The sequence below is a fragment of the Chanodichthys erythropterus genome, chromosome 14 (assembly GCF_024489055.1).
Source record: "Chanodichthys erythropterus isolate Z2021 chromosome 14, ASM2448905v1, whole genome shotgun sequence".
In the NCBI taxonomy this organism is placed as follows: Eukaryota; Metazoa; Chordata; class Actinopteri; order Cypriniformes; family Xenocyprididae; genus Chanodichthys; species Chanodichthys erythropterus.
The window spans coordinates 6650994-6769989 of record NC_090234.1 but is presented as its reverse complement, the minus strand read 5'-3'; the positions used below and the strand labels follow the sequence as shown (position 1 = coordinate 6769989).

General features: G+C 36.6%; 3 protein-coding genes across 6 annotated transcripts; 2 read left to right on the top strand and 1 right to left on the bottom strand.

Moving 5' to 3' along the window:
* The first annotated feature begins 551 nt into the window (after positions 1-551).
* On the top strand, positions 552-14210 carry hnrnpa3 (heterogeneous nuclear ribonucleoprotein A3). 3 transcript variants are annotated; one of them, XM_067409582.1, is made up of 11 exons: positions 552-774; positions 4074-4196; positions 5056-5202; positions 7548-7758; positions 8434-8523; positions 8684-8758; positions 8868-8921; positions 10318-10449; positions 11782-11922; positions 12006-12076; positions 13780-14210. In XM_067409582.1, the coding sequence occupies exons 1-10, from the start codon at positions 769-771 to the stop codon at positions 12056-12058; spliced, it is 1032 nt and encodes a 343-aa protein (XP_067265683.1). In that variant the 5' UTR covers positions 552-768; the 3' UTR covers positions 12059-12076; positions 13780-14210. The 3 variants fall into 3 exon arrangements, with proteins under 3 accessions (XP_067265683.1, XP_067265682.1, XP_067265679.1); XM_067409581.1 differs by having other exon boundaries at positions 12878-14210; XM_067409578.1 differs by having other exon boundaries at positions 12006-14210.
* Positions 14211-19484: 5274 nt separating this feature from the next.
* nfe2l2a (nfe2 like bZIP transcription factor 2a) lies at positions 19485-41497 on the bottom strand. Of its 2 annotated transcripts, none has more exons than XM_067409576.1 (5): positions 41441-41497; positions 31834-32106; positions 23898-23993; positions 23643-23788; positions 19485-21819 (listed from the first exon to the last, which is right to left on the bottom strand). In XM_067409576.1, exons 1-5 carry the CDS (start codon positions 41480-41482, stop codon positions 20595-20597), a joined length of 1782 nt encoding a protein of 593 aa, XP_067265677.1. In that variant the 5' UTR covers positions 41483-41497; the 3' UTR covers positions 19485-20594. The 2 variants fall into 2 exon arrangements, with proteins under 2 accessions (XP_067265677.1, XP_067265678.1); XM_067409577.1 differs by having other exon boundaries at positions 19489-21815; positions 23642-23788.
* A 12394-nt stretch (positions 41498-53891) lies between these two features.
* agps (alkylglycerone phosphate synthase) lies at positions 53892-117113 on the top strand. The gene is made up of 20 exons (XM_067408725.1): positions 53892-54094; positions 66253-66342; positions 68710-68800; positions 68893-69013; positions 69966-70040; positions 70788-70859; positions 71981-72060; positions 74792-74872; positions 75993-76118; positions 76246-76354; positions 81265-81392; positions 84257-84308; positions 91041-91117; positions 98987-99099; positions 99650-99719; positions 102218-102279; positions 103485-103574; positions 104684-104783; positions 105512-105569; positions 111121-117113. Exons 1-20 carry the CDS (start codon positions 53922-53924, stop codon positions 111240-111242), a joined length of 1890 nt encoding a protein of 629 aa, XP_067264826.1. The 5' UTR covers positions 53892-53921; the 3' UTR covers positions 111243-117113.
* The last annotated feature ends 1883 nt before the right edge of the window (positions 117114-118996 follow it).

The following is a 118996-nucleotide window of genomic DNA, read 5'->3' as shown; positions in this document are numbered from 1 at the left end:
GAAATATCTGTCAAACAATATATCTGCCTTAAATGACATTTGGCCTCAAATAGTTATTTGTGGGTTAACTCACTAAATGATTCAAGTTATATATAGGGCTTCAGAGTAGTGTAGTTCAAACCAAAAAATAAAGTCAAATTCCTCATAATTGCAAACTTGCCTTGGCTAAAACTATTCTGATCCTAAGGCCAAGTGCACACTACTGCTTCTTGGTACTAGTGTCTGTATCATATTATCAATGTCCACTGCCTTAGATAATATGTTCATTATATTCTGTAAAGTCAACAGTGTATGGAAGTATTTTTTTTATATATTTTTTGGGATTAACACATAAATTGAAGCAACAAAAATGGTAATACATTACAAAAAAGTCTAATTTGTTAAGATTAGTGGCATTAACCTTTGTTAAACGTAAATTATATAACGTTTTTTGTTCAAAATGTACAAAACTGAGCGTGTACATCATGAATCCATCGTCCAAACCAAGTTTTTGTCTTATCCTGAATCACTACGGTACGCCTATAATAAGTGTTTATATTGGGACTATTTCAGACCAACCGCTGCGGAGTAGCTCAGTACCTGCGTGACTCACCGTATAAGCAAACAGAGAGAAGTAGGTCCGGCTAAAATATTCTTCCGCTAGACGCACGCAGTTTTGTTTATTAACCGCTACGGAAGTGTCCGGCAGCGCCTCTAATGTCCGAAGCGTGATATTACAGCGCTTTTCTCCGCGTGGCGTGCAGACCGAAAGAACGCAAAAGCTGCAGCATGGAGGTACCAATTTATTAATATTCCTGCTATTATATGGAGTTTGTGTCAGTAGAATTAATAATGATACATATTTTATGTCAGTGGCTTGGTGCATTTAGCGGACATGTTGAAGCAGCCGTGCGTCTGTGACCGGCAGCAGAGCATATATACTAGGCCTACTGTTTTCAAACTACATATTATAAGACTCTTGGCGTTACAGTTACTCTCTTAAACACCAAATGCATGCCAGGCACGAGCTCATTATTCAATTTTTTAACGTGCTGCTAATGTTTTGGGTAAGCAGGGGCTGTTGACTAGCGTTAACAAAATATCGAGCCTGTTATTTTGAAAACACGACAGTATAAAATACAGATAGGTCTTAATTTGACTATTATCTCTAACAATATGGAGGAAACACGAAAAAGAAATCTAAAATGGCGCGTGAACTCGTGTGGAATGTTCTAGACGCTCCTCAGCCGCTGGTTTATTTCCAACCGTCTCCTCCTGAGTTTAGTCTTTATCTCGGAAGAATTTACGTGTAATCTTTGTAAACTTCGTTTACACACACAGCCACTCTATTCCTATGTAGATGACTAACTTAGATGTAATACCATAAACCTACTGCCACCGGCTGAAATACGAACCTTACTATGGCGGAGGTTAGCTAATGAATATTAATAAGGTTATGCTGACGTTGCGCCAATCACGCACGCTAATTAATATTCATAACTCTACCCTTCGCCTTAGTAGGATAAGTTAGTAGAGCGCAACAGTGCCCGCCCCCTTTTTAGTGACGCTGGTGCCGGATTTTTTTTTTATTTCATTCATTTTTCCCATATAGGGATTTTAAAATAACAATGACCCAAGCCAATCAGCTACGAGGTGAATCACAACACTACAAACCTTGATTTGAAGCAAAAAAAGTTTTTGAAAATCGGACAAAAAGACAAATTGTGAATTGCCTTTAGGGAGGGAAAGAACTACAATCCCATGAAGCATTGCGAACAAGCATAGTCGAATTAAAAACCATGGAGAAATATAAAACTACTCCTTTACAAATGTTGATTATATGTATAAAAACAATATATTTTAAGTTTATTGCAAAATACGCCTATTCAAACATTTCAGTATTTTAACAGCGTAGAGAGATCGACTCGATTACGTTATTGGCAGTGCATCATTGGAGTGGGCGGAGCTTAGAACTTTTTTGGAGCATGTTGTTTATTTCGACCATGTCTCTAGTAGACTTCAGTGGCCTCCAAACGGTTGAAGGTCAAAATTACAGTTTCAGTGCAGCTTCAAAGGGCTTTAAACGATAGCAGACGAGGAATAAGGGTCTTATCTAGAGAAACGATCGGCCATTTTCTTAAAAAAATACAACTGTATATGCTTTATACAAATGATCGCCTTGCACTTGCTTCCGCTTTCCGTATTCTTCAAAAAGCTTATGCTGTGTGTCCTACGCCTTCCCTCTTCTACTTATGGAAAAAAAAAACAGAACTGGCGCCTCGTTCGTTCCGTAAGTTGAATAGGGAAGGTTTGTTTTTGTGGTAAGTTTGATTTTAAGTAGCAATTTGATGTTATAGAAACGGGGCGTGTCGTTATGATTGACCGTTGTGACTGACCGATTCTCTGAGGACTGTCGGAGCTTTGAGGGGAGATTGAAGATGTATAACTAACTATAAATGTTCGATTTCTGTGTTATTTCACACCGACAAAAGGAGTTGTTCAGCAGTAAACTGTACTGACCGACCTACAGGATCTGACGCATCAATGAACTTTGTTTCGGTAACGTTAAAGTTGGGCGTTATAAGCTAATTAATAAATGTTATTAGCTTTTAAGATAAGATAACACGCCCAACGTTAGTCATGATGGAAAAAAGCAGGTGATCGTTATCTGGCAGTTGGCCTACAAATTATTTTTATTTTATTTATTTATTTTATTTTACCTTTATTTAACCAGGAAGTCTCATTGAGATTTAAAATCTTTTACAAGAGAGACCTGGCCAAGGTAACAGCCAAACAGTAAGACAATTTTAAAATACAACAAGTACACATTACAACAATATTTCAACGCATCCTCTCAACAAAAACAATCACAAGCTTCCAATACCACTCTGTTTGTAATGCATTTAAATTCACCAATAGACAGACATTTATCTAGTTTTAGATCTTTTTTGCAAATTATTTCATGCCCAGGGTGCATAATATGAAAAAGCACTTTTCCCCAGTTAGTTACAAACTCGAGGTATGTTAAAAAGCAAACACTTGGAAGAGCATCGCTGGTAATTGCTAGAACAAAGACAAAGAGGAGTATATTTTATGGGTATAAAATAATAATTAGCAGGATAATACTAATGTTACCCTACTGTAATTAATTATAGAGCACTGTCTACAGCAGTCAATCTCCTGTAACGTTAGTTTAACCCTTTATTTAAAATGGCAGGACCTTTTCTGACATTTTAGAGTTGTTTCTAGTGGCATATTATATTGAGTTTATCTACTGAATTTGCTGTTTCAAAAACAAATGATTGCTCTAGAAACAGAATATTATTTTACAGGTAGAATTTTAAATTGTGTATAATTTATATATTTAAAATGCATCAATCACAACATGTTGTTTTGACCTATCATCACTAGTAATTTATTTGAAAACTAACAACGTACATTAAGAAACATTCAAATAAATGTAAATTCTGCTTTGCCAGATGTTATTAAGCCAAATGAAAAAAAGGAAGGAGGAAAAGAAAAATGTAATAAACAACAGATAATAAAACGAATAGGTGATCTGATCTTGATGACGCAGCCGTCTGGGTGGAAGTTTGATACCGCGACTCCGGCTCCACTGACGATTCCTTCTGCGCATGCCCAGACTCCAAACTGACATTTTTGCATAACATGTCAATCCACATCATCGAATGTTTTATGTTCAGTTCATTACAATGGAAAGAAGCGACACCGCGTCATCCATCTTTTTTACAGTCTATGATTTCGACTCTTTGTCTTTCAGACAGTTAGGAGGGATCGGCCGGCTCACGCCACCCAATCTAATGTATATTAAAGGAGCATTCATTCACCTAATTTGGCAAAGGCATGGCCTGATGTAATCCATACTCTGCCAAGCAGAAACACCCACACAGAGAAACCAGCTCTGCGGTTAGAGTGGAGCAATCAATGAACACGTGTCATTATCGGCTATAAACAATTATCTTAATAACTTTATAGCATTTACAGCCTACAGGCCCAGTTTTATCAGTGTAATGATGCCGATTTCTAAAAAGGCAAAGTCTGATTTTTAACTGTGTGTGTTTTTATGTGAACAGGGTCGAGTCAGTAAGGAGCCGGAGCAGCTCAGGAAGCTGTTTATTGGTGGACTCAGTTTTGAGACCACAGAGGACAGTTTACGAGCTCACTTTGAGCAATGGGGCAAACTCACAGACTGCGTGGTGAGTGGCCATCAGATCACACTCTTCTCAGTTGTGCTTTACTGACTAATTGTATTCACTTTGCAGCACAAACAGATGGGTAAAAGCCATCCATATTTCTTCCATTACAATTCAGAAAGTACCAGGTTAAGCTCTCATCCACACCAATGGTGTATGATTAATATGGTAATCATTCACTGAATTGGCATAATACCACTTCATACTATCACTAGCTATGTTTCCATCCAAAGTTGTGAAACTAATGTGCGCAAAATTGGAATATCACATGAAACATTTGCGCTTAAAGCACTGTTTCCATCCCATGTGTTCAAGAGAACAAAATCATCACTTAATAGGAAACAATCCCTCAGCTTTCAAATTCGGTCATTTAAGAAATTTGGCTATATATTTGGTCAGATCGCCTGTCAATCAAACTCCCAGCGAAGGGTGAATTAAGCACATAGATTTTTTTTTATGCACATTTTTATAATTTATATACATATTCTAGACATTTTCATACAGCGTTTTTATTTTATTTTTTATACAATATCCAAAAATGTGCATACAAATAGGTGGATGGAAACATAGCTCCTGTAACATGTATGGTACCACCACAGAGTTTTATCTCTTTTCTTTTTAAAAAAAAATAAGTATTAATTAATAATGGACCATTGAATTATTGAATCACAGTCATGCTGATATTCACAGTAGCTGTATACAAACCGTCTAACCTGCTTAATCTACAACATAAAATGTCTGTCAGCCAATCAGAATCAAGCATCCAACAGTTCCGTGTTATGAGTTGTTAATGCATATAGAAATAATAATAATAGTAACAGTAATAAAACCACTGTTATTATCAATTATCATCTTTCTGCAGGTAATGAGAGATCCAGCAAACAAACGCTCGCGAGGTTTCGGCTTTGTGACGTATTCCTGTGTCTCGGAGGTTGACGCTGCTATGGCAGCACGGCCACACAAAGTGGACGGTCGAGTCGTTGAGCCCAAACGGGCCGTCTCCAGAGAGGTACGGTTACATCCACTTAAACCATAACACTGCACATGGGAAGTTGACATGGAGAATCAACTAGTAATTGAAGTGACTTTATTTCTCTCAGTTATGAGTTTGTTTCACAATTATAAGTTAATATCTTGCAATTCAGACTTTCTTTCTCAGAGTTGTGTTTCAAATACAATCCGACTTTATTTCTCGCACTTCAGAGTTAATCTCTTGTGATGTTGAATTAGGATCCTGCAATTCTGACGTTTTTCTCAGAATTTTGACTCGTTTATATCTCACAGTTCAGGCTTTATTTCTCCCTGTTACGGGTTTAACTCAGAATTCATAATTGCAAGATGTTAACTCAAAATCGATCTCAAAAGATTTTAAGAAATTAAACCAGAATTGTATGTTAGAATCTCACAATTCTGAGCAAGAAATTCTGAACTGCACTGTAAAAAATCTCAACTCGTTATATTTTGTTTCTTTTTTGAGTTTTACTTGCTCAGTAAAACTTTTTTTTTTTCTTTTTTGTCAATTCAAATTAATTGGACAAATCAATTGAAAAAGTATTACAATTGTGAGAAAGAAAGTCACTAAAGTTAAGATGGTCACTTGCAATTCTGAGAAATTTCACCGTTCCCTTTTTTGTTGTTGTTTTTATTCTGTGGTAGAAATGGGCCTCCATACAGATTTGTACTCCATTTACTCTGAAATTAAAGGGGCATATAATACTATTTTAAGGGTGCGTTCACACTTGTAGTTCGGTTCGTTTGGTCCGGACCAAAGCAGAAAAAAAAACATTTAGTCCTGGTCCGGTTAGCGTTCAGATTGTCAATTTTATCACCGGACTAAAAGATACCGAACCTTAAGGCATAGGGATACATTCACAACGTGATTGGTCGGGTTTTATGACGTATTGCCTATTTTGAGACTGAATGTACCGAACATCCAAATCAATGCTGTTTGCTGAGGTAAATGCGCTCGTTGTGTGTGCGTAGCCTGCATGTGATGGTATTTTGGCCAGCTGGGAACTCGTGAAGATCGTATAAAATGTGTAAAGTAGTCAAAACAGCGGCAGGAATCCATCCGTCACACACACACACACACACACACACAAACGATCTGCTGCATGGAGACGCGCGTCTGATGCCTGTGATGGGCAAACTCACGACAATGACAAGAAAAGCCGATAGGCGTGAGGATTCTGTCCTTTTTAGGGTCTCGTCTTCCTGTTTTTGGTTCGTTTACATGTCTGGTCCGTGTTGCGTTCATATATCATTCGAACCGCACCAGAGTTAGTTTGGAAGCGGACCGAGACCCATCTTTTCAGCGGTCTCGATCCGCTTGTTTGGTGCACACCAGGGTTCGGATGGCAGCGTTCACACATGTTCAAATGAACCGCACTAATCGAGCAATCGCACCAGGGTTCATTTTAATCGAACCAAACATGACAAGTGTGAACGCACCCTAAAATTTCATTGTTTTGATTATTGGGTGTAACAGAACAGGTTATCATGCTTTAATGTTCAAAAAACACATTATTTTTCACATACTGTACATTACTGCAGCACCTCTATTCCCAGTCTGTCTGTAGAAATCAGTGAGTTTCAAACAGCTCAGAGTGCTCTGATTGGCCAGCTGACAGTGCGTTGTGATTGGCCAGACAGCTCAAGCGTGTGTCGGAAATGTAACGCCCCCTTACTATAATCGTAAGCTTCAGCTTCCAGTGCTTCTAAAGAAACTGTAAACTCACAGTTGATACTAATGTCGTCGGTTTTACTGAATCAGTTTAACCCCAGGTCAGAAAATGCAGATGAATTGCAAACAACTTTGCAAACACAACTTGAGTCATAGTGTTCAGTAGTCTTTGTATATATCTGTCGTTGTACTCTCCCAGTTTCAGGAAACCGTCCTCTGTAAAATACACTGTGCACAAGCAAACTTTTGGGTTGTTCTGCTCAAGAACAGCTTTATTAATAAATCTTAACCTCTGATTCATCTGGTTTTGGAAAGCTAAACTAAGCGGTTTTGCTATTGTATCCAAACAGCGTCTCTGCAACATGACACACTACAATTTACTGAAACATCGTCTTCTTTTGCTGCGTATGCCTTTGGGAGGCACTATGCTAATATTTCACATTGTGACATGGACGATTGTAGAAGTAAAATCTGGACTACAGTTGAGGTGTTTTAGATCAGTGTTCCCTGTTAGATAAAATGAATCTCTTTGTGGGAGACTTTGCTGATCGTATACATGCACATATAGACGCATTACACACTAAAGGAAAAAGAAAACTTTAAAAATCATCATATGACCGCTCTAACATACCTTTAATCAAGATGTAAATTCATTTACTTTCCTTATCCAGGACTCTAATAAACCTGGAGCCCATCTGACCGTGAAGAAGATCTTTGTGGGTGGAATCAAGGAAGACACAGATGAGTATCACATCCGAGAGTACTTTGAGCCGTATGGGAAGATTGAGACGGTCGATATCATGGAGGAGCGTTCGACTGGGAAAAAGAGAGGATTCTGCTTCGTCACTTTCGATGATCATGATACTGTGGATAAAATTGTTGGTGAGTTTAGATGGAAACCATTTTACTTTCATCTGCTAGTCACACACACTGACTGACTGATTGGATACATTGTTTATGGGTAAATGACTCTAAAAAACTATTAAAACTGCATCTTTTTTTAATTATTATGCATGCAGCTTTTATGAAGTGCCATTAATTGATATATTACATGGAATATTTGTACTTCAATTTAAATATAAAAATGTTTATACTACAAAATACTATTTAAGTGATTGCAAAAACGTGATTAGAACTCAATAATATACTAAAATAAAATTGTTCCCATATATATATATATATATATATATATATATATATACACACTGTTGTAGTCAGTGTATGCTTTTTCCTGTGAGGTTTTTAGTTTTTCTATGCATTTGTTATTGTTTTGCATAGTAAAATAAAACCTGTAGTTGATGTTTGTTTCGGCAAATAATTTTGTCAGATAAATACCTAACCAAGTTTAGTGTTTTGTTCTTCCCTCATATTTATTTAAAAAGTCTAAAATATTTTCTTGTGGGGTCATTAAAAACAAATATTATTTTTGCCACAACTGTATAAAAGTTAGCGAACATGCTGTCAACTTACTACCCATATTATGTCAAGAAATACTTTTCTTTCAGTAGCTGAACAAACAGATCTGTTTTTATAAAATAATTTTTCCTTTTTCATCAGCACAAAAATATCACACGATCAACTCGCATAACTGTGAAGTAAGAAAAGCACTTCCAAAGCAGGAGATGCAAGCTGTTTCTAATCAGAGATGTAAGTAGCATGTTTTATGTCTAACTGCTTCTCCTGATTCTCAAATGCACGTTTACGTTTCATAATAAATTGTTACTGTAATATTCAAAACATTGCATTTGGTTATTGTTAATAATATATAAGGTACTGTTTCAGATCATCATGTGCTTTTCGTTCTCAGATCGCGGTGGAGGTGGAGGTGGGGATAATTTCATGGGAAGAGGAGGAAACTTCGGAGGTGACAACTTTGGCAGAGGTAAGATGACATGTGATACTGTACACCTGATCCTGTGTGTCAGTTTGTACTGTAGCACCTCGGGTGTAAATAACACTGGTAAACACACTGAATCTCGTGTCTTTTACAGGAGGGTACGGAGGAGGCCGTGGTGGCTACGGAGGAGATGGATACAACGGATTCGGTGGGGACAATATCATGATACTAACATGATCAATTAGCAAAAATCACACTCTTTCATAAAACATGTAACAAACAGGCAGGCAGAAGCTAGTGGCTTAAAGTGCAAGGGTTTTAATAAGTGAAGAGCAAAACAAAAAGCCTGGACACGGGTAACTTAAAAATCACACATTTTATGTAATTAATCAGTTCACTTAAGTACGCATTTAGTAAAAAATTGACTGAAAAGGTTTTAGAATTTTTATAATGTTAATTTAAAAAATCTTGTATAGTATTACTTGCTGTGTTTGCTTGGTTTTTATTTTATTTATGTGATATTTGTATTTTTTGTAAGTTTTGGCCATTAAAATAGCCTCAGATGCTGACATGGCATTAAATAAAATTATTCTATAATGTATTTGTAATTAGTCTCAAATTAATCGCACCTAATATTAGCTTTTAATATATTTTTATATTGTAACATTTTTGCATTTAATCACCAAATTAATGTAGACATTTGACAGTATATTTTAAATATTTGCTTGGGTAGGAAATACAGAAATTGAAAAGTTATCAAACACTTCAGTCTTCACTACATAATTTATAAATTAAATATAGATAAATTTTTATTAATGCTACAAAAGTTATTCAGTCAAGAAAAGTGAGTGATTTTTTTTTTTTTTCTTTTTTTTTTTTTTTTGATTAACATTAATGACAGACAGCAGCAGGTTTATTAGGCTGCTGTCACTTTAAGCCCTGACATCCCAGTTCCTCTTAACGCTCATTTAAGACTTTATTTAACTCATTTAAGACCGTGCTTACGAGGATACTCGATAAAACGACATAATTTTCAGTTTTTGCCTGTTCAAGTGTGAAAGAGGACTCTGTGCGGCCGGCGAGCCAGTTTTGTGTCTTAATGCGTTTGAATAGTTTAATAGCACTTGAAAGGATTATAGCATGATCATATAATGTAATGTTAGCTAAAGGATGACGGGGAAAAAAACGGATGCTGCGTTAATTGCATTAAGTATTTTTATGACGTTAAACTGAAAAAATTATTTGCATGCATTAACGCATTAATTTTGACAGCCCTAATCGCAACGTTTCAAACAAACCAGGTCTTCACTGGCAATAAGAACAAGTATCAAGGGATTTTCTATTCACATAACAAATCCTCACAGCTGATCAAAGCAAACTAACCAATAAGTTAGAAGACATCCAGCAACTGCTAAAAAGGAAGATGTCCAAAAAAAAACAAACAAAAAAAACAACAACCCTACAATAAGCACCCAAGAAGTGGTGCAAATTGAGTCCAAATGAAGTGCTGACCCATCACAGTCAACCAATCAGTCACATCCCCTGAAGGCCAGACTGAAATGATTAGCACTGAAGTAGATGTTTGTGCTTGTGTTTGGTGGCAGGGGGTAACTGTGGTGGGGGTCCTGGCTATGGAGGGGGCCGTGGAGGGTACGGTGGAGGTCCTGGATTCGGTAACCAAGGCGGAGGAGGCTTCGGAGGATATGACAACTACAATGATGGCAGGAATTTTGGAGGTACATTATCGTTTAAGCCAAGACAGAAACTTGACAGGTGGTTAAGGGGGAGGGGCTAAACAAGAGGGTCTCAGTGATGTCATCCAAAAATGGAAGTTGTTTCAGAGGCAGAGCAAGTTGTTTTGACTAAAGATTTAAAAAAACTTTTTTTTTTTTTTTTTTTTTAAATAACCAATGACCAATGAATCATTTAATTGAAACAAATTCTGAAATAAAATATTCTACCTTTCAAAGGTTTGGAGTCAGTAAGATTTTTAATGTTTTTGAAGTCGTCTTTTGCTCACAAATGCTGCATCTAAAATAGAGTAAAAACTGTAGTATTGTGAAATATTAAAAGCACTGTTAATATATTTTAAAATGTCATTTATTGCTGTGATGGTAAGGCTGAATTTTCAGCAGTCATTATATTGTTCACGCCATGTCATATTTACAGTAAATTATGAGATGACATCCTGTGACGTTCTACTCTGAGCTGTTCACATCCTCGGATTTGGAATTATGTGTTTCTATGGCAACACTGTCAATGCAAAAATGAATCCGCAGTGGTCATTGTAACAGCTGTATAAATCGCACAACGATGGAGAATCCAACAAGAACTATCTTTAATAGCAAATACTTAGGAATATTCAGGAGACAGAAATCATAAAGCTCAACCACGTAAACTCAAACGAGACTGAACAATGAACAGAGGAAATTAAGGGCTTAAATTCACAGGGTAAGATAATTAGCTGAAACAGAAACGGGCATAACTAATCAGAAACAAGAACATAGGGAAATCAGGAACAGGGAAAACAAAACCAAAGCAATGAAACTAAACAGACTCTTAACAGTCATGTGGTACAAGTCGGAGCTCTCTGAAGATTCCACTTTGCAAGTTGTAATTATGAGTTCTATGAGGACGTGAACGCTTTTTACAAGTCAGAATCTCGTAATTGTGGTTATTCCGACATGGAATATGTCAGTGTCACATGATCCTTCAGAAATCATTCTAATATGCTGATTTGCTGCTCAAGAAACATTTCTGATTATTATCAGAAAACTTGTGTTGCTTCAGATATTTGTGGAAACTGGTACTTTTTTCACATTCCTTTTGATGAATAGAAAGTTAACAGCATTTATGCGAAAGTTTTTTTTTTTTTCTTTGTAATATGTCTTTACAGTCACTTTTGATCAATTTAATGCATCTTTGCTGAATAAAATTATAAATTTATTTAAAAAAAATAAATTATACAGTAGAAAAATGTAAAGAAAAATGTGGGGGAAAAAATCATCTGCATTGTGGCTTATTTAGATGAGTTGTGCTGTTAACCTGAATTTGTACCTGCACCGCAGGTAACTTTGGTGGTGGTAGTGGAGGCGGTGGAGGAGGAGGAAATTACAATGATTTCGGGAATTACGGTGGACAACAGTCCAACTACGGCCCCATGAAGGGAAATAACTTTGGAGGAGGAAGGAACTCAGGACCTTACGGAGGTAAAGAAAGGCCAGCGCACAGCATGCCACATCAGAGGTGAATCCACTGCACATAACCTGATCCTGTGCATTATTATATTTAGGTGGATATGGCTCAGGCGGCGGAGGAGGGGGTTATAACTCCAGGAGATATTAACTGATTAGTTTGTCAGTGGTAAGTTCAGCACCGACACATGCTGCGTCCGAAGTCACATACTGTATAGTAGGTGCTACATTTGGTTTGACACTTACTTTGCAACCCTCTACACACACCTTGGCAATAGATTTGCCATTGGCTAGTAATTTTTTTTTGTTTACTTGCCAGACTGATAGACTATTTTATACACACACACACACACACACACACATATATATATATATATATATATATATATATCATTGTAGCCAATCACAGACATATCTGTTGAGCGCTTGAACACAATGGCCAATCAGAGGTGTTTAAGAATCCGCTCAACAGCACTCAAAGCATCACATTTTTAAAATTTCAGTACTGACTTGGTACCGAAGTCAGTACTTTTGACAACTCTAAATTCATCAATTTCGCTTTTTTTATTTTATTTTATTGTTTTATGAATAATATCTGAACGTACACTCTTAACATCAGTCAATCGAGCATTATATTATATTATGATAATCAAGCACTATTTAATGATAGAACTTAAACTTGTCAACCATGTATGAATGCATATTTGTCATTTAAACGTAGGACTGGTGTTGGTGCTTAAGATATTGTTGCTAATTCAGTGTTTCTGTAAAAAGAAGATAAAAGTAATAGATAATAGTAATTAGATCTGGATGCTGTTTTTCAAATATCAACTATGTATATAGACGCACTACTCTGTTGGTGCCTACTGTATAGTATGGAAGTAGGCATGTTCGGACGCAGCGTCAGACTCCACAGAGGTGTAACAAGGGATGATGACTTGTGATGTTTTACCGTGTGTGTGTTCAACAGGCTTCAGATCCAGAGTTAGATGGTGATGAGGAGAGATGAGAGGATTGGGAAGGAAAGGAAAGATTACTGAGAAAGAGTGGCAGGGGCCAAGATCTGCCAGTTATAGCTCTTACCGCAGCAGACACTCGCAGTCTTTAACGTTAGCCGCGCGAGAGCAGTGTGTTTTAGTTAGCGTATGTACATTCCTTACTGCTGCATTTCACTCGCTTACATTTTCTTTGTGCTTTTCACTCCCCCTCAAACCCCTGTGATTTTTGTGAGCGTTTTTGAGAGTGAAAAAATATTATGTTTTCAAAACACTGTAGTCAGAGTAGTTAAAAAAAATATATGTTGTGAGTATGCAATGTATGTTGTGGCCTTAAGTATATTATTTGGAGGACTTTTTATTTTTTGATTTTGAAGACAGTGTCACATGTATTTTTATAAATTGTGAGTATACAGTACATGTGTTGTTTGATAAACAGAGTAGACTTTATCAGATCTGAGGGCATGTAACATGTTAAACCTGTAAAGACAGAAGTCTAGATTGTGACAATTGAAAAAAAAAAAAAGAAACCAGTTGAAATAAAGTTGTGTTATTCGTAACTTGCCTAATGAAGTTTAGTGCGTCATTGAGTCTGAAAGCGAGTGCAGCGGTCCTGAGCGCGTGTTGTTGTGCATGAGAGTAGAAAGGCCTCCAGGCCTAGACAGACGAACTGACGACAGGACAGCCTCGACTGGACCAGGCAGCCAGTGTGTCTCCAGAAAGCTAGCGTCTGTTTTGGAAAGGAGCAAGGCTAGCCAATGGAGAGCCAATGCTAGCGTGAGACCCAGCAGTGAGTATGAGGGTTTGAGGCAGACAGAAGACGAGGAAGAAAGAGTCATAGGAGCAGGTAAGAGTAACTCTTCTGCTTAATTTACAGATGGGAAAAGCAGCGCCCGATCTACAGTAAGTGGCTGAAAGTCTTTTCAGCGATGGTTCTGGATGGGTAAGATTAATATGTGCAAGATATACATGTGGATTTGTTAAAGATATCCTCCCGTAGTCACGCCGAGAGATTCAGAAACTACATTTGGCTCAATTGTAGCTCATGGTGTGTGGCTGAATCTCACGAAACCTGATATGTCTGGGTCTTGTTTCACCTTACGATCAAAAGAAAAAAATATATTATTTGATATTATATATATATCAAGTTATATTTTGAATAAAGAACGGTTTACTTCACTTCTGAATGAATTAGCCGTTTGAAGGAATTGAATGAATGACTTAAAGGATTATTTCACTTTGAAATGAAAATTAGCCCAAGCTTTACTCACCCTCAAGACATCCTAGGTGTATATGACTTTCTTCTTTCTGATTAACACAATCGGAGAAATATTAGTCAATATCCTGACGCATCCAGCTTTATAATGGCAGTGAACAGGATCAATGAGCATGAGCTGAAGAAAGTGCTTCCATCCACATCCATCCATTATAAATATGTGCTCCACACAGCTCCGGGGGGGTTAATGAAGGCCTTCTGAAGTGAAGAGATGCGTTTGTGGAAAAAACAATATCCATATTTAAACAAGTTAAGAAGTAAAATATCTTGCTTCCGCACGAGCCACCTTCCTTATTCAAGTTACTGGAAAGTGTAAAACTCTCGCAGTTCAAAAAGCTTACGCTGCGTCCTACGCCTTCCCTATTCAACTTACGGAAAAAGTGTAACCGATGCAACGCGAGTTTCTGGAGGCAGTCTGGCGAAAGCTGCATATTTTACTTCATAACTTGTTTAAATATGAATATTTTTTCCACAAACAAATCACTTCACTTCAGAAGGCCTTCATTAACCCCCCCGGAGCTGTGTGGAGCACATATTTATAATGGATGGATGTGGATGGAAGCACTTTCTTCAGCTCATGCTCGTTGATCCTGTTCACTGCCATTATAAAGCTGGATGCGTCAGGATATTGACTAATATTTCTCCGATTGTGTTAATCAGAAAGAAGAAAGTCATATACACCTAGGATGTCTTGAGGGTGAGTAAAGGATTAGTTCACTTTGAAATGAAAATTAGCCCAATCTTTAAACATTAAGACATTTACCGCCACCTACTGGCAGTTATAGTTTCTTATTTAGAGTCTAATTTTATTTAAAAGATTTCATATATCCATATTAATAAAGGTATGGTTCAAATGATTTACTCAACCTCATGGTCCATAAATTCTGTGTTGAATTAAATAAAATATTTATTTTTGAAGCTACTTTTTCTAATGTCTATTTGATGCTTTACACAATAATGACTTATCTTATAATATCTTTTGGAGATAATTTCTCAATCAAAATTGATGTGCGATTAATTATATTAATTGCCACATGTAATTAATTAGATTAAAAATTGTAATCGTTTGACAGCCCTAATTTATTTACATGTCATGTTGTGATGTCATTAATTATCTACACTATTTACTAGTATAATATTCTGTTAAGGTGCGGTCACATTTACCATTGTTCAGCGAGTGTTTGTGGGTGAAATCCAGTCATGTCAGTAGGAATCCACACAATTGGGAGTTTCAGTTGATGGAGAAACATTTCCCCACGCAGATTTCGCAACAGGTTGAAGTTGTTCACATGGATTCATTGCGATGCCCAAAAGAAATCTGCTTTGTTTGAAAGTGACTTCTGTGTGAGCTGTGCTTTATACATTACTGCTTAGACAATGGACACTTTTGTCCACAAAACTTTGCAAATGCGGCAAAATTTCTTGTGCACGACTGCATTTGTCTGTGGAATTTCACCATACAAGGGTGTAAATGTGACCGCAGTACTGAAAATTAAATTAAAAATTGATTTAAAAAAATAATAATAATCTAAAATATTAAGAAAATTCAAAAATGCCATGTCTGACTGGCAGATTGAGTTTAGAGTGGAATGTGACCCAGACTAGTTTTAGTGAGATTCATTCACTAGTGTGCAAGTGAGGACATTTTTGCTGAATATTCATTCACCTGCTTTGTGATTTCAGTCACTTGACAGGAAGTATTTTGGCAATTAATATTATTACACACTGGCACTGGATGTCTATAACATGACCGTATACTCTATTTTATTGTGGGAGGATGTTTTGTAATTCAGGGTAAATCCATATACAGTTGTGCTCAAAATTATTTCTACCCTTGGTAAATATGAACAAAGAAGGCTGTAAAAAATAAATCTGAACTGTTAATCCTTTTGATCTTTTATTTTAAAATGATAAAAATCTAAACTTCCATTGGAGAATAAGAAAATCTATTCTGAAATAAAAGTTTTTCTCTAATACACATTGGTCACAATTAATCATACCCTTTTATTCAAAACATTTTGCAATGCCCTTTTCCAGCTATAACAGCTAAGATAACAGCTCTGAGTTGTCTTCTATAATGCCTGATGAGTTTAGAGAACACCTGAGGAGAGATCAGAGACCAATCCTTCATACTGAATCTCTCTCTTCTCTTCTTCTAGCACAAGCGGTCAGGTTTTGACTTTTTTTTTTTTATTATTTTTTTTTATTTTTATTTTTTTTTAATCTGTTGGTTTTTGATGTCCAGGACCTCCAGCAGAAAAATAGGCCCACAGCATTAAAGATCCAGCAGTATATTTAACCGTGGGCATGGGGTAATTTTTATCCATGTGTGCACCAAACCCATCTGGTGAGTTTGCTGCCAAAAAGCTTTTTTTTTTTTTAAGTTTCATCTGACCATAGAAGCCAGTCCCGTTTGAAGATACAGTCTTGTCTGACAACTGAATATGCTGGAGGTTGTTTATGGATAAGTGAGGAGGATTTTTCTTGAAACCCTCCCAAACAACTTGTGGGGATGTAGGTGCTGTTTGATCATTTTTTTTTTTTAGGCTTTCTGACCTGAAGACTCAATCTCTGCAGTTCTCCAGCTTTGATTCTCGGAGAGTCTTTGTCCACTCAAACTCTCCTCCTTACTGTTCAATAGGACGATTTAGACACGCGTCCTCTTCCAGGCAGATTTGTAACATCTTTAGTTGATTGGAACTTCTTAATTATTGCCCTGATGATGAAAAATTTGAATTTTCAGTGCGTTAGCTATTTTCTCACTGCCACTTTCTATTTTGTGAAGCTCAACAATCTTTTGCTGCACATCAGAAATATCTTCTTTGGTTTTTCTGATTGTGATAGATGTTTAAAGGGGACATATAATGCCCCTTTAAGATGTATGTCTCTGGTGTCTCCAGAATGTGTCTGTAAAGTTTCAGCTCAAAATACCCATCAAAATATCATTTATTATAGCTTGTCGAATTTGACCCTATGTGGGTGTGTCCCTTTAAATGCAAATGAGCTGCTGCTCCTGGCCCCCTTTCCAGAAGAGGGCAGAGATTTAACAGCTCATGCTTCAGTTGCTCAACAACAACAAAGCTGGAGAATCTGACGCAGCCAAAATGAAGATTGTCAGTAACGGTGTTCAGCCTTACATTGGTCAAAACGGAGTCGACACTGATGGAGAGACTCAGGAAGAAGTTACAACTTTTAGAATGAAACTGGACGTTTTATGTACAGGTTTATGTACATTTTAGGGTTTGTCATGTCACCAACCTGGAAAGAAGCTCATTGTAGTCCCTACCAGCTGTTTGTTGTAGTCCTTAAGAAGTGATTTCTGTTAAAGAAAATATCTCCTTTGCATTGAATTTTGAGTGTCGTAACTTTGCAGATGTTGTTTATGATCAAACAGCAACATTACACACTAACTAAAGTTTAAAAAGTGAAATCATAATCAGCCACCCCTTCAAGGGAATTTGGCCTTTGTGTTTCCTCATATTTATACTCCTTTGAAACAGGTGAAGTCATGGCTGGACAATTTCATGTTCATGTTCACCCTGAACACACTTACACACTTTTTTTCAATTAAATTCATTCATTTTGAATGAAAGATCAAATGGATAAACAATGCAGATTTATTTTCACAGCCTTCTTTGATCATATTTTCCAAGGGTATGAATAATTTTAAACACAACTATATATTCACACAATATTTTATAGTCTTAAAACATCACTGATAATGTCGTAATGAATATGTGTATATTGCATTGCCAAACGTTGACTGTTTAATAAAAACATTTGAAACGGCCTGAGAATGTTTAATTTTCTGTGTTGTTTTTGTGTGAGCGCAGTGCCTTTTCTTCTCACGCGATGCTTATCTTACTCCAAAACCTGTCATGGGGACTTTGTTCCCCTCAGCCCGAATCAAGGTCATGACCATGGGTAAATGTGTAAGATACAGTTGCGCTACATAAGTCACATGCTCTCACTTTGATGGCTTAAAACTAAAGAAATGTAACATTTAATAAACAACCAGATTTTTAAAATGTATAATTTAATGTACCATATAACCCATGGGATCTAGTCTTGAGTCTGCTGACATAAGAAAGCATGGCAGTTTATAGCTGTCATAAGAGGTAAAATGTCATTAGAACAAAGGAAGCTTTCAGTGAATCATTTATCACCTGCTTTTCTTTTCTTTTTTTAAATCATGCATTAAGATGTATATAATGAAAAGATCCTACATTGTGACGTGTAAATGTGGGTCTTTGAACAGGTCGGCCCTGTTTGTGTAGCGTGACTTGCTGACAATGGAGAACCACTGTAGTGTGCAAAGGAGAGGGTTTGGTGTGTACAAAGGTGGTGTGTGTGGGTGAAAGTGCCTGGCAGTGCAAACAACTGCTCTTTACTGGTGCACTTTGTCCAGCAGGGCTTTGAGGAAGGCATGTCTATCGTGGGACGCTGCCAAACAATCCAGCTCTGTTGCATAACACTAGGAGATTGGGGCTGTTCGGCTGAGGGAAATTCAGTTGAAACTCAAGCCTTTTCTACCTCAAAGGCTTATGCTTTTGTTAAACCAAGAATTGTGGTAGATGTTGTGAGTATGTATGTAGTGTTCTACGGTGTTGGTGATGAGGCAAAATGGAAAAACCAAGAAAACTAACAATTTGAGCTCTAAATCCTTAAATACACTAAACCCAAATGTGAGGTAATCAGTTACTTCAAATTTTGAGTTATGATGTTCCAAATTTTAAGTAAGCAGAAAAGTAAGTTTTGAGTTTGTAGTACTCGTGTGTAAATTGCTCCTAACTTGAAGTACTGAGTTAGCGAACTTATTTTGGTTGCAATTCATATTTGGTTAATTAACTTTTTTATTTTGAGTTCTTGCAAATCAATTTTATTGAGTTATTTACTGTAAACCCTAATAAGTTGTCAGAACTAAAAAAAAAAGTTGAATGAGAATTTGTTAAGAAACTTAAGGATTTTTATTTTGTACTCACATTTTTGTTCTTAAATTTAAATTTTTGAGTATTTATACATTTAACTTAAAATTATCAGGTTATCTCAATGTAAATATTTTGCTAGCTATAACAAACTAATTCAGAAAATGCAGCAACTTAAAACATGTAACTTACTAAAAAAACATTAATTACTAAATCGCACACATAAAAAACACAATGTGTACACATAAAATGAGTTAGTGCTGTGAACTCAAAAGAAAAAGAGTTATAAATACTCCTAACAGTTCATTTAACTGAACACATTTGCTTAAGTTTGTCCTACTCAAACCAATTAAGTATTTTGAGCTTTAGGGTTTACAGTGTAATGAACAACCTTCTCCTGATGGATTATGATGCCATGGCGAATGATAAACAGCGGCCTCAAAAAGTATTTGGACTCTTAAGCTACACTTAAACTGGATTAATGTCTGCATCTGATAAAACCAAGTGGTATTCACAAACATATTTCCCACCTTTACATCATATCTTCATGATCCAAGTAATCCAAAGTGTCACAATACTTTTCCGTCTTCATTTTGAATAGCATTACTTTTGTAGTACATGTTGTGCCATCATTCTCTAAAATATAGGTCACCTCTTTTGATAATTTATATGTGACGAAAGTTTTGCTTAAGCGATTTTGACTCTGCATCCTTATTTCTAATGCCCACTTCCTCTTTCCTTCCATTTGCTGACCTTACTCCGTCATCAAACCAACTGTGTCATCACAAACCAACTTCCTTTCAAAACTGCGTCAGACTTCACTGGTTTAAATATTTATTTAATATAAAGCCATAAAGTCAAGAGATAAAATAGCAATAGAATAGTAAATTAAGATATAAAAACTGACATAAGTGCAGACTTAAAATGATCACAACCATTTTTAGCATACTAAAAGGTGATCTATTTATATACAGTACATTTGTTCCTATCTCAATAGCAAATAAAGTATAAATGTATTTACAAACCATATAGGTCAAAGAATCTCAGAGAAAATATAAAGGAGTACAAAATCCAACAGAGATTATGAATATTAGGAAAGTAGAATACGCAAAACGTATATAATAGTTCTGCCATTTCAACAGTTGATGTATAAGCAAAATACGCTCCTATTTAATTGTTTCTTTTGCGTAAAACTTACACCGTGTCCTAACCAGTTGCGTAATAAGTGACAGTGTTCTTGACACTACATGCAACATAACTGAACCAAATCAGAACATAGTTGATGTTTAATGTGCGGCAAAAAATTTTGACCAATGAGATTTCATTGTGGATGGTTAAACTATCCACAATGAAACTATCCTGTGGATGGTTAGGACACTGACGTGGCAGAGCCTTATTGCGTCGTGCCTGGTTAGGACACTGTGTTAGCAAGAGAAAAGCAGTACCAAAAAACAGAAGCAAGTGTGGAAGGAGAGAGAAGAAGGAACAGAGCTAGTTATTCTTAACGAGAGTCTTTTTAAGGCGAGGAACGAGGAAAACGGTGCCGTCCGCAGTGTGCTGAAGGGAGTATTCGTTGGGTGAGAAGGGCTTGCCCTGCTCGTCTCGAAGCATACCGAAGACTTCTTGATACAGGGTACTCAACTGCTGTTTCATCTCTCTCAGACTGGTGCTACGTTCGCTCTTCTCCTTCTTCAGTCGCTCCTTCTCCTCCTTCAACGAGTCCAGCTCGTACTCCAGGCCCACGATGTTCTCCAACTTCCGCTTGCGGCAGTTCTGCGCAGCGACCTTGTTCTTGCCCCGACGGCGGATGTCTCTGACGAGGGCGAGCTGGGCCTCGTTGAGCTGGTGTTTGGACATCATCTCGTTGAAGTCATCCACAGGCAGATTGATGATCATGTCCACGGTAAACGGGATCTGCAAGGCTTTTGCTCTCTGTTCATCACGGGAGAGCCGGGCCTCTGAGCGTTTCTTCTGCTTGTCTTTGGTGAAGGGAGGTTTGGAGTAGCCACTGGCCTCCACCGGCTCTGTCTTTGGGTTCTTTCCTTTCATCTCCTGCTGCTCTGCGGAGGATTTATCTGAGAGAGATGTCTGAGCTCCGTCATTAAGGTAAACCAGCGGGAATATCTCTGTATAATCGGAGTCCGTGCCTCCCGGACTACCGTCCATCTCTTCCGAGTCGGAGTCGCTAAAACTGAATGATCCATCTCCATTCAAGGACTTCCCCGGAGAGCTCATGTGAGGACTGGAGTCTAGCGACAAGCCAGAATCAGAATCTGGGAATTCCACATTGGGTTCTGGTTTTCCTGAGCTGAAGTTTCCAGGTGAGAAGCTTTGCAGATCCATGGGGTTTACAGGGGAATCGCTGTCAGTCTCGGCCAGTTGGCTGACCATATTTCCTCCGTCGGATGTGAGAGGGCCACTGTTCACTTTTGCCTCCATCTCAGGATAAAACAGCTCATTAAATTCTTCAGGTCTGAACTCGGCTCCCACATCTGGGACGTTCAGACTCATCTGGCTGAGGTTGGGCGACACCATATTGTTGAAGGGTCCGTCATAGGTGTTGATGTATTCAGGAGGACACACCTCTGTCTGGACGGAAGAGAGATGGTCCATCCCGGGCAGATATTGACTGTAGCTTGGGTTCTGTGCTTCTCCGGAAGGTTTCATAAATCCATCCATATTCAGTGTCTCCTGCATCTGCATGTTGAGGCACTGCAAAAAATACAAAAGAGCAGCGTATGAACACCATAATCCAATGTGAAGACTCATATGAGGCAAACAGGGGTTACAGTATGAGTTGGGATCAGAGAATTGTTGCACTCTTTCACATTGCCTGGTAAGTTGGCAAAGTTCCAGTTGCTTGAGTGTTTCTACGCTTGACCTGCTTTGTAACATTGTAGCCGGATGCTTCACTCTGTAGAATTCAACGTGTTGGGGAATGTTGATGTGAGTCATATAAAAGGACGTAAAAGGGTTAGTTCACCCAAAAATGAAAATTATCCCATGATTTACTCATCCTCAAGCCATCCTAGGTGTATATGCCTTTCTTCTTTCAGATGAACATGATCAGAGTAAAAAATATCCTGCCTCTTCCAAGCTTTATTAATGGGAGTGAATGGTACCCTAGATTTTGAAGCCTAAAAAAGTGCATCCATCCATCATAAAAGAAATATATACAGCTCCAGGGGGTTAATAAAGGCCTGCTGAAGCGAAGCGTTTGTTTTTGCAAGCAAAATATCCATATTTAAAAGATTATAAAGGAATAACTGCCTTCTGGTAACGTCTGTACAGGGGTTCACGAGAGAGTCGAGTTCCGGCGTATGATGTAGGATGTAGGAGTAGCGTAAGCTTAGGTGAGAGTAGACGCCTCTAGGGCTTCAAAATCTCGGTTACTGTTCACTCCCTCTATAAAGTTTGAAAGAGCCAGGATATTTTTTAATATAACTCAGATTGTGTTCGTCTGAAAGAAGTGTCATGTACACCTGGGATGGCTTGAGGGTGAGTAAATCATGGGATCACTTTTATTTTTTACTTTTATGAGCTTATGAGTTTTTTTTCTAGTTATGAGCTATCCGGTGTATTTTGGTGTACAAATGGTCAAGTACAAACATAAATGAAGTATACATCCCAAGCTGCGTGTGAAACCACAGCATGAGCTCAGAGAGGGTCATTTGGTTGTTGCTCAGCAACAGGATTGTTTGCGCATTTCTAAACCACAGGTGATATAAACCAGAGTACACAAAGAAGTACCTCACAGCCTCTCTCTCAGAAAATGAGGATGAAGGGATAGTTCACCAAAAAAATAAAAATTCTGTCATCATTTACTCACCCTCATATCATTCCAATAAGACTTTCGTTCATCTCCGAAAACCAAATGAAGATATTTTTTAATGAAACCTGAGATTTCTGTCTCCACTGAAAGTTGATGTAACCAAAACTTTTAAAAAAGTCTATAAAGACATTGTAAAAGTGTGAGCATGGTTGAGCATATTTGATGTGCTCTGTGTAAGTGCATTGATCACGGTTTAGCCTAAAATTAAATCTGTTCATCATTAGTGTCAAACTTTTGGTGGAAGGAACTTTAAATGGAGGGAAAGAAATCTCTTAGGTTTCATTAAAAATATATTTGTGTTTCGAAGATGAACCAAAGTTTTGAGTTTTATGACCCGAGGATGAGTAAATGGTGACAGAATTTTCATTATGTGGTGAATTATCCCTTTCATGTTGCACAGTAAGGTTTTTATGTAAGTTGTTATAAGGTGTTTATAGAGCTGGTGGCATCTTATCTGACCAGGGTCCAAAAATAACACTATAAGCACCAAATGCAAGAATAAATTGGCTTGGGCATGTTAATAAACCTTTTCTGTTGGCTGGAATCTTTATTTGATACTAATATATATTATATGCTTTAAATGGCAATGTATAAGCGAACATTTAGTGACTTGCTATGCAAAGACGTACCAACTATTTACTAATACCATTTATATTTTCCAAGTTAATTTTGTCATGTAAGGTGAGGTCTGGTTCAATGTTCATACCTGCAACTCTGGGAGTGAGAGCAACTCCATCCAGGCTTGATCCAGAGAGCCTGGCAGCAAAGGATTCTGGGTGAAGGCTGGGATGTCTGCGGGCATCATAAGATCTGTGGTAGGTGGAACGGAAACATCCAGGCAAGGTGGAGCTGACTGTACAGACCACAGAGAAGAGAGACAATTAGACTGAAGTGCAGAGACATGTATAGGTGTTGTGTTGCCGTGAGGTGTTATATGGGTGATATATATATCCTATAATTACCTCAGCTGCCTCATCTAGTGGAAAAGTCTCAGCCAGGAGCTGCATGCATTCATCAAATGACAGGGCATCACCTTCTTGTGCTGCGAAAGCCCCATTCTGCAGGTACACAGTCAAATATATCCCAATAAAACCATTGTATCTACAATACACACACCGCAGGAGAGGTACAAGTAAATGCAGATTCTTTGACTGGATTAGTTCTCTAAACTTTGAGGTACAATTATTAACAAGGAACATCTATTATCTCTGGTTACTGGTAAAGTGGAAGTGTTCATTGTGTAGATGTGGATGCATTAATTCAAGGCTTAATCATTGGTAATACTGTTCGATCGATGTTACGATGTGATGTGGATTCTGAATCACTTTTGTTGAAAACATTGAAAACAAAACTGAAATGTAATGTCATCAACATACAACAATGTACCCAGAGTTAATGCTGAAACAATATTTCAATTACACTTCAGTAGAACATCATCAAATTCCTGACCATTTCAAAATCTGGGGGGAAAAATCGTTTAAAATAAAAATGACATTTGTCCAGCAGTTGAGTCACTTTTTTGTTTTATTATTTAATGGTTTAACACAATCAATGACAAAAAGATACAGAAGATCATTCTTAAAAAAAAAAGTAAAAGTGGCACAAAAATGACAAAAACACTATAAACTTGAAAAATATTAATAGTTTCTGAAGTCTGATGTCATTATAACTACAGGTGGTCCAACGGTTCGGGTTTTAAAAATCTGGCTTACATCAGACTACTGCCTCTTCCTTTGGCTTCTCTGAAATCTGAAAAAGAAAGCATGACGTTACTTAAGAACAAGTGAATTCAGCTGTCAAACATAGTCAACATTCACTATCTTATATGCTATTTAAATTCATTAAAGCGATAGTTCACCCAAAAATGAAAATGTGATGTTTATCTGCTTACCCCCAGGGCATCTATGATGTAGGTGACTTTGTTTCTTCAGTAGAACACAAATGATGATTTTTAACTCCAACCGTTGCCGTCTGTCAGTCGTATAATGCATGTCAATGAAAAATCCATCTATAAGAGTCAATAAACATGCACAGACAAATCAAAATTAAACCTTGCAGTTCGTGACGACACATTGATGTCCTGAGACACGAAACGATCGGTTTGTGCGAGAAACCGAACAGTATTTATATCATTTTTTACCTCTAAAACACCTCTATGTCCAACTTCCCTCCACATCCGGCTGGTGAGGTCTGAAAACGCGTTCTGATGATGGAAGTGATCTCTCGTGCTTTGCTTCAATGAGTGCGAGACATCACTTCCATTGTTAGAGCGCGATCAGACCTCACACACCAGATGCTCAAGGCAGCTGGACATAGTGGTGTTTCAGAGGTAAAAAAATTATATAAATATTGTTCGGTTTCTCACACAAACCGATCGTTTCATGTCTCAGGACATCAATGCGTCGTCACGAACTGCAAGGTTTAATTTGGATTTGTCTGTGCATGTTTTTTTTTACTCTTATAGATGGTGTTCCCATTGACAATGCATTATACAGCTGACAGACGGCAACGGTTGGAGTTAAAAATCCTCATTTGGGTTCTACTGAAGAAACAAAGTCACCATCTTGGATGCGCTGGGGGTAAGCAGATAAACATCACATTTTCATTTTTGGGTGAACTATCCCTTTAATGCTTCAATATCAATGCAGTTTCTACAATTAACATTTACAAATGGAAGCTCTATGATAGGGGTGTCCAATCCTTCCAGCCCAGATCTCCAGCCCTAATTAAACACACCTGAAGCAGCTAATCAAGGTCATTAGGATCAATAATAAAACTTCCAGGCAGGTGTGTTGCTGATAAACTCTGCATGAAGAGGGATAAACACCTCTGAGCTTAAGGATGGGACGGAAACATTAGTAAAAGAAATCCATGAAACTGCATAGTATTCAAGTTTTTAAAGTTCTTGTAGAATAAAACAGCTTAGACTTTTCCATACATTCTTCACATTTAATAGTGATTCAGGAAAATGAATGATTACCTGATGAAGCAGGAGAGGGTCCGAGGTCAGGTGATTGTGCTGTCGACTACAACTCAGTGTATAATCAATGTCAGCATTATCAGGAGGGCACTTCTCATTTCTTTAACTGTCCGTCCGCATCTGCCTTCACTCCTACTAAAGGCAAGAACGCAAGGTGCTGTGCAAGCATAGAGTAACTGCTGTAAGACATGAGTCTGCGTCTGAAATCACACTGAGTAGGTACTTCACGACCATTAAAAAGGCACATTCTATATAGAATGTGTGTAGTATCAATGAAATTCGGACGTGCTTCATTCACCAGGTTGTCACATTGTCATGTGACCAACGGCGTCAGTTGCGTCGCTTCACTGCAATTCATAAATCCTCTCCCGTAGCCTCATGGGATAGTAAAGTGTCCAGCAAATGCACACCTCAGAATCTCGCCGGAATTAGTAGGTCATCCGGGGACTTTTCGCCTACTGTTTTTCGAATACTATGCATTTGGACATACTACTCTGTTGGCATACTGTTTACCGCATACTATATAGTAGGGAAGTATTCGATTTTAGATTCAACGGGACATTGTAAAGTGTGACTTGCTTATGTTTGTGTCTCTTGCACTTTGAGAAAACTGCTAAATGTTGTTGGAACTTTAATTGGGAAATTTAAATAACACTTTAAATAAATGTATGGTTTATTCAAATATTTTTAAATTAATGACATTTACCTAATAACAGTCAGTAACGATACAAACCAAACATAAAAAAAACAAGCACGAAAAACAAAATAGAGAAAAAATAAAGTAGATGCACCATTGTTTGAAATTGTGCCAGAGAAGTGGTGTAAATATGTCAGGTAGTTCCATAAACAAGACGGACGCATCCGTGTTTTCTGTCTAATGAGGAAGCATCAGTTAGACTACTGAGAAGTGCACATGCAGAACCAAAATGGGTGTTTCTTAGAAGCTGTTTACATGACACCATTTTCAACAACAACAACAAAAAAAATGGTTTTAAAGTGCAAGTTTTTGAAAGCGATACTGTTATTGTCTCTATGTAAACAACAAAAACATAAATTTGTGAACACAGTGATGTCATGTGACTACTACACACTATAGACACTATAGACATACTCATGGTATTACATGTTCAGTCTTTAGTGTCTATAGTGTGTAGTGTTTCTTTACAAGTGGCCTGGCAGCAAAATGCAGTGTTTTTTGACATTTTCGTGGTTCAACTGCTTTACCCAAAGCTTTACTCACTAGCATTCTGTGTAGATATACTTTCATGATCTTGTGATCAAAAACAACAAACAGGTGTGTTCGACTTGAAGCGGCTGTGCAGACTGATCGATATATGACATCAAAGCACCACAAGAGTGATTCAAGTCGAACACAATGGCCAATCAGAGACATATATGTTGAGGGCATAAACACAATGGCCAATCAGAGACATATATGTTGAGGGCATAAACACAATGGCCAATCAGAGACATATATGTTGAGGGCGTGAACACAATGGCCAATCAGAGACATATATGTTGAGCGTGTGAACACAATGGCCAATCAGAGACATATATGTTGAGCGTGTGAACACAATGGCCAATCAGAGACATATATGTTGAGTGCGTGAACACAATGGCCAATCAGAGACATATATGTTGAGCGTGTGAACACAATGGCCAATCAGAGACATATATGTTGAGCGTGTGAACACAGTGGCCAATCAGAGATATATATGTTGAGCGTGTGAACACAGTGGCCAATCAGAGACATATATGTTGAGGGTGTGAACACAGTGGCCAATCAGAGACATATATGTTGAGGGCGTGAACACGGGCCAATCAGAGACATATATGTTGAGGGCATAAACACAATGGCCAATCAGAGACATATATGTTGAGTGTGTGAACCCATTGGCCAATCAGAGATATATATGTTGAGGGTGTGAACACAATGGCCAATCAGAGACATATATGTTGAGGGTGTGAACACAATGGCCAATCAGAGACATATATGTTGAGTGTGTGAACCCATTGGCCAATCAGAGATATATATGTTGAGGGTGTGAACACAATGGCCAATCAGAGACATATATGTTGAGGGTGTGAACACAATGGCCAATCAGAGACATATATGTTGAGTGTGTGAACCCATTGGCCAATCAGAGATATATATGTTGAGGGTGTGAACACAATGGCCAATCAGAGACATATATGTTGAGGGCGTGAACACAGTGGCCAATCAGAGACATATATGTTGAGGGCGTGAACACAGTGGCCAATCAGAGACATATATGTTGAGGGCGTGAACACGGGCCAATCAGAGACATATATGTTGAGGGCGTGAACCCATTGGCCAATCAGAGACATATATGTTGAGGGCGTGAACCAAGTGGCCAATCAGAGACATATATGTTGAGGGCGTGAACCCATTGGCCAATCAGAGACATATATGTTGAGGGCGTGAACCCATTGGCCAATCAGAGACATATATGTTGAGGGCGTGAACCAAGTGGTCAATCAGAGACATATATGTTGAGGGCGTGAACACAGTGGCCAATCAGAGACATATATGTTGAGGGCGTGAACACAATGGCCAATCAGAGACATATATGTTGAGGGCGTGAACACAGTGGCCAATCAGAGACATATATGTTGAGGGCGTGAACACGGGCCAATCAGAGACATATATGTTGAGGGCGTGAACCCATTGGCCAATCAGAGACATATATGTTGAGGGCATGAACCAAGTGGCCAATCAGAGACATATATGTTGAGGGCGTGAACCCATTGGCCAATCAGAGACATATATGTTGAGGGCGTGAACCCATTGGCCAATCAGAGACATATATGTTGAGGGCATGAACCAAGTGGCCAATCAGAGACATATATGTTGAGGGCGTGAACCCATTGGCCAATCAGAGACATATATGTTGAGGGCGTGAACCAAGTGGTCAATCAGAGACATAGGCTGCGTTCCAGTTCGGTTTTAGACACACACTCGCGAACTTCCCTAAACACTTCCCCTCGGGGGAATCCCTGCCGCCATTTTGAAGTGCGTTCCACTTCGTGAAGTGGACGAGGGAAGTTTATATGGACAGACCCTCGCTCCCTCGATTTTGACCGAGGGAGCGAGTCTACTTCATATGTACACTTCAGGCAGCTCCATAACCCACAATGCAACACGATTGTGACATCACCGCATATTGCGTTTAATTTACCCGAATTTACCCCACCACAAACAACTCTATGATATATTAATTATTTTTTAAACATTTAAAACACACATATATACATATAGAATGCTGTATTAAACAATTTTGTAAGGGGAAAAAAATAAATAATAAATCAGCTCCATTGCGGATTCCAAGTGATCAATGGCTTAGGACGTTCCAGTTCAGCCCATACAAAGGTTCCGCCAGAAGTGGGCACTCGTGCAACGTAAGCAATGACGTACATCTGAGTCAACGAGACCAAGTGAAGTTAGCGAGGGAAGGGCACTTAAAAACCGAACTGGAACGCAGCCATATATGTTGAGGGCGTGAACACAATGGCCAATCAGAGACATATATGTTGAGCGTGTGAACACAATGGCCAGTCAGAGACATATATGTTGAGGGCGTGAACACAATGGCCAATCAGAGACATATATGTTGAACGTGTGAACACAATGGCCAATCAGAGACATATATGTTGAGGGCGTGAACATAGTGGCCAATCAGAGACATATATGTTGAGGGCGTGAACCCAGTGGCCAATCAGAGACATATATGTTGAGCGTGTGAACACAATGGCCAGTCAGAGACATATATGTTGAGGGCGTGAACACAGTGGCCAATCAGAGACATATATGTTGAACGTGTGAACACAATGGCCAATCAGAGACATATATGTTGAGCGTGTGAACACAATGGCCAGTCAGAGACATATATGTTGAGGGCGTGAACATAGTGGCCAATCAGAGACATATATGTTGAGGGCGTGAACCCAGTGGCCAATCAGAGATATATATGTTGAGGGCGTGAACACAGTGGCCAATCAGAGACATATATGTTGAACGTGTGAACACAATGGCCAATCAGAGACATATATGTTGAGGGCGTGAACCAAGTGGCCAATCAGAGACATATATGTTGAGCATGTGAACACAATGGCCAATCAGAGACATATATGTTGAGGGCTTGAACACAATGGTCAATCAGAGATATATATGTTGAGGGCGTGAACCAAGTGGCCAATCAGAGACATATATGTTGAGGGCGTGAACACAATGGCCAATCAGAGACATATATGTTGAGCGTGTGAACACAATGGCCAGTCAGAGACATATATGTTGAGGGCGTGAACACAATGGCCAATCAGAGACATATATGTTGAACGTGTGAACACAATGGCCAATCAGAGACATATATGTTGAGGGCGTGAACATAGTGGCCAATCAGAGACATATATGTTGAGGGCGTGAACCCAGTGGCCAATCAGAGACATATATGTTGAGCGTGTGAACACAATGGCCAGTCAGAGACATATATGTTGAGGGCGTGAACACAGTGGCCAATCAGAGACATATATGTTGAACGTGTGAACACAATGGCCAATCAGAGACATATATGTTGAGCGTGTGAACACAATGGCCAGTCAGAGACATATATGTTGAGGGCGTGAACATAGTGGCCAATCAGAGACATATATGTTGAGGGCGTGAACCCAGTGGCCAATCAGAGATATATATGTTGAGGGCGTGAACACAGTGGCCAATCAGAGACATATATGTTGAACGTGTGAACACAATGGCCAATCAGAGACATATATGTTGAGGGCGTGAACCAAGTGGCCAATCAGAGACATATATGTTGAGGGCTTGAACACAATGGTCAATCAGAGACATATATGTTGAGGGCTTGAACACAATGGTCAATCAGAGATATATATGTTGAGGGCGTGAACCAAGTGGCCAATCAGAGACATATATGTTGAGGGCTTGAACACAATGGTCAATCAGAGACATATATGTTGAGGGCTTGAACACAATGGCCAATCAGAGACATATATGTTGAGGGCTTGAACACAATGGTCAATCAGAGACATATATGTTGAGGGCGTGAACCAAGTGGCCAATCAGAGACATATATGTTGAGGGCGTGAACACAATGACCAATCAGAGGTGTTTAAGAATCTGCTCAACAGCACTCAAAATGCTAGAGGGAAATGCTGGTATTGTCACATTTTAAAATTTCAGTACTGACTTGGTACCGAAGTCGGTACTTTTGACAACACTAGTCCACGCCAAAGAACAATAACATTCTGTTTATTATAACTGTCGTCTGCCACTTTAAATGCTTGAGTTCTTTAATGTCAGGTGGATTCTTATTGGCTGTCAATGTTTTTATCATTCATCAGCTGGAAAAAAAAAAAAAAAACATTCTGAAAGTAATTCCATCAATATTGTTCCTCTGTGCCGTCATCGTTATAGTTGTGGTGTGGACTTTTCAGACTTTTTTCATTATTCTCATAGAATTAGAATGATTTTTAAAATGTTATAGTTATCATCACTGGTGTGAAAAATAGTAGGTAGTTTGCTCCATAATTTAATGCCAAGGTTACGCAAGGAAAACTCTTCCACTTTGTACAAGATTGAAATCACGTAGCACATCTGCGAAACACAAGTTTGCCTAACATCCTCAGGGAAAAGTAGGTCTTGAGAGTCCTATCCATGTCATGTTGCGATTGTTTGCGAGTGTATTTGCTTTCCATTTCGTAGAATTGACTTTACGCAGAAGCCTTACCTCCCGAGTTCCATTAATTATACCATAGTGGCAGTTACCAAGCAACTAGGCAGCTGCACCCTGTAATATGAGGGGAGGGTGAGGCCTGTTGAGCACCTATGTGTGTGTGTGTGTCTATGATAGATCACACGAGATGGATTTGTGCATGCGTACCTGTGCGATTTCTCCATTTGTTGTGTTGGTCTGCGTCAGCGTGCCGCTGGCCGGAAGGCTTCGAGGCACAAACTCTCCGGTCTCCTCGTCCAGCTGGAGTTGTGCGAGTAAAGCTTTCTCCTGCTCCCGCAAATGCTGCTGCCGCTTCTCCTCCTCCTGCTCACGCTGGCGACGCAACTCCACCTCCTTCTGTCTGTAGCTGAAATCAAACACTTCCCTCCCCGCACCCAGGTCCACGTCCTGCCTCCACAGGATATCTATCAGCTCCATATCCTAGAGAGGAATAATAGAGACGGCATGAGAGGAGCTGTGGGGATGCAGCAGCACAAGCTCCTGACCACACCCGGCCTGTCGAGGAGGGATTAGGAGCCCAGCCCTCCTCAGATAAGCACATGCACAATGTCAGTGTAACGACAAGACAATATGAATAATACATGCTTCTTCTCCTTTTTCATCCCATTTCTGGGAACTACCAAATCACACACCCACACAAACGCATACACTGTGAGTGTTACTATAAATGTTAGTAGCAGATTTAAAGGTCAGCTCAAAACTCAAAAGCAAGGCCGCTGGAAAAAATGATTCATATTTCTGACTTTCTACTTCAACTAAAAAACACTTGTGGGAAGTTGACATGTCCTGTGTGACAGGATATATCTAAAACTATTTTAAACAGTATTTTTTCTAATTACTTAATCATTATTATGCATGCTCAGATTATTTGACAGACTATATGGGATATTTTTTCTTTGAAAAATTTATTTGTCACACTGAAAGACCATTTAAAATGCAAAAATATGTTTAAAAAGAAACAAAATATGTGACCAGTTAAAGCACTTTTTTATTATTATAAAAAGACATTTGTGGTCATGTTTTAAATCAAATACCATTTATATTATATTAAACTATTTCTGCTGACCACATTTCTTTTTAACTGCACACCACAATCTGGAATTTTATATTTTGTGGTGAAACATGGCATGTTTTTAACCACTTTCTAGAGAAGTGTGTGCTACAGAGATATGGAGTCTACACTGGCTCTGACCAATCAGCAGCTGAGAATGAAACGCCACCCGCCATGTTGTTTTAACTACAGAGATCAGGGTGTTTGTCAGATACAAGGACAGAGAACAAAGAAAAATGCGTCCTTGTCACAGGCGTGTTGACGTGACATTGGTAGACCAACAGAAATAATAAGAAGCATATTTAGATGTGTATATTGAAATAGGCCTGCTTTCTTCTTCTTCTTCTTTTTTAAGGTTTCTATTATGTGCTTTGTGGCCCAGGGTTATTATAGTTAACTAGAACTGTAGGGAAAAAAAAAAAAAAAAACTTTTGTTACTTGGAATACACTAACTAATAAAAATGACAAAAACACAACAAAATAACTTTTTTTCTTTTTTTGAAGTTATATTTATTGGCTTTTTATGCCTTTATTAAGAAAGGACAGTAGAGAGCAGACAGGAAAGCATTGGGTGGAGAGAGGGGGGCGGGATCAGCAAAGGGCCTCGAAATGGGACTCAAACTCAGGTCGCCGTGAACGCATTTGCACCATATGTCGGCACACTAACCACACAACAAAATAACTTGACAGTAAAATGATAGCAGAAAATATCGAATGCAAAGAAATTGTAAATATTAATAAAAACCATCCAGTATCTGTGTTTTATCAGATTTTTTATTTTTGGAAAACTTCCAAAGCATACATGATGAACATCTTGTAAAGATCCATTTGAGGGATATATTAGCTGTGTGAACTTTGTAAATGCACTGTATTATAGAGTCGCGAGCTCGATGGGCAGGGAGCCCGAGATTTAAAGGGGCTGCAGCCTGAATCGGTGCATAGTTAATGATGCCCCAAAATAGGCAGTTAAAAAATTAATCTATGAGGTATTTTGAGATGAAACTTCACAGACACATTCAGGGGACACCTTAGACTTATATTACATCTTTTAAAAAAACGTTCAATGGCACCTTTAAATTGACATTTTAGTATATTGACATTTTGACAATAAGTTTGACAAGTTATAGTAATGAAATAAAATTTGCAGATCAATACATATTCAGTGTCTTCATCGATCACTAATCTTCCCTCTTGTCTAGTGCTGGCTAGAATAAATAATAAACATGATTTATCGAAAAATACGTTTTACTTTTAATACTTGCGTACATTAAAAATCAAGTACTTTTGTACTTTTACACAAGCACCAGATTTAAGTACTGATTATGTGTGACAACAAGTGCATTAATTTAACATTCAGCTTTTTTAAATGTGAAACTGTTTAGTATTATTGTTCATTTTAATTTTTTAAAAGGGTTTTTTCTAAGCTAATGACTAATAGTCCAGCGATGAGTCCACCATTTCTGATGCAATACTGACATTTCCAGACGGATAAAAAAAGAGGATGTATTACAAATATACTGATGCGTTATACTGCAACAGTTACCTAGAAGTAAATCCATTTAAGACTTTTTTATTATCAAAACACAAATGGGAATATTTTGTGATATTATCTCATCCTTTTTGCCCATTCATTGAAACAAAACTTTACAAAAGTTAATCATGAACGTAATATCAACTGAGCTGTTTAAGTCTTCTGAAGAGACACAAAACACTTTTATTCATATATAAACGTTGATCAGCGCGCATACAGAGAGCACATCAAATATGGTGAACGGAAGCTGAAACGAGCACGCTTTTCTTGTGCACATTAGAGCTTGGTTTACCATATTTGATGTGCTCTATGTATGTGCGCTAATCAATGTTTCTATGCGAATAAATAAATAAAGCGATTGTCTCTTCAGAAGACTTGCATTAAACCACTCGATTCAAATGGAGTTCTTTCACAGTCTCTTTATGGACTTTTTGAAGCATTATTGGAATGGACAGAAATATCTCAGGGTTCATTCAAAATATCTACATTTGTGTTTCGAAGATGAACGCAAGTCCTAACGACGATAGGCTGAGTGTATGATTTTTCATTTTTGGGTGGACTATCCCTTTAAATTGTTCATCAGCCACTCTGCACTATATGAGCTCAACTGCAAAATGCTCCACGACTCCCTGTTCCAATGTTATACATCACAAACACTGGTCATTAAAATTCTTCCCAGGCTGAGTGACAAAAATATTTATGAAACCTTGGCCTCAGCCTTTTCTTGACTGATAGTTGCAGGACCTCAAATCTTTATTACATCAACAGTGTCTGAGATATGGATTACTTAGTCTTTGACCTCCTCTAGCATTTGTTTACAGAGGAGAGGCTTTGCATAAACGTCTGCAGCGCTGCATCTATCTGTTCACGAGGTCAGAAAAACCATGTCGAGCATGTGACTCAAGATCTGGAGAAAATCAGCTTCCTATATATTTTCAGATCACAAGGCCCAGGGGACTAAACAGAGGAGAAGTGTGACTGACAACAGAGGAACTGCGCAGTTTTAAGGAAGCAATTCTGTTTTGCAATTATGAATCGGACATCAGCGCTGACGTTTCGATGTAACTAAATACGCCAACAAAGCTGCAGAGGACTGCTCCTGAATTGTACTGGAATGAAAGCACTGTTAATGTATTATTAATATTATTTTATTCCTTAGCATTTGTTTTTAATGATTAATCACTAATTATTTTAAGCATTTTGCCAGCACGTGAATTCCTGACTAATTTAAATTATATTTTAAAGTGTGTTATAACACAAGGTCTAGAGTGATAACTGAGTGGATCAGATGGCGTCAGGCGTCAGTGACATGCCCGTCTCCCTCTGAGTCACACACATCCTCTCCGGCTCCAGATAACAGACGGGGGCGGAGCGGCAGAGATGATGAAACATCCAAACAACTGATAAACGGGCCACTCTCACGAGAAGACGGACTGGACACACACACGCTCTCCTCCTCCTCCTCCTCGATGAAGAATGAACCAAGAATGTGTTTCTGATTGTTTGGTTTGGATGTTTTGCCTGAGAGGAAATGTTTCTGTAAAGAGCCTCTTACTTTCTAACCATATCCGGCTGTTTACAAGTGCATCACAAAAGCATAGATAAAGATTGTGAAAAATCAAACAGGAAGAGTTCATCCACAAATGGCCTATTATTACCATCATCATCATTATTATTGTTATAAACCATTATTATTTTCTGTTCTTTAATATTGTTTCTTCTAAAAATGAAGCTCACAATCAGCTTATTATCATTAATTAAAACTAGGGCTGGGTATTGACACAAATTTCACAATTCAATTTCGATTCACAAGCTTGCGATTCGATATCAATTATTTTGAATATATGCAGGTTCACATGGCAAATTTTCTTGAGGAAATAAAATCTCTCAACTTGTGCTGTAAACTATAGCCTGGAGTCCGTGGTTACTATATTAAACACTTAATTACACTCACGGACGTTTTTATAATAATAAAGTTATAATACTAACTTTACAATTACATAATCATATTTCTACACCAATTAGTTTTTTGAAATATAAACATTCAAATGGTGGCTGTCATAAAAACAGATTTATTCAAACACACATTAAATATTAAAGTGAATATGTAATATATTTAGCAAAATACTCCTCTCTCGAGTTAATTTTTCTAGCTGACTAACGAGTTTATGGTCAGAGTGAACATGGTTTTTCTGAAATAAATTTTGACATTACGTGACATATTGTGACAAGCTGTTGTACTGACGTCTTTCCGCGGATGAAACACTGAGCGATTACATGAGACACGATACATATTTCGGTAAGTTGTACTGTAGCTTTTAGCATACCTTCAGATGTTCATTCATGTTTATGTAACTGGTATTAAAGAGGAGATGATCAGTTCACGTGTGCTTCACGCGCTGCCGCTTCTCTTGAACTGAGGAGATTCAGCGACCTCTCACGCCACAATAAACAGCAAAAATGGATAAACAATAAACAAAATAGATCAAATTTGAAATCTGAGAGTTTGTTTCATATCAAAAGTAACAAAGATTATTGTGATTTTTTTGTATAGGAGGTGCGCTACATGTTCTGTTCATTCATCAACTGAAAACAGACTAGACTAATCAATTTTTGGGATTTAAGAATCGATATTGGTTCGTAAAAATGAGAATCGATTAAAATCAAAAAATTATTATTTTTTTTTTACCCAGCCCTAACTAAAACCATAAAAAAAAAAAAAAATATTTGACATAAAATAAACATTAACTGAAATAAAATATTAAAATATTTTTAGCTAGTTGCCAAGGCAACATTTCTCATTTACACTTAAGTACTAAAATAAGCCTACCTAATACTAAATAAACTAAAAACTGAGACCTATTTAAAAATTACTAAAACTAACTAGAATTAAAAAGAAAACAGAAACTATGAAATTAAATTTTATTACAAATATTAACAAAATAAATTATAGTATATCAATGATATTAAAGCAACGCTGAGCCCGAAGGGAAAAAAGGGTAACACTTTAGGGTCAAATTCTCACCCAATACCTAAATTTAACAACTACCTTACTAACTATTAATAAGCAGTAATTAGGAGTTTATTGTGGGAAAAGTCATAGTTAATAGTGAGAATTTGACCCCAAACTAAATTGGGCCAAAAAAAAGAGAATATAATATGGGGCCTGGATTTCATGAGAGTGAGTAAATGAAGGGAAAATAAACACCAGTTGTTGATGAACTATTCCTTTACAGTGTAAAAGGCTGCAGATTGTTCCCTAGAAACTGTATTTGGTAAATATGATCATTTTAGTGATCCCAGTGAGTGTTTCTGACCTGATGTAAGAAAGTCTGTGTTCTGCCTGCTGCTGCTGATGATGATGATGAAGAAGAAGCTTGATTACATCAGTAATTATGTGGGGTTTGAATTAAACATCTAGTTTTGCATGTGTATGTTTGTACGTGTGAGTATCGCAGCCGTCACAGCCTATGGATGGGATTGTATTTAGGAGTGAAAAAGAATATCCAAGACACACCTAACTATATAATTAATGGTCAAAGTGTTGTAATCATTATCCAGATTAATGGAAACGGGAAACTAGAGCTGTTATTAAAACTGCAAAATTTCCCGATAAAGAAGAGATTATTTTTCAGACCTGTCTCACTTCCTGTTCCTCTACAGACTGCGGGAATGTGGAATATACCACTGCAGGAACAAGAGAACTCCTTGTTCTCTATTTTTTTCAGGCACGGTTCAGGCAGGTGTTGCACGTAGTCTGCGTCCAAACCGGTTTCCCAAACCCTCGCTGTCAATGTTTCAGTACAGGTGAACTCTCGTTAAAGTCACCCTGATGCACAACTGCTCAGTTCTGTTGCTGGACAACGTGACTTTATTTTAAAGCAGGGTCTTCATCGAGGAGGGGGACGATCAGGGACGTGGACGTGAGGGTGTGGACGTCCTAGGCCCCGATTTAAATGCCAATAAACTCTCAAAGAAATGGCTTAGACCTATACTGATTACAAAACGCTTGAATGAGTGATATTTTATTAAAAACAAAACAAAAAAGAAGAAAATATTTTACAAGCATATGTATCTCATAAAATAATTTAAATATAGTCCCCTCTAAAGTATTTAAATGTGTACTTTGGACATCAGCACACATTTATATATAAAGTTTTGGGAACGGTTAATAATTTTATTAATAACACTAACATTAACACGGTACATTCGGTAGCCTAAAGCATACAGCACAATAATTAATATGGTGTCATGTGACTTTAAAGCATTGATTACATATGTTTGATAAAATCTCATCTTACATAAGCATGAAAGGCTGCGAGTTTTTAATGCGTCACATATCTGTATCTTCTTTAAAACGGGGATTTCGGACTGTTTCAGCTCAGTGGTCCTGATGCTTCCCAACTACATCAATCTAATAATTAACATGGGATCATATAATGTCATACTTCTGACATGATCAACTGAATTAATGTTCGTTATAGTAACGGCAGTGTACAATAAAAAAATATTTTCTGTAAATGTGCATGACATGTTTATATGTGTGTGTGTTTCATAAGTTTAATTTGAATGTTTTGTTGAGGGTTTGTTCATATTTACAGGTTTGCAAAAACTGCAAGAGACATAAAAATGAAAAAGCTCAAATAAAGTTTGACCTTCTGTGACTAACAATCAATTTTCTGAAGGTCTTTCTTTTTCACTGACAGATTGTTTATAAAAAATAATTTGCATGAATTTTAGGTAAAAACCTGTTAACTGGTTAACAGTAAGTATCGTTTTTGGAAGTAAAAAATAAATCATTTACAGTGAAAAAAAAGATCACATTTGATGTTTGTTCATTTCATTAATTATGTTTCTTTTTAGTTTTTGTTATCAGTCATGTATATTAGGGTTTATGTTAAATCTTAAGTTGTTAAATTAATGTTTATTGCATTATTTTAGTGTTGTATGTGTTATCATGATGGTGTATTTCTACACCTTCTATATATTAAGCATTTAATATATAGATATTGATATATATAAGCTACTTGTGATGAAGATGTGACTTTCTCTTTACCATCTGTGATGTTATGGTGGATGTCAGTAAATGTCATGAAACCTTGATTCATATATTTTCTAGGGCTGGGTATTGACACAATTTTCACGATTCGATTCGATATCGATTATTTTGGGTGTAGTATTTCAGTTAAAGTACATGGCAAATTTTCTAGAGGAAATCAATCTCTCAACTTATGCTGTAAACTACACACAAACTCCCATGTGTACTACTATAATAATAATGAAGGTTATATTGACTTATTTGTATACAAACACTTAAATTACACTCAGTGATGTTTTTATTATAAATAGAGTTTAGAATTACATAATCATATTTCTACTCCAATTAGTTGTTTTTTTTTAATATAAACATTTAAATCGCGGCTGTCATAACTGATTTATTCAAACATGCATTAAATATTGAAGAGCATTAAAAATTATAATGAATATGTAACGGTGCATAGCTATATTTATCAGAATGCTGCTTTCTAGAGTTCACTCTCTAGCTGACTAATGAGTTTATGGTCACTGAATGTGTTTTTCTGAGGTTAATGTGACGTTACGTGACAATGTTTACAAGCTGTTTTATTGACGTCTTTCCGAGGTTGAAACACTGATTGAGCGATTACACGAGACATGATACGGATTTCGGTAAGTTGTACTGTATATTTTAACATACCTTCAGATGTTCATGCATGTTTATTTCGTGCTGTAACTATTATTAAAGCTGCTGTCCGTGACTTTTGGCCCTCTAGCGGTTAATAAACAGAACTGCACGCATCTTGCGGAGGAACATTCTAGCCGGATCTACTTTTCTCCGTGTATGTCTATGGCGAGTCACGCTGTTACTGTGATACTCTGCGGCGAGTCCTACCAGTCCGGTCCTGAAATAGTCCGAATATAAACACTTATTATAACTGTACCATAATGATTCAGGATAAGACAAAAACACGGTTTGGAAAATGGATTCATGTTGTATATTCTCATTATATAATCTTTGTAAATTTTTAACACAAAAAAAAAGTTGCGGACTGCAGCTTTAAAGCGGAGGAGAGGATGTTCACATGCGCTCATGCTTGCTGGTTCATTTTAACTGAGGCGCTAAAGCGATCTGTCACGCCACATTAAACAGCGCCAAAACATATGAAATCTGAGACTTTGCTTCATATCGAAAGTAACAAAGATTATTGCGATTTATTGGATGTGAGGCGCTACATATTCTGCTTATTCATCAACTGAAAACAGACCAATCGATTCTTGGGATTTAAGAATCAATATCAGTTCGTAAAAATGAGAAATCAATATTTTTTACCCAGCCCTAATATTTTCATGCATTATACAGACACTAATGATCTTTTTAGTATTATGTAATGTTTGTAAACGACACGTTACCAAAGTGCTACCAAAACTCCCAAAAGTCTTTTTTTTCTTCAGTTAGGTATAAAGAATAGCAATAGCTGTGATAGAGATTAATCTTTCAAAGCGGAGGACCACTTCTTTACGTCAGGACACAAGGAAAAGTAAACAGCCACATTCCAGATTGGAGCCGCCTGCTATTGTGCAAGGCGCCGGTGAGCGCGCATGCGCAGCCGCGTCTGTTGCGGGATCGCACGCAAAAACATCAAAGCGCAACGACACATCTCATGACAGAAGTTTAACCGTGTGCCAGCTTCGCCTCCAATTACTAGCCACATAGCACTGTGAGATGTTTTCACACCTATTTCGGTATTTCTTGCTTCCTTTCGCTCTCAGGACGGCCCGTGTTCAATGACAGTGCAGAATTTTGAGTGAAAAGATCAGAGGAAACGCCTCCTTTGCCACGGAATATTGCTATATTTAAAAATGACATTTGTTTCAACCGTTATAACTGTCATGAGTTATAGAAATTATCAAAATATCGAAACTTTAAAATCAGGAACGCGCTAGGCTCTTAAAAGTCAGACGAAAGTGTGTAACGCTGATCTGGTAACAGTAATAAATACATGCTCCACATGAGAGGTTCAAAGGGCAAAATGATGTAACATCATAGTATAATTAGAGAAACTGTCTCTTTTTTTGCAAGTTAGTATTTTAATACTATTAAAACATTATTATAACGTTAGTAACGCAATTAATTGTTATTTAATATTATTTACCTGTTGGCTTGGGTGAATTTTAGGCAGTTCAATCTCCATCATGTCTGAGAGGATCTCTCCTCGTCCGCCGTCACTCCTGGTGTGATTTATTTGTTTGTAATCCTTCACAGCGAAAATGAAATATGGCTTAAAATAAATACGTCCGATTGTCGTTGCTCTACGATGCACTTGTGAAGGAAACGCTGTCTGTGGAGTTATGAAAATTTACGGAAAGCCCCAGTCATTTGCTGGCCCCGCCCACACTCACGCTGACCAATAGAAAGCGCTGGCTGAGCTGTTGCGTTGTACGCCCCCTTTTACCTTCCGACTCTTGCTGAAAACCGAGCTGAAGCTTTATAACTTTAATACTATGATTAAACAATAACTCGTTGGAGTTGTACTTTTAAACTCTTTAAAAAACGTTTAATAACATAACATATACTTTATAGCTTTAACATAATTATTCTACACACATTTATCTTAACATTTGGGTTTTTAGGGTTAAATATGTTCAAATATGGTTGCATTTATTTTATTTATATGAAAACCAATAGTTAAACATAACCTTTTCCCAAAACGTTCCCTCAGGAACGTTCTGGGAACCTAAAACTGTATACAGAGGAGCTGATCTGATGGATCAGATTGAGATTGAAAATGACAGTCAAGCACTAATGTGACATGTACTACCTTCACCGAGCCCTTTACAGTCAATAACGCAATAGCACATGATCTGAGCACACCTACACACTCTCGTGACCTGCATGTCTGTCTGTCTGTCTGTCAGATAGCGACCCCTGCTGTTCCCTGTGCTTTAGTTTCATTTGAGCGTTTTTCACAGTGTGGTTAATCTTCAACCTTTTACACCGCAGTTTAACCATTCTAGACCAATAAGAGTTTATAGTTATAAAACATTAAACTAGGCTAACATTAAAATGTCGCTTGGGTAAAACAAATGGATTACCGATTGTCTGACTGCGTTTAAAGCTCTGAAATGATCACCTGACAAAGGGTATAACTACTGTTGTTAAAAGATCAACCCACAACGTGACACTTGAATCAAACTGAGTGCAAGTATGTTGTGTGTATAGCCTATATGGGCTATGCGATGCATTATCTGTGTTTCATCATCTCTCTTGGCCCTCTGGACTCTTTTAAACACACTTTCAATAGTTGATGTCATTTACTAACAATAATAATAGGAATGTCCAACAGTATTTGTGCATCACAAGAGAAATCTGTCATATGTTTCTGAAATTTTCGTTGAATATTATTATATTTAACTTGATTTTTTACTTTGTTTTCTTCATGTCTCGCATTTCATCAGTAACTTTATTTGGGGCAAAATAGATAATTTATTATTGTTGCCTCTAGTAATTATGTGTCTGATTTTTAATTTCCAACATATTTTGGGTTCATTTGAAGCCAGACATTTAGTCATTTTTAAACAATAGTTGAGTTAAACAACCCAATTGCTGGGTTAAACAGCCCATTCGCTGGGTTAAACAACCCAATCGCTGGATTAAAATAACCCAATCGCTGAGTTAAATAACCCAATTCATTGGGTTAAAACAACTCAATCGCTGGGTTAAAACAACCCAATCGCTGGGTTAAAACAACCCAATTCGTTGGGTTAAAACAACTCAATTCATTGGGTTAAAACAACTCAATCGCTGGGTTAAAACAACCCAATCGCTGGGTTAAACAACCCAATGCTGGGTTAAACAACCCAATGCTGGGTTAAACAGCCCAATCGCTGGGTTAAACAACCCAACCACTGGATTAAACAACCCAATCGCTGGATTAAAACAACCCAATCGCTGGGTTAAACAGCCCAATCGCTGGGTTAAACAACCCAATCGCTGGGTTAAAACAACCCAATTGCTGGGTTAAACAACCCAATGCTGGGTTAAACAGCCCAATCGCTAGGTTAAACAACCCAATCACTGGATTAAACAACCCAATTGCTGGATTAAAACAACCCAATTGCTGGGTTAAAACAATGTAATCGCTGGGTTAAACAACCCAATCGCTGGATTAAAACAACCCAATCGCTGAGTTAAACAACCCAGTCGCTGGATTAAAACAGCCTAACTGCTGGGTTAAAACAACCCAATTGCAGAGTTAAACAATCCAATCGCTGGGTTAAAACAACCCAATACGCTGGGTTAAAACAGCCAATTCACTGTCTTAAAACAACCCAATTGCTGGGTTAAAACAATTCATTTCACTGGGTTAAAACAGCCAATTCACTGTCTTAAAACAACCCAATTGCTGGGTTAAAACAATTAATTTCGCTGGGTTAAAACAGCCAATTCGCTGAGTTGAAACAACCCAATTCGCTGGGTTAAACCAGCCAATTCACTGAGTTAAAACATATTTCACTGGATTAAAACAACCCAATTTGCTGGGTTAAAACAGAATTCATGGGTTAAAACACCCAAAGGCTGGGTTTGTCTATCTATCTATCTATCTATCTATCTATCTATCTATCTATCTATCTATCTATCTATCTATCTATCTATCTATCTATCTATCTATCTATCGCAGGCGCTCTGACACATATCTTATGAACCTCACTTAATCTCCAGCACTAACTAACAGATTTCTAACTAGTGTACTGAACCCCAGTGCTCTGTAGTTTTCTCCCCCCGAAGCGCGTCCGTGATTGCGCGCGCACGATTGGCAGCTCCACGTCGACATTCTTCCAGCTGCTACACGGACACGGACGCGGCGTGAAAGCGCTTCATCAACAGTTTGCAGGAGCGTCATCTGCTCAACCACCGAGTCAAATCCTCAGGGGCTTTTGACAGAGACGACCACCGTGTTGATCCAGAGCGCTTCTTCTGCCAATGCAGTTTATTCAGAGTCGACTGTCTCGTGCTGTGAGTTGCAGCAGGTATGTTCTTTTACAATTTTTTATTTATTTATTTTTTAAATCTAGAAGTATGCATTGCCCTCACAGACTGTGCGCGTATGCTTACAAACACTGTCACATCGCCACTCACTGATATATTCACCCACTGAAGTCTTAAAGTAACTTTGGCAGGAATGGAAGTTTTCCTATGGAGAGTAAACTACTTAATGTCTGCGTGAAGTGACGTGCAAATGCATGACATATGGCATCCCGAGTTTCCCCTTTCTTAACATTGCGACTTCTCTTTTATGAGTGTGTTAAGTTGATATCTATCCAGGATGACAAACTTGCTGTGAGGGTCTTCATACACTAATGCACTGCTCCAAATTTGGACCCTTTTCGACACGTCAGCTGTTCTACGTATCGGCTGCCCCAGTTGTTAACTGTGCAAATAGACGGAGTGAAATAGTGCATTCAGTATTTAAATATTTAAATGTTAAAGTGTCATTTTAGTCTTCTGCACTTTGTTTTTTTTTTTTTTTGTAGTATGCACTTAATTTGCGTGGAATCGTGAGCACGTAGGCATCTGTTTCTGCATATGCGTCTTAGGCCGCCATATGTGATTATGTGCATTTGTGACTGAATGAGTTCAAGTTTCCAACTCTCTGAATCTTGTTCATCATTTAAATTCTTCTAATAGCCATTACGGAGCTCGAGGAGTTCTGGCCTGCCTCCTTCTCACTTTCAGCTCCAGCTCAGAGATGCTTTGATCATTCTCACCTGTCAATCATCTTTCATTCTGATTTATTATAACTGTTCCATTATAACTGTATTGTGCGTATGTGTGTGTTTGTTATATATAAATGTATATTTATATATATTTAATCATATATTATTTATATGATTTAATATTTTATTATATATATATGTGTATATGCATGTTTATATGTTATATACATAAATGTAGATTTTTATATATATATAATTTATATGAATTTATATTTATATATATAATTTATATGAATTTATATTTATATATATCACATATAAATATATATATGTATATGTTATTTATATGTGTGTGTGTGTATATATACAGTATATATAAATTTTATCATATATACATATTTATCTATGCATTTATATTTATATAACAAACATATAAATGTTTTATATATATATATATATATAAATCATACATGTATTTATATAACATAAACATGTAAATATATAAATTATAAATATAAATTTACATCTATAACATAAACACACACATATTTATGTATGTGTACATGTATAGACAGAGAGAGAGAGAGAGAAATTATATATTTATATATCAGCCTCAAATTATTTTCCTAAGTTAATTGAAAAGCATATGTTGCCATGACTTACTGATGGTGTATAAATGAAGATGGTTGTGAGGAGAGCTGGTACTGTGACACACAGACTGATGCAGATGAGAAATGTAACGTGTGTGTTTCTCTCGTACAGAAGAGCTTCCCCGAGAAGAAGCGGAATCGGCAAGCAGCGCTGCAGTGGCTTTCCAAGTAAAGTTCTGTGATACACTCCGACTCTTAATTGTTTGCAGTCAGTGCATTACAGAACTTTGTTTTGGGAGTTTAAAGCTCAGGCCTGGAGGAAACAATCATTCCATCTGGATGAAGCCCTCGAAAACAGTGTTAAACTCCACATCCTGTGTGTCCCTCAACAACATTAAACAAATAAATCATTATCATTGTTGCAACGTGCTGCTTCCTTTATCTTCGGCTACTAACGAACATCCTTTGAGTTTGGGAATCACAGATATGTCGATGTATTTATGTGTTATTTATATGATCTTTTCCCAGAATGTGTTTCTCCAAGCGTTCAATTAGCATAGCGGAGGCTATACCGCAATTGCTAAATATCTAAAAATAAGCGTTGCACAGTAACACACAACTTTCCAATTAAGCATTCCATTCCATAACCTCAGGAAACACAAAAAAATTTGGCTTTTTCCATTGTTGTAAAAGCAATGCATCCCATATTTACAAGGGGGTGTCGGAGAAAAGCTCTTTAAATGGAGAAGCTTAGAGGCTCGTGATGACGTCATCAGACAAGCACATATCTCACGGTCACATGACTCAGAAGGGCACAGGTGTAAGTGGGTTAACATACTATCTCTACTTTTAAGACAGAGAAATAATTTCATTGGCCTGACAAAACAGATTTCCCAAGTATAAAAAACTGTTCCATGTGTCTGAAAAACTATGCATATGGGAAATAAATGTGTTAAAGTGTATTTTAATGTACATCTGTGATTAATTAGTCAAGCACATAAAGATTGAAACCGCACCATTTAACCCATTAGAGTGCTTAAAGTCTCCCTGGAGTCTATAATTTTATCCCTTAAAACTAATCTTTGATCACCAAAATTACATATTTAAAGTTTTTTCCTGTTCAAAAAAAAAAAAAAAAAAAAAAAAATATATATATATATATATATATATATATATATATATATATATATATATATATATATATATATATATATATTCATGCCTTAAAACAGCTTGAATGTAACTTTACACCCTTGCCTCATTTAATATATATGCAGATCAATGAATATGCAAATTAGCCCTGCCTCCACTCGTTCGCCACCTCAGAGATCCACCTGGTCAACTTACTGAGGTTAAGGCTGAACAATCTCTCTTTACAACATCAGACACAACGGTAATTAATTTGATTAGCCTTTTTGCTAAAATATTGCTAAATCTACACGATTTTTCATGCCAACAGAAAAATATACCAGGATAACCTGGCTTCTCCCTGCTAGTTCACTGTTAATGATATGCTAAAGCCTGCCGGCACGTTGATGTGATTTGTTAGATAGTTTGTGTTGTCAGAAATACCAGCAATTTTTTTTCACACCAGTCTTTTTTTCACTGCAGTTTTAAGGAGAAAATACTCAGCAATGGTGTTGACTTAAGAATTTGTACATGGTTTGTCTAAAAGCATATTTAAAACACCACATAAACAACATTAAAAACTTGATTTTCACCACAGGGGGACTTTAACATACTCAGAATAACTTTTTTCAATGCACTGACAGACTACTGACAGTATTTATATATATCAGTAAGTGTAGTTATTCAATAATGTAATGTTATCAAGACAATTTCTGATCATTTATAGATTCATTTATTCAAAATGACAATCTATGACATTAGATTTAAGGTTAAAAAACAGGTAAGGAGAAATGCTCTTTCTTTCATCTCTTCACCTTCAGACAAGAGTCTTGAATTCTTGACCAGCAATAATGACCTGTAAAACAGACCAGATCTTTACTCAGATGCTCAGATGTATGTTGCTTTGCATAAAATTAAATCATAAACAGAACATTTACAAATTTTTAGATAAAATAAGATGTACACAAACCTGTATTTTACCGAAGACATGCACAATTTTGACGGAGCTGCACTACTCTTTCCTGAAGAGGGTTCAAAAAGCCCGCAATAAATAACTCAACCCTCGGTTGTTACATCTGACCCAGGATCGGGGTAACACAAAAACTACCCAAACCCTGGGTTGTTACATCTGACCTAGGAGCTGGGTAACACAAAAAACTACCCAAACACTGGGTTGTTACATCTGACCCAGGATCGGGGTAACACAAAAAACTACCCAACCACTGGAAAAATAACCTAAAAAAATGACCCGAATGGCTAAACCCAGGACTTGGGTAGAAAAAAATAACCCAAGATTTTTTTGAGTGAATCGATTAATAATCCTTGGCTAGTTAATTATCCCTTTAGAGGGTTAGTTCACCTAAAAATGAAAATTGTCATTATTACTCACCCTCATGTCATGCCAAACTTTGGAACACAAATTAAGATATTTTTCTTTAAATCTGAGAGCTTTCTGTCCCTTGTAACCAGTAAATAAAGCCAAGCTGCTTGAATTTTTTCTCCATGGAGTGGCGTAAAGTCATCTGACAGCAATGTGACCGCCTGATTGAGCATGCCAAGACCCATGAAGCCTGTGATTGGAAATCAGGGTTATTCCACCAAATACTGATTTCTATTCTGAAAACATTTGTAATGTGATGTTTAAAAATGTATATAAACTTGTTTTCTTTGCATTATTTGAGGTCTGAAAACATGGCATCTTTTTTCGTTATTTTGACCAGTTGTCATTTTCTGCAAATAAATGCTTTAAATGACAATATTTTAATTTGAAATTTGGAAGAAATGTTGTCAGTAGTTTGTAGAATAAATAAAAAAATATTAATTTCACTCAAAAAGATACATATAAATAATAATTCCAGAGAAACTGCAAATTTTGCAGTGGTCTCTTAATTTTTTGTTGAAAACCAGGGAAATGTTCAAATCTGGAACCAAGAAGACTCAGTTTGATATTTCATAATTTTGACGACTTCACTGAAATTCTAAATTGTGCAGTATAGCTATTGTTACTGTATATTTTTAGAAGTTATATTAATTGTATATTTTCAACATGTGAGAACAAACTGTATGTAAACGGGGGAGGCCAGGGATGGCCGTAACACTTTTTGTTTGAGCATCAGTAACTCAGTAGTTGTTTGTGCTAGATGTCTCAAATTTTGAACAATGGAAGCCTCATTTATCTTCTACAAGAAAACACACTTGGATATGTACTGCATAATCACAGATTATATGAGGTAATGATAAATAGAGAAGAGTTGTGTTGTTACAACCTAAAGTTGTACCACTAGCTGGGGACAGATGTAACACTGAGAGGTAATTTGCTGAAATAACACCCACACTATCCAATTTTTGCATAAATATCATTTAAGAGCAAAGAACAACATGAACAACATGAACAATTTAATCTGAAAAAAAAAAAAAAAAAATTATATATATATATAGAAATGTTCTGCTCGTGTTTGTGTGAGTGTAGTTAGTGTATTCCTGTCACATAAGGGTTCAGTCACTAGCTATGCTTCCATGATTCATCTATTTTTATGTGGATTTTGGGATATTGCATAAAAACGTTGGATGGAAACATCAAGATGTGCATAAATAAGAAGAAATGCGCAAACTATGATGAAAACAAATTTATATATGTAAATTATATATTTATATGAATAAATCCCACAACAGATATGCAACAAAAACCTCATGTGGCTTTGCCTCAGCAGAAGATGTGATTGATGGACGCATTGGAATCATCATAGGGGTTGGTTGTTACATTTTTAAAAGCACAATATGTAAGATTTTTGGATTAAAATATCCCCCCCCCCAAAAAAACATTCTTATTCATTATAATACTTAAGTCTATAGTTTACTGTCCTGCATACTTTATTTTTATAAGATCATTATTTTATTATTTTCCATATCTTATTATTTTTGTATAATTTTCAATATTTATATTGTCCATGGAGCGGACCTGATTTACATTTCACTGCTGGTCATATGTTCTCCATATAACCATGTATGTGACAAATAAAAGTCTTGAATCTTGAATCTAATCATTGTTATAGCTCAACACAGTTAGTCTTATTGTTTAAATCTAGTTTTTCTTGATTTACTGCGAGCAACATGTTTTTATGGCTCAGAGACAACATTTTATTGCCAAGTGGCTAACATAGCATAATCAGAAGCAGCTTTATTTTCAGTGACAATACAGCATTTTCTCCGTCATACAATGAAAATGAAATTAATACCCAAAGGAAGATATTTTAAAGAACGTTTGTAACCAGGCTGCTTTGGGGCACTATTGACTTCCATAGTATGGAAAAAGAAATACTACAGAAAGTCAATGGTTCACCAGAACCGTTCAGTTTTCCAAATATCTTCTTTTGTGTTCAGCAGAAGAAAGAAATGTATACAGGTTTAGAACAACTTGAGTAAATAATGAAAGAATTTTCATTTTTGGGTGAACGATTCCTTTAAAGGATTAGTTCACTTTCAAATGAAAATTTCCCCAAGCTTTACTCGCCCTCAAGCCATCCTAGGTGTATATTACTTTATTCTTTCTGATGAACATAATCAAAGAAATATTAATAAATATCCTGATGCATCCGAGCTTTATAATGGCAGTGAACGGGACCCATGAGTATGAGCTGAAAAAAGTGTCTCCATCCACATCCATCCATCATAAATGTAAAAAAAAATCCATATTTAAACAAATTATGAAGTCAAATTTCTAGCTTCCGCCAGACCGCCTTCTGTATTCAAGTTCCGTAAGTAGAATAGGGAAGGCGTAGGACATACAGCGTAAACTTTTCGAAGAATACGGAAGGCGGTTTGGCAGAAGCACTTGCAAGGCGATCATTTGTGTTTATAAAGCATTTTTTTTTTAGAAAGTGACCCTTCGTTTCACTAGATAAGACCCTTATTCCTTGTCTGGGATCGTTTAAAGCCCTTTGAAGCTGCAATGAAAATGACATTTGGACCTTCAACTGTTTGGGGTCCATTGAAGAATAATCCTGGAATGTTTTCATCAAAAACCATAATTTCCTTTCGACCGAAGTAAGAAGGACATGGACATCTTAGATGACATGGGGGTGAGTAAATTATCAGGAAAATTTTATTTGAAAGTGAACTAAAGGGGACATATTATACCCCCTTTTACAAGAAGTAAAATAAGTCTCTGATGCCCCCAGAGTGTGTATGTGAAGTTTTAGCTGAAAATTACCCCACAGATAATTTTTTATAGCATGTTAAAATTGCTACTTTTGGGGGGTGAGCAAAAACGCGCCATTTCAGTGTGTGCCCTTTAAATGCAAATGAGCTGCTGCGCTGACCTAAGAGGGCGGAGCTTCAAGAGCTGATTATCCGGTGTCAGGATTCAACCAGGACGCACTATAATGTCAGAAACTGCAAATGTATGCTGCATGGAGGTAGAACAGGTATAGTTTAGTTTAGTTTAATTACCGTTATAATTTGTTTTTATCCACTATATTAGTACAAGCCAGTTTACCGATGAGTTTTATAACGTTTATTGTACTTCACACAAATTATGAAGTGTCCGTTTTCAGTCTAAAAATCACTGTAAGAGCAACACAGTGAAAATGTGCATTAAAATATTATTCATAAACATCATCATCAACAAACACAGCGAATTACACAGAAACACTTGTTACAACTAACAGTAAACGAATATATATAAAGACCTTATGCCTTTTCGGGTGGTGCTTAATAAACTGGTAAACTTTATATTTGTAAATCAACTCCGATGAACTGTAATAAAGTGCTCTCACCTTCATTACTACCATATCCAGTATCACTCTGATGCTGTAAGCTGGATCATGAACAGTTTGTACTGATCTATCCTTGTGTAACAACTTTTTAGCACAACCTCTGTTTTGTATTGTCCCTCTGTATTGACATTCGTTCACAAAGTCCGGTGTGAAATGACCTGCGCAGACATAAACGAATTTCGGTAGAGTTGAGGGAGCATTTTCTTTGAAAACAAAATGAATCCACCTCGTCTTCAGATTTAGGGATTTAGATTTAATCCATCCAGCTGCAGAACACCTAAAACCCTTGCAATGGCAGACTGTGTACAACTCACTGTGAACGCGCTTAGGATGGTTCTATGTTCAAACGGCAGTGTCTGTCTGACTACATTATTATGTAATTATTTGTCTAATTTCTATCAAAATATTTTTTTAATAGTCAAACGGTATATGACAAGATTATTTTTTATGTATGATTAATACAGCCTTGCTAAATTCAACTATATTCAACTATGTGTGAGTCTATCAAAATACGGGACAAATCGATGCAATTTGCCCCGTATTTTGATAGACTCATACATAATTTTACTGTAAATAAGAGATGATTACGTATTTTACGGGACGGGTGGCAACCCTAGGCCGAGTCTCATCACGATTCTTTTTCACCGCTGTGAGGTGAAGACGAAATCTCCTATGATTCTGCGCTCAATCTCTGCGTCATCGAGCTATGTCTTTGTTTTGAATAGGCGACCTCTAGTGGTGAAAAGTTACATATTGTGCCTTTAATAAATTGTTACAACTAGGGCTGCACGATTAATCGCATGCTATTCTCACGCGCATTTCGTCAGTAAAGCCGGTTCCCTGATTACCGCTAAATCGCCATCACCTGTTTTTAAACGGAGCGCCTTTTAATAGACAGAGCCGTAGTTCACAGACAAGCCACGCAATATCGCGTTCATTATCGCAGGCGATTCATCTGCGATATGAACGCGATATTGCGTGGCTTTTCAGTGATCTACGGCTCTGTCTATTAAATGCCGCTTCATTTGAAAGCAGGTGATGGCGATTTAGCGGTAATCAGGGAACCGGCTTTACTGACGAAATGCGCGTGAGAATAGCATGCGATTAATCGTGCAGCCCTAGTTACAACTATCCCCACCCCAAACAGCCTTAAAGGTGCAATATGTAATAATTTTGTCTGCTAGAGGTCTATTCAAAACAAAGGTGTAGCTTGATGATGGCAAGTTTGAGAGCGGAATCTTGGGACATGTGGTCTCCACCTCAACAGACGGTGCAAAAGAATCAGGATTGGACTCAGGAAGAAATCATGTTCGTGGATGCGATTATTAACGTTACTGTGGTATGAAGCAGAGCAGGAGCGAGTGTTGTGGAGCTGAACGAGGAGCTGGAGCGATTGATCAACACACGCCTCATGAGCAGCAGGACTTTTATTATGACACAGTCGCTGGCGCCGCTTCCGCTTTTCCGGTCATGAGTATGAGGTAACGCAGCTCTGTTTATCATATTAGATACATTTGAGTGTGTTGAAAATTATGTTATGACGTTACTCTGAGCATTCATAGTATTTATAGTATTTCATTAATATTAAAGCGTCTTTGGTGTTTCCATGGTTTCTACAAAATGAAACTGTGGTAACGCGGGTATCACACAATTGACAGGCGACTCCTCACACGTCCCGGAGCCTTGGTTAAAATTGCAATTTTCTCATGATTTATAAATAGTTGGAAACATTTGGGATATTGTAAGTACTCAACTGAACAAAATATATACCACTGGCCTAGAGGTTTTTGGATATTTTACTGCAAAAATATTACATATTGCAACTTTAACATAGCTAACTGTTTTAACATGTTGGTTTGAAGTTAGCATAAATACAAAGCATCACATTAAACTAGGTACTTCATGTAATGTAAGTTAAATAATTGTATCTACAATTAAATGATTGCTAGGCAAAAATTTAATCTTGATGAAAAATGTTACTTTCTTACATGAAAATCAGTTTTTTTTGGTCATAAAATCTACAAATTTGCTCACAGTCGCATGCAATTTCTCACGTGAGCTCAAAGAGAAGATGGGATTTATGATATTGCTCTTTTCTGACCTGTCAAACTGACAGTATTATATCTAACCCCGTATTAAAACACTATTTACTGTTAAAAGACAAACCTAAATGCTGCCAATGAACGTTTTTGACATTCTAAGAGATTAGATATTGAAAAAGTGATATTTATGAAATACAAATAAATTGCATGATTTAAGGATAATTTTAGGGAAAATCTTCTGTAATCAGTAAGCAGCACACCGGAGCGGAGCGGGCGGGGATGACGGAGGCGGAGTGCGGTGCATGACGGGACGCGTGTGTAATCTCCACCTCACATCCCTCCATCAGCCGCTCGCTGACCTCTGACAGCAAACACGGAAGCAGCATGGCGTCAAACGGCAGCAGCAGGAGCAGTACCGCACAGCAAAGACTCAGGATCATTGCCGGACATTTGCAGAAACGGCCAGAAGATGAAAACACGAGCGTCGCTGCGCACGAGTGCAAAGCCGAGACGTCCCGATCCGACCCGAGCAGCCTGACACCGGTACCGAAGAGGAGGTATGTGCGCGTGAACCTGTGTGCCGTGGGATCCAGCCCTTCACGCGACTCACACACACATCATTGACACAAATAAGCGCTGTATTTAAAGAGCAGTCGCGTGAAGGAGCACAGCGGCGGCGGGTGTAACATTGTAACACTGTGCGCTCGAGAGCTGGATCTAAACAAAGTGTCCATTCACATCCCCGAGGCGGGTGCGGTGGCGCGCGATATCTGCACACACACTGATGAACACATTCCCATCTTCGGCTTTTCTCGTTTCATAAGGCATTGTGCTCATTGCACAGATCGATGCGGTTATAAACCGGTACTGAAGAAGACGTCTGTCACAGGGCTGCTGGTTCCTCCATTATAAGCTCGCATCAGCCCTTAAAGCTATAGGTCACCCAAAAATAATTTCTGTCGTCATCTACTCAGCCTCAAGTAAACGAGATTTAAGAACCAGGGCAATTTTCCAGTTACATTTGGGTCTGTTCCTCACTCAGATCTATCTGAAAATATGTTGCACGACACAAGTCACATGGTGCTTTTTGGGGCTTGACAGCCAGTTTCATTGTTTAAACATATCTGTCAAATAAGTGCTATGGAAAAAGTTTTATGAGCAACAACCAGGGGTTGTTCAGAGGATCTGTGGAGAATGTAGCGACCTTTCGAACTTATTTCCAACTCTTAAAGGTGCCGTAGAATGGAAAATTGAATTTAACTTGGCATAGTTGAATAACAAGAGTTCAGTACATTGAAATGACATACAGTGAGTCTCAAACACCTTCTTATATAAATCTAATTTGTTTAAAAGACCTCTAAAGAACAGGCGAATCTCAACATAACACAGACTGTTACGTAACAGTCGGGATCATTAATATGTACGACCCCAATATTTGCATATGCCAGCCCATGATCAAGGCATTACACAAGGGCAGCCAGTATTAACGTCTGGATCTGTACACAGCTGAATCATCAGACTAGGTAAGCAAGCGAGAACAATAGCGAAAAATGGCAGATGGAGCAATAATAACTGACATGATCCATGATATCATATTTTTAGTGATATTTGTAAATTATCTTTCTAAATGTTTTGTTAGCATGTTGCTAATGTACTGTTAAATGAGGTTAAAGTTACCATCGTTTCTTACTGTATTCACGGAGACAAGAGCCGTCGCTATTTTAATTTTTAAACACTTGCAGTCTGTATAATTCATAAACAACTTCATTCTTTATAAATCTCTAATGTTAGCTTTAGCCACGGAGCACTATCAAACTCATTCAGAATCAAATGTAAACATCCAAATAAATACTGTAATCACATGATCTGATGTATGCATGCGATATGCATGATGAACACTTTGTAAAGATCCATTTTGAGGGTTATATTAGCTGTGTGAACTTTGTTTATGCTGTTTAAGGCAGTCGCGAGCTCCGTGGGCGGGGAGCGCGAAGATTTAAAGGGGCCGCAGCCTGAATCAGCACATTTTTAATGATGCCCCAAAATAGGCAGTTAAAAAAATTTAATTTAAAAAATCTTTGGGGTATTTTGAGCTGAAACTTCACAGACGCATATGTGAAAATGTGTTCTATGGCACCTTGAAAGGGATAGTTCACCCAAAAATGAAAATTGTGTCATCATTGATTCACCCTCAAACCTGTATTTCTTTGTTCTGCTGAACACAAAAGAAGATATTTGGAAGAATGTTTTGTAACCAAGCCGATTGACTACCAACATGGGAAAATAAATACTATGGCAGTCAATAGGGGCCGAAATCTGTTTGGTTACAAACATTCTTCCAAATATCTTCTTTTGTGTTCAGCAGAACAAAGAAATGCATACAGGTGATGACACAATTTTCATTTTTGAGTGAACTATCCATTTAAATAATCTGTTAAGAGTTAATGTGCTTAATGAAAGCTATTTAAAGTGTTACTTAAATCATTTTTTCTATTCTGGAGGTTGCTGAAAGTCTGATTTTGAGGGGCCTTTGGTCTAGAAAGATTGATATCATCTTGTTTCCTGTGTGTTCAGACATGCTTTCATTGGAAGTGATGATGATGCTTCTGTAAACAGAAAGGGCGTTGGTTATTGCTGTAGTTTCACCAGCACTGGCTTGAGGCTCGTAGACTGAGCACTTGTCTCATCTACCTTTCCAGAGCACTGCTGTTGTGATTGTGCACATGTTCTGTGCTTTTCTTCCTTTGAAGTTGTTAAATATGTGATGGCTGTTATCACTTTCCTCTTGTAAGTTAGTGGATAGATTATTGGTGCTGCAATCCGCTATTAATGTAAACATGAGGTGATTATCTCCCCACAAGTTGTATTTTGTATGTCAAAAGTTAGTATGGCAGTGCTGTGCTCTGATTGGATGAGGGCTGGGGTGGCCTGACTTTGTATTTGCTAACGGCAGTGTGCTGCCATCTAGTGCTGGACATGAGGTGAAATAACCTTTGACCTACTGAGACCCAGCAGTGATTTTTGTATGTAGATGCTTTTTTTGTCCCTGCCGTCAATGCCATGTTGTTTTCTCAGGCAGTTAGGCAGTATGAACCCACACTTGTGGTCTTTACACTTAACCACTTGTCTACCTACATGACGTCTTTCCTGGATTCGGTTCAAGTGGGCGTGAAGGACCACAAGTGTGTGTGTGTGTGTGTGTCTCTTTTGATTACTCGATGGGACACACTTGGGTCAATGATGTGACGAGTCATTTTTTTTTGTCTAAAGGCCTTAATAATGATAATAAAAAACAAAGATATGACATCCAAAGTATGAAAGGTAGTACAACTAGATCTCTTTTACTGAATCCAAAAGGTTTAATTATATTTTGCACATATAAAGGTATTTTAAAGATTTTGAAGTGTCAAAAGGTCATTCGGTTTAACCGTCCAAAGGCCAATACAGCCATTTAATTTGTGATTAAAATGTCTTAAAATGTAATAAATGTATATATTTTTTATTCTGGCATGATTTTATAACATCATATATCAACATTAACATTAAAATTATGTGTAGAAGTCGTTGCTTTGTTATAAGAAAGAATGTCCGGAAAAATGAATTTCATTGACGTCATTCAGAGTAACCAATATAAAGGGATCATTTTGGATAAAGTCATGCGGTCAATATCATGTGACAGGATGTGACATCATTCATGAAGTAAATGATCTAACTCTCTAACTATTTGAAAAATTCATGTTTTCACTTGCTCATACGCATGTCCCGAAACATCAGGTCATTCGGTACAACCGCTATAAAACATGGAAAATGTAATATTTCAAAAACTTGTGCTAAATATAAAATGTTTGATTGTCCTTTTGCTAGATATCAGCCTGTTAGCATTGTTTGAAAATATCGTCATTCGGTAAAACTAAAAGTGTCATTCGTTAAAACCGAAATTTTGGTTAAACCAAATTTTGAACGTTTTTTTGGTGACAGATTTTGTCCATCTTGTAAAAAATGACAAAAGCAGTGTTAACTTATTATAGAAACCACATAATCTCATTTTTAACACTTAATAAAACTTCAAAATGAATTATATCTCCATTATGTTTTTTACACTTTTAAAAACCTTATTATTCGCAGTGCTTCCCACAAATATACTTGCGGTGGTAGCCGGGCGAAAAATCCTCCTATTACCTACGGCACAAAAAAACGTCTACTACATGTGACAAACAAATCGTGTGATTTTTAACAGTATTTTTATTTATTGAAATTAATTTTAATTACATTTAATTACATACTAATATTATGCATTGTAAATTATGCAAAATTACAGCATTTAAATGGTTCTCCTTTTCGTATGTTCTCCTTGCTGTCATATAGTGTCTCTCTCAGTGAATGTGACAGATTTTACTAGTAAAATTTAAATTAAAATAATGTTCTTAGTCTTTTAGTTTTAATAATTTACTATGAATTAAATGGAAATCAAATTAAATACAATTTATTGTGTAACCAAAATACCAATAATGCCCAAAAGAAAAAGAAAATACTTAGCGTGTGACTTTTAATTATAAACAAGCCCGAAATACACCGGGACTCTTATTTTGAAATGTCTGTACTATTGCAGGCTGATCTTTCAGATTCTTACAATCATCTAAAACATTTTATATAAAGGCCATAAAGTAGACTTTGTAATAATTCATCAACTTGAGTTCATTAGCAATCGCTTGGCATAAATCTGCGCTTTTCATTGATTAAGAATCACTTTGAAGCAGACTGAAGCGCTGTTGCGCGAGCTTGTAGAACGCAAAATGCATTTGCAAAATGCAGCGCCCGTGGGAATGCTAGCGGGAGTACACCGTTCTGATGCACACATAACGAGCAGGTACGAAACGACTAGTTATTCGATCGCGGATGGTTTCATTATCTTGCGTGGATATAAAAGTATAAGAGGATAAAAATAATAAAAGCAAAAATGTGTCTCCAAATATACTTGGGTGGCCGTTATTATACGTGGGCGGCCCGCCCAAGTAAAGTCTATGTGTGGGAAGCACTGATTCGTCAATGACCCTTTTACAACATGGTGTTTTTACAGAGCATTATTTACAATTCTTGCACTTTTTCAAATAAACTTGTAACCCTTATAGTTCAGTTCTCTTGGTTTGTTTGAACCCCCAAAATAAGATATATTTAGTCCTGGTTCGCTTAGCATTCACACTGAAACTATAAGATCCAAAACAAAATGATTGAGAATAAGGTCACGCAACATTCAAAACAATGCTGTGTGCTGCACTAAACGTGCTCGTTGTATGTGTGTACATATTCACAAAGAGCTTCTAAAATGTGTAAAGGGGTCAAAACAGCAGCAGGAGTTCCTCCGTTGCAGTCAAAGAAAGATCTGCTGTGAGGAGACTGCAGTTCAAATGCATGTACCGAATTGTAATGGGAAACTCAGCACCTATGAAGAGCAGAACAGGCACGCTTGAGCGTTCAGTCCTTTTAGAGTCACATCTTGTGACATCACTTTAGATGTCTTTGGCCCGTGCTGCGTTCATATTTCAGTCGAACCACACCAGAGTTCGTTTGGCGTCAGATAAAGATGGATTTAGTGTGTTTTGAGGTTTGGCGTCTTTCAGATCTGGGACAGTCTTGCACTCTTACTTCCTGTCACATGCACATGCTCTCAACAGGCCAAGATCGCAAGTGTGGGTATTGGGACAGGTCCTAACTTGACTTCTCCTGGTCAACATATGGGAGATATTCCCAGATGTGGAAATATTTTGGAACAATAGGCCTCACTTTTATCCCACAGCTGTATATACAGTGAAGTTCATTGATAAGATACTGCTGGAATTCTGTATGTGTTGAATCAAGAGAAATGGTCGATGTAGAGGCTGTTAAACACATTTTCTTTTCAGTGTTCTCGTATCTTATCATGCCATGCGTTATACTGAAGGGGTTTAAAATGTTTCCTCTTGGTTTTGTTTTAAAGTTGCCCCATTTATGCTTTTAAGGATATTATCTTTCATGTAGTGTGTAATATAGCTGTTTGTGTATGTAAAAGACAAAAGTTTTTAAAACCAATCTGCTGAACCTACCTTTGTGACACATTTGGACAATGCCAGTCTATGGTCTTCATTGGCTGCTGGTGAACTTTGACCCTCAACTTTGACCCTGGTTCGTGTTGTTCATGTCGAGAAGACGCTGTTTTCTGTTGCCAAAGCAAATCCACTTTGATGAGATTGATACAGTAAAACCGACTCCATCGTTACTGTTCGTATCACTGTGAATCAAGAGCTGAAATTCAGATATGATCATGAGAGTTTAGTTTCTGACACGCACTGTAAGCGGCCGACCAATCATAACAGACTGGAACATGTGACCAGTCAGAGCAGAGCAGGCTCTCAGAAAGGAGGGGTTTAGAGACCAAATCCTTTATCAAACCATTTCAGACACTGAGAGAAAAGAGCTGATGCTGCAATGGATAGTGTTTTTGATCTTGGATGCATGTAAACCTGCTGTAGGAGAGACAAAACAAGATTAGCAACCTTTAAAATAGCATAATAGAAACACTTTAACATGACTTTTGTTAGCTGGATATGTTTATTGATATGATGAAATTCATATGAATTAGCCACAATTTCACCAAAATTTGAAATAAATACAAATTACGATATTGCAGTCGTCTTTGACTTACACTGACATCTAGTGGTGTGGATGCTTATAAACATTTTCAACAAAACTGTCTATTTTTCAAAAGTAAAATGCGGTCACATTAGTGCAATTTTGCGGGCAAAAATAGTTCATTGTCGATTTTCTAGTGATGCATGAAGCACAACTCGCACCGAAGTCACATTCAGACCGAGCAGCTTTCTGTCGTTCCACATGGCGAATTCATGTGACCAACATGAAAACGAGTGAAGGAACTTTTTAGTCTGCACACGATACTTCTGAAAGTGCAGATTCCACCTTTACACATAAAAAGGAACTTAAAATGTTGGTTAATTATAAAATGTTTTGAGTGTAAATAACTTAGAGGAAAGTTAATAATCCGTTAACATCCGACATGTCAGACCTGTTTGCTAACAGGCTAGCTATTCATCAGGTCCATTCAAACCAATTTAGTTGTATTCAAAGAAAGTTACCTTGATAATTAGATGTTTTGTTTGAGAGCTTTTGTCTTAGTACGTTATAATGAATCAATCCAGTTTGTCTTTTAGTTTATATGCTTAAAAAGAAACCTAATAGAATTTTCCTGTGTAATTTATAATGATACATTGTTACATCTCGATATAAAAATGTGACGATGTGTTTCGTTGATGTAAATGATATGACCCGCGATATAGAGTTAGTTTTATCCAAGGCTCAGCTTACTGTATTTATAAAGTATAATTTACCCAAAAATGTAAATTCTGTCATTATGTACTCACTCTCATGATGTTTCAAACCTTTTAAGATGTTCGTTCATCTTCCAAACACAAATGAAGATATTTTTATGTCCCTTCATTTAAAGTCCAAAAATGTCATATAGGCATCGAAAAAAAAAAAAAAAATCAATTTGCAAATAAATTCAAATGTATGTGTGTGCGTGACACATGAAAACGAAATGAGGGTGAGTAAATGAAGAGAGAATTTAAATTTTTGGATGAACTAATAAAGTTTGGGAATAGTAATTTTGACACGCTTTGATCACAACTATCATTGATCATCTGAAGTGGCTCTTCTCAAAGTGAAAGCGCAAACATTGTTTAAAGGGGGGGAATCACACAATCTCATGTTAATCTTGAGTACATACAGAGTAATATTGCATCCTTCATATCTCCGAAAAGTCTTTAGTTTTGTCATATTTATAAAAGATAGCTACGCTAAACTGAGTCCTTCTGGAAAAAGCCGAGCTCCTGGAGGCGTGTCTGCCACCAGTGCTGTGGGCGGAGCAGGAGCAAGAGTCACGAGCGCGCATCTTCTGCATAGAGATTGTCTGCAAGCTGCGACGTCATTATAAATAATAAAAAGGGAACAAAAATGTTCGTGTTGTTTACATTATATGCACTTTGCTGATTGCCAACCAAACACAGACATCTGATGCAGCTATACTCACCACTGCCGATCTGCAAATCCAGTGCCGAACTCGGACTTCTTTACAAAGTATTCATCACCGAAATCCCGGGAACAAACAAACATACGTGTGCAACTCCGTTGCTGTCCCAGAAAAACAAACTTCATCCACTGTTCCCTTAACACTGGGTTCTTTGGGAAGCTGAAAAAGGTTGTTTTTCTTTCAAAACCAAAAACACACTCCTTCAGTGACAGGAGCTGCGTCTCATTTCAGAGGCTGCGTCCTCCAGAGGTCGCATTTGAAGGTTGAATACTTCATTAAGGATGTCATAATTAAGAAAAGTAACCTAATAAAATGTACTGATATTCATTGTGAGGTGAAAAATACTGTCATTTCTTTCTTACGTTGCAATCTAATGGTTATTTTTCTTAAATGAGACCGATGATGTATGCAGCCTTCGAAGGGTGCAGCCCCTGAATTGGGACACAGCCATTGTTGAAAAATCTCTCGGCTTCCATATCCTGAACGAAACGCGTTGATGGACGTGCTCTTGCTCTGAGTGATGTGTGTGTGCACGCTTATCAGGGGGAAGTGCCTATATAAGGAATTCCGTTCTCTTTTGATGTCATACAGGCCATGCTCGAAGAAAAAAAAAAAAAAAAAAAACGAAACCCGTACTGAAACCGGAAGTAGTGGATTTGGCACAGAAATACTCCGTCATACGTCCAACTCGTGTTTTGAAACTTTGGCCATGTTTAGCATGAGAATGCAACTCTTCAACAGTGTAAATAAGTCAGAGTGCATGAAATAGCATCAGACCCCCTTTAAAGCAGCACTCGAAGTGAAAGCAGAATTTAACTCACCATGGCGAGTTTGGGTAGTATGATGATTCAAAGAGTTTTAGATGGTTTATTCTTATCATGTAAGTGTACAACAAAAGTTGTATATACAACTTAATAAAGAAAATTGTGAATGTTTTGACAATAAGTCTATTTGAATTTCAGCTTCATTTTTTTTGTTCCAAACATCTCAATACGTATCCAACCGTGATTCATGAGTATCGTTACACCCCTATAATTTATAACAGGAGACTGGTCCCTTCCACTTGCAGGAGTGAAAATACACAGGCTGAAAGTCTGTTTTTGTGGGTAATTGAGGGATTTGTTCGTGTCTATTATTAGACTCTGGTGAAACGCTGTGGTAGATCAACTGTTCTTCTTCAACTGATTCAGATAGCATCTCTCTTTGTCTCTGATTCCGTCGTCTTGTCAGGTCTGGAGTGGTCACATTTTTTGTCTGCTCTTTAATTTGCTGTAGGGAAGCGTTGTGTGGCTGACCTAGAGTTTCAGGGTTTGACTGTGTCTGTTTGTCAGAAGATCACCAGCAGACCTGCATTCCATCCTGCGTTCGGCCGCTCGCGTGTTTCTGCACACTGACCGCGTGTGTTTAGTGCGAGTCCCGCAGCAGGCGCTCCGCTCCAGAGATCACAGCTGCACTCTGTCCTGGAGGAATGAACGTGTGCTTTAGTTAGTGCTCTTTGCTAAGACAATCCTCACAATTGCTATTGCTCATGCTTAAGGTTTGAGAAAAAACAGGAGAAGTGTGCGGTTATTTTTCTGAACGATTGGACTTTGGGACCTGAGCCACCAGGAGCCTGTTGCAAGAAGGCCCTCGAGTTAAGAAAACCCTTAGTGATGACATCCTCACAACGAGAGGTTTCGTAACTTAAGGACAATGTGACATGGTGGAACGTTTCAAACCAAAATGTACTCCAAGTGCACACACATAAAGCTGCGTCTCTATCAGCTCACGAGTAACAAATTGAATTTCTTTTTTTTTTTTTTGTGGCTTATTGGACTTAAATGGTCAGATACACAAAAGATGCCCGTCTTGGCATGGATTCACAGTTAGTTATTTCTGTCTTAAGTGATCTTTTAACAGTTGGGAAAGCAAACGCATGTGTTGTATCAGTATATTTGATCCGTGCATTATCTCTTAAAGTGACAGCAGCCTAATAAACCTGCTGCCGTCTGTGTCATTAATGTTAACCAAACGACAAGAGACAAAGAGAAAATCACTCACTGCTCTTGACTGAATAACTTTTTGTAATTTTAATTGTAGGGATTAATCAATTTCTACAATTAAGACTATCTAGTGTTATTATACATTTACATCAGTTTCTGTAGTATTTCGTACATGAATACTACTGTTAGACCAACCTGAAAAACTTAAAGCATTGTTTATTTAATTTGTCTCTTTATTCTATTGTATTTATTTGTGCTATCGTTTGTAACCTGATTATTTTTTATTTTATTACAGACTGTTTGTCTTTTTTTGTAAATTCAACTCAAAGCCTCCTTGTGCTGTTTAAGCTATTGTGCAACAAATTCAACCCATTGTAAAAACACAAATGAATTTACTGAGAGGTAATTTAATAAAAAATCCCCTCAAATAAAAAACCCCCCATAAGAGTCACCTAAGGGATTAATTCCCTGCATTTTCAGAATTGAAATTCATGTTATGCTTGGAATGAAATGGAATTGCGCTAGTCTTTTCTTCTCTATTGTGAAGTACACTACCAGTCAAAAGTTTGGAAACATTACTATTATTAATGTTTTTGAAAAAAGTCTCTTATGTTCATTAAGGTTGCATTTATTTCATAATAAATACAGAAAAAACAATAATATTGTGAAATATTATTACAATTTTAAATTATAGTTTTCTGTTTTTAATATACTTTAAAATGTAATTTATTCCTGTGATCAAAGCTGAATTTTCAGCATCATTACTCCAGTCTTCAGTGTCACATGATCCTTCAGAAATCATTCTGATATGTTGATTTGCTGCTCAGTTATTATCAATGTTGGAAACAGTTGTGCTGCTTAATATTTTTTTTTGGAACCTGTGATACTTTTTCAGGATTCATTTATGAATAAAAGGTTAAAAAGAACAGCATTTATTCAAAATAGAAATCTTTTCTAACAATATAAATCTTTATTATCACTTTTTATCAATTTAACACATCCGTACTGAAGAAAAGTATTAATTTCTTTCAAAAAAAAAAGAAAGAAAAAAAATTACTGACCCCAAAGTTTTGAACAGTAGTGTATATTTTTACAAAATATTTCTATTTAAAAAAAAAAAGATATTTTTTAACTTTTTATCCATCAAAGAATCCTGAAAAAGTATCACAGGTTATAAAATAATATTAAGCAGCACAACTGTTTCCAACATTGATAATAAATCAGCATATTGGATTGATTTCTGAAGGATCATGTGACACTGAAGACTGGAGTAATGATGCTGAAAATTCAGCTGTGATCACAGGAAAAAAATATATTTCAAAGTATATTAAAATAGAAAACCATAACTTTAAATTGTAATAATATTTCACAATATTATAGTTTTTTTCTGTATTTATTATGACATAAATGCAGCCTTAATGAGCATAAGAGACTTCGTTCAAAAACATTAAAATTGTAATGTTTCCAAACTTTTGACTGGTAGTGTGTCTCAAAGTGAAACTGCTTGTGGAACAAGAACAAATGTGGGGCGGGGCTTGATTTTGTCCTCGGGAATCGATTGGATTGTAGGAAGTTGCCAGTTTGCAGTCATTTGTGGAGGATATTAAGTCCCGCCCTCCGCCGAGATAGATGTCACTTGGAGACCGAGGGGAGGTTACAAGTGTACACAAATTAATAATAATAATAATAATAATAATAATAATAATAATAATGCCCACAGATAAATAATTTATAATAAACTGTGCAATATTGTTTTTGCAATAAAATCAATTCCCAAGGACAAAATCAGTTCAAATTCATTTAAAATTAAAATAATAATAGATTTTTTTCTCTCTAGTGTGGAATGAGAAACCAAAACATATTTTATCATGACAATATTTTGCTAAACGTTAAACTTCAATTTTACTCTCAAAATTAATAATTTATTATTATTTATAAATATTTTAAAATAAATTCTGACCATGCAGACTTGTAAAAATGCCTATATACTCTTAAAATAAATTTTTTTTTTAAACTAGAACAAGTTTATGTTTTATAAACGAATACATTTAATCTTGCAAAACACTCAGCAGATGTTTTTGTTTAGTGCACTTAAAATAGTGCTGTTTATTGCCAGTGACTTGAATGGATCAAGAGAGCTGGACCTTTATTGTAACCTCTGTTGACTCTCTCAAAGCGTTCTCTATCTCTTCACTCTCAGCAGAAGTGAATGGTGTGACCTTCAGGATTTTTATAGTAACCTGATCAGTTCATGTGCTCCCATTATCATACTATAAAGACGGGAGTGGTCATCTCCACAGGTCACTGTAATGGCCTCTATAGCCAGGTTTCCATCCGGTTTTTACAATGTTTTGTTATTGAGAAAGCAAATATGTGCAAATAAAATATCTATAGAGGCTATTTCCATCCAGTTGGCCTTTTACAGATAAAACGGTGTGTGAGAATTTATGCGCTAAAATTGGAAAAAGATTGTGTGGACATTTGAGAAATCTTATTGACAAATGGCCTTTCCATCAGCTATATCGCTAAACATTTGACAAAACCTGGCTTATGATTGAATGGTGTATGTACCGGTGTGCAAGATAAAGGTTGCATGTCATTGATATTGTTAAACAGCGTATAAACTCGTTTGCCTCTTGTTTCTTTCATTCAGGCAGGAGGTCATGAAGTGGAATGGCTGGGGTTACAGTGACTCGAGGTTCCTGTTTAATAAAAAGGGTCAAGCAGAGTTCACAGGCAAACGGTGAGTATGATGCAACAAACAAATACGAATTAGACTCAGAGCAGAGCAGACCAATCTCAACAGACTGGACCATCTGACCAATCAGAGCAAAGCAGGCTCTCGGAAGGGCGGGGTTTAGAGAGTCTGAACCGTTTCAGACACGAGAGAAAAGAGCTGATGCTGCAATGAATATATGAGAACATTTTTTAAAACTTGGGATGCATGTAAACCTGCTGAAGGAGACTTCAAAACAAAATTAGGAACCTTTAAAATAGCGTAATGGGGCACTTTTAACAAATATTTTCTATTGTGACATGTTCATGTGAATGTCTGGCTATGCGCTGTTGATTTTGTGAATTGTTGTGTTGTGAAACGTGTCATTGTTCGTTCTTAACATCGCTATAGTGCTCTTTAGCACACAAGAGTTTCACACAGTGTTCACACAGGCACTCAGGACAGTCTGGACGGAGATGTTTACCACAGCGTGCTCCTTAAGTACAGTCTCAAGGACCTGCAGACACACACTGTGTTCTCGTACAGACAGAGCGGCGCTGCTTCATCTCACACACACACACACACACACACACACACACACACACACACACACACACACACACACACACACACACACACACACACACACACACACACACACACACACACACACACACACACACACACACACAGATGATGTCGTCTCTCTGGCATAAGCCTTCTTAACACATAAAAGTCGTTCAAAGAGCATGTCTATATGTTAAAACACTCAAACATCGTGGAATGATTTTACCACATGAAAATCTACAGAATCATAGGTGTGCACAAGATGACACACCAAGACGAAGTTTTAAAATAGCTATTTTCAGCATCATTACTCCAGTCTTCAGTGTCACATGACCCTTCAGAAGTCATTGTAATATGATGATTTGATGCTCAATTATTGATGGTACTAAGTTATTAAAGGATTAGTTCATTCAAATGAAAATTTCCTGATAATTTACTCACCTCCATGTCATCAAAGATGTTCATGTCTTTCTTTCTTCAGTGGAAAAGAAATTAAGGTTTTTGAGGAAAACATTCCAGGATTTTTCTCCATATAGTGGACTTCACTGGGGTTCAACGGGTTGAAGGTCCAAATGTCAGTTTCAGTGCAGCTTCAAAGAGCTCTACATGATCCCAGACGAGGAATAAGAGTCTTATCTAGAGAAACGAACACTCATTTTCTACAAAAATAAAAATGTATATTCTTTTTAATCACAAATGCTCATCTTGCTCTGCGATGTTCCACGTAGGTGGAAGTACTGCAGTAGGGCGAAAAAAAAATTTCTCCTCCAACTTCAAAATCGTCCGACATCATTGTTTTACCTTTTTTGTAAAGGCTGTTTGACTTAGTCTTTGCACTGAATGTAGACACTAGATTGGTACTTCCGCATATGTCACGTGTGATCTTTCCAACATGATTACGTAATGCGTGGAGCATCACAGAGCAGTGCAAGACGAGCATTTGTGGTTAAAAAGTATATGTATTTTTATTTTTTGTAGAAAATTGCCAATCGTTTCACTTGATAAGACTCTTATTCCTCGTCTGGGCTCTTTGAAGCTGCACTGAAACTGACATTTGGACCTTCAACCCGTTGAACCCCATGAGTCCACTATATGGAGAAAAATCCTGGAATGTTTTCCTCAAAAACCTTCATTTATTTTCGACTGAAGAAAGAAAGACAAGAACATCTTGGATGACATGGGGGTGAGTAAATTATCAGGAAAATTTCATTCTGAAGTGAACTAATCCTTTAATAGTGGTTATGACCATTGTTTATTATTTCTGTGAAAACATATTTTTTTTTTGTTTTATATAATGCTGTTATATAATATCATTTTACTGTGGTATTAAATATTTACCATATATTTACACTGGTTGGGAGGAGTGTTCACCTCTTCTGTGGTGAGGTCAGTGTTTTCATAGTTGAGTGTGATGCGCTCATGCCATCTAGTGGCTGGAATCTGCACTGCTGCAACTCAACACAAGCTCATCCCACAGAATAGGGTTAGAGAGTGAGTTTGATAGATTTAATAGCTTCAATTGATTTTATTTATTAAATAGATTTAAGTTATTAGTTGTTTACAATTCAATTTAAGAACTAAAATAATAAAAGAAAAATCTAAATAGAAGAAAATAACTGGATTTTTATTCGTGTTTACAAAAACGCCTATAATACCAGTAAAGTTGACATGAACCAGTCATTGTTAAAGTCAGTATTTACTCACATATTACATGTTTTGTATAAACTGGCAATGCAGATCTAGACAGTTTTGTCTGCATTTCAGGAAATGATACAGTTTGCACGCATGAAAGCGTTTCATTTGATGTGTGTGTTTTGTTGGTTTCAGGTATCGGTTGAGTGGGCTGATTTTACCCAGTCTGAAGGACTGGTTTGAGGGCACGTTTGGAGCCAGTTTACAGCACAAATCTCCTGCCACAGTGAGTCCAGTGTGCTTTATCCTGCTGTGCACCAGACTCTTGTGTTGTGTGATTGTGTGTTTAATACTCTGTGTGTGTGTGTCTTCCTCTAGCCCACTCTGAATTTAAGTGCAGTCGCGCCTCCCAACCTGAACGAGCCCTTCATGGAGGATCTGAAAGCAGCGGGTGTGTCCATGTCACATGATCCAGAGGACCGGGTTTTCCGAGCGCATGGTAAGGAATTTTGTGTGTGGCATAAGGCATAGTTTCATTCTACAACAGTTTGTCAATTTTCCAAGCATGCATAAGAATTTTGTCGTGTTTTACCACATATTTCACCCGTGGGAAATTTGTTTCATAAAGAAATTCAGCATATTTTCATGTCTTGATTAAATGTGACAATGCAAAAATGCTCCTAAAATAGGTTTTGTTTATGCAAATTATAATTATTTTATTATTTTAGTTTTGATTTTCTTTTGATTTAGAGGTGAAATAAATTTATTTATTTATTTTTTTGTAAGATTGTGATAGAAATAAATTTGTAATAAGAAAACAATATGTATTTTTGTAGCTTAATTTAATTAATTTTACTTTTATATGGAAATTATTCATTTAATTTATTATTCATTATACAGATATCTCTAATGCTCACCAAAGCTGCATTTATTTGAAATACAGTAAAAACAGTAATAATGTGAAATATTATTACAATATAAAGTAGCTGTTTATATGTGAATATATGTAATTTATTCCTGTGATCAAAGCTGAATTTTCAGCATCATTACTCCAGTCTTCAGTGTCACATGATCCTTCAGAAATCATTCTAATATGCTGATCTGCTGCTCAAGAAACATTTCTGATTATTATCAATGTTGTGCTGCTGCATATTTGTGTGGAAACTGTGATTTGTTTGTTTTTAGCAACATTTTAAATGGTTTTACTGTCACTTTTGATCACTTTAATATGCCCTTGCTCAATAAAAGTAGTAATTTCTTTAAAAAAAAAAAAATCATACTCACCCCAAACTTTGAGAATTTTGAGGTTAGCGCATTAATTCTATTACATCTTACATGGTGCCTCAAGGAAATAAATCATATTATTCAGTTTATTTTGGTTCAGTTGACTGTCAAGTACTTTAGCTGGATTTTTCTGTCTTTCTGACAGTGTTTCTCTCTCTTTTCCTCAGGTCACTGCCTGCATGAGATCTTTGCCCTGCGCGAGGGGAGGATCGGACGCGTGCCCGACATGGTGGTTTGGCTGAGTGAGTGACTGCAAAGGGTTACGATCCAGTTTAATGCGTCAGTTTGCTGATTAATATTCATGAGAACCCGCTTTAATTAGAGGGAAAGGGGCGTCGGCCATCCAGTGAGACTCTGGCTGCTCTCTGATTGGTGGATTCCTGACAGGACCCATTTCAGCATCTCTGATTAATGGCTGAGCTTTGATTAGGAGAAAACCCAAGCGGCCAGCAAATCATGTTCCTCCTCTTTATACGCCTCCGTCCAGAACATTCTCTCTCCTCTACCTCCACGTCCATCCGGTCATCCAGGGTTCACCCTCAGTCTCCTTCACACAATCCTCTTTTTCATAATCCTAAAGAAAAGTCATTGTCTCTGCTTCTGAAATGACATGTATTCACCATCCAATCAAATCCCACTGGATATAATCACATTCCGGTTTACATCACAGTAACTGAATGTTGTCTTTTACTAAGAAATGTGATGGAGAGTATTGTGTATTCTGAGCGATAGGGTATTGAGACATGCATAAAGACATTTATAATGCTACAATGATGTATATATTTTAAATAAATTCTGTTCTTTTGAATTTAATCAGTTAATCCTGAAAAAAATAAAGTATTACAATTTCCTGAGAGAGAAAAAAAAAACATTAAGAAATCATACCGAACCCAAACCTTTGAACGGTACTTTAAGCGTAAGGGTTGTTTAAGATGTGAAAGTTGTATGAATAATTTCAGTGTATTATAATGGTGATTTTGTCTCGGCAGGCTGTCACAGTGATGTGGAGAAGATCGTGGATCTGGCCTGCAAACACAACGTCTGCTTGATACCCTACGGAGGCGAGTACTTCCTTAAACACACACATCTGATGCTCCCAGAAGAGCGTCCAGATGCTTCTCAGCATGGTTTGCAGGGTCTCTGTGAACTTTTGGTGTGAGACTCTAATCATATCATCATCTGAGATGATGATAACAGTAAAACATTTTTTAAAATATTTTTATATCCGCAACATCATCTTATGATTAAGACAAGATAAAAAGTCTCTTATATATCTTATATATCTAGTTTGTTTAGCGTGTTTCTCTCTCTGATCACAATCAAATGAAAATAACATGAATTAAAGGTTACTAGGTTACTTTTATTGTGAATTTACAGTTAAAGACTTATTGATGTACGCTAGTGTTCAAATGTTAGCAGTCAGTGAGATTTTGTTTTAAGAAATGAATGTTTATTAAGCAAGTTTGCATGAAATTAATGAAAAGTGACAGTAGAGACAATGTCTTTATCTCAAATAAATGTTCTTTTGAACTTTGTCAAATAATACTGGAGAAACACGTTACGTGGAAATCATGGCTTCTACAAAAATATTAAGCAGCAATATTAATAATTTCAACATTGATGATAATGTTTCTTGAGCATCAAATCATCATATTAGAATGATTTCTGAAGGATCATGTGACACTGAAGACTGGAGTAATGATGCTGAAAATTCAGCTTTGATGACAGGAATAAATTACATTTTAACATATTTACATAGAAAACAGCTATTTTAAATGTAATAATATTTTACTATTTTTGATCAAATAAACGCAGCCTTGCTGAGCAGAAGAGACTTTCAAAATCCTCAAACTTTTGAATGTTAGTGTAGTTCATCTAATAATTTTAACAAAGTATTCAGAACATGAACCTAAACCCATTAAATACTTATTATTCTGAAATTAATCTAAATGTGATCTGCAAGAAAATTAGTGTTTTAACAGAATATAGTTGCATGTATTTTAATTAACTATTCTGAAAGTAATTTAAAGATTTTATGTTTACGTTTTTTATTTCTAATCATAAAATGTTGTAAAATTGTGTGAAGTAGATTTGACATTTCTGAGGAGAACAGATACTCAACAGAGGTTCTCTCCAGATCCTTATAATACTAAACCAATCTCTTTCTCTGTCTCTGGATCAGGTGGTACGAGTGTGTCCAGTGCTCTAGAGTGCCCTCATGAGGAGACTCGCTCCATTGTTTCTTTAGACACATCTCAGATGGTGAGTGTTTACAGCAACACATGCAGGCGTGACATACCGACACTCGTGTGTGTGTGTGTGTGTGTGTGTGTGTGTGTTTATGGTGCACATATTAAATGTACATACATACATACAGAGCTCTCTCTTTACTGTCTACCGCTCTGTTCTGCTCTCCTTCTCCCCTCTCTTTCCTTTCTCTCTCGTGTTCCCCTCTCCGCATATTTCATCTGCTGCTCTGACCTTGGCTGGCCTGTTTTAGGGGTCATGGGGTCATGCACATGAAAGGCAGTGAGTCATAAGCGCGGTTGTTTTATGAGCGCAGTGGCGTGATTGATAGCTGAGGGGCGGAGCTAACTTTGGTTTCCCGAAGAGCATTTAACCCCTGTGGGACAACACCAGCGTGATAGTCAGAGTGCCTGAAACACACACCAGCTAAAGCCCGAGCTGTAGGAAAGCTCTGTGTGTGTTTTTGTTGTTCACTTAAGGAAATGTGCTGATTTTTCACCAGAGGAAAGACATGATTATTATAGGTCATCACACTATGTCAGACGAGATGGTTTGCAGCAGTTTGTGTTGCTGTGGTTTACACACACACACACACACACACACACATACAGTGACCTCTCGGTCCTGACTCACTAAGCTCAGATATGTGGGCTGAGTTTACAAGCAGTGAACGAGTTTGACGTGTGGTTTGAGTCCTGAGAACACGCTCACAATGAACTTTAATCTAAATCTCATTCTAGCGTGTTCGAATCATTTTAACTAGTCTGTTTTTGGTGTTTATAATCCATTGTCTACTGTATTGTAGTTTTCCTATTGCATTGTGTCTCACATTTTACTGTCTTGGGTCATATGCACATACACTGTTTTTTCTCAGGATATGAATTCTTGATATCAACAATTCAATTCTTGATATTTTAGGATTTACATTTCTACTAGTAACAATGGCAAATTTTGATATCACTAATTACTTAGTGCAATTATATATTCTTGATATTAACAATTGAATTGCTACTACTATGTTAGTTTCTGATATCATGAATGTGATTGTTACTAGTAAGAAAGCCATTTTAGATATCTGAAATTATATTGATATTACAAATGTGTTTTCAGATATCAAAACTGAACATTTTTACTAGTAGCAATTCAATTTTTAGTGCCAATGGAATTTTTTGATATCAAAATTTGGCATCTTTTATTAGTAACAATGTAATTAATGATATCAAAAATTTCGAGTTTTACCAGTAAGTATTGTATTTCTGATATGTGAAATTGGAATTTCAACTAGTAAGAAATCAATTCTTGATACCAACAATTGAATCTGAATGGCAGCCTATGGTGGCATTTCACTAGTGAAAATACAATTGCTAAAATATCAAGAATTCTACTCATTTATTAGTTTTTACTAATGCAAATGTAATTACTGATATCAAGAATTGAATTGTTGATATCAAGAATTCATATCTTGAGAATAAATAAAAGTCGAAACGGCTTGCCATAGCTTTTGTCCTGTATTTGTTGTGTATACTAGAGATTTGCAAACCTGCATATTTTACTAATGGACTAGTCTGTGCACATGTGTTTCCTGAATGACTGCTGTGATCGAATAGTCAGTCCTAAGGATGCTGTTATATTTAGGTGGTTTTAGAGTCGTGTTCGATCACGGGTGTTTGTTGAGGGTGTTCTCATAATGGAAGAAGTGTTTCTGAACATTGATGTATTCTTGATTTTTGATTTGCATTGACTTGCATTGGTTTTAAAGTGCAACATTAATGTACACTGATGTGTTTTTAATTATCAAAACCAATTGTAACCCTTAACATTCAACATATACTATCATTCAAAGGTTTGTGGTCAGTAAGATTGTTTTCTTTTAAATAAATTAATGCTTTTATTCAGCAAAGATGCATTAAATTGTTTAAAAGTGACATTAAAGACATCTATAATGTTATAAAAGATTTCTATTTCAACTAAATGCTGTTCATTTGAGCTTTTTATTCATCAAAGAATCCTAAAACATGTATCACAGTTTCCACACAAATATGAAGCAGCACAGCTGTTTTCAACATTGATGATAATAATAATGTTTCTTGAGCAGCAGATCATCATATTAGAATGATTTCTGAAGGATCATGTGACTCTGAAGACTGGAGTAATGATGCTGAAAATTCAGCTTTGATCACAGGAATAAATTACATTTTAACATATAATCATATAGAAAACACTTATTTTAAATGGTAATATTATATTTCACAATTTTACTGTATTTTTGATCAAATAAATGCAGCAAACCCAACCACAAATTCAAATGGTAGTGTATATCAATCTCCAACATACTTTCTTTTCATTTTCTCTTTTATTTTCACAAATTGGACTGCATTCAGCGAGCTCAACTACTCAACTCTCTTACCAGGATTTTGTTCTAAATTTTCAACCCTGTTACCAGTTCAGGTTTTTCTGTTTAATTGTGATGTTTCTTCTGTGTTTATTGATTGCCAATAACAAGATTAAACTAAATGTTTCTAAATATACTTTGAAACCCTCATTTTAACTATAACTTGAAACATTTTGGTAACAGGGTTGCAAAAATAAATAAAAATGAAAAAAAAAATGTGATTTTTTTTTTTTTTTTTTTTTTTTCGAAACCTTATTTTACCCTATTCATGGGTAAAGAGTTCTCATCTTGACTGACAAATGTTACAACGAGAGGATTCCCTGAGTGACCTGTTGTCTTCTGCTATTTGTTTAGAACCGAATATTGTGGATCGATGAGAAGAATCTAACGGCTCATGTGGAGGCTGGAATCATCGGGCAGGATCTGGAGAGACAGGTCATTGATCCACACACTGATTTCACAAACATTTCAGTGCAGAGCAAAGAGCTTTCTGCCCTTTCCTTTGTATTTATGTATATGTGAGTGTGGTTCAGGTATTCCCTAAATGTCCCTGCAAGGATAGTAATTGTTGAGCTTATGGGGACATTTTTGGTCCCCATGAAGAAAACTGCTTTTAAATCAAACTAAGTGATGTTTTTTGAAAATGTAAAAATGCAGAAAGTTTTACAGTGATGGGTAGGTTTAGGGGTAGAGCTAGGGTTAGGGGAGAGAATATACAGTTTGTACAGTATAAAAATCTTTATGTCTATGTAAAGTCCCTTAAAACATGGAAACCCGACATTCATGTTCATGCTGATGGGTAAAATCAGGCCGTTTGCTTGTGTCTTCCTGTCTGTCCACAAACACACAGCAGATGGTCCCATCAAACTAAAGTCGAAAAATGGCACTGGTGCTGCTGGTGTGGTGTAGTATTGTGTGTGAGATGCATCACAATCAGCCCATCACTGTGTGTGTGTGTGTGTGTGTGTTGGTGTGAAGGGATGCAGGACAGATGGTGGAACATTAAAGTGTGTTTGTGTCTCTCGGGGGTTTGCTTAATAAAATCACATGGAACGTGTGTTTTATCTGAGGCTGATCAATAAGTCCATCAGCTCTCTCACAGGTATACGGCTGTCACGCTCACACACTCCATATTGAGAGTCTGACCGCAGGAAACGCGTCTGTAATGCTCCATAAGGCTTCTTTATCCAGAAATGCATTTCCTGTGAGGCTGTTGTTTTTTATTGACAGTCACATTTTATTATGAAACTGACATCGTGGATGCTGATTGGTCAGTTCAGTGATCCAGCTGTGCTAAAATACATGATGTTGTAACAGTGATGATGTTCAACATCTGTTCACCAGCTGCTTTGTTTATCCAGGGTTTTTTTATATATAATTTTTGTTGCCCCAAGCAAGATTCAGATTTGTTTTATGGTGAAATCCACCTCTAAGGTTTGCTTTGTGTTTCAAAAAGAATACAAATCACTTACAAACCCCCCCGTATGGTAGCATTAGTGACCATCAGGGGTCCACTAAATCTCTGAGGTTGTTTGTGTTTTGTCTGTGTGTGTAGTTGAATGAGCATGGTTACTGTACGGGCCATGAGCCGGACTCCATGGAGTTCAGTTCTCTGGGCGGCTGGGTGGCGACGCGCGCCTCGGGCATGAAGAAGAACATCTATGGCAACATTGAGGACCTGGTATGTCTACACAAACATACAAAGCTCATTCAGAAGTTCACCCCACACACTTCAGATGTGTTTTATCCACGTCAGTCTTGTGAAGTTGTAGGTCCTTCATGTTACCTGTGATCTGGTGTGTTCCCAGGTGGTGCATATAAAGATGGTGACCCCTAGAGGAGTGATTGAGAAGAGCTGTCTGGGGCCCCGCATGTCCACTGGCCCCGACATACATCACTTCATAATGGGCTCAGAAGGTACGGACACATTGTGTGTGAGGAATGTATCTGAAATGTCTCAAGAAACCTTGAATCTCAAGAAACCTTTCAAAAACACGTCTGGGTCATATTTCACCTCAAAGAAGACTTTTCTTGACTGTTAAAGGGATAGTTCACCTCAAAAAATTAAATTCTGTCATCTTTTACTCATTCTCAAGTTGTTCCAAACCTGTATGAGGTTTTTTTTTTTTTTCTGCAGTAAACAAAAAAATATATTTTGAAGAATATGGGTAACCAAACAGTTGTTTGGACCCCATTGACTTCCATAGTATTTTTTTCCCCATATTATGGGCCCATCTAATGATTGGTTACCCATATTCTTCAAAATATCTTCTTTTGTGTTCAGCAGAAGAAAGAAACAACTTAAAGGTGCCCTAGAATGCTTTTTCACAAGATGTAATATAAGTCTAAGGTGTCCCCTGAATGTGTCTGTGAAGTTTCAGCTCAAAATACCCCATAGATTTTTTAAATTCATTTTTTTAACTGCCTATTTTGGGGCATCATTAAAATGCGGCGATTCAGCGCGGCCCCTTTAAATCCTCGCACTCCCCGTCCCCAAGCTTGTGACTCTAATACATTGCATAAACAAAGTTCACACAGCTAATATAACCCTCAAAATGGATCTTTACAAGATGTTCGTCATGCATGCTGCATGTATACATCGGATCATGTGAGTACAGTATTTATTTGGATGTTTACATTTGATTCTGAATGAGTTTGATAGTGCTTCGTGGCTAAAGCTAACATTACACACTGTTGGAGAGATTTATAAAGAATAAAGTTGTGTTTATGAATTATACAGACTGCAAGTGTTTAAAAATGAAAATAGCGACGGCTCTTGTCTCCGTGAATACAGTAAGAAACGATGGTAACTTTAACCACATTTAACAGTACATTAGCAACATGCTAACGAAACATTTAGAAAGACAATTTACAAATATCACTAAAAATATCATGATATCATGGATCATGTCAGTTATTATTGCTCCATCTGCCATTTTTCACTATTGTTCTTGCTTGCTTACCTAGTCTGATGATTCAGCTGTGCACAGATCCAGACGTTAATACTGGCTGCCCTTGTCTAATGCCTTGAACATGGGCTGGCATATGCAAATATTGGGGGTGTACATATTAATGATCCAGACTGTTACGTAACAGTCGGTGTGTACTTCAGTTTTGACGCACATGCTTAGACGCACACTGGAAAGTTTCATCCTCATCTAGTGTCTGCGCTATTTATGGAAGCCTATTTCTGCCACGGAATAAACAAAGGTGATTGGGACTTTTTATCTCACAATTTTGACTTTATAATTTTCAACTGCAATTCTGTAATTCTTTTTCTCAGAATTGTGAGATAAAATGTTACAATTAACTTTTTTTTTTTTTTTATTCTGTAGCGGAAACAATCTTCCATACGATTTCTTTCAGAAGTTACGATTAAAAAAAAAACGTCTTTGTGCTAATTTAAACTAGAGCTGCAAATCTCTAAATCCCTTCACACAGATACTTGTGGGTGTCTGTTGTTGGGTTCTCCAGTAGTTTGTTATTATTCTGACTATTTCGGTTTCATTTTTAACTATGTAGCAATGGGCGCGAGCAAGAAGAAAGAAAAAAGGGCTACACAAGTATTATGGTGATCATGACGTTTACATGTACTGTATGCATACTCTACTGTACGCGGAAAACCAAAGTATGCTTTGGGCTGATAGATGCTTTGAATATCTCAGTCTGAAGTATCTTGTCACAGTGCTTTTGTATTCATGACAACACGCATTTCTTTGTCTGGATTAAGCAGGTTTAATCATGAGTCTTCAAGGATTCATTAGATTGAAGGTCAGGCACAGATTCTCCAGACTTCAGTTTGATGACACAACTGAGCACAAAGCATCCTCTTCTCATTGTGCACACTGACGTTGTGTCTCTGGTAGGGATAAGCAGGCTAAAGGGTGTTTGTACTGAATTTGAAATCATTTTAGGATTTCAAAAACGGTTATTTTTATCAGAGAGATTCGTAACGCAAAGTTTTTTAACGCAAAGACTTTATCTAAGGTCATATTGCCCTATTTGGGACTCTCACAGAGCAAAGTCTTGTCCAGTCTGCATTTTTTTTTTTTCTCTAGTCAGTAACCACACAGTTATACAGCAAGAGACTGTCAAACCAACATGTAAAGTGACCAGCCACAATTAATTTTGTGTCATTTAGAGGCAGATACATCTAGATGATACCATGGATAATTAAGCAAATTAAGCTCTTCTAGCAATCAACCTGTAGTTTACCTCAAATAAAACTTGAGACTGAGACTATATTTAGGTGTTAGCCAGTAGGGGGCGGAGAAACATCTTTAGCTTAGTGTATGACGTGTGGTTATGTTTCTCATGCATACATACAGACTCTCCTCAGACAGGGCAACAGGTCAGAAGTATGTGCTTGATATTTTTCACGTGCCATGATTCTGTTTAAAAGTATCAACCTTATTCAAAGGAAATTAATTTGTCTCTCTAAAAATTCATTAAGCCATTCATGAAGCCCTGAAGTGATGAAAATGGGCCATAACCATTGTATTTAGCAAAATGTTCTGCAGCTCTTTACGGCTCATATGAATTCTTTGTAGGAGGATGATTGTTTCCCAGGATTAATCTGCATTAATTAAACATTCATGATTCCATTATGAGGGACATCTGGCTTCTTTAATGGCTTTGTAATGTCAGGGGCATTTAGCCGCTAAAGGAGGACACGTTTCACCTTTTCCCCTCTGACACGCTAAAGTTCAGATGACAGAATTATTGTTGTTGTTTTTACGGCAGTCAGGAGATCTTCAGAGGTGTGTGTGTTTGATGGTAAAGCGGGTTTTTTAATGTTTAAAGGAATATCCGTACTGTACTAGGATAGTGGAACAGAAGTTCAGTATTTAACCTGAACCCATCCTTGTTATATGCAGTGGTTGTATGATCACTGTAAAAATATCCTGTTAAATTTATGAAAAAAAAAAAAACTGGCACCTGTTGTTGCCAGAAATTCACAATCCAGTTAAAAAAAAGACAATACAAAAGATATAATATTTCAGGGGATGGTATTTTTAAAATTTGTAAACATATATTTCATTAAGTGATATAATGTTAATATATGAAGATACTTGAACTACCAAAAACTGCTTTGTACCTTAAATTGACTTACTACCATAATAACACATGTGGCACAGTAGAAAACCAAACGATGAATCAGTTCATTGTAAATTTTAAAGACATTGTAATGTCTTTAAAACATGGTCAGTATTTGTATATAAATATACAAAAATATTAACTAAATTGTAATAAAATAATCCAATGTACATTACTGATAACAAAAATAAGAAGAAACAAAACAATTGAAATATAATCATATATGATGTGTCATTCAGGAAATGTCCTTTTACTGCATTTACACTGTAAATTATATGGTAATTCATAGTTTGTGCTTCTGAAAGCCATGAATTTGACAGTATTTTACTGTAAAATGATGTATAATATGATGTCAAACCATTTATTTTAACTGTTTTTACACTGTAAAGTATATGACAATTCATAGTTTTTCATTTCCAAAAAAACATAAATTTGACAGCATTTTACAGTAAAATTACATACTGTAAAATGTGACGTTAAACCAGTTACTTTTACTGTTTTTCTCCATATGGTAATTCATAGTTTTTACTTTCAAAAACCTAAAATTTGACAGTATTTTGCAGTAAAATTACATATAATGTGATGTTAAATTATTTAATTTTGCTGTTTTGACACTGTAAGTTATATGGTAATTCATCATTTTTATTTACAAAAACCAAAAACTTTAAAGTAAAATTAAATGCTGTATAATGCAACATTAAACCATTTTCTTTTACTGTTTTTCACCATTAATTATACTGTATTTCATATTTTTTCAGTAAAAATACATACTGTAAAATGCAACGTTAAACCAGTTACTTTTACTGTTTTTCTCCATTTGGTAATACATAGATTTTACTTCCAAAAGCCATAAATTTGACAGTATTTTACAGTGAAATTACATATAATGTGATGTTAAACCATTTAATTTTACTGTTTTTCACTATAAATCACATGGTAATTCATAGTTTTTACTTCCAAAAACCATAGATTTGACCATATTACACAAGTAAAATTACAATGTTAAACCATTTACACTGTATATGGTAAGGCAACTTGCAGTTAAATCAGGTTTTTACTGTAGCATTTTAGTGCAGTAATGTGGAGTGAAGGGTGAGTATGAGTGGCGTTTTGATGCTGAGGTATGTTCTGCTCATAAAGCTTCATCCAGCATACGGTCTCAATGATGGGTCGTATAAACTCTCCACAGGACTGTTACACATTCATATGTTCACTTGCTTTGGACTTTCGGTAATGAGTCTAGAAGCCCAGACTCAGAGCAGCAGACACAGGGTTTCCCGCAGGGGTCAGAGGTCACGCGGGTTTGGGACAGGAAGCCTGCTGCGCAGGGCCCTCGGTGACTCTGCTCTCCCCCCAGTGTGTCGTTTGATACTGACCTGCTTTATGTCACAGAACGCACAGTCTGTAAATCTCTTTGCTTCCTTTTGTAGTGGGAGAAACTTGAGCGTTCAGGTGAAAATGAACATGCAGATCTCCCGCAGAGAGTCAGGGGCTCCTTTCATATGTGTGTGTGTGCTGCGAACAGCTCTCTGACTGATTGTTATATCCTTTGGTTGATGTTAAGGACTATTCAAATACAAATCGCACACATTTTTTAGCCCTTGTGTGTGATACAGTAATAATGAATCAGATCAAACCTCATTTGAAAACTGCTGTGATGCTCTTTATGACCACATGACTCCCCTCTGTTCACACACATGCCAATGGTGTATATGTGTCTCACTCCTTAGGAACTCTGGGAGTGGTGACTGAAGTTACAATGAAGATCCGACCCATTCCTGAGTATCAGAAGTACGGCTCTGTTGTCTTCCCAAACTTCCAGCAGGGTGTGGCGTGCCTGAGAGAGGTGGCCAGACAGGTCAGTACAGGCCTACATGTGACCCCGCTGTGGTCAGGCTTCATTTAATAGTGATATTCTGTTAGTTTTCAGATTTTATAATGTGAATCATTTTAATATGCTAAACTGGTGCTCAAGAAATCACCATGCCTTATATAATGTGCTGAATTCTCTATGTACTGTACATTTGACAACTGTTATCACATGTGTTTTCAAGAAAAGCATTGTTTTGAAGATACTGTATGTGTGAGTATTACAAATTGTGAGTTTTTTTTTTTTTTTTTTGCTGCAGTGATGCCATAGAAGAAACATTTTGGGTCACTTTTCAGTGATCATTTCTTAAAAGAACCATTTTTATTGAGCGTCAAGAACATTTTAATCTGAATAACCTTTTTCCACTGTAAAGAACCGTTTGTGGAATGGAAAGATTCCATGCATGTTAAAGTTTCTTCATGGAACCATCGATGCCGATCAGTGTTAAAGGATTAGTTCACTTTCTAATTAAATTTCCTGATAATTTACTCTCCCCCATGTCATCCAAGATGTTCACATCTTTCTTTATTCAGTCGAAAAGAAATTAATTATTAATGTTTTTGATGAAAACATTCCAGGATTTTTCTCCATATAGTGGACTTCACTGGAGCCCAAATGATTGAAGGTCCAAATTACAGTTTACAGCGATCCCAGACGAGGAATAAGGGTCTTATCTAGAGAAACTATCGCTCATTTTCTAAAAGTTTTTAAAAATTGTATATGTTTTAACCATAAATGCTCATCTTGCTCTCTTCTTCTTCTCCATTTGAATTCCAGCAGTGTAGACACTGCTAAGTGTATTACTGCCCTCCACAGGTCAAAGTTTGAACTAAATTTTCATATACAATATGCTAGTGCAAGTATATAACAATTAGTTCAAACTTTGACCTGTGGAGGACAGTAATACACTTAGCAGTGTCTACACTGCTGGAATTCAAATGGAGAAGAAGAAGAAGAGAGCTAGTTCAAGATGAGCATGTATTGTTAAAACTTATATTATTTATTTATTTATTTATTTTTAAGAAAATGAGTGATGGTTTCTCTAGATAAGACCCTTATTCCTTGTCTAGGAACTAATCCTTTAAAGGATTAGTTCACTTTCAAATGAAAATTAGCCCAACCTTTACTCAACCTCAAGCCATCCTAGGTGTATATGACTTTCTTATTTCTGATGAACACAGAGTTATATTAATAAATATCCTGATGCATCCAAGCTTTGTAATGGCAGTGAACGGGACCAATGAGTATGAGCTGAAGAAATTGCATCCATCCATCCATCCATCCATCCATCCATCCATCCATCCATCATAAACGTGTGCTCCACACAGCTCCGGGGGGTTAATAAAGGCCTTCTGAAGCAAAGTGATGTGTTTGTGTAAAAAAAAAAAATCCATATTTAACAAGTTATGAAGTAAAATATCTAGCTTCCGCCAGATCGCAATTTTAAATTATCCAAGCACAAGAAGACGTGAAAGAGAACTCGATTTGGGACGGTGCACATACATGAAACGCTCACACAGAAAGCCGCCTCTCTTACAGAGCACAAGTACTGAATTGAGTTCTCTTTCATGTCTTATCATGCTTGAAAGGACAAATATGCACAAAAATACACATCAAAGTGCCTGTTTTGGTGAATATTCATTTAAACAGTCGGTTATGTGATAGTAAATGGTTGGGAAAAAAATCTGATTTTTATCACTGGATCTGTGCATTTGTTCTTAAAGTGACAGTAGCCTAAGAAACTGCTGCCTGGGTCCTAAATGTAAACTCAAACAACAAAAGATAAAGAGAAAATCACTCACTTCTCTTGACTGAATAACTTTAGTATCTTTAATAAGGATTTATACAAGCGAGCGTTATTTTACGTTTGATTATTCATTTTCTGTAGGTATTATGTAGTATGTCTTGCCTTAATACTATACCTGTATCTTTATTCCGTTGTATTTATTTGCTCTTTTTTTTGTTTCTTATTAACTGACTGTTAGATTTTAGTTGACTTAATCTATTGTAGATTCAGTTGACTAAAATGTAATGATATATGCCTCCAGTTTCACAGACAAGGCTTAAGTCTCAGATGAAAAATGCATGTTTGAGCTGTTTCAACTGAAAGCAACTTGTACTGCGATATCTTGAAATATGTCAGAGCCATTATTTTTCTCAAGATTCACATCAGTAATGTTTTTTTTTTTTTTTTTTCTTTCCAAGGCACATTTATAAAAGCTACTTAAATGCCCTAATTAAACTAAGGCCTAATCCTGGCTTAATCTAAGCACTGTCTGTGAAACCAGGCCTTAGTTGACTAAAACTAGACTAAAACTAAATGGCATTTTATTCAAAAGATTATGACTAAAACTAAATGCTGTCAAAATGAAGACTGATGCCGGTAAAGAAGCTTTATTGAAGAGTGCATGTTGAATGAGGCAGTGTGTGAACCTGGAGCTCTGCTCAGACTCGGGCTAATGGCCTCAGATCTGGCCTTCTCATTAGTCTGCGCGCTGCTGCTGATGCAGCCGTTATTGATGAGCGCAGTGTTAGCGTTCTGTACAGCACTGCTTCTTATTAGTCCATAAACAAACTGTGATCCAAACTTAAAATGAAATTATTGATTATGCTGTTCAGGACCTATACTGCTCCTCCATCCGTTTGTCTTTGCCCAAGGCTGCCTTTAAATAAAACGGGTTATATTTTAATTGGAATATCATCTGTACTGTAGGTGTTTCCTAACAACAACAACAAAAATACTGGCTGAGCAATAATTATGTTAATAAAAGTGGAGGAGAGGCTCATTATACGCCTCCGTCTATTAATCTGTTTCTGTCTGAGCGTATTTCATTTCTTTATTCTCGTTTCAGAGATGTGCTCCAGCATCCATTCGGCTAATGGACAACGAGCAGTTTCAGTTCGGTGAGTTGCGTTTTTCCTTCTAATTAGATGCTTAAGCCCATGTTACTTTCTTTGTTCTGTGAAATAAAAAAGATATTTTGAGGAATCGCACAGCTCTTTTACAATGACTACTGCAAAAGCAGAATTAGTTTATGTAACGCTTGTGAAGTCATATGATAGCATTGTGTCATTTATTTATAAGTGGTCCTATAATGCTCATTTACAGGTTCATAATTTTGTTTATGGGATCACTAAACTCACTGTCTCAGAAGAACCTTCTCAAAAAATCAGCTTTTTTAGTTCACTAGTCAGGGCACATAGACTTAAACATACATCGCTAGGCAGGTAATGAACATAATCTAGCTAACATTTATCGTTTATTTACAGCTGAAATGTTGCTTGTATATATAACGAGCATTAAGTGTCATAATGTACTTTAAATAACATTATGATAGATTGAAGACATGTTCATAAATACCAGTAGTGATGATGTACAATGAGGGTGTTGTCACATCGCCGGAAATAGTCATCAGTGCCCCAGTGTGTGAGCCAGCGTCCTTTACTGTCCTTACCATTGCCTGAATTCATTTTCATGACCTAGGAAGCCAGGGAGCGGATTGAGACGCACCCCATATGTCTTTTAGTTTTAGTAGTATATGTGATGTGTTTAATTTTTGGGATCCTCGGAAAGTGTTTTACAAAGCAATCTGGCCAGAACGAAGGGAAAACGGTGAGGCGTGGGAGTGCAGGGTGTGTTGTCATGGTTACAGTGCTGAACTTGTGTGTTGTGTGGGCTGATCTCAGATCAGACAGAGATTTACTCAGCAGTAACACAAACCTCAGGAAACTGCTGTAACATAAGAAACAGTGTCTTGCAACTCGCTTTCATGTTCATGTATATGGTTTTTTAAAGGTGTGGAGTGTGTAATTACACAAATAATTATGATCCTGAACACACTGAACACTCCCTGCAGCCCAACAGGCGTGTCTTTCTGAATATTAAATGTTATTAAATATTGTAGTTATATAAAGGCAAATTAGAAACTGTCATTTTCAAAGTCAAAAACTTATTGCTGGACCAAAAAAAATCATATTTAATATGCAGTTGCTGTTTAATTTATCTACTGAGCTACAAAATCCCACAACTGACAGTGGCAGACAGTGTTAATTTTGACAGCAAATTTTGATTTAGTTTTAAAGTCATAGTCTTTTGACTAAAATGCCATTTAGTTTTAGTCATATTTTAGTCATCGGAAATTGTTTTAGTCGACTAAATCTACAGTAGATTTAGTCGACTAAAATCTAATTGTTAAATTGTAATGCATTAAGTAATAATTTCTCTAACAATACGCAGATCCAATACACTGATATAGGTACATCTGATATTCCCCAAACTGTTTATGTTCACCCAACGCTACTTTGCTCAAACAGTTTTTGACCGTTCAAGTGCAAAAAGACACGAAAGAGCAAAATTCAGTACTCTTCAGGGATTGACACACTTATCATTGAGGTACTATTATAGTTTTCTTTTGAAATGTTTATTAAATTTGATTTTTAGTTTTTCTGCTTTCATTGTAATTTGTTAAAAGTTTTAGTAATTGTTTGTCTTTATGTCTTTTAGTTGTTGCTTTTAAATGTCTATTACGTTTTTATTTCTGTTATTTTCATACCTCGGGTTAAGGTTAAGCTAAAGCTTAGAAACTAGATAAAATAAGTTTACAATTTTATATATTTATTTTTATTTCAGTTAACGTTTATTACAAGTAATGAATATTTCTTTGGTTTTAGGTTTAAACTATAATGACCCTTATACTTGTAAAATATATTGAATAATGTGTCAAATAATGTTCTTAGTCCTTTCTGTGACAGAAGATACAGTAGTTTACTATGAATTAATTAGAAATAAAATTAAATACAGTGTATTGTGTAAACGAAATAACTATAATGACCAGGAAAAAATAATAATTATAAACCATCACGAAATACACCGTGACTCTTTTATCTTGGGTTATAAAATATGCATGCTTACAATGGTCTAAAACATATTACCATATAAACATTGTGTAGTAAACATTGTCCTAATTCATCAGCATTAGCTTATAAGCAATCGCATGGCATAAATATGCGCTATTAATTGTAATTAATTAATTGTGAAGCAGTCAGATGTGCCACAGCACGAGACTGTAGAGGGCGCAACAGCACCGCGTTTCCCGTGGTTAGATCAGCACACTACACTTTAAATGTGCGCATCTTCCACACAGGATAGCAGTCCTGACTGGATATCTTCCCAAATCGTCCCTCTTTCATTTTCATCTCGTTTTTATCCGTTGACGAAAATTAGAGTAGATTTTAGTCATAGTTTTAGTCATTCAAAACGCATTTTTATTTAGTCATCGTCTAGTTTTCGTCCGTGAAAAAATGTCGTTGACGAAAAATTTGTCATAATTTTCATCAACGAAATTAACAATATTAATTAATATTAATTAAGATATTAAAGTGTTAATCAATATTAATAACATTAATATTTACTTCAGAAATCATTCTAATATGCTGATTTGCTGCAAAAGAATCATTTATGATTATTATCAATGTTGAAAACAGTTGTGCTGCTTCAGATTTCAGTGGAAACTGTGAAAATTTTTATTTTCTGTATTCTTTGATGAATAGAGACATCAAAAGAACAGCAATTATTTGAAATATAAATCTTTTTTAACACTATACATGTAACTTTTGATCAAGTTATGTCGTCTTGCTTAATAAACACTAATATTTCTTTCTTAAAAAAAAAAAAAAATTATACTGATCCCAAACTTTTAAATGGTAGTGTATATTATTATTAAAATAATACTGGGTTTATTACATAATTTTAAATTTTAAATTTGAGCATTATAATTGGCAAAAAAAAACTGATTTCCCTCAAATCATTGTGTAAGAATCTTAATGTTATTGTTAAGTTATTTTGTTAATTGATTTTAAACATTTATAACATTAATGTTATTGTTTACACTTCTGTTTGACTTGTATATGAGTAACTGCTCTGCCACAGATCTGATTTCCAAATCAATACATAATTTTAAATTATTTGCACAAAACCTAATTAATATTCATGAGCTAAACCTTTGCCGTCTTGTGACATCACAAACACATTGAGCTACTGTAAGTGGCATCAATGTTTAATTGACAATTTAGTATTTCTGTTGAGTTGTAAAGTCTTTATCCAGTGCAATAATATCCAGATGCGCTGTCTATTGATAACTGAACATTACTGTTAGTGTTATGAGTTGGTTATGTAACTAACGCAGGATAACTGAGAGCAAAGTCTGTGTTTCCACAATCAATCCACGTCTGGCTTTAGAGACCGTTATCTGTTTTCATAATCCACTGCACAGAGATGAATGGGAAGATTTAGCATTTGAGAGCTTTGTTTTTGTTTTTATTACTTGATGTTGTTTTGTGTATTCATTACATCCAGTGGTTTAATTTGGTGTGGTGTAATTTATCTCTGGAGAACCCCCGCTCGCGCCGCCTCGTATAAAGTGAAATTGATCATTATTTTACCAGCTGAGCAGCGAGCGAATGCACAAACACACGATTCAGGAACAATGAAAAATGGCCCTGGCAGCAATTAAGCTCACAGTGCAGCCGAGGTTGATAACGTTACATGCGGAGATGTGGGGGAATTTGTGAGGGGTTGCCAGATATATCAGGAAAAGTTCCCCCGTCTCCAGGGATCTCGTTAACTCCTGTGCGGCTCTGTGTTTTCATCGACGCTGCACTTTTGAGAGGGAGAGAGAGATGTATCGACTCTTTAATGAAGACAGTCTCTGTAATCATAATGGGGTTTGCAGCATGCACTCTTTAAGCCCTGAAGTGTGGCTCTGTTATTTATTTTATATTTGTGTTATAATCGCAAGCAGAAGAAAAGGTAATGAGAGTTGTAGTGTGTTCAGACACGTGCGCTGTAATCTCTGAATGGTACAGTGTTATTATGAAGGTGTGAGTGTTGATGCTCTCTGGAAGCTTTAATGGACCGCTTATGTCCCCTCTGGTTCCTCTTCAAATTATGATTTCGATAGATTTTTTTTTTTTTTTTTTGTGCTTCATCAGAATGGGATGACACTAGGTGACTTTTGTCACATTAGCTATGTGAACACAAAAAAAATCATCGATGTGATTCGATATTTTAAAGGTGCCATCGAATGTTTTTTACAAGATGTAATATAAGTCTAAGGTGTCCCCAGAACGTGTCTGTGAAGTTTCAGCTCAAAATACCCCATAGATTTTTTTAAATAAATTTTTTTAACTGCCTATTTTGGGGCATAATTAGAAATGCGCCGATTCAGGCTGCGGTCCCTTTAAATCTCTCACTCCCTGCCCCCGGAGCTTGCTCTTGCCTTAAACAGTGCATAAACAAAGTTTACACCGCTAATATAACCCTCGAAATGGATCTTTACAAAGTGTTCGTCATGCATACTGCATGCATGCGTCGGATTATGTGAGTATTGTATACTGTTATATAGTTTACATTTGATTCTGAATGAATTTGAGGCTGTGCTCTGTGGCTAATGAGCTAATGCTACACTGTTGGAGAGATTTATAAAGAATGAAGTTGTGTTTATGACTTATACAGACTGCAAGTGTTTAAAAATGAAAATAGTGACGGCTCTTGTCTCCGTGAATACAGTAAGAAGCGATGGTAACTTTAACCACATTTAACAGTACATTAGCAACATGCTAACGAAACATTTAGAAAGACAATTTACAAATATCACTAAAAATATCATGTTATCATGGATCATGTCAGTTATTATCGCTCCATCTGCCATTTTTCGCTGTTTTCCTTGCTTGCTTACCTAGTCAGATGATTCAGCTGTGCACAGATCCAGACGTTAATACTGGCTGCCCTTGTGTAATGCCTTGAACATGAGCTGGCATATGCAAATATTGGGGGCGTACATATTAATGATCCCGACTGTTACGTAACAGTCGGTGTTATGTTGAGATTCACCTGTTCTTCGGAGGTCTTTTAAACAAATGAAATTTATATAAGAAGGAGGAAACAATGGAGTTTGAGACTCACTGTATGTCATTTCCATGTACTGAACTCTTGTCATAGGAAATGAATGGGAAATACAGAAAAATACGAAAACTCAGAGAATCTTTTGGTGGTACAAACTACAATTCAGCCACTGTGCAGAAAAAAGTGCACAGCAATGATATATATGAACTAGTGCAACTATAACACAAAGCACGTTTTTGCAAATGTGTGAAATAAAATTAATAATTCAGCCACAAAGCAGTAAATAAAAACAAACAAACAAAAAAACCGAATGAACATCAGTGTACATCAGGTAACATCAAAGAGGTTACACGAGTACAAAACAGACACACCCACTCAAACACACATTCACTTACACACACAACACACTATTATACACACTGGTGTGGCTGTAACATTATGGTAAAATTGAGCCAAAAGATTCAAATAAGAGGTTGAAATCAGATCAGACCCACATTTATTAAGCTGTGATAAAGCATACCTGTTCATTTTTGTTACATTTTTATACAATTTTGATGTTATGTGTAACAAAATATCCTCCTCTGTGTTCAGGTTTGACTATAGTAAAATGAATGCAAAAACTGACACTTCAAATCAACATAAAAAAAAAAAAAAATGTAAACCTTGACAAAAAGTCTTTGAGAATGTCTAAATCCATATTAAATCCACAACTTAATAAAAATAAGTATTTGTGTTAAAGAAATTAAAGGTACTTTCATTTATTGGATTGTGTTGTCATAACTTTATTTTATTAGTCTACTATGATGGATGCAAACCCAACAATGAAACAAAAAATTTCAGACTCATTTTACATGAGTAAAGAAATTATTTGTTTATTATATCATAAATATAAAAATATTCAGTTAAATTCTGATTGGATGAAGCACATTTGAAGCTATTGCTAATGTATAAACAACTTTAACCATGCATCAGTTTAATGCATTTTTATTGTTGGACTAAGTTGCGACATTGTACAGCATCCACATACAACTTAGTTCACTTACATAACAGGCTCCTTACTTAACAATCATCATCTTGACTTATTTGGGACACGTCCCGCTCTGTTTATACTCATTTTTGTGCATAAATAGTGATAACCATGCAAATATATATATATCCCAGGCAGTGAAAAATCTCTACCAGATGACACATTTCTGTCATTTGACAGTATTATCATACGGCTCAGCCCTAAGAGAGAGTGTAGCAGACAGGAAGTGATGGAGAGAGACGGGAGGTGTAAGTGAGCACAACATCAGTTAGTGTGCCATCCGTTAGGCCATGGCTGCGACATGACTAGCGTGTTTGATATATTTCACACACAGATTCATGTCAGCTTTCAGTTTATTTAATTTATCTGAGATTTTGTGTTGGTTCTGAGGTGAACCTGACTGCGTGTGTGAGATTTACTGGTGTTTCTTATCAGGATGATTCATGTGCAGCGTTCTCACCGCATTCCCTCTCGGCCTTTCCCTCTCTGTGTCTCCAGTCATTACTGCGCTATTGTTCACACTGCTAATAAATCTGACACAAAGGCCTCTGGGAAATCTGAGGGGGCAAAACTGAGGGATGTTTGGTGACATTAGAACAGTTGGAGAGTCATCTGTTTCGAGCGGAAAGCTTATTACTGTACACAACTCCTGGAAAAAAGAGCGCTAAATGATTGCGTGATTTAATGTTTTTAATGTTTTTGACAGGTCATGCGCTCAAGCCACAAGTCTCCTCCATATTCACCTCATTCTTGGACGGGTTGAAAAAATTCTACATAACAAAGGTGAGAAAGAAGCTTGAATGTGTGTCAATACAGTTTTACATCAATGAAGTGCTGCTATAGAGCACAAAGGTCAGGTTCTGGAAGTGAAACTCGATTCATTTTCTCCATAGGGAAATTGATTTTTAATGGTAACTTATAAACCTTTAAAGACAGAGCTATGAGGTTGTTAATCCATGGTATTTGCTTCTGCTGAAGATGTCATCCCACATTATTTCAACTTCGTTTTTTAAAAGTAATTGTATTTAACAGCTGAATTTGTGGTGAAAAACTACATTACCCATGTTGCTGTGCAGAAAATTCCACTAATCAGAGAGTTGAAACAAGCAAAACTCGTCAAAAGATCTTGATAGCTCCACCCACTCAAGTTGTGCTCTCAAAATACTTAAATATTTGAATATATTTGCATATTTTTTGCATATTCAATACACTTAAAATATATTGTTTCTATTTGTTATATATTTGTTTTATATATATATATATATAATCAATGATTCTTACGATAAGGGACAAAATATGTTTTAGAAGTTAGTTTTTATTATTTATTAATAATTTAATATTAATAATAATAAAGTGTTGACAAATACTGACGGAGTTGACAAATACTGATGGTGTTAAATACTGATGGAGTTGACCAATACTGATGGAGTTGACCAATACTGATGGAGTTGACCAATACTGATGGAGTTGACCAATACTGATGGAGTTGACCAATACTGATGGAGTTGACCAATACTGACGGTGTTGACCAATACTGACGGAGTTGACCAATACTGACGGTGTTGACCAATACTGACGGTGTTGACCAATACTGACGGAGTTGACCAATACTGACGGTGTTGACCAATACTGATGGTGTTGACAAATACTGACGGAGTTGACCGGTACTGACGGTGTTGACAAATACTGATGGTGTTGACCAATATTGACGGTGTTGACCAATACTGACGGTGTTGACCAGTACTGACGGTGCTGAATATTGACTGAGTTGACAAATACTGATGGTGTTGACCAATACTGATGGAGTTGACCAATACTGACTGTGTTGACCAATACTGACGGTGTTGACCAATACTGACGGAGTTGACCAATAGTGATGGTGTTAAATAGTGATGGTGTTAAATACTGACGGTGTTGACCAATACTGACGGTGTTGACCAATATTGACGGAGTTGACCAATACTGACGGTGTTGACCAATATTGACGGAGTTGCCTAATATTGACGGAGTTGACCAATACTGACGGTGTTGACCAATACTGACGGTGTTGACCAATACTGACGGTGTTGACCAATATTGACGGAGTTGACCAATACTGACGGTGTTGACCAATATTGACGGAGTTGCCTAATATTGACGGAGTTGACCAATACTGATGGTGTTGACAAATACTGACGGAGTTGACCGGTACTGACGGTGTTGACAAATACTGATGGTGTTGACCAATACTGACGGTGTTGACCAATACTGACGGTGTTGACCAATACTGATGGTGTTGACAAATATTGACGGTGTTGACCATTACTGACGGTGTTGACCAATACTGATGGAGTTGACCAATAGTGATGGTGTTAAATACTGACGGTGTTGACCAATACTGACGGTGTTGACCAATATTGACGGAGTTGCCTAATATTGACGGAGTTCACCAATATTGACGGAGTTGACCAATACTGATGGTGTTGACCAATACTGACGGAGTTGACCGGTACTGACGGTGTTGACAAATACTGATGGTGTTGACAAATATTGACGGAGTTGACCATTACTGACGGTGTTGACAAATACTGACGGAGTTGACCAATACTGACGGAGTTGACCAATAGTGATGGTGTTAAATACTGACGGAGTTGACCAATACTGACGGTGCTGACCAATATTGACGGAGTTGACCAATACTGATGGTGTTGACCAATAGTGATGGTGTTAAATACTGACGGAGTTGACCAATACTGACGGAGTTGACCAATAGTGATGGTGTTAAATACTGACGGTGTTGACCAATACTGACGGTGTTGACCAATACTGACGGAGTTGACCAATAGTGATGGTGTTAAATACCGACGGAGTTGACCAATACTGACGGAGTTGACCAATACTGACGGAGTTGACCAATACTGACGGAGTTGACCAATACTGACGGAGTTGACCAATACTGACGGAGTTGACCAGTACTGACGGTGCTGAATATTGATGGAGCTGACAAATACTGACGGTGTTGACCAATATTGACGGTGTTGACCAATACTGACGGTGTTAAATACTGACTGAGTTGACCAATACTGATGGTGTTAAATACTGACGGAGTTGACCAATACTGATGGTGTTGACCAATACTGACGGTGTTGACCAGTACTGACGGTGCTGAATATTGACTGAGTTGACAAATACTGATGGTGTTGACCAATACTGATGGAGTTGACCAATACTGACTGTGTTGACCAATACTGACGGTGTTGACCAATACTGACGGAGTTGACCAATAGTGATGGTGTTAAATACTGACGGAGTTGACCAATACTGACGGTGTTGACCAATACTGACGGTGTTGACCAATATTGACGGAGTTGACCAATACTGACGGTGTTGACCAATATTGACGGAGTTGCCTAATATTGACGGAGTTGACCAATACTGACGGTGTTGACCAATACTGACGGTGTTGACCAATACTGACGGTGTTGACCAATATTGACGGAGTTGACCAATACTGACGGTGTTGACCAATATTGACGGAGTTGCCTAATATTGACGGAGTTGACCAATACTGATGGTGTTGACAAATACTGACGGAGTTGACCGGTACTGACGGTGTTGACAAATACTGATGGTGTTGACCAATACTGACGGTGTTGACCAATACTGACGGTGTTGACCAATACTGATGGTGTTGACAAATATTGACGGTGTTGACCATTACTGACGGTGTTGACCAATACTGATGGAGTTGACCAATAGTGATGGTGTTAAATACTGACGGTGTTGACCAATACTGACGGTGTTGACCAATATTGACGGAGTTGCCTAATATTGACGGAGTTCACCAATATTGACGGAGTTGACCAATACTGATGGTGTTGACCAATACTGACGGAGTTGACCGGTACTGACGGTGTTGACAAATACTGATGGTGTTGACAAATATTGACGGAGTTGACCATTACTGACGGTGTTGACAAATACTGACGGAGTTGACCAATACTGACGGAGTTGACCAATAGTGATGGTGTTAAATACTGACGGAGTTGACCAATACTGACGGTGCTGACCAATATTGACGGAGTTGACCAATACTGATGGTGTTGACCAATAGTGATGGTGTTAAATACTGACGGAGTTGACCAATACTGACGGAGTTGACCAATAGTGATGGTGTTAAATACTGACGGTGTTGACCAATACTGACGGTGTTGACCAATACTGACGGAGTTGACCAATAGTGATGGTGTTAATTACCGACGGAGTTGACCAATACTGACGGAGTTGACCAATACTGACGGAGTTGACCAATACTGACGGAGTTGACCAATACTGACGGAGTTGACCAATACTGACGGAGTTGACCAGTACTGACGGTGCTGAATATTGATGGAGCTGACAAATACTGACGGTGTTGACCAATATTGACGGTGTTGACCAATACTGACGGTGTTAAATACTGACTGAGTTGACCAATACTGATGGTGTTAAATACTGACGGAGTTGACCAATACTGATGGTGTTAAATACTGACGGTGTTGACCAATACTGACGGAGTTGACCAATACTGACGGAGTTGACCAATACTGACTGTGTTGACCAATACTGACTGTGTTGACCAATACTGACGGTGTTGACCAATACTGATGGTGTTGACCAATACTGATGGTGTTGACCAATACTGACTGTGGACCAATACTGATGGTGTTGACCAATACTGATGGTGTTGACCAATACTGACGGTGTTTAATACTGATGGTGTTGACCAATACTGATGGTGTTGACCAATACTGATGGTGTTGACCAATACTGATGGTGTTGACCAACACTGACAGTGTTAAATACTGACGGAGTTGACCAATATTGATGTTGTTGACCAATATTGACGGAGTTGACCAATACTGACGGTGTTGACCAGTACTGACGGTGCTGAATATTGACTGAGTTGACAAATACTGATGGTGTTGACCAATACTGATGGTGTTGACCAACACTGATGGTGTTGACCAATACTGATGGTGTTGACCAATACTGACGGTGTTAAATACTGACGGAGTTGACCAATACTGATGGTGTTGACCAATACTGATGGTGTTGACCAACACTGATGGTGTTGACCAATACTGACGGTGTTAAATACTGACGGAGTTGACCAATACTGATGGTGTTGACCAATACTGATGGTGTTGACCAATACTGATGGTGTTGACCAATACTGATGGAGTTGACCAATACTGATGGAGTTGACCAATATTGACAGTGTTGACCAATACTGACGGAGTTGACCAATACTGACGGTGTTGACCAATACTGACGGTGTTGACAAATACTGATGGTGTTGACAAATATTGACGGAGTTGACCATTACTGACGGTGTTGACAAATACTGACGGAGTTGACCAATACTGACGGAGTTGACCAATAGTGATGGTGTTAAATACTGACGGAGTTGACCAATACTGACGGTGCTGACCAATATTGACGGAGTTGACCAATACTGATGGTGTTGACCAATAGTGATGGTGTTAAATACTGACGGAGTTGACCAATACTGACGGAGTTGACCAATAGTGATGGTGTTAAATACTGACGGTGTTGACCAATACTGACGGTGTTGACCAATACTGACGGAGTTGACCAATAGTGATGGTGTTAAATACCGACGGAGTTGACCAATACTGACGGAGTTGACCAATACTGACGGAGTTGACCAATACTGACGGAGTTGACCAATACTGACGGAGTTGACCAATACTGACGGAGTTGACCAATACTGACGGTGTTGACCAGTACTGACGGTGCTGAATATTGATGGAGCTGACAAATACTGACGGTGTTGACAAATTCTGACGGTGTTGACCAATATTGACGGTGTTGACCAATACTGACGGTGTTAAATACTGACTGAGTTGACCAATACTGATGGTGTTAAATACTGACGGAGTTGACCAATACTGATGGTGTTAAATACTGACGGTGTTGACCAATACTGACGGAGTTGACCAATACTGACGGAGTTGACCAATACTGACGGAGTTGACCAATACTGACGGAGTTGACCAATACTGACGGAGTTGACCAATACTGACTGTGTTGACCAATACTGACGGTGTTGACCAATACTGACGGTGTTGACCAATACTGATGGTGTTGACCAATACTGATGGTGTTGACCAATACTGACTGTGGACCAATACTGATGGTGTGGACCAATACTGATGGTGTTGACCAATACTGACGGTGTTTAATACTGATGGTGTTGACCAATACTGATGGTGTTGACCAATACTGATGGTGTTGACCAATACTGATGGTGTTGACCAACACTGACAGTGTTAAATACTGACGGAGTTGACCAATATTGATGTTGTTGACCAATATTGACGGAGTTGACCAATACTGACGGTGTTGACCAGTACTGACGGTGCTGAATATTGACTGAGTTGACAAATACTGATGGTGTTGACCAATACTGATGGTGTTGACCAACACTGATGGTGTTGACCAATACTGATGGTGTTGACCAATACTGACGGTGTTAAATACTGACGGAGTTGACCAATACTGATGGTGTTGACCAATACTGATGGTGTTGACCAATACTGATGGTGTTGACCAACACTGATGGTGTTGACCAATAATGACGGTGTTAAATACTGACGGAGTTGACCAATACTGATGGTGTTGACCAATACTGATGGTGTTGACCAATACTGATGGAGTTGACCAATATTGACAGTGTTGACCAATACTGACGGTGTTGACCAATACTGACGGTGTTGACCAATACTGACGGTATTGACCAATACTGACGGAGTTGACCAATACTGACGGAGTTGACCAATATTGACAGAGTTGACCAATACTGACGGAGTTGACAAAGGTCCAGCTGGGGCCAAATATACAGTATATGTAAATAGAATCATGAAACAACATTAGAAGAATTCCCCATAAGAAAAAGCAATTTTGTTTGCTTTCTCAGTTGTAGCTGGCTTAATAAACATATCAAAATGCCAAGATTTATACCACAGCTATTTACAGAAACTATTATACCAGGATGACAGAGTTGACATGTTAAAACTGTGCCTGATTTATTCAGAATTATAAAAAATCCTGACGAAGTTTACGCAAGTCAGAACACAACTTTGATAGCCATTTTTTTATGGAAAATATTCATATTATGCATAATTCAAGACTTACTTTTTATTGTTTGAAATATTACAGATCTCTGCCTTTTAATTTAAATGTATATTTTTGAATTTGTTGCATTTTTAAACACTTTGTTTGGCAATTTTACATTTCATGCTGAGGACAAGCTAAATTAAATGTGTTTCCAGGTATAGAGCATGTATTTAAATGATATTAACAAAATGATTGAAAAAAAAAAAACAATCTATATCCTGAGTATCCAGATTTCCTTCAGATGTAAATTTAAGTAACTTTTCATGGGATTGTAGTTCTTTCCCTCACTAAAGGCCATTAAAGGTATAGTTCACCCAAAAATGAAAATAATGTCATTAGTTACTCAACCTCATGTCTTTCCACAGCTGTAAGACCTTCATTCATCTTCAGAACACAAATTAAGATATTTTTGATGAAATGTGGCTCAGTGAGACATGTCACCAAACTTCTCAAGATCCAGAAAGGTACTCAAAACATGTTTAAATCAGTTCACGTGAGTACAGTGGTTCAATTTTAATATTATAAAGTGACAAGAATATTTTTTGTGCACCAAAAATAACAAAATGACTTTTCAACTATCTAGTGATGGGTGATTTCAAAACACTGCTTCATGAAGCTTCGAAGCTTTATGAATCTTTTGTTTCGAATCAGTGATTCAGAGCATGTATCAAACAGCTGAAATTACGTGATTTTGGCGCTCTGAACCACTAGTTCGAAACAAAAGATTCGTAAAGTTTGTAGCTTCATGAAGCAGTGTTTTGAAATCACCCATCATTAGATATTGTTGAATAAAGTCGTTATTTTGTTACTTTTGGCGCACAAAAAGTATTCTCGTCACTTTATAATATTAAGGTCACCTGAACGGTTTTAAATATGTTTTGAGTACCTTTCTGGGCATTGAAAAAGGGAGTGTTATTGCTATCAATGGAGGCCTCACCGAGCCAGCAGATTTTATCAAAAATATCTTAATTTGTGTTCTGAAGATGAACAAAGGTCTTACGGGTGTGGAACGACATGAGGGTGAGTAATTAATGACAGAATTTTCATTTTTTTCTTTTTTTTTTCTTTGTAGTTTGTAGTTTTGTGATTCACCTTGTAGCTGATTGTCTTGTTTCATGGATTATAAGTCTTTAACAAAGACTAATTTAAAATCCCGATGGGAAAAATGAATGAAAAATAAATCAGAAACCAAAGCTGCTAAAAAAGTGGGTGGGCACTAATGCACTCTATTACACCACTCTCTGGAATACTTCATTCTGATTGTTCAGTCACAGTATTCTGCATTCAAAGCAAGAAATATTACAAGACTAATTTCAACCATTGATTTGATTGGCTTATTATTGGCTAATATTGTTTCCCCCCTGCCCACACAGCCTTGAAATGAAATCAGGAATGAAAACTCATTTTAAAGGCAGAGGATGTCAAAGTCTCTTACATTATGATAAAGAATTATCACAACAAATGTACTTTTTTCTTCTTCACCATTCTCAGTTTAAAGGCTTCGACCCACACCACCTGTGTGTCGCGACACTCTTATTTGAGGGGGATCGTGGGAAGGTTTTGCAGCACGAGAAACAAGTTTACGACATCGCAGCCAAATTCGGGTAAGAAACCGTTGGTTTCTGTGTGTGTTCTTCCAATCTATGCCGTCTCTATGGAAGCAGAGTTACTGTTTCACCAGCATGGGTCGTTAGGGTCGTGACCCCTGACCTTAAGTGATCTTTCTGATTGTATACGGAAGCACTGGCGTTTGTCTCTGTCTTTTCATGCTCCCTCATTCATCACGGCTCTTTCAGTGGCAGTGATGGGTGTGTGAGGAAAGAGTGAACAGATTGAATGATTTCTGCATTAAAGGTTGGTTTGATTTTGAGAATATTTAATTAGAGGCCGATTGTGATGGATAGAAGGAGAATCCCACAGCTGACCTTATTGATTGCCTGTGTGTGTGTGTGTGTGTGTGTGTGTGTGTGTGTGTGTGTGTGTGTGTGTGTGTGTGTGTGTGTGTGTGTGTCCATAAGGAAAATGTTCACCAGACCACAAACGCCTTGATGATCTTTCTTTTGCAACATTGAGTGTCCTGATAATATATGATTTTTCTCTTCACGTCCCAGTGACCTGTACTCTGTTTTGTTACTGTGTGCGTGTGTGTTTTAGGGGACTGGCAGCAGGAGAGGATAATGGTCAGAGGGGTTACATGCTGACGTTTGTGATCGCATATCTGCGGGTGTGTTATGAAGACGGTTTTATTCTCCATTTCATCAGACCTCAAAATACACCAAAATGCAACAAATACATTTTTGTATCTAACTCTAGATGTGTGTTTTGTATGGAAGATACCGCCACTGAATAAAAAATAAAAAAGCTAATTGCAACTTTTTATCTCAAAATTGTGACTTTTTTTCCTCAGAATTGTGTAATATAAACTCACAATTCTGAGGGGATAAAAGTCAGTATTTTTCCCATCAGAACTGTACTTACAATATTACGAAAGCCCTGAACCGCATGGTAAAAAAAAAAAAAAAAAAAAACTTAGTAGGGAGAAAAAAAATCAAAGTTATCTTGTTATTTCAACATAATAAGTCGTTATAACGAAATAATATCTCATTATTTCAAGATAATAAGTCGTTATAACCACATAATATCTAGTTATTTCAAGATATTAAGTCGTTATAACGACATAATATCTCGTTATTTCAACATAACAAGTCGTTATAACGACATAATATCTCGTTATTTCAACATAACAAGTCGTTATAACGACATAATATCTCGTTATTTCAACATAATAAGTCGTTATAACGACATAATATCTCGTTATTTCAACATAACAAGTCGTTATAACGACATAATAAGTCATTTCAACATAATAACTCTTTATTATCTATCAAGTATGATAAAGGACGTACATTTGACAACGTCCCCAGTGGCGTAACGCTAAAGTATTGGACTGCCAGTTTAGCTTTTACTGCGATCGCCGCGGTTTCGAATCCGCCTTTTGCCGAGTTCGTTCTTCTCTAGTTTCACATCACATATATATCTAATAAATTTAACCTCAATAAAGGTTAGCCTGGGTTGAACGCAAATTCCCATGATAAACCTCTGGGATTTTGGAGCACCAAATTGTAACAGTAGTTCAACATTACTATTGCGTTCTTTAATTGATTCCCTGTCTTATTCTGCCCTCTAGTGGTTAATATCGAACATGCTGCTAACCCTGCCCAATAAATACGTTTAATGTTATTAAACACTCGTTAGGCAGGTTATTTGCACTTTTATAACATTGTTTTAATTTCTATTGAAGATAAATGCCTTTTTTGATATGTGATGTGAAACTAGAGAAGAACGAACTCGGCAAAAGGCGGATTCGAAACCGCGGCGATCGCAGTAAAAGCTAAACTGGCAGTCCAATACTTTAGCGTTACGCCACTGGGGACGTTGTCAAATGCACGTCCTTTATCATACTTGATAGATAATGAAGAGTTATTATGTTGAAATAACGAGATATTATGTAGTTATAACGACTTATTATGTTGAAATAATGAGATATTATGTCGTTATAACGACTTATTATGTTGAAATAACGAGATATTATGGCGTTATAACGACTTAATATCTTGAAATAACGAGATATTATGTCGTTATAACGACTTAATATCTTGAAATAACGAGATATTATGTTGTTATAACGACTTATTATGTTGAAATAACGAGATATTATGTCGTTATAACGACTTATTATGTTGAAATAACGAGATATTATGTTGTTATAACGACTTATGTTGAAATAACGAGGTATTATGTCGTTATAACGACTTATTATGTTGAAATAATTAGATATTATGTCGTTATAACCTCCGTACAATATAACTCACAATTGCAAGAAAAGAAGTCAGAATTGCGACATAAGTCGCAATTATCTTTTATTTTATTTTCATGATTACTCCATGGCGGAAATAAGCTTCCATCGTTTTGATGTAATGTCAAAAGTTTAGGGTCAGTAGGATTTTTTTCATTTTTCATTTCAGTTCACTCATTCATTTTCATTCAACTTGGAAACATTACATTGATCAAAACTGACATTAAGGCCAAAGATTCTATTTCAAATAAATTATGTTCTTTTGAACTTTCTGTGAATCCTGAAATTAAATCACAGTTTCCACAGAAATCTAAAGCAGCACAACTGTTTTCAACATTGATAATAATCATAAATGTTTCTTGATCATCAAATCATATTATATCTATATCTGTTAATGGCTGCTCATGCATAAATTGAAGACCATGTGATGTATCTATTATAGAATACTTGACTGTGATTGGTCAATCACTGATTGCTTTACGTCAGTGGTCCTGTTTATCCTGTCAGGGTTTATTTTGAGATGATGATACAGCAGACTGTACATTATCCATATGCATGTATCTCCGAACATATATATTTTATATGCACTCTGGAATTGAATTAATGTTTACTTTACACATTTCTTCTCAGCGTTTAAAAAATTCAGTCTGACTGATATGTTAGTCTGCAGATACTCAACACTATATTTGTAACTGTTGTTGGTCGTGTTTATTGCGGGGGTATCTTAAGAGAGAGCTTGATAACCTCAAGACCCCAAACAAATTGCAGGTTATCGGTCTACCTGAGTTTGCAGACTAAAATCAACAATTACACTGTGAAGTTCTGCATCATTAGTATAAGATCTGTGTATGTGTGTGTGTGTGCAGGATTTGGGAATGGACTACTACGTGATCGGAGAGTCGTTTGAGACGTCTGTGCCCTGGGACAGGTAAGCGATGGTTTGGCGTCACTCTTGCACTGCTCTTTCTGTTCGTCGCCCACGCTCTCCACGCTCTCTTTGCTGCTGTTGTTGTCTCTGTCTGAAAGCTTTAGTGGAGGTGGGAAGGTCACAAGGACACAAAGTAAAGGAAAAACTCTTCCACAAAGATGCACAAACTTTCAGAGTTCATGTGAACCTGTAATTTTAGCTCTTAGTACTAACACAGATTATGAGCTGAAAGCAGTCAAGTGTGCAACACACATAAAAACATCTAAACAAAGAAGCTCAAATAGTGTTTTTTTGTGTGTGTGTTTTAGGTTTTGTTTTTTGTTCTGGATTTTGTTTTGTGTTTTGTTAGGATTTTTGTTTTGGGGGGGGGGGTTGTGTGTTTTTGTTTGTTTTGGTTTGGGTTTTTTGTTGTTTTGGTTTCTTGTTGTTTTGGGTTTTGTTTTGTGTTGTTTTATTGTTTTGTTTTTTATTTTGTTTTTCGTTTTACTTTTGAGTTTAGTGATGTTTTTGTTTTGTTTCTGCTGTTTTTTTTTGTTTATTGTTTGTGTTTGTTTAGTTTGTTTTTTGTTTGTTTATTGTTTGTGTTTAAGTTTTAGTTTTTAGTTGTTTTTTGTTTTGTTTCTGCTGTTTTGTTTTTTGTTTATTGTTTGTGTTTGTTTAGTTTGTTTTTAAGTTGTTTTTTGTTTTGTTTTTTGTTGTTTGTGTTTTAGTTTTTAGTTTTTGGTTGTTTTTTTTTGTTTATTGTTTGTGTTTTAGTTTTACGTTTTAGTTTTTGTTTATTGTTTGTTTTAGTTTTTGTTTTGTTGTTTATTGTTTGTGTTTTAGTTTTAGGTTTTAGTTGTTTTTTTGTTTTGTTTTTTGTCTTTTAGTTTGTTTAATTGCATTGTTTGTGGTTTGTTTTTGTCGTGTTTTGTTTTTATGTGTTTTTATTTTGTTGTTTTGTTGTGATTTTGTATTGTTTGATTTTTTTCTCCTTTTTTTCATATTTCAATGTGTGTTGCATTATAGTTTTAATTACTTAAATGCGACTATTTGTAATAACATTTTAGAATAATAGTGGTTATTTTAGGTTCTTTTTTGGCCACACCTTTCTACTCTTGACATTATTTAGTGTATAGAGAGAGATAGATATAGATATAGAGAGAGATAGATATAGATATAGATATAGAGATAGAGATATATTATTTAATTTGTCTCTCTTTCAGGGTTTTGGACTTGTGCAGGAATGTGAAGGAGAGGATTGTAAGAGAGTGTAAGGAGAGAGGAGTACAGTTCCCTCCACTGTCCACATGCAGGTACACGCACACACACACACGCACATGTATATATTTATGACCTTTGATTTGCTGTCCATATGTAAGCAGCTAAAGACCATCCAAAGCACTAATAAAGAGCAACACGCTAAAAAAAATTCCCACAAGACCCTAACCTGGTGGCAGCAACTATTGTATAACCCTTTAACTTTAGTTAATGTAAAAATCTCCAGGTGTAGTTTGATGCAGTGCTGTTTAGTGAACTCTGCGTTCATTCTGATCTCACCTTTACTGTCACACACAGAAAGAGAGGGAGTTTTGGGCTGAACAGTGTTTCTTAGCCATTCATTTCCTGTCTTTTGCTTTCCAGCTGTGTGTGACATGATTGATGTGGCCATTTAACCTCTGTAAAAGCAGATAAACTTAAACTTACTTTGTCTCAAAGTCAAGGGGCACAAAGGCAGGGCCTGGACAGAAAGCATGTCAGCATCTCTCACTTTCTTTTTGTGCTTTCCTGGAGTCATAAAAGATCCCACATCAGCCGTTAATCTGCTTTAGCAGGAAAAGTATTAAGATAGCTGATTATAGAAACATCAAACACTCAGAAATAAGTTATTAGAGGTGTGTATACCAGAACAAAATTAGAAAACTGAGCAAAATTAGATTTCTCTTGAAGTGGTCGTATATTTCATAACAATAATGGCCAGCACAATGTTGTAATTTCCAGTGGGAAAGGCTGGATTTTATTTGAATGTAGACTTTTTGAGTTGCTGTGTCAAATAAAGAAATCACAGCAGACGATACATGTATTATAGATATAGATATCTGTAGCTTATGGTGAATTGGTATCATGATTGTGAAGATGGACTGTACAATTCTTTAACGCTTTTTGTGTAATATTGATGAAGTATGGCTATAGAGCTTGCTGGAAAATATCTAAGTGATGTATCATTATGTAACTATCTAAAGCTTTTAATTTGTAGGAGCTTCAAATCAATGCTTAGTTTTTGTGTAAATTCTGCAAAAATGTTTGCTGTTCCCTGATGCTACATCCACGCCACTAGGTGTCAGTATAAAATGACAGTCATCTTCCCCGGAAGGACTTGAAATCATCATAACTTAATTTTTTATCTTGGTTTTTCTCTTTTCAGAGTTACGCAGACATATGATGCAGGTGCTTGTGTGTATTTCTATTTTGCCTTTAATTACCGGGGTCTTAGTGATCCAGTTCACGTCTACGAAAAAGTGGAGGTAAGCACAGCAAGACAGTTAAAGATTAGCCATCGATCTTTAAACTAGCACAGAATTTCTCAATATTTACCCGTGAAGGTAAAATGAACTGTCCAAATGAACCTTGCAACCCTTGCTGATAGATCTAACTGAACATTTATTTCACTGCAAAAAAAACTCAAATTAATCAGTGTATCATTTGTGTTTATTCGTGTGAATCATTTCTGTGTTCATTGGAATTAAGCATCCAAATGAACCTCACAAACAGAACTATTTATTTCACAACAAAAAAGAAGGGAAACCGGGAACATTTTAAAAGTAAAGACTCAATGAATCAGTGAATCATTTGTATTTAAGTGGTTAATTGAAATGAACAGTCCAAATAAACTTAGCAATCCTAGCTGATAAAACTTACTTAACATTTATTTTGCTCCAAAAAAAGAAAAGGAAAAGAAAGGACTCAAATGAATCAGTGAATCATTTGTGTTTATTTGTGTGAATCAGTGGATCATTTCTGTGTTCATTGGAATTAAGCATACAAATGAACCTCACAAACAGAACTATTGATTTCACTACAAAAAAGAAGGGCAACCAAGAACATTTTGAAATTAAACACTCAAATGAATCAGTGAATCATTTGTGTTTAAGTGGTTCATTGAAATAAACTGTTAAATTTAAAACAAATCAACTTTCTCTCTTTAGCTTTAAATAGGTATAATTAACATGTTTTTTTTGCTTATGTTGTGTAGCATGCAGCCCGGGAGGAGATTCTAGCCAATGGAGGAAGTCTGTCTCACCACCATGGAGGTGAATTTCACCACACAGCATGTGAATCATCTGAAATAAATGAATCATTTCCATAATTTGGAGCTATACTGAACAAAACATGCACAGAAATTGGCCTCTAGACTCGACAATTCAGCTTCTTAGAGAATCGTAGCATTGGGGTCAGTGGTTTATCCTGGTTTATTGGGTCTGAAACACACGACTTATCTACATTACCGTCCGCCTGCTGCTAGCTAAACGTCACCAGACTCATTAATCACACACACACACACACACAGATCTGTAGCACACAGGTCGAGTCCTATATGGGCTGTTAAAGGAGTAGTTCACTCAAAAACATTGTTTCCTGACTGCTTTGTCGTTTCAGACATGAATGACTTCTTTCTTTCTCTGTGGAATACAAAAGACGCAATTCTGAAGACTTATAATATGAGTTAAAAAAGGGTATCAAAAGAGTAGCCATACAAAACCTTTGTGTGAGAAATAAAATGAAATTCAAGACCTGATGATCTCTCCTCCAGTGAGCTGTTAATGCTGCGAACGGATCATTGAGTCGGTGAGTCGAGATCCGCATCAGTCAAATTTGTGAAAGAATCTTTTATTGGAAAGATCAGATGCAAAATAGTATCTTTTATATTTCACAGAAAAAAGAGAATAGTCGATTTGAAATGACGCGCAGGTGATTTTTAACTTTTGGATGAACTAAATGCCAGAGAAAATGGTGAGCTGATGTTCATAAACTTTCATGACCGCTACCTTAAAGAAAGAAAGCCGTGCTGATGGTGTGTGTGTGTGTGTGTGTGTGTGTGTGTGGGGTTTCTCTGTAATTGTGATTAATAGCAGTACTGCGGTACTATCTGCCTGCCGACAGGCCCTTTTGTCTACACACAATCACAGCATGACAAATGAAGTGTGTGTGTGTGTATCTGGAAAAACAGATGTAGTCTGGGCTTGCGAGGTGGGAGGGCGCAGGAGAGAAACGCACAGTTTACCAACCTGTGTTTACAGCAGGTCAGAGCTGTGAATGCAACCAAACACACATTAGCCAGACCTCCACTCGCTTTAAACACAAACGCACACAGTTCCTTTGTTGATCATGTGAACATGCATATGAGCAAACTAAACCAACAGAAATATGCCCTTTGAACTTTAAAAGAACACAGATAACATAGATTTGCTGCTCTGCTAGAGATAAAGGGTTAAAGAGAGGGGAGAATGGCAGGAAATGGCCTGAACTACTCTTTTTGAATCATTTGGGCAAACTAATTTGCAAAGCATTTGTCAATCATTTGACTGTAGAACTGTGAGGTGGGTGACATCTTGTAAACATTGATAAAACAACATTGTATTAAAGTTTAATACTGAACACTATGGGTTTGTTAGCCCTAGCAAACAGAACTTACTAAAGTTTATTTCATTACAAAAAGAAGAGCATGCTAGAATATTTTGAAAGTAATGACTCAAATGAATCAGTGAATCATTTGTGTTTTCATTGGAATGATCGGAACTAACTGAACATTTATTTCACTACCAGGAAGGACTTCAGAGAACATTGTGAAAAGAATGACTCCAATGAATCAGTGAATCAATTGTGTTTAAGTGGTTCATTTAAATGAATTGTCCAAATGAACCTAGAATCCCTTGCAGACAGAACCAACTGAACATTTTTTTCACTTCAAAAAAAGAAGGGATTCCAGGAACATTGTGAAAATAATGACTCAAATGAATCAGTGAATCAATTGTGGTTAATCAGTTCATTTAAATTGTCAAAATGAACCTAACATCCCTTGCAAACAGAACTAAACATTTATTTCACTACAAAAAAAAAAAAAAGAAGGGCTTCCAGGAACATTGAAAATAATGACTCCGATTAATCAGTGAATCAATTGTTTAATCAGTTAATTTAAATGAATTGTCCAAATGAACCTAGCATCCCTTGCAGACAGAACCAACTGAACATTTTTTTCACTTCAAAAAAAGAAGGGATTCCAGGAACATTGTGAAAATAATGACTCAAATGAATCAGTGAATCAATTGTGGTTAATCAGTTCATCCCGCAATATTAGAACTAACTGAATGTTTTTCACTGCAAAAAGAAAAAAACATTTTTAAAATAATGACTCAAATGAATCCTTGAATCTTTTGTGTTTTCATTCGAATGAACTGAACTTACTAACCAAACATTTATTTCACTATCAAGAAGGACTTCCGAGAAAATTAGGAAAAGAATGACTCAAATGAATCAGTGAATCAATTGTGGTTAATCAGTTAATTTAAATGAACTTAGCATCCCTCAATATTAGAACTAACTGAATGTTTTTCACTGCAAAAAGAAAAAAAAACATTTTTAAAATAATGACTCAAATGAATCCTTGAATCTTTTGTGTTTTCATTCGAATGAACTGAACTAACTAACTGAACATTTATTTCACTATCAAGAAGGACTTCCGAGAACTTTGTGAAAATAATAACTCAAATGTCCAAATTTGTCCAAATGAACCTAGCAATTCTCCCAAACAGAACCCACTGAACATTTATTTCACTGAAAACAAATTGACTCAAATGAATCAGTGAATCATTTGTCTGTTTAGGTAGTTCATTGAAAGGAACTTGCCAAACGAACCGATTCACTAAAGTGAATAAAAAACGCTCACCTCTGCTGCCCAATGTCTATAGCATTTAGTGATGTGTTTGGACTAATGTGACCGCTACAAAGTACAAATCTTTTTTTTGGTGCCGTGACCCGGATTCGACAAATTCTTGTTGGACTTCGCAGTAGGAGTTTTGTTTTTCAGGTTTGTTTGTTTGGCACCATGCAGACCTGCTTAAACATTTCTTCTGAGCTGATCCCAGAGTCTCGGAGCGCAGCATGTGTAAACACACGCCTGAGGGAACACGAACAGCATGCGTGTGTTTGTGCAGGTGAAGACCCCGGGTTATTGGGCAAATGAGTGCATCATCCTCAAACACACTCAGACTCCTGGGCCATTCTGCCAGTATTGGACACACATACCTATGCTTTTGTCCCTGGCTCTAGTTTTTGCATGTCTCAGCTGTGCGAAAGTGGTTATGAGAGATGAATAGTGACAGGATAGTGATAGAAAGAGAGAGCGGGAATATGGGCTGGTGGCGAGATGATAGATGTGTAAATTATCTCTGTGATGGAGGCAATGATGCAGTCATGCCTCCTTCTGTTTCTGTCTGTCGCCCAGCAGAGACACACATACACCGCTGGGGATTTGAGGAGGGGCCGCTGGGTGCTGCTCGTGATTGGCTCGCTGTGCGTTAGGTGGGCCGGCCGTCTGTTCTTTCATGCGAGATGACTGGCTCTGTCGCCACAAGGCTCATTTGCATATGTATGAGAGAATCTCGGGTTGGGGTGTTGCCAATAGCGAGCTGCCCTTGCCCTAAACTCCGCCCCCTTCTCAAACAGTAAGGTATTATGACGAAATGCTGACTGCTCGCTTATCAATCATGGTAAGCGTGTGAGAGACAGACTGAGAGAGGGAGACGAGGACATCGAGGTTCTCTAAACTGCGGCTCCGGCTAACAATATGCTGTGTGGTGTTTATTAACCCAATATTCATAAAGGACACAACATTGTTTTAATGATATGGGAAAGAAATCATAACTATATCTTTTATTATATATTATATTATATTACTTTATAATATAATCTGTTATATAATATAATGTATTATTAATTATATTATTATATATTATTGTAATCTCAGATTATTTTAATTTTATTACATTTAATGAGACATAAAGGTGTGAATAATATCTAGGGACTAGATAGTTACATTTTCCATCATCAAACACTTAATTCATCTTTAAAAACAAATTAATGATTTATTAATAATGATCACAAATGACAATAATGATTATTATATAACAATACTACTAATAATGGATTAATAATAATAATAATAATAATAATAATGGGTAACTTTAAATATAATATTATTATAATTTCAGATTATTTTAATTATATTGAATTTTATAGAAACATAAAGGTGTGAATTATATCTAGGGACTATCATCATATCATATCTCATATATCGTGTCTATCATATCATGTATCATATATGATATGATATATTTTATGATATATCATTACGTCATATCATATATATCTCATATATCTCATATCATATATAATGATTTATTAAATAATTAATTAATAAAAACAATAAAAATGATTATATATCAATAATAAGTTAAATTTTCCGTCATCTAACACTTAATCATCTTTAAAAACATATATTAATGATTTAATAATAATGATTGAAAACGATTATGTAACAACTGTAGTACTAATAATGGATTAATAGTAGTAGTAATAATAATTATAATGGATAATCATTAAATATCATATTATATGATTATAATTTCAGATTATTTTAATTATACTACATTTTATAGAAACACAAAGGTGTGAATTATATCTAGGGACTATCATCATATATCATATATGATATTTTATGATTAATGATATGATATATATGATCACATCATATCATATATCTCACATCATATCTCATATCATGTCTCGTATCTCATATCATCTATCATATCATATATCATCATATCATATATCAATCATATATAATGATTTATTAAATGTATTAATGAATAATAACAATTATGATTATATAACAATAAAAATAATAATAGTTACATTTTCTGTCATCTAACACTTAATTCATCTGTAAAAAAACAACAATATTGATTTAATAATGATTTAATAATAGTAATAATAATGATAATTTAATGATGATAATGGATTAATTATAATAATAATTTAATCTCGACAAAACAATTTAATAACACTGTTCAAAGTAATCTTTAGCAAATTTCAAGATTACTATCCATTTTTACACTGTACAATATAATATTGGGATGCATTTAAAACATTTTAGTTTTGTTTTATTTATTTTTATTTAACAAAATGGTACAGAATATTAATATCAGCCAATTATCTGCCATAGCATGAAATTAATCCTCAGCTTAAATGTTTCCAAGTGTATATAGGCTTTTTTATTTATTTATTTATTTATTTATAATATCTGTATTTTTAATGTGTTGTTGTTGTTGTTTTCACTTTGGCCAGTAAGCAATTTTCATTTTATTCCTTCATTTTATCATGTCATATTTTATGAATAGCACTTACAAGTAGTTTTGGTAGGTTCTTTGGTACTGATTTATTTAAAATGTTTCTAATGATAATTTTTTGGTGAATTTGTGTGATAATTTAGCTGACTGGGATGTATGTTTGGTGTAAGTTTGTGGTGTTTAGTCAGAAGACGAGAGAAGCATGCAGACAGACAGAGATCAGAGCTGCTGTAGTGTCTCTCTCCGCTGGGAGCACAGGCAGCATAATGAGTTTGATAGTCTGCTGCTCTCCATAAATCACATCATGCAAAACATCTCAGCGTTTCAGCAGTGCCGCCCACCCCAGAACATTCATCATCCGGCGCTTACAGCCGCACGCACACCAGAGCCATTCGCGTCCTGCTGTCTGCCACACACGTGTGCTCACCCGCTCTCTCTCTCTCTCTCTCTCTCACAGTGGGAAAACTCCGGAAGGAATGGATGAAAGAGAGCGTATCCGGCGTGGGGCTCGGCATGCTCAAGTCGGTGAAGGAGTTTGTGGACCCTCAGAACATTTTCGGCAACAGAAACCTGTTGTAATTCAGCAACACTCTATATTCATGCGTTTTCTATTACCTTCTAGTCATATTTGATTTAAACCTCATAATCCTGTCTTTCTCAGTGTGTGAGCGCACAGTAACACGATAAACCACTCCTCTGTTTCTCATTAACACCATCCTCCTGCGTTATTGTCATCTTTAACCTTTGACCTCGTCTTTAGTGAGGTGGCAGGGCTCAAGCCTCCTCCTGATCACGTGACTTCATTTCTCGCCGGTCTTCCCACGGTTGAACAGGTTTTTGATACTGTAACGTCTGGATGCTTCTGTGTCTGGCACTACTGTTGTGTTTCGTACATTAGCAGCGACTGAATTATGCTTTTTAAAGCAGTGTGCCTTCTGTCTGTGTGTGTGTCTGTCTCACACTCCTCTTTCTGAGTGACTAAATGTTTTATTATCCTCTCTTCCTTACTGTACTTCTGCCTTTTCTATTCGTCAGCTCGATAAACTGTGTGTGTTGTATTTTGGGGGTGAATCTCATGACAAATGTCCCATTTGTATTTCATTCATCCATTTTTGGGCCTAAAAAATATGCACAATTTCCCACCAAATCTCTTTAAAGTAATATGAAAAAAGTAATTATGGTAATTAAAACTGTCTAATTAAAAATTATTATTTGTGTAATGAGAATGGGGAATACACTATAAAAATGCTGGATTAAAAACAACCCGAGTTGGGTTGAAAACGGACAAACTCAGCAGTTGGGTTGTTTTGACCCAGTGGTTGGGTTAAATGTTTGCCCAACCTGCTGGGTAGTTTTATTTAACTTAACGATGGTTTAAAAATTACTGTATTGCTTAATTAAAATTAACCCAAAATAGGTTGGAAATGAACATTTATTAATAAGTATAATAATAAAATGATAAACATTTATTAAATTACTCATTAATAAATGTTCACCTTTTATTATTGTTGCCTCTAGTAATTATGTGTCTGATTTTTACTCCAACCTATTTTGGGTTCATTTTAAGCCAGATATATAGTCATTTTTAAACAATAGTTGTGTTAAATAAAACTACCCAGCATGTTGGGTCAAAATTTAACCCAACTGCTGGGTTTGTCTATTTTCAACCCAACTTGGGTTGTTTTTAACCCAGCATTTTTGGTGTATGATTAACTGTCATGAAAATTGCTCTAATATTGCATCTTTTTATATATATAATTTTATTCTTAACACTTTTTTATTCACCAACATTAGTTTATGCTTTAGTTGATATTTACGGAAGAGGATTAGGGCCAAGCAATAATAATAATAAAAAAAAAAAAAGTTATTAAATTAAATTAAAGTTATTAAATTTCGAGAAAAAAGTCGAGATAAAATGTTGAGAATAAACTCGTTAAATTACGAGAACAAATTCGTTAAATTTCGAGAAAAAAGTCGAGATAAAATGTTGAGAATAAACTCGTTAAATTACGAGAACAAATTAGTTAAATTTCGAGAAAAAAGTCGAGATAAAATGTTGAGAATAAACTCGTTAAATTACGAGAACAAATTCGTTAAATTTCGAGAAAAAAGTTGAGATAAAATGTTGAGAATAAACTCAACTCTCGAATAAATTTTGAGAAAAAAGATGTTAAATTACGAGAAAAATTTGTTAAATTACGAGAACAAATTCGTTAAATTTTGAGAAAAAAGTCGAGATAAAATGTTGAGAATAAACTCGTTAAATTACAAGAAAAATTTGTTAAATTACGAGAACAAATTCGTTAAATTTTGAGAAAAAAGTCGAGATAAAATGTTGAGAATAAAGTCATTAAATTAACGAATTTATTCTCGTAATTTTACGAATTTGTTCTCGTAATTTAATGAGTTTATTCTCAACATTTTATCTCGACCTTTTTCTCGAATTTTAACAAGTTTAATCTCGAGATGGTTTTATTTTGTTATTATTGCTTGGCCCTAATCCTCTTCCGTAGACATTAATACAGAATTTGTTGTTATTTAATGGTAATTTCCACATACATCTTTTAAACATTAATTATATCATTAGTAAATGCTTTATGAATGAATGTGAAGTAACAAGGATCAATAGTTCAGCATTAACTGATCTACACAACCTTATTGTAAAGTTTATTATTATTTTTCTTTTGATTCTAGTGGGAGGGAATGTGTTTGTGAGATTGACCCCTTTAAGAGGTGCAGTTTGTGTATTGAGCCCGATCTGTTGGAAACTGAACCTGTAATGTGGGTTTTGAACAAAGATGTTGTGTCTTGAGCTCGTGCTCTGCCTGATTTGGTTCGTCTTGATCATCTGAATGATCTGCATCAAATTGTTTCTGCCAAAGACTGTCAGCATCTCTTCTTCTGCAGACTTGCTTCAGCCACACACATCTGTACATCCTGTATATAATCATGATTACACGGTTTGGAGAGTATGTTCACCGAAGATCCATCACGATAAATTGTATTTTTTTAACACAACATATGCAAAAAGCCAGAGATGATCTGAACTGGGATCTAAAACATTAAATGTGACTGTTACGTCTTTTGATTTGTATGCATTCGTCTTTGAGGAAATATAAGCCTGTCTTAATTCCTCCTCCTCCGTTCATCTGTCGTCGATTTCCCAGAATGCATCTGAGTTTATTATACTTTGAGAGTCCGTTATGCTTTGGTTTGATATGCAGGAGATTGCTTCTTTCAAAGAAGTAGTTCACTTAGAACAGAAAATCCTGTCATTATTTACTCGTTTTAAATCTGTGGGACACAAAGAGTTGTTTGGAAGAATGTTCATGCTGCTCTTTTCTAGGCTATGGAAACATATGGTAAACTGTAAACCTGAATAAGCTGGCAAAATTAAAAAAAAAAAAAATGAGGCAATCGGTTACATCAAAATGTTCAAGTTAAGAAATTCAAAGTTTAAAAGTAAGTTTTTGTACACTGACATTTGAATTGCTCTTAAATTGAAATGATTCCGTAAACCAGTTCATACATTTAACTTAAAAATATCATGTAATCTCAGTGTAAACATTTTTATTAGTGGAAACTTAGCTAGCTATAACTAGATAATGCTAACTAAGAAAATGCTAACTTGTTAATTTGCTAACATGTTAAAGTTGCAATATGTAATATTTTTGCAGTGAAATATCCAAAATCCACTAGGCCAGTGTTATATATTTTGTTCACTTGAGTACTTACAATATCTCAAATGTTTCCAACTATTTGTAAATTGTGAGAAAATTGCAGTTTTAACCAAGGCTCCGGGACGTGTGAGGAGTCGCCTGTCAATTGCGTCATACCCGCGTTACCCTCGGTTTCCGGTTTTATTTTGTAGAAACCATGGAAACACCAAAGACGCTTTAATATGTTACACGTTTTAATAGACAAGGGAACAACTGTTTTGATATATTTATAGACAGAAAACTAATTATTGTTATATAGCTCAACACATTTAGTCTTATTTAACTCTAATTTTCTTGATGTTTTGCGAGTCTCATGCTTTACCATGCCTCAGAGAAAAACACTTTTGTGAAGTGGCTAACATAGCATAATCAGATGCAGCTTTATTTTTAGTAACAGTAATACAGCATTTTCTCCATCATACAATACGTTTTAAAATTAATTGCATGCCATTTATCAACACAATCATCCAGCATTTAATCTGATATTGTAAAATCGATCTATCTTACTGCAGTGTGTAACAGTGTCTCACAGCAGCCGCCGAACGAACGCTCAGAGTAACGTTATAACATCATTTTCAACACTCTCAAATGTATCTAATATGATAAACAGAGCTGCGTTACCTCATACTCATGACCGGAAAAGCGGAAGCGGCGCCGGCGACTGTGTCATAATAAAAGTCCCGCTGCTCGTGAGGCGTGTGTTGATCAATCGCTCCAGCTCCTCGTTCAGCTCCACAACACTCGCTCCTGCTCTGCTTCATACTACAGTAACGTTAATAATCGCATCCATGAACATGATTTCTTCCTCAGTCCAATCCCTATTCTTTTGCACCGTCCGTTGAGATGGAGACCACATGTCCCAAGATTCTGCGCTCAAACTTGGCGTCATCAAGCTACACCTTTTTGAATAGGCCTCTAGCGACCTCTAGCGGACAAAATTATTACATATTGTACCTTTAACAACAGCATGGTATAGCACTTACTGAATGAGTACAGCAACTTAAAACATTTAACATACTTGCTCTCAAACCAAGCCGCATGCTCCACTGTCACCATGATGGAAACTCTCCAAAAACCCATTAATAGCATAGTAAAACATTAATCACTACTAAATCTCCCACATAACATTAATCTTGCAAAAAAAAAAAAAAAAAAAAAAAAAAAAAATTATATAACACTTAATTTTAGCATTTACTCTACATTTCGAGTGCCATATGGGCAAAGCATGCTGGGAAATAGAAATCCCAGCCCAGTTTCAGTTAAATTTAAATTTGTCTAAATTAAAAGAAATAAGTTCATAAAACTCAAAACAATGAAACCATTTACTTTTCAATTGACTCAATTTCAGTTTACTTAAAATATATCAGTTTTGTGAACTCGAAAGAAAAAGACAGTGCTAAATACTCATAAAAGTTCATTTGACTGAACTAATTTGTTTAAGTTTGTCCCTCTCAAACAAATAAAAAAAAAATCAAACCAATATAAAAAATCAATTATTTTATGCGTAAGGATTTACAGAGTAGCCAGGAAAAGGAGAAAAAGCAGTCAAAGTGTTATGTGTACATACTGACATTGACATAAAAACCTTCCCCAATCGCCAAAGCTCTGAAATCTCATTGACATTTCTGTACATTAAAATTGCAGCATCATGATCATTTATGAGACACAAACATTGCCATTTGCCGTCATTGATATCAAACATGGTGCACATGCTGAAGGGATGACTTTACGACACTTGGACGTTTTGTATAAATTATCCACCCCTATCAGAAACCCACATTTTTAAGCTGTTATGTTTATTTTAGAAAATGTATGTTTGTAATAAGTAACTAGATAAGAACGTTTGGGGTTTGAGAGTGTGTGCAGTTTACACTGTCGAACAAAACGTCCAAGTATTGTCAAAAACCCACAGGAAAATCTGGAGGGAACCAGTGGTGAATGAATCTTCCGGGATTGACGTCACCTCTGCAGAACTCCATATGAAAATGTGCAAGAGACTTTCCTGTTACTTTACGCTTTTTAATATTCACTATCAATGTACTGAAAAAAGCAGCATGAACCTTCTTTGCCTTTTTGTGTTTCACAGAAGAGAGAAAGCCGCATTATTTTGTAACACATGAATGTTTGGACGTAATGATGAGTTTTTATTTTGGAGTGAACTGGAGGCCTGTGCAGACACTAAACTCTGCTGCTGTATGGGAACAGTTTAAATGTGGAATAACTGATTGATGTAGTGTGTGCCCCGTTTAACAGGGTTTAGACGTCTCACTTTACTACGCTAGCACTTTTTTTTAAAACATTTAAGCCTAAACAAACAATCAAATAGCATGGCAGGTCTTTATTTTCAGGCGTCCCGCCCAGCTGCTGAGACGCCACTCCTCGGCCCTGTCAAACAGGGATGTGATGTTCAGCAGAGCCTTCTCACCAGTTCCCAAACGACACTAGACCATTTATAAAGTGTCAGAGGAGCCTTTATGTGTTATCAGTCCATCTGTTTCTGAACTATTTTGTTGCTGAAACGCAAAATGAAGGATCTAGAGGAGGTTTCGCTGCCCCTCGGATTGATTCCTGAATGGTTTCATCATCAAACGTCTTGTGTTTCACAACCGTAACAACCGTATTAACAGACTTTAATATGAAAGTTCCCTTGTCTTTCCTCAGATTTCTTGGTCATGTGTTTAATATAAGAGTACATTTTGTCAAAGCTGTTTGTGCAATAAATTAACATGTCAGAACATTTTACATCGTTTGTCCTCTGTCGTTATTGCGAATGTTGTATTAGGTTTGCTGGATTCTGTCCAATCAGAGGCCTTTCCTGCAAAGCACACTTGGCATAAATGTGTACTAGTAGACATCCACACAGCCTAGAAAAGCCCACAGTCTTCATCTTTCATTTCCACAGTGGCGAACGAACCAGAGGTGACCTAACATTTTCCCCTACTCATTATATTCTGCCAAACTGTTGCCATGCAAAATAACTTTATTTCTTAGATGACAAAGATGTAGCATTCTATAAATAAATGGCTGTGTCCAAAATCCTATACCCTTAAATAGGGCACTAATTTGAAGGGACAGCCATTTGTAGTGGTGTCCAAAACCTTACTGGAAGTTTTAAATGATTATTAAACAGCAAGCACAAACTTTGAAAAAGCGGTTCACTCGGTGTCTGAATTCACTCACTCGCTCTCATTCACTCCCTCAAGTGAACTGTAGTAATGAGGGAACGAGTGTATAGGGGGCGATTTTGGACACAGCCCTTGTTTAATGTTTCACACATGCTCTTTTATTAAATTATAGTCAGTATAGTTTAAACAAGGTACAAGAGAACAGTATATTGTGAAAAGAGTGACATACTAAAAAATATTGAGGACACACTATTTATTAAAATGTTGTTAAATCAAAAATATTATCATTCCTCTCATCTACACTCTTTACACTCAAGATGCGGGTATGAAATTTTAACAATTTATGAACAATGTGTAATGAGTTGGAGGCTATGATTGTACGAAAAAAATAGGCATTTTTTAAATTTGTATTATTTCACTTTTAAAGAGTTACTTCATGCTGTGTGTTACAATGATCTCATCATGCTTAAAGGCTGAACAAAATGGTTTGCTGAATGTGATTTCCTGTTAAAACAAGATTTGCAGGATGTCTAGAGAGCATTTTATTAGACAGGCAGCATGTACAGGCCCCTGAGAAAGATCATGAACATGTTTTGACTATTTTACCAGAATAAAAAGACAAAAATGGGTGTATCTGGTGAACAGTTATAGGGGGTTGTAGTAACCAACTTGCAATATGAAGCTTTACTAAATAAGAAGATACATTTCTATAGCTCTGACTGATTGTTAATCAGATGCATGTGGATGTTATTTTATATTATTTTAATCTATGGACACTCAGTTTCTGTAAAAGGCTTTCAGGTGCAGTCAGATCATTGTGTAATGTGCCCAGGTGAAAAAAAAAAAAAAAAGTTATTTCAGTACACTCTAAAAAATGCTGGGTTAAAAACAACCCAAGTTGGGTTAAATATGGACAAACCCAGTGGTTGGGTTAAATGTTTGACCCAACCTGCTGGGTAGTTTTATTTAACTCAACTATTGTTTAAAAATGACTATATGTCTGGTTTAAAATGAGCCCAAAATATGTTGGAAATTAAAAATCAGACACATAATTACTAGAGGCAACAATAATATCAAAAGGTGAACATTCATTAAAAAGCAATTTAATACATGTTTATTATTTAATTATTATTAATTAAACATATGAATAAATGTTAATTTCCAACCTATTTTGGGTTCATTTTAAGTGATCAATAAAATAATTTTTAAACATTAGTTGAGTTAAATAAATCTACCCAGCAGGTTGGGTTTAAGATTCAACCCAACAACTTGGTCAAAACAACCCAATCGCTGGGTATTTTTTTAGAGTGTACTCTTCCATATGTACTTAAAGTGCTCTATTTTCGTGCACTAATTTTGTACTTAATATACTAAAAATTCTTCTTTAGTGCTTTTTAAGATAATCTTAAGAACATCTAAGTGTACTCAACTGTGCTATTTTGAGACCATGAAATATGAACTAAAATGTGCTTTTAACACACTATCTCTG

What these genes read in the sequence shown, in the direction of transcription:
- nfe2l2a (XM_067409576.1), bottom strand. Translation starts at nt 41,482, where the DNA reads ATGATGGAGATTGAACTGCCTAAAATTCACCCAAGCCAACAG. An exon ending in AAATTCACCCAAGCCAACAG is followed by an intron (nt 32,107 to 41,440) that starts GTAAATAATATT and finishes ATTCCTCTCTAG; the next exon opens with GATATGGAGCTGATAGATAT. An exon ending in CACTAGATGAGGCAGCTGAG is followed by an intron (nt 23,789 to 23,897) that starts GTAATTATAGGA and finishes TGGTCTGTACAG; the next exon opens with TCAGCTCCACCTTGCCTGGA.
- agps (XM_067408725.1), top strand. Translation starts at nt 53,922, where the DNA reads ATGGCGTCAAACGGCAGCAGCAGGAGCAGTACCGCACAGCAAAGACTC. An exon ending in CCGGGTTTTCCGAGCGCATG is followed by an intron (nt 69,014 to 69,965) that starts GTAAGGAATTTT and finishes TCTTTTCCTCAG; the next exon opens with GTCACTGCCTGCATGAGATC. An exon ending in TCTGTCTCACCACCATGGAG is followed by an intron (nt 105,570 to 111,120) that starts GTGAATTTCACC and finishes TCTCTCTCACAG; the next exon opens with TGGGAAAACTCCGGAAGGAA.
- hnrnpa3 (XM_067409582.1), top strand. An exon ending in AACGGGCCGTCTCCAGAGAG is followed by an intron (nt 5,203 to 7,547) that starts GTACGGTTACAT and finishes TTCCTTATCCAG; the next exon opens with GACTCTAATAAACCTGGAGC. An exon ending in AGATGGATACAACGGATTCG is followed by an intron (nt 8,922 to 10,317) that starts GTGGGGACAATA and finishes GTTTGGTGGCAG; the next exon opens with GGGGTAACTGTGGTGGGGGT.